The sequence below is a fragment of the Cololabis saira genome, chromosome 23 (assembly GCF_033807715.1).
Source record: "Cololabis saira isolate AMF1-May2022 chromosome 23, fColSai1.1, whole genome shotgun sequence".
In the NCBI taxonomy this organism is placed as follows: domain Eukaryota; kingdom Metazoa; phylum Chordata; class Actinopteri; order Beloniformes; family Belonidae; genus Cololabis; species Cololabis saira.
In genome coordinates, this window is record NC_084609.1 from 18,220,560 (window position 1) to 18,343,059 (window position 122,500).

Genomic DNA, 122,500 nt, shown 5'->3' on the forward strand with positions numbered 1-122,500 from the left:
CATAAGAGATCAGTGGTGCTAATAGACCACTGACTGAACTAAAGTTGACATATAAATCAAGTGTTCTTTTCTTTAGTTTTACCCTTTCACAAAACTGACAAGAATGTAATTTTTCAAAATTATAGGAAGTTCACCAATTTTTGTTATTTTCTTTCATGTTTAGTTCAACGATTGACTCAACAATGCTCCCCAGAGTTTTGGCTGTGTTGTTCCGTTTTGTTGGTATTCGTAAGCACCCAAAAGACGTACAAAAATAAACTATGCAGGGTACAGACAGAAAGTGCCATCTGTCAATGTCCATCCATCCATTTTCTATTCCCGTTTTATCCTGAACTGGGTCACGGGGGTCTGCTGGAGCCTATCCCAGCTCATTACAGACGATCTGTCCATGTATCCATTTCAAATGTTGAGCATAAAAGGCCTTTTAACCTCCATGCCTATAGGGGGACCCTTTGAGCTAAGAAAGAATTGAATAATTCCGTTTTGCAGATTTAAATTTGAGTCTAAATTTACATTTGCAGGGTGACACAGAGCTGTACGATTGATGTCAGAGCCACAGACAGAAAGGGATGGAGCTGAGTTAGCTGGCTGACTCCACCTCATAAAGCATAGAGATGTAAAGACACGACTTTAAAAAGTGCTGTTTTACTGAACCCCTTTAAATATTTTGACCAAAGTGCTCATAATATTTCATTGTGCTAAATATGGAAAAAAGGGCACATCTCTTCTTTGAAAAGCTTCACATCACAACAGTTGCCCATTGAAGCGGCACTGGACCACTGTAGTTGTAATATAACAAATCCGTCTTTGAAGTCCGCAGATTTACATCAGATTTTCAATTCAAAAAGCTATTTACTTTGATCATTTAATTAAAAAAATAAAAATCATTGATATTGGCAAGATCCACATGTAGATCTCTCTGTGCAGTAAAGTTCAAACATTTACAGAGAGGGAGAGAGAAAAAAGATCAAAACACACTTTTAAGTGCAGGGAGACTTTAAATATGCAGCATCACAGGCTGGAGAAATAAATGAAATTTAAATGAAAGTTCACTTAATTCAGGTAATCTTTATTCTACAAAAACCAGATGCAGCAGCTTTTCATTTGATTTAATATCGTTGCCACCCAAACAAAATGAGCCTTTTCCCCCCATTTTTTTTTTAAAAAGATACATTTAATTTGATGTGTCTACATGTTTTTCTATGAATTATTGTCAGCAAATGTTCCCTTTTTTGTTCATGTTGTTAAAAACTACATTTTTACATTGGAGTTTAAGTTAAGAGAAAAATCAGTCACTGTGGGAAATATATGCCTTCTTGTAGACAATTATATGAGAATCTCAAGTCATACACAACGCTGTACAGGCAGTTTTGGCCTGGAGCCAGTCATCTTAACTTTTACAAAGAGAAAATATGGAAACCCATAGCCTGGCTTTCTCTTAAATGACAACCTAGTGTGTTGAAGCGGAATTTCATCATGTCTAAAGAATTACCAAAAGGCTGTGGAGTTAATTTACTTGACTAAATTGCTGCCAGTGCTCAGAGAGACGAGTAATATTGAGTTGCACAAGTGTAATAACAATTATTTCTTTGTGTGGTTCAGTTACAGCAGAAAAAAGAAAAGAAAGGGTCACTGACATCTCCATTCAGATGCCTCATGGATATTGGGGAGTATTTTCTGATGGCAGATAATTGAGTGAGATATCCCGTAAGGACAGTGGCTGGCGGTTGTGGAGGGACTTCCAGAGGTATTTTGTATGAGTGTGAGCACATGAGCTTTGACTTGGCAGGAAACACCGGACAGGTGGATGCTCAGCCAGCCAAAGTCCCGTTACTTGCTCGCAGGGCACCAAATGTGTGTGTGTGTGTGTGTATTTGGTGTGTGTGTGTGTGCATGTGGTAATTACTTTTTCTCCATGTGTGCCTGTTTGTGAGTGCGTGAAGGCGGGGTGATTAGAGATGGGTGGCTTGTGGAGGGCTTGTCAGAAGTTATCTTCCCATCTCATCTCATCATAGGCAGTCTAGCGGATTCCCTCGATGGCTCAACAGCCCGATGCTGCTGTGCTGCTGTCAATCTGGACGTCAATGCCTGCAGAAATCAATGCCAATCTCCTCCGGTTTCTATTTTTAACCAAGGCTTAGCACCTAGGCCTTTGATAAGCATGCTGCATTCTTTAGCCTCTCCTCTTTGCCTCGGGTGAGCCGCCCCTCCTTCCAATCTCTTTCTCCTCTCTGCTGATGAGGGCTGATAAGAGACAAACGAGATGGAGCTTGAGCACGGACCTGCCTGATACCCCGACAGAGGCTTTCATGGTGGACAAAATGATTGTTAGCACTGCTACAAGTACAACACGTTACAAAATATGAGCACATTTAAATGACCTCTCGTTGTTAATTCATGTTCACTGCTGATTTTCTACAAAATTATCTAAAAAATACAGTGATAGTTCAAAATACTGATTGCATTTATAGATCATAAAAAAAACCTGCCCTGACATAATAGTAAAATGTTACAGCTCTTTAGCAAACAAGTACTTTTTTCTGTTTAAAAAAGAAGAAAAAATGCCTTTTTTCGCAGTAGAATATCAGTTTCTGTTTCATTAGAAATGTCGTTTTAAAACAAAAGAACTTCCACCTCCCGTCCATCTGCGTATTGCTTACTCTACTACGTCATGCAGCAACAACCACGACTCTCGCTGACAGAGCTACCACGAACAATGTGACAGAAGTGACTCAGATGCTCAAGGAGGTTATAATGGAAGAAGTTCAGGTAAACTGATGTTACAGGCCTCAGGTTGAGTCACCTGGTCACAGAATTTAAAATATCCTGTTTTCACAGGAAAAGAAGAGACAGAAGTCAATCCGTGGTCCTCCATGGCTGGTAGCTGTCTAAGCAACGTCAGCGTGGCGCGAGAGGAGATTCCCTCTAGTGGCGGGACTAGAGTCCTACACTCTGATACTCTTAAAAAAACACACTAAACTTGGCTTGCCTTTTCATACCAAAAAAAACACATGAAACATATAATAAAAAAAAAAATGGGATGAAAAAACAGAACACACTTAAAGTTATATTTCTACCGTTTTTAACCAACAAAATCATGTTTTACTTATGATTTTTACATCTTTAATTGGACTTTACTACACTGCCGCCCATTCAAACACCTGTACTACTCAACAATATTAGCACCGTAGTGTTGTATTAGACTCAGTACTCTGAACATGTACATAAACACATTCATTCACCTTCCTATTACTTACCGGTATGTTAAACTTCACTCTTAATTCGGTTCTCATTGTAATTCAAATATGCTTTTTTTTTTTATTTTATGTCACTCATAAAATAAAATAAAATAAATGCACAGAAGCTCCTACAAAGCCGAGCCAAAACTTTGTCAAAACAGCCATTATGTTACTTTCTGCGGGGAAGAGCGGAGCTATCATTCATTCACGCCTCTCACAGTTTACATCACGATTTCTACATTGAAAACTTAATTTATTCAATCCATGGGGTTTTGACAGTTCTTATACCCGAGTTGTGGTTGTTTAAAACACTTTACTAACCTGTTTTCACAGGAAAAGAAGAGACAGAAGTCCATCCGTGGTGTAGCTAAACTAGTTTGACTAGCTTAACCTACCAATCCATTGTTCAAAAAATGGATTCAACTTTTAGCCCGTCTTTTCATCACTCTCACATCTGCTCTATTTGTCTTTGTTGGCTTTTCTGCTCTCGTGGGATTCAGAGGTGTCACTGATTCTTCATCCACACTCCCCCGATCCACCCCAAGATACTCAAGATATGAAAGACTATTCTGTGCATTTTTCTTGATACCCGTTCGTAATATAGCATCTTTCATTGTCCTTGGGATTGCTATTGAATCTCTGGAATTGTTTTGGAATTGGCTATCGAACAGGGATAGTCAACCTTGATCACATTCAATAAAATCAGTGCTCCTGAGAGAATTTGTTCACTTGTGAAAAATGGATCTCTCCATGGATCAGTGACAGCCAGTAAGTAAAAAAACCCACAAAAAACTGAAATCTAGTGTGTAATTTAACAATAATACCATATAAATCAACAAGGAACTGGTTAAAATCTATATTTCTGACTCGCTATTATTAAAATGATCTGCTTTACTTTTACATCACACAAAAATACTTCTTCTTCTTCTTCTTTACTACTGCCACCTGCTGGCTGGACATGAACTACAACAACCATGCCACATGCCAGGTAGAAATGCTAACATGCAGCTTTCTATAAAACCCTTTTAGTGTCATTAAAAGTATTGTTGGATTGTTGGTGGGATAATTGCTTTCAATACCCTTATTGGTGATGTATTAACTTGATCATCCTGCTGTAGTAGACGCTACCCAGGACGTGATTAAGTGCAGTGCAAGACAAAGTGTACCACCTGTCTGTTTTCTCTCCTCCTCCTACATGACTCAAACACATGTTGTGTCTCTTTTGTAGATTAACTCCCACCTCCTCCACAGGCTTGATCATGTTTTGTCGCTGTGCTCCGAGTATACCACAAAAGGAACTCCTGGAAAATTAATTCCCCCCTCAAGAATTTGATTTCAGATGTTGCACATTAATAACCACCATCGCCCTGTGAGTTGCTATGTTGGCAGCAATCATGTTCTGACAGGAGTGCATTTGTGTTGGGAGTTGTCGGAAATATTTCACAAATTAATTGTGCTGGATACAACGGCATTGCTGAGGCAGGAAAAATGCTGTGTTAGTTTTGAGTATTAAGATTCAGACGACTGGTTTTAGAGGGAAGGTCAATGCTTTACTTTAACGCTTCCTCTGCACTTTGATTAGTCTGATTAGAGATTAGTCCTAAAGGAGCAACTGTTTTTATATAATTTAGAGTTAGGTGGACAAACTTGTTTTTTTTACACGGTGGACCCTGTAATCATGCAGTTATTTATGATAAGATTTTGTAAATCAAAAAACAAGTAATGATTAAGAAAGTCATACATGTCTGAACCGTCCCTGTTCCCTTTGAGTCGGTTCAGTCTCGATCACAGGCCGTTCTTGAATGTATGCGCAATGATGCAGCAGACAGTATGTGCTGCATACTGGTCTGGTGGAGATCATCAATATGAGGCATGTTACTCTAAACCTGGGGTTGTCCTTCCCAGCAGGTCCTCCTCTTTCCTGTCACCTCAACCCCCGAGCAGTCAGGGCGGATGGCCGCTCTCCCTGAGAACTGGTCCGGCCAGGGGTTTCTTCCTGTCAAAAGGGAGTTTTTCCTTCCCACACTCACCTTGTGCTTGGGATGAGCTGAATTGTATTCTTGAAGTACCTTGATATGACATTTTTCATTATTTGGGACTATATAAATGCATCTGAACTGAATAGAATTGAATAAAAAGCAATTATATGTGTCATGATTCTGATTCTGTGATCACTCTGACTGGCTATTTGTCATGTGACCTGCCTCTGCTGTCCCGGTGCATTTCAATATGGGATACAGTTTTTGGAAGTAGATTGGTTAGTCGCATACTGTGCTCCAAATTGCACACCCGTGCCCTGACGTTCACTATTTGCAGAACACTGCAAATACCTGGATGATGTACCGAAAAAAAAACTGCATGTGGAACCCTGGACACGTTTCCCTTTCATCTTGTTGACTTAGAGGAAGTGGTGGGAAACTCATTCATCACAATTTCAGTCAAAAAGTGGTTGGCAGTTGTACATCTTTGATCTAAAACCATAAAAAAGGTTGAGGATTAGAGTATTTATTATACAACTAATGCAGTATGTAGTTTCAAAAATGAAGTTGATTCACAGTTTATCAGTGGATGAACCGTCAACAAACAGCAATCAGTCGGTTCTCGTATAATTGCTGACTGAAAACAGATATTACGTTATATGGTCTAAGATATACTTATTTGCTGTCTGACTCCAGTTAAATTTTAAATGAGCTAAACATAGAGGAGCACTACTGCAGAGATGCAGAATGTTGCTTCAATTAACTGTGCCAACTTAGTGACAAGTCCAAATCAGATCCTTTTAACTTTTATTTTTAATTAACTCTAAATGTTAGGAGCACGGCTGCCATCGAGTTAGAAAACCACAACAAGCAACTTGATGAATGTGATGCTGTTCAGGGTGAAAGCAAATTCAGTCATAAGTCTTTAATAACTGTCATTAATTCACAAATTAACGTTGTCCACTTGGAGCTGCAGCATCTCCCTACATTCCCGCTCCTGGCATGACGGCAGGCTTGTGAGCCGCTAATGATACGGGGATGCTCTTTCTGATGCGTTCTCATTATTCTTCATAACAGCTCTGGGACATTTTAATGCAAAACTTTCAACATTTTTTGGTCAAGGCAGCGTTGCCAACCCTGTCTGGTATTTCTAAAAACCAGTCAGCCTTAAAGCTATTTCAAAACATTTATAATCTAAGAGAGTAGACCTTTTTCCTCTGTTTCTAAAATGACTTCTATAAAATCTGGTTCGTTATCTGCAGGAGCTGATGTCTCTTAACGGTGTCTTTTTTCGTGCCCATTCAACTAAAAGACACTGCGAGGATGAGAAAGCACAAAGTAAGCGGAACCAGAGATGCATTTTGGTGTCTGGAAGCATTTATGCTCAAATGCTGATATTGAGTTGTATCTAATACCTCAGTCGTCCACATTAAGGAAGTGTCTGCTCATCCATGTTGTTTCTTTTACTTTTCAGGGGGACAGCACAGCAGAGCAATAGGAAGAGATGAGTGAGATGCAGCCAACAGAAAGTGCTGGATAGATAAAAAAAGGCCACGTAAGGCAGATACAACATGATGTCAAAGCTAAATTAGATTATTTTGTGTTACCAAAGAAATTTCTATCATATCCCCAATAAATAGTGTTTGTTTATTGTTGTCGACCACTCAGATTGCTGCAATTCATGTCATTTATTAGGCTTGCAGTTCTTTAAATTAATAATGAAACCAACTCTGAGTTTGAGCAGCATTTACTGGGTTTAATTAACAAACTCATCAATCCGGACTAATTTGTGCAGCTTCTTACATTAGCCAAGATGGAGACATCTGCTTCACGTAAGACACCACTAGATCCCTTGCCAATTAGGAACCTTTCCACTTCTCCTCTCCTCAGTTTAAAACATAACCAGGCCTAGAAGAAGAAAAACAAAAAGGACAGGAAGTGAAACTTATCAAGGGACGTGTTTTGCTCTGACTTTGATGCAGACATAGCATCTGCACTGAGTAGACATTATGTAACTGGGAGGTCGCGGGTTTGACCCGCGTCACACTGACCAGGTGTTCATGAACAGCTGTGTGTTTCTGCCATTGTACCCTTGAGCAAACTAACAAACTGTTCTGTAGTCATTCGGGACTGGAACAGTCATCTTACACCTATAATATAGTACATAATCATTGTGAACCAGACGTAAATAGATTTTTAAAGCGTCACTAATTATCTCCACTAGCTGTGTTTGCTGGAGAATGTCTTGTATCATTTCTTTCAGCACTTGTGTATTTTGCTCTGAAGTTGTTGGCAGATCTCGATTCAAACATTATCCCTCTAATTGGATGTTTTTGTGGATGCAGGATTCATCAGCCGCAGGGTATTTAATGTTGTTTGGGCAGCTGAGAGGTAATACAGCCAAGCCATTATCATATCATTAAAGAGTCCTAAATGCTAAAATTGCAGCCAGAATGCTGACGCTACACTCTCATTAAGTGGACTCCAACAGGAGCCGTCTCGTGATGGTTTTCAGGGAGATGCTGTAAAAGAAAGAAATCTGTGGAACTCAGCACGCTGCTGTCACCATCACGTGTCCGCGGGTCACACTGCGAGAAGACCATTTCCAGAATGCCTCATGGATCCATGGAAGCTACTAATCTTTTATCATTCACAGGCTGGAAAACAGAGACTTTTGATATCCGTTTTTGCTTTTTTTAAAGCCATGGTGATATAGAAACCCTTTGGATGATATGTGAATTAAAACAACACATATTCTAGGTGGATAATTCATCAAATTGACTAATCCATTAGTAACCTGACATGTTTACACAGCTATAGTGTCATGAAGATTGCTCTTCCTCTGGAAGACCCGGATGTCTGGCACAGTAAAATTGAAACTGAATTGCAAGAACTGAATTTGAATTGTGAGAACTGAATGTAGATTCAGTTTTTCAGTGCAATGATTCAAATTAAACAATACAAATTCAAATTATGTGATTCAGATTCAGTTTTTTAATGCAATTATTCAAGTTGAGCAATTCAAATTCAAATATAAATTATTCAAATTCCGTTTCAAGTGGCACATATTTCTGCCCATACTTATTGCAATGCTAACTTGAGTTTGCAAAAATATCTGGGGCCCACAGCTGACACATCCCTGAACTTTACCTCCAGCAAGAGTCTGACTTTGAGTGAAATGGTTCCACATGAATTGGTTGATGTGCTGAAATGTTTTACTTCCCATCCGTGGATCGGTGAAAAAGGAGAATCTGTGTCTCCATGTCTTAATTGGAAAGAGAAGCAAAAGTCCCTGAAAGCTTTGGTGCAGTATAAAACCCAACAGGCTTTGGGAATTGTTTGATTTACCCGATAAAGTTGTTCTGTGACAAAGACAGGGTGGAATAGGTTATCTGGTACTAGTGCCACTTTAAGGGTGCTTCTCCATATCTCACTGCCCTTTTCTCAATAAAATCTGAGGTTGGGGCCTGAGGGGAAACACTGGGATACTAAATGAATATTAGAAATAGTTATATAATCCAACAATTACATAAATTGGGGAAAATGATGTAAATGGTTGCCAAACCCAGGGTTAGTATGAGTGTCGGGATTCCACATCTGGCTTCACATCTTCTCGCTCGTCTAAGCTTTTGTCTCTATCCAGGCTCAGTTTTTCAGTTGAGCAGCTTAACATAACTTAGTTCTGGCTTCTTTAACCTGTCTGCAGTGCATATTTAATTCATGCATTTATTTTTTCTTTGCAGGCAGAAACAGAAAAGTGCTTAGGGAACAGTGAATCGTTTCCCCTGATGTGTTGGATGGGACTTAAAGACCGGATGGGAGATCTTGTTCTGGATCTGAAGGATTGTTTCTGCTTCCGATTCTCTTCACCAAAACAGTTGATGCATTTCTTTCACATTAATGAATGAATAACTAATCTCATGTGGAAGCAACAGGGCTCTAAAGACACCCTCCAATCACTGTGAAGGACATCAGCAAAGTCATTGGTTGTTTGTCAAATTCAATTCAATTTTTTTCCAGTGAACAGGTGGTTCTCATTTGTGTGCTTTGGAGGTTTGATTTTGAGGCAAGTCTGAAGGACGGGGATTGTACTTTTATTTGCTTTTAAAAACCATACTGACTATTACAAGTTCTGTATCTCCTTCCCACAGGTCGACGGTGCTCCATCCACGGAGCAAGCCATAGTCAGCCTGGCCAGCCGTACCCATTCACTTGAACAAACTCTGTCATGTGAGTTGCAAAGCATTGCAACACTAAAGAAGGCGTGGCCTCTTTGCCCATATCCAAAGGTGCTGCTAAAACATCAGATGAAGACATCAACTATGGTGGATGGGCCCTTTTTTATTGCAGGACCTTGTAAATGATGTCAATAACCCGTCTGTGCAGGGCTCAGCAGTCCAGGCAGACAGCCACGGATAAAGCTACGGTATACTGTGTAATTAAGTGTTCACAGGGGTAAAAATACTACTGGCCCATTTCTGAGTAAACTAAATACAGTACGCTTTATAAACGGTTCATTTCACTGTTTATGAAACAGGTGTTATCCTTAAAAAAGGGCGTGAATTAAGAGTAAACCCCACTGGTTACGGCGACCCAGTGGCGTGTAAAGGAACGTCTTCTGTGTCATCTAAGTTCAGGTCAAAGGACCAAGGCTGTTTATAGTGTTTGATCTTGTTCATATTGAAGACAATGAGTGTCTTAAGTTTCTTTGTAAAAATTTAGATATTTATGTTTAATTTATGACAACTTTTAATGAAGCTGGTCATCAATGTGAAATCCACACGTTGCTTTAGTTTACATTCCTGTCAACATTTATGCATTTCGCATCAACATAACATGCTTCATCCAGAGAGTTCACCAGTCTTTTCTTTGCTGTTGTTTAATGTTCATCCTAAAACAAAAGAAACATTTAACCACATAGCACAACAGCATTAAAATCCTCACTACATGAAGAAATATCCTGACCTGTCCAGACAGATCTAGTTTTCCTGTCTGCTCCCAGAAGATAAAAAAGGATAATTTTTTGGTTTTGGTTCTATGTGCATTCATCATTTTTTGTGTGGCATGGGGACTGTGTCTGTAATTTCACAGTGCAGTCTTGCCGGTACCAATTCAAAATTATTTATAGTCGTGATCTCATAAGTCTTTTTACTTACAAAATGACTTTCCCCTACAATTATCTTCTTATTTTTTCTTTTAGAAGTAGCTGTCACATTTTAGAGCTGTGTAAATTCTTTTGGAATAAAAGTTCACAATGATGTCACTGTGTTTTCAACCTGCTGGAATTGAAAAGTTTCAGTCTCCCTCACTTTTTGCACGTTTTAAATCCATCCAGCGTGTGATTGGAGCTGTCAGTGAACACGGAGAGACATGTTGAATGTGGATTTAAAGTCAGTTAAACAAATTCACTATGCAAAGGTTTATTAATCTCATAATGGATTTTTCATCCACTTTCTTCCTGAGGCCAAACTTTAGGACAAAATGCCATATTTTGTCCTTGTGTATAAATCTGTGGTGTTGTAGAAGCCTGCCTAATAATGTTGACTCATCCTCCATATCTATACTTTGCAGGACTCATCTGTGTCAACATTCAGAAGACTTTGTGTTTTAATTACAGATTCCCTTTTGTGCACTTTCCCAAATTTCAGGGATTATCTAATTACTGCGTGTGCTTTAGACAAACAAGGGGGCTCTTTGCCTTTCACTAATTGGAATGAGAGTGGTGCCTGCACTCAAAGGAGAAGCCTATCGCTGAAGATTATTGAATAGGAAAGATGTGAAAGGAGAGCCAGAGAGAGAGAATAAAAGTAGGGTGTGTGGTCTGCCTTGGGCAGCTTGCGGATTTCCTCTGATTTCATCAGAAAAAGATGGCTGAGGCGATTCCCCCAGACAGCAGGCAGCTGATGTGTGTAGGCGAGCCGTGCTGCCCAAAATCTTTCAGAAGAGAAAGTCAATGAATCATCTTCGCCAGAGTTTAACTTCAAGAATCTTTCAGCTCGCCTGATATAAATCCTTTTGCTAATGTATTTATGTTTTTCTATATCGCACTTTTGTGACTTTTGTGACTTTTAACCCTCAAAAGATACTTTATTCTTACAATTTAAAACTCACCTTTTTGTGCTTTAGAGCAAATACTTTGATGTAATTTTTGGAGGACTATCAACCCCAAAAATCTGATGCAATACAAAACTGTGTTTATAACCTCTAGCTACATAAGAGTTTTAAAACCAATACTGATACCAATAAATGGTTGTGTAAAAACCTGATGTTCGGATATATCGGCCGATGTATTGTTTCCCTCTAGAAACTCGAAACATAAATAGATTTCCCTGAAATTTCTGTGTTATTTATGTGTCACAGAAGCATAACAATGCAGTTTAAAAATAAACTGCATTATATGACATTGTTACAACAAAAACCTCTCCGAACAACAAAACAATTAAAACACACTATTTGTGTAACGTTTGTGGAGCTCTAAAACGTGCTGCGAACGGGTTGTTGCAGAGTGCCCTCTGGGGAACAAACGATGCAACATCAACACTAAATTATGTTTTTTGGTTTATTTCCTTTTATCTTTCATGTTTTCTAAACTTGTATTTATTGGCGATTAAATGCAGACACGATAAATCGTCATATCAGCCGATTATACTGGTTCTGTGTATTACCTATACATGAAAATACGTCGTTAGGTGATTTGTTCAGATTTGAAGGGACTGTGACATGATGGACGTAGATGAGTTATTTATTTATCACATGGCAGTGTTGTACATCAGGAGGGAGTAGTGCAAAGCTGTAACACCAATTTCAAACAGACACACCCTGTGGAAGATCAGGATGGGGTTGAAAAGGTTGTTCCAGCTTGTGAAACTGGCTTCTATGAATAGAGCCGGAATAACGTGGTCAAAAGTGAGGTTTTGTTGTGTATTCCTAACTTATTTTGACTGATTCATTTCACAAATGCTTCATTAATACCTCAGGAAATTGTGTTACATTTAAAAAAAAGGGATGACATCACCACTTTGACACTGAGAGGCAGATTTAACTGCCCTTATTGAGTCTTTTCTGGGTGTTTTAGCATCTTGTGTGTGTTTAATCAACCCCCCACTGGAGCATATATGCAGCTAAATGTTCTATTATTGATGTTCTTTGTCTTTATTGCTGTATTCCTGCTGCTCACGTGTTATGCACATAAACCAGGTGTCAACCTTGCACTGACTTTTCTCTTTCCCCAACGAGACTTGTGTTAAACTGCTTACCTCACAAGAAAGTACTGTTACCGGGAAAAATCAATCATCTGATGTGTGTTTGTGCATAGATTTGGGGGATGTGCATGGGTGTGCTATTTTAGAAAACAACAGCCAAATGTAACAAAATAAATAAATTAATGAATAAACTGACAGACAAATGAAACAAGAGATATGCAGCAGGTTGAACTAGAGAGATCCATAATTTATTGAGCAGCAGTGAGATTACAGTTGGGAACGTATAAAGCACAGAAGACAAAAGAGCATTATTTATTACGGGGAAATCAAAGTGTAGCCTGAGGAGGGTGTAGATGAAGTAGAACAACACTCATACATTAGACCCACTGTACACAAACACACTACATTATTGCAACTGTCAGAGGAAAATCCCTTTATGCCGATGTTGATGATTTTCATGTTTTTACCCAGAAATGAGGATTGTGTGACCTTGTTTGGTTTAATCATAACTTTGAGTCATGAAAAGCATAATATGAGAGAAAAGAAAAAAAGAATGCACAGCTGTCAAAATGAAAATGAAGCTGAACTGCCTTATTTCACCGATCATTTTGACACTTTGGGATGTCAGTTTTACAGCCGTCGCATCACAACGGTGGAACGCAGCCCCGGGGGTGATGGAGGACAGCAGCAATCTATTCCAACTCCACTTCCACCTTCACATGCCGCTGCTGTTTTAAATAATGCAGACTCTTTCCCACAGATGCCATCACGGCTGATTCCCACATTTGGGTTCCCATGGACCCCTGCAGATTTAAAATCGAATCCTTCCTCAGCCTTTAATGTCTCTCCTGTTTGACTATTCTCTCAGACCGCCTCATGACTCAATAAAAAAAAATCTTATGTAGGAGTGGGAACCTGAAAAATAAATTAAACTGATAATGCAAGCAAAAGAAACTTCCCAACCCTCCCACTGAATATTAGATCATAACAGCTTACAGCCTTGAATAAATCATTAAACTCCAGCAGATCTCATCTATTCCAATTTCATCTCGAATTATTATCCATCTCATATCAGCGCTGAAGTGATGTCCCACAATTGCAAACATGTGTCAGATTCTTGTAATATCCAGGGATTAATAATTCAGTCTTCGGTTTCAGCCTGTTTAAGCTTTATTTAGATTCTGTTCAGGCACGAGGGCCAGCAGCTTATTTCACAGCAAACACAAACACTGAGTTGACATTTAAACCCGAAACCCCACAGCACCCAAATGGACCCACCAGCAGAGTAATTTGAATTTCTTGCTTAATTAGTTGACACCAGAGTTCAGCTCAGAAGGGAGGTTTCTGCTGGTATAAATACCATTATTGTGTGGGCAAAACATAGACGCAATTTAGGTGGGAAATGGAGAGGTTTGCATCACGCTGAGTTACTGAGTTTCTGAGCTTAAACACTTAAAAGGATGGGATAATTCAATTGGAAAATGTTTTGAACCAGCCACAGAATGATTAGCTAATATATCTTTAAAAAATTAGATGTGAGAAAGAGTGTTGAATTTGGGTTTTTGAATTTAGAAAGAAGAAGCTGAATAAAAAAGAAAACTGTAACTATGGTAACAGTCTATCAGGCTGAGACAAAGCAAACTGCTGACTTTGGAAATCCCTTAACATTTACTTAAAGCCTCTCTTTTTTTGGTTTTGAGTAAATGTGCAACAGTTTATAAATAATATATAGATGTATATAATATATATATGTGTAGTGAAAATTGAAGAAGTTCAACTAACATGCCAGAGGGAACATAGCTTCAGGGTTGTGTTGAAGTGTGGCAATTTATTTATGCCTTGGATGTGAGAAAAATAAAATAATTTCTCTTGTTTTTCACTTTTTTTCATTTGCTCTTTTAGCTCATTAATTTTTAAGTGTGCTGCACCTCCGGAGCTCACATTGCACTGTGTTTCACCCTCGGTCATTAAAGCAAGCAGGAGCGCAGGAGTTTGAATGTTAAATTCTAAAACTTTTCACAGAGTACACCTTAAATTAAGTCAGTTTTGCCAGTTAAAATAGAGGCTGGGGACGACGTATGAACCGGAAGCACGGAGATAAAATGCAACGAGTATTTGATGAATAAGAAATGCTCAGAAGTGCAAACACAGCCCTGAGAGGACCAGGATCTCTGAGTGGTCCTACCTGCTGAACATTGGGCGATAAGCGGTACTTTATACAATATGCAGGTACTTAATGTAGTAACTGGGCTTTGCTTTGGAGGGATAAAGGATCAGGGACTATGACCTTCTGGGAAAAAGCCTAAGGTGGAAATGTGGACAGCAGATTTGCACAAAGTTCATAATTATGTGTCATAGCTGCATCGGTTCTAGCTACGTGTTCCTGACTCATTTCACTCTGTAGATGCATAGACGGGGGGTTTACATGTCGTACATCACTTCAACACTATGTTCTTGCAAACATAATGTTTGGTATATTATAAAGAGGAGGAGAGGCGGGTCAGCGTGCAAGTTTTCTAACGCCAACGCCAAAAACAATCATGTTTTTCACAGTCCCATAACAATTTCTTTTCAACCCACACCAACTCTTGAAGTTTACAAAGAACCATGCTTTCCTTTTGTGCCGACAAATAAATATTGAGCATCAGTTACTTCTAAAATGTTTGTTTTCCACATCTTCATGACCTTTGTTGGTATTTCCCAGCATCTCAGACCTACAAGATAATAGTTTGCAGCCATTCTGGTTATTTCAGCTAAAACCTTGGTGGCTTCAAAGATGATTTTCCCTGTTAGATAAGCAGTTTTCTAGTAGAGGACATTTTAATAATGCTCAAACTTTCTTTTAGCTCAGAAAAGCAGTTTAACAACCATAATTATTCTTCCAAGTAACGACTACTCTTAAACATCACTGTGCTAATAAATAGCACAAGAATGAATGTGGGAACAGGCTTGATGACCTACCTGTGCGAGCCGTTTAGTTTTCTGTGGCAGCATCCTTTCTTTCTGTTCTCTATTTTGAGACGTTTTCTGTTCTTCTTTTTTATTTTCTACAACCACCTCAGGGCAGAGAAGTGAAGGAATGAGTTTGAAATTCAGGGCACATGCAGGCGGCATGCAGGTGTGAAAAGTAGGTCTGTTCACATCTGGCGATTTCGTCAACTTGACTTGTGCTTTCTAATATAAGAACAATATCAAATTAGACGTTCAATCTTTAAAAATATATCATTTTCCGAGATCACGCCTCGTCTCAGTGATCCATCCGTACCATGTCTATACTGTGTCTGGATGCGCTTTAATGGGTAGGCCACTGATGTGAGCATGGCAGCTGTCATATCCACAGGAAGCTCTCTGCATGTGTCGGCCAGCGTGTTGAGCGCTCACTGCGTGTTTAGTGGCTTCTACTCCTACATGAACCCATCTACCATCACGTAGGAATAAAAAGCCATAAGACACAACAGCAATCTCACAGGAGGAAAGGAAAAGTGGGAAGGAGGATAGGATGCTGATAGCCATAAAAGGAGGGAGTTGTTTCTCAGCTGGAAGGGAAAGAAAAGTAGAAACTGATCTTCGGGAAACGGGGAGGAAAGCTGAGGAGAGAGTGGATTTTGAAGGGGAAGCATACGAGGAAAGGAGTGAGAAGAAGAGTCAATCATGCTCCCTGTTTGCCTCTCTGTGTGTTTGAGTATGCAAGCCTGTGTGTAGCAGATGAATATGTACTGCAGACATTACTAGATCCAGGAAATTCCTCTGAGTGTAAGTTATATTTGACATGCTGGAAGCAACTTGCTCTGATGAACCTAACCAAACTCCGTCTGCTGTGTCTCCAAATACACGCCATTCTGCAGGCAGTGGCGCAGTTGTCATGAAAGCCTGTGTTTCCTTAGATGCTTCGCAGATAAACATCTACTTCTTAAAAACGAGACACGCTCATGTTAAAGTGCACTTGATAGTCTGTGTTCGGTACTCCCTTGCACTAGAAAGCCAGTCACGCTTGCATGCCAAGGGGGTTACTGTACAAGTGTACTTGCACACACAAGTCAGGCACGTCCAGATAAATATGTATGATTCCACTGCGGTAGGTTTCCTGCCTTGTATGCTAATGATCTCATTCAACTTTAATAATGCAACATAGGTGTAGTGAGGGTGGGGAGGTGGAGGAGGGCGGACGCACAGACGGACGAGCTCATGAGATGAAGAACGGGCGATGCACTAACAGATCTGATCGCACTAATCACACCACACAAAGAACGGGGCTTTCTTTAGAAACCATGAAGGCTGCAGCCGATGATAACATCCATAATGTATGTGATTACACGGACATTTAAAGACCACTAATGGTGCAGTTCAAATTGGAGGTCAATGCCTGGATGAGGTTTCTATGAAAGCTGACATTATGTACAGGACATATGGATATTTTTTTTAAAGCTGTGGGAAATAATAGAGGAGTTGATCTAACGTTAATAAGTCAGGGGAAGTCAATGTCATAAACATTTTTTTTTACTATACTGAACTTACCTCCACTGCAAACAGCTTTTATTCTTCACTAATATTCAGAAATAAAAAAATCTGGAAAAAATATGGTACATCAGTATGTACAGAACTACTCTCACCTCAACAAGACAAAGCATTTGACATTTGAGTAAGATACTGTAAGCTACATTTAGTGCCCCTTTCTATAGTCCACCCTGTCTTTTCCTTCAGGAGTCCCCACAGCAAGTAATCCGTCTCCATCTATCCCTATCCTCTACATCTTCTTCTTTCACACCCAACAACCTCATGTTCTCCTTCACTCCACCCATACATCTTCTCTTTGGCCTCCTGCCTGGCAGTTCCCACCTCAGCATCCCTTTCCCAATAACACCATCGCTCCTCTGTACAAGTCCAAACCATCTCAGTCTGGACTGTCTTTATTTTCACAACAGCTAACGTGCTGTCCCTCCGATTAACTCCTTCCTGATCTTATCCACCCTTGTCACTCCCAAAGCACCTTTCTATATTAAAGGACACATATGTTAATATGGTAAAAAGGTGCAAATAAGCGCCTAGGTAACCAAATGCTAATGAGCTATCTCATCTGATCAGAATGTTATTCCTACATAAAGCGGCTTTAAAATGCAACAACAATAGAACTACATATCAATGCAACTTCCTTGTTCTCGACAAACATGACTGGACCACATTCTCCTCCGTTGCTACTTCCTTTTCAAGTGTCTTTTTCATACATAAAAGCCGCAACTAAAGTGCTCCTCATTTTCTTGTTTTTGCTGATTGTTTACCATCAGCGTATGCTGATGAGGCTATCCTTCATCCACCGTAGCCTGCAGTCCTGGGGGTCTCATTATCGTGACGTGATACCCAAGATTAAGCAGAACCAAGTTGTACAGTGGTTTGGTAATGATCGTCTGGAATTTGAATCATTTAGAAGTACTTTGTGGAAATTTGTCATTTATAAGGCATTTCTTTCTTTTTTTTTTTTTTTACTTAATCAAATATGATCAGGTTGTAACTTGCACTTACTTCTTCATTTGTTCTTTTTCCTTACCTGCTTACTTGTGAAAATGCCTGCAATGTTATTTTAAAGTGTTATGAAGATGGTTTAGTTAATTATTTGACAGTACTCGATATGAAAAACAAGATTTAAACAAATCAAAGTTTTATCCCTGACAAGAGAAACTGAATTAATTGAAGTTATAGTTGGTTTAATGAACTGAATAAAGTGTGATGGAGCGTGGTTTGGTCTGGTCAGTTGTTCCCTGTGTCTTTTGTTTGTACTTTGTGTTTGGTGAACATGGACGTCATTGCTGCAGCACCGGCTGTTGCAGGTCTCTCCATCAACTCCTGACGGATCCTGCCAGAAAAAAAAAACAGAAGAGAAGAAAGGGGAAACGTGAGAACTCCTTATGCTGGCACTGCAGCAGGTTCTTTAATGAGACAATCTTCCTGCTTCATTATTGAATTAAGGATCATTATACAGTAGGTAGCTTGAATGGCAACGCACACCCTGGAAGAACGGAGTACACAGTTTCATCTGCCAGTCTCCAAAAGCTGTCGGTCTTTAAAAAGTGCTTCTGCAGAGAATGTCTGAAGTGTTACGGAGCTCACGCTGTGATTTTACCAGCACTCTGACACTTACAGCTTTGAAACAGACATTAACCACAAACCAATTATGTTGAGTAGCAACTACTTGTTGATGACTTGTGCAGTTTACTGTGCCTAATGAAAAGTTAATAGCGAGCAGATATTTCAGCACCTGCTACCACCTTCGCTGAGTTAAGGATTGTTGATAATAGGGCATTAAAACCTCGAGGTATATGAGGAAAGTTCTAAATTTATCTAAGAATTAGTTCCATTCTGGGAGAAGATTGACCATCCTAATGACCACCTAAAAGAAAAAAAAAAGCTTTGAATTTAATTTATCATCTAAAAGGCTCCAGAAATTGTTTGGGATAACACTCGGCACAATGAGCGTTGACATCTTCATTGAAAAATGATTGATTGGGTTGCCGGCGAGAGGGGCTGTTTGAGAGACGGATCACTCAAACAGTCAAGCTGTAAAAGCCCAATAATATGATGAATGGTCTATTTACCCAACATATGAGGAGAGACTTGCATAGAGATTAAACGTGCAGGTTGTGGACGTGTCCTGCTCACTGAACAGACAGAAATTTGAATAATACGTCCGTGTTCTCTGTCAGGGAGCAAGGTGGAAATGAATTTAAGTTTCAAGTAATTTTACAAAGAATGCAGCTTGGCTCATTCGTCACCTCGGGTTGCCTTAGAGCAAAAGGGGAGGAAAATCGGTGTATTGATCATGATGCATGCACTTCACAGCTTCGTGGTTTTCTACCTGCACAGATGTCACAAATAAAGGCATCTTAAAGGTCTAAAAGAGCACAAAAAGTGGGGATATTTACGATAAATGTCCTCCACATTTTTCAAAACTTTTTCCTGTATGTTTAAACAAAGTTTGAGCTGCATTATCGTGATCCCAAAACCATTATTAGTTGCTCATTATTCCCCTTCATTTGAGGCCTTCATGCAGCTATACCCATGGATCATAAATGGACCATTTAACTCTTACAAAAATGCACCAAGTGTATCTAAAGTTAAGCCACTAATCACTTAGCTAAACAATGTCTCCGACGATGGAGAGCATGGCTTGATAGAGTGACCCATTTCTTTACACACATCTATAATTGATGTGCAATAGATGTAGCAGCCTCAGATTAGATAAGGGCTTGGCTCTGATGGATATCCAGATACGCTTTCGTGGGGGGGGAACAGATGTAGAGTCGTGCATCAGAGAGGGATGGGGTTGCCTGCGATCGTTTCCACCCTGCAGCGAACAAAATAGCCCTCATATATCCCTGTAATCTGCATTAGCGCCGGAGCACAAGCCAGGAGACAGCACAGAGGGGGATGAGTAATGGAGCTACCGCTGATTTGGCAGGCCTATATTACACCTCAAAACTGAGGCATGCCCAACTGGCGAGAATATGAAATGAGGATATCACAAATAAGCATCCCTCCTCCCTCCTATCGCTTATTTTATCAGTGCATATGAAACCCGAAAACATGCTTTACCTGTAGCCAGAAATGACCCATCTTTTGATGGTGTTAGAGACAATTTTCCAACTATGAATCTGGTTTCAGTCACATCTAATTCAAGAGGGGTACATTTAGTAGTCTGGACAGCCACAACTATTCTCTCCTGTGAAATTGGTCAAGTACACCTCCCATTCAGAGTCATTTCCACTGGTACAAAATGGACCAAATCAATCACAACCGGGTAGGGGGGCGGGTCTTACAGAGGACTCACGTTTCATTATCCGGACTGGTTGGACACCTATCCAATAGTGTCTACAGACAACTTCTTCTTTCCTAAAGCTATGTTTTTCCATCTAATTTAGAATTTCTGTTTTGAAATTAACACAAATCCCACTCTTGTATTAACATTTTCAAACTGCTCATTAGAAAAGGATGATGGATATTATAGAATTGGAAATATTTATTTTTTTCAAAACAACAAATTTGAACATGTGCCCCGTTTTCTTTTGCATATTCCTAAGGTAAGTATCTCCTTACTCAAGGTACTGTTTTAAGTTATAACAGCCGCATTTATAATAAAATGTAATGCCTCATGACACACAGCCAGGTTACTTCACTCCAAACCAGTTCAAGACCGACCTCAAACTCTGAGACCCAGAAAGCGTCTCAAACATGATATGAAGAGTAGGAATCACACGTTTCATCACGATACAATGGCCCATTGATAAACTGGATGATGAGTCAATATCATAAAGTCTGCCCCAATAAAGGAGCTAGTGAAACGATATAATATGATAATTTCAAAAAAAGGAAAAAAATCACTTCCAGTCATATCATTTTTATTTTTGGTCAGCGAAATAAAAGTCAAACACATCTGTTCCTTTGACAAAAATGAAATATTTAACATGTATTGATAAAGATTACATGCATTGATGCTTTTATTTTGCATCGATGCTACTGGATCATTCATCATTGAACTGATGTATCTATGTAGATCAATGGATAATCACACCCCTGGATATGAGCCAGTAATTGTTACCTTATTATTTATTTATATGAAGGACTTTGGTTGCCATGACAGAAATTAAGATAAGGAAAAAAGGAAATGGTGTATATTCACTTATATTTTAAAGATACTCTATGTAGCAGTACCAGCTCTGACCACACGGGGACATATTGATCTGCTGACTGTGCCAATGGGTGGGATGGTCTGGCATGTCTTGTAATACTTTGATCCAGAAGAAGGGGCAAGATGGAGCGAGGACCTCCTTGAGATTTTATAAATGCTGAATTTATAATTCAAGACCACCAATAATTCAGAAGAGGGATTTACTTGTATTTCTCACACAAAACTACATAATTTTTATCAGCTCACACACCAAAACTTTGTGTCTGCCACGAACTTGGCAGATTATGACATGAGTAATGTGTTATTGTTGCTTTGGCATCCTCTGTTTATATTTGAACCAAAAACTGGAGCCACAAACAACTCTGCCCGACGGGCTCCAGCCTGAGCCATCCGAAGATCCTGAGTCAGCCCTTACACGAAAGCAGAGTAGGATATTTTCAAGTGAATATTTCTGAGGGAGTCAATTTTGCGAGACAAACTGTGGACATGACCTAAACTGTAGAAATCGTTTTATCGCAATTAAACCCGACTAAAGCGAGCATGCATTTTCCCAACAAACCGCCTGGCATTAACTTCTTGTAATGGCTTGTAACTGGATATGCTTACTTGCCATGTGAAATTAAAGCACAGACATGAAATCCCTTGAGGCCAATCAAGTACTTATGTGTACAGTATATTCTGCTGGGACACTAATGAACTGTGTGTTTGTGTGTTCTCAGTGTGTTTCGTCTGCCGTTTCTCTGAGAATGAATTTAGTTTAATTTCCCCTCATAATTCATGGTTTCCTGCATTAATAAATGGCGGTGAACTCTAGTTTGTATTTGCAATTAAAACATCTAATAAACAAAACACATAGCTCTGGGAAAAAGGGTATTTTTTTGCTTTATGTGGAAAATATATTTGTTTATCGGGCACTGACAGAGATCACGCAATGCTGCAGCACAGGAAAAGGTGCCAAATATCTTTTGATAAGATAAATGTAAATCATTTCGCCAGAACTCCTCAGTGCAAGATATATGTGACAGTATTAAATCTGAATCTTGGACTGATGTGCAGCAGAGCTGCCTGCGCGCCAACTCATCTTGTTCCTGTGAAGCTCTTTAGGATACAGTATGCATTCCGACTGCTGCTTGGCTTTTCATTTTCCCAGAAACAAAGATGCAAAGTGGAAATAAAAGAGCTGAGGATATGACTTGAAACGATGGGATCAGAGGTGCTAGCGCAAGTAAAAGATTTATGAAGATGAAAAGCTGTGAAACTGAGTCCATCTAAAGCCAGACCTTCACTGCATTTTCAAAGTTTCAGTCACAAGGACTTCTATTTGAGAACTTGCGACTGAAAGCAAGCTTCACTGAGCTTTACGCACAACACATAGCAACTACAGGTCCCAAAGTCATTAAGAGACCAAGACTTTCATTAGGCTATTGTTAAAAAGTGTTCATGTGAAATTCTCTTGTTAGTGACCTTTATACTCCAGCTAATAGTTCTCAGTCCCAACTGCTGGCGTTTTCCCTCTGCAGGGGTATCACAGGATTGCTTTTTCCATTTCACATGTCTCTACAATAAAATGTGCTTGTGAAAGCATTTTGTAAGCGAGCGGAAGATTAGCTCCAGACTCCCTGCATCGTCGGACTGAGCTGGGGAGCTGAAAGGTGTTGTTAACACCATCAGATATTTCAGTCTACGACTTTGTAAGATATCTTCTCGTAGCGAAAGAATCAAGTATTGAAGCAAGAATGAAATGATATGTGAGCGTGCAATAAAGCTGGATAAGAGATTAAATAAATCTGGCTCTTTTTATTTCTTTTTTTTTTTTGTCGCTCCGATCAGAAAATGGCCCTGAGTAGCTGACGTTCATAAATGATGCTGTTCTCCACCAAGAAGTGACAGCGGAGGTCGTTCGTGCAAGCTCTTATCACAACCTGTATTTGCTTTTTAAAATTAGGTGACATGAGGTGCATGTAAAATATCCTCCGGACTTGTCACCTTGGTAACCTTAGCATATGGTTAGTGGAGAGAATGGATGTGGCGGCTGTGGTAATTGACTTTGATCAGAGGGTTTTATTCTGCTGCTGCGGCGGGTTTATTGCCATGTGTCTCTATGGGACGAATTTTTAAACGTAGGCATCATCTTGTCATCATATATATGCAGGATGATTCACAACTGATCCATTTCAGTATTCTGTAACTACCTTGACAATGTATGGATATAATGCCACGGGTCGGTTGGTACAGTCGAGCATAGTTTTGGACAAACTGTTAAAATCTTTTAGTGATTTTCGTGACATGGTGGCAGTATTGGATCTATTGTGTGTAAGGTGACATGATTGACGTCACGCTCGATGGAGCCGTTTTCTGGAAGTTACCTTGTTTGAAGTAAAGCTTCAGTATTACAAATGTCATATTCATCTGGGGGTTTCAAATATGCAGACGTGAGTAAGCTGTTCAGTCCAACACTTAAAACTCTTTCAAACTAGAAAGGCATCCGTACTTAAGTGATATTTTCTCTCTGGTTTACTGTGAAAAGTCACTCCAAAATAGTATGTTTTTTTTACCAGCTTTGTTTGCATTAAGGTGTAGTATATTTGGTAAGTGAAGAAATTACTAAAGGTGTAAAAATCCAAACGGTATCTCGAGCACTCAACAAATGGCTCTTATCTACTCTGCCATGCTCCTCCTGTTATTTTTCTCACTGAAGGTTTTGTTCTCTCCCCTTGACTCCATAGTGAGAACATTTTCATGAAGGCAATAAAATGATCATCAGCAAAGGCCTGAAATGATTTTTTAATATGACGACGTTATAATGAGGGCTGAAGGAGATGGCTGGTTTGGCTGATGGCAGCACCTCTTTATCAATGAGTGGCAGGAAGGAACTAATAATGGCTCTAAAACAGTTGGATCTCCCTCACACACAAAACACCGCACACGTCGCTCTCTTCATATGCTGGATAAATTACATTCAACCAAAATTCAAGTCCTCGACGGCAACAAGGCTTTTTTCTTCCCACAGTGAGTGACTGTGAATACTATCTGTGACCTTTAGCAGTGAAATACTGTAGAGTTTGTACTGGTTTGTGTTTCTCCGTAACTAAACCACCAAGTACTAGGTGGCGGTGTGGGTTATTTTCTGCAGGGCTATAGCTTGTAGTGTTTAGCGTACTTGCGATTTCTTTATTCATGTTGCTCAGTCGTAGCAAAATTAGCAAATAATGAGAGCTGGACCTGATAAATGTCGAGCAACAGTCATTTTTACTGACGACGTAGAAACCTATCATTCTGTATGCCTTGAAAAACGACGACGTGGGGAAATAATCAGAAGGAAATAAGGTGCTACCAAGTGGACCGCTCACATTTGTTGTGACGCATTGTCGCATTTCTTGGGGTGCACATCAGGTTACGGAGAATGTTGCGATGTAGGAACCTCAGCTACCAACGTGATTGGTTCAATGTAGAAGCATAAGTCACCTCAAACACAATCTAAAGCATGATTGATCCATATTTTTAAAAATCTGAAATTCCCATCTGCTTTTCCAGCGATCATCTTTCATCTTTGAACTTCTGGAGTTTTACTGTTCACAATTACAGAAATGTACAACTTGTGAATGCCACCGCACACAGACTTTCCTCCCGCTGTTCTCTTCTGATGTCATTTTTCCTCCGCTCGTAGTGCTACATCATTGATTGGAATTTAATCTGAGGAGTCTGGAGTATTGCTGCCTGAGAAAACCTGCCATATGTGAGTGCTGTGATTGATTGCGCTGACAAAAGGTTGCGTTACTTGACTGGAGAGGTTATGATGAAATTACGGACAAAGCCAGACAGCGCTCAGCGTTTGAAAAACACAAATCATGAGAAGTCCACTTATACTAGATGGAAAAATTGCTTCGTGTATCACGTGCATCGATATCTAAGGTTGATAAAACCACTTCTCATGTTCAAGGGAAATTACATGCCCTTTGTGAAGATGACCTAAACAGAGAGAGTACAATATCTCTGACATTTTCTGAATTAATGACATAACAGGTAAAAGTATACATATAAGTGCCAGGTTGTGCTAAATTGCTGCCTGTTTCTAATGTGACTTTGACTGGAAGTTTTGAAGCTAATGAGTTGTCAAGCAGAAGTACAAGTGAATGCTTTGATATTGTACTAAAGTTATGATAAGCACCAAATTAATGTCGGAATCATGTCACTCACTGAGATGCAGCCCTCATTACATCATGTGAGTGTGCGATAAGACATTGCTGCATTATTATTTTTTTTCATTTCATGATCTAATTCCAGTTAGTGGTCAGACTTGGCTAAGTCGGCTGCCCAAGGTCAGGATGAGAGGAGAGCCCCCTGCCCACCAGACACCCAAGGAAAAAAAAAAAGGAAAGAAACTCTCTGCCTCCTTCCTCTTTTGCCACACAAGGTCGTCTCAAGCTTGCTACGCCTCCGCAATTAGCATGCAGCCTGTGGCGTGGCCTGTCTGGCGGCGAACACACACAAGCGACGGCGCTCTGCTCTCTTAATGAGATGCCAGTCAGCGAGGGTGCCCGCGGGGCTGTCAAAGTGAAAAAAATTAAATAAGTAAATAAATAAATAAAGTAAAATCTTAAAAAAAAACCCTCCTGGGGCATTCGTGCATCATCTCATGGGTGGCAGAGGAGACGATTGCAGTATGCACAGACGGCCCGGGGAGCGCAGGCGGCTAATTTTACATGACACACGCTATTTGGTGGTACGACTCCATGCAAATGCACTACCATGACGGCATTTTCGGTGTGCATTGGGAGGATTTGTAGCCCTGGGTTTGCTGGAGTTTCAGCTGGACATTTCCAGAAGCAGAAGCAGATACGCTGTAAAAGCAGCCCTGCTAGAAATAAGCATAATGTTCCATAAATCTAGTCAAAATTGTCCTATTTTGAGCACAAATATATTTGCCTTTGGTGTAAGAAAATTATTCTTGACTATAATTCTTAAAACTACCCAAATAGTCTAATCAAGTTTAGTTTTTTCTTACTCAGAAATGAGTTTTTGTAGCGCTCTGATATGAATGCAGAGGCTGAGTTGTCACCCCTACAGCCATTTGTTTTCATTATGTCACCTTTGTTTATGAAAGATCATCATATTAGCATGGAGATTGCTTTTTTTCCCTCCTCCTTTCTCTGGCCAATGGCCTCTTGGGAAAAGATCATTTAATTACATCTTTTCTAATATGAATTTTAATTATTTGTATAGATAACTTGATTGTGAACAGATCAGCAAAATGTTAGAGGCAAAAAAAAGAAAAAGAAGGCAAAATCATCAAGGGTTTTTGTTTCTACGAGATCTGTGCTCAGCATATGGGATATCGCATTAATGCAGATACAAACTGAGGCTGCAAAAAACATTTTGCTGTCCTCATTTTGGTCATTCAGTGAAGCGTAAAACCAATCTGAGTTGAGCAGCTGGAAACAAAAACAAAATAAAACACATGTTTTACTATTCCTCATTTCTTATCACTCTGCCAGGATTTTTACATTTATTCTGTTTGCAAAAATATCTCAGGTATTCAGTGCATACACTCCCACTGTTGCAGCCTGCCAATTGTTTAATTAGTTACTTTATCTGCTGTTGTGTTACATGTGAATACCAACTGCTAATTACCTTAGTTATTAAGAAAAAAACACTATTATTATAGTTGTGTACAAGCAGCAGAGCTGATGAGTAAAATTATAACCATATGAAATAGCGGTGTGCTGATGGATAAACATGTTTCTTTGGACTACTTGTAAAAATCTGTGGCCTGAATTATGAGCAAAGGTTCTAAATGTGAGTTTTAACATGACAACATTCAGTAGTATTAACATGGACTCCAATACAGTCATCTCAGACAGATATCAGCACACCCCATGGTGATAAAAAGTCCCCCACTACACCTGGTTAGGTCAGCTTTGACGGCATATTAATGGAGTTTCCATCCAAATGAAGCTACTTATACAGAATTTACTGTTCCTCAACCCTTTATGAGGCATAAAACTCAGAGAACATCTTCCACAAGTGAAGAAGTTCTTACTCAGTTTCTACACTCTTTAGGGATGCATTCAGGATGTGTTTATCTGTTTAAAAGTGTGAAGTTGTATGCTTAGAGTAGCAGTCATCAAATGGTTTTAAATTGTCATATAACAACAACAATTTTGGTTCCTATATATGACATAGAAACAGAAGTTTGATGTGATTTTATCACAGCAGACGGGAAGGTTTTGTTTATGATTCCAATCTAGGACTGATCCCCTGAGTCGCGGGGAAAACACTGTGTACCATGTTTCCATTTAATTGCTGCATTTCGCAAAGGGACTGATGTAACTGATTTTATGATGGAATTTGTGTCTGTTGTGTGAAAACATTCCATGTTTGACTTTCCATTTATCTGTTAAAGACAAACACGCAGGGTGAGCGGTACACCGCTCATCATACACCATCTTAACAGCCTGCGGCGGTTAAGGGCGTAAAGATGTAACATGCCTCACAAAGCCTCGGTGCTTTCTAATGGCCCCCTGTTTGTAATGGCATCCGTATAGCACTGCTTGACGAGCTGCCAAAGGGGGCATTCTGTTATTGTGGAGCCAATCACCCACTAAGTATTTGCTGGCTCCCATTTCCTTCGTGCTAATGTGTGAGCCTCCCCAGTGCCGCAGCTAAATCGACTCTTTACGCCTGACTTGTCGCCCTGCAGCGACGCGCAGAGAATCTCAAAGATGCATCGTTGTGGGTCTCGACAATGCCTCTGTTGCTGTGGATACGTAACACAGGGAGGGATGTGGTCGGGTGCGTCATGATGCCTTTACTGCAATCTTAAATCATGGACAGTGATGGCTCTCCGTGATTAAGATGATGAAGCTGACGTGACCTTTGCAAGGGTGTTGTTAGGCAGTGATTGCTCACTTTAATGTGTCTTTGGATCCGCACGTGGGCAGAGGCTGCGTGTGCCTATAAACTACTCCAGTGACACCCAGAGTCAGTGAAAGTTTGAAGAAATCTTGTAAATAGATAAATTAAGGTGAAGATAAACATATATATAAATATGTAAAGAGATGTTTTTTAAGAAAATTATTTAAAATTAAATAGCCTACTTGTAACAAAAATGAATTAATTAATAGATAAAATAGATATTATATAATGTCTACATAGTTAAAAAAAAAATTTTTTTTTTAAAGGTATTGTTATAGACTCAAACATAATTAAAGCTGCAAGCAGCGATGAACGGGCCCTCGCACTCACGGCCACCGCCCCCCATAAGCATATCAGAAATGACACCACCCACGACTTCCTATGTCAAACCATTCAAAAGATATAGCAGAAAAAAGGGACAGCCAATCAGAAGAAGGGGCGGGGCTAATTCAGGCCAATGAAGGTCAAGGACTCCATACAGAATCTGATGATACCACCCACGACTCTCTATGTCAAACCATTCAAAAGTTATAGCAGAAAATCGGGACAACCAATCAGAAGAAGGGGCGGGGCTAATTTTCACCAATTATGGTCAAGGACTCAATACCGAGTCCCATGACACCACCCACGACTCTTTATGTCAAACCTTTCAAAAGTTATGGCAGAGAAAAGTATTCTAGTGGGCGCTGTTGAGCCATTAGGCCACGCCCATTAATGCAAACCATGAAATATCAAATTTATCGCCAGGCCTGGCTTGCATGCAAAATTTGGTGACTTTTGGAGAACTATCAAATATGGACCAATCACATGAAGGGGGGCACGCTTTTTGGCGTCTAGCGTCGCCACAGTAACACTTTTGAAAGAGAAAAGTAATGCGCGTAGTCGCAAGATGAAGACGCACATTTTGATGTATAACACACCTGGGTGCACGTTACGGTTCGGGCCGTATTAATTGCCGAAAGAATGGCATAAATTGCACCAAAATTACACAATTAATTCAAAATGGCCGACTTCCTGTTCGGTTTTGGCCATGGCGCCAAGAGACTTTTCTTTAAGTTGCGACATGATACAGGTGTGTACCGATTTTCGTGCATGTACGTCAAACCGTATTGTGGGGCTTGAGGCACAAAGTTTTCCGGGGGGCGCTGTTGAGCCATTTTGTCACATCCATTAATACAAACCATGAAATATCTAATTTATCGCCAGGCCTGCCTTGCATGCAAAATTTGGTGACTTTTGGGGAACTATCAAATATGGACCAATCAGATGAAGGGGGGCGCGCTTTTTGGCATCTAGTGTTGCCACGGTAACACTTTTGAAAGAGAAAAGTAATGCGCGTAGTCGCAGGATGGAGACGCACATTTTGATGTATAACACACCTGGGTGCACGTTACGGTTCGGGCCGTATTAATTCTTGAAGGAATGGCTCATATTGCTCCAAAATTACGCGATTAATTCAGAATGTTCAAAATGGCCGACTTCCTGATCGGTTTCGGCCATGGCGCCAAGAGACTTTTCTTTAAGTTGCGACATGATACAGGTGTGTACCGATTTTCGTTCATGTACGTCAAACCGTATTATGGGGCTTGAGGCGCAAAGTTTTTTCTGTCTGAACCAACCAGATGAAGGGTGGGCGCGCTTTTTGGCGTCTAGCGTCGCCACGGTAACGCTTTTGAAAGAGAAAAGTAATGCGTGTTGTCGCAGGATGGAGACGCACGTTTTGATGTATAACACACCTGGGTGCACGTTACGGTTCGGGCCGTATTAACTGCCGAAGGAATGGCATAAATTGCGCCAAAGTGACACGATTAATTCAAAATGGCTGACTTCCTGTTCGGTTTCGGCCATGTCGCCAAGAGACTTTTCTTTAAGTTGTGTACTGATACAGGTGTATAGCGATTTTCGTGCATGTACGTCAAACCGTATTGTGGGGCTTGAGGCACAAAGTTTTCCGGGGGGCGCTGTTGAGCCATTTTGCCACGCCCATTAATGTAAACCATTAAATATCAAATTTTTCGCCAGGCCTGACTTGCATGCAAAATTTGGTGACTTTTTGGGCACGTTTAGGGGGGCAAAAAGGCCCTCCTTTCGTCAGAAGAAAGAAAGAAAGAAAAATTCCTACAGATACAATAGGGCCTTCGCACTGAAGGTGCTCGGGCCCTAATAAATCAGCCATTCTTAAAGTCACTGATAACAACTTTGTAGCTGATAGGTCTTTTTACACTAGTTAATCAAACCTTCCCAACCCATCCAGGTCTTTCTTTCTTTTTCGTTTAATGGGCTTGTTGGATATTATGAATTTCCACTGCAGTAGAAGGTGGTCAGAACATTTTCCATCCATTATCTATCCATGCGTCCATTACATACCAGTTTATTCCTTTTCAGGATCACAAGCATCTAACTGGAGCCTATCTCAGCCCTCTGTAGGTGAAAGGCACCTGGACGGATCACCGGTCCACCACAAGGAAACATACAGACAAACACCCACACCCTCTCAAACCTATGAGCAATTAAAATAACTAATTAACCTGACATATACGGTTTTGGACGGTGAGAGGAAGCACAGGGAGAACAATGCAAACCACACGCAGAAATCCCTGTCACGGGCTTTGAACCAGGAACCTTGTTGCTGTGAGGCAACAGTTTTTTATTCGCGGGGTTTCAGGGTAAACCCACCAGACTGGAACCTCTAACAGGGCCAACCGCCTCCTCAGCCTCCTCAGCCCCCTCAGCCGGCGTGTCTCCGTTACGCTGTAGCGCCACACAAGAACCGCTGACTGAACAAATAACACAGCTGACCACCAGGTGGCGGTAATGCAAGGAACAAAAAGAAGAAAGAGAAGAAGAAACACAAGGAATTCTACATGCGTTTTTGTTTGCTTTTTTAACATACACCATGGTGGTAATGGTTGAAATGAAAAGAAAACCTTCCACCAGACCTCTACTCCAATGAGGACTCATCCCTCCGTCTATCTCCATCTTCATGAAATATACTCGCAGTAATACGTTTCTTCTCCAATAGGTCTAAATGAGTTGCATTCACGTGATTTATGTTCACGTGACTGTGCTGAATGCAACCTGAACCACCACCGAGGGATTCCTGTCGGCCAACGGGAGTACCTCTCCTACTAAGGGACGTTTTTTGCCCCATAAAGGTTCCTGAAGGCCATTTTTTGCAGGGCCATTCCCGGTAACGGAGACAGGAAACGCGTCTAGCAATAACCAACAAATGACCCTGGAACGTCTTCAGTTTAAAAAAGTTAGAAGAGATTTGTGATAAGCGAGCAAAGCTAAGAGCTAGCCAGAATGCAGCCACACAATAAGCAACATTTCTGTGATCAAAAAAAGCTCAAACCTCCAAACAGATGTATGAGTAAACTCTCAAATGTACAATATCTATGTTTGCGACATATTGCAATACCATGCAGGAACAAGTGTCACGTTTCACACTTATTCAGTTCAATTCCATTTGTTTTGCCCTCAGTTTAAGTTCATGCTTTAATTTTATGTAAGAAGTGTAATATCCATTCTTTGTGTTTAATTTGTAGAAACCTGATGATATGCTTTTATTTTGACATGCAAGAATGGTAAGCTTTTATGTTGAAACAGTATCTGTGTGTAGCAATGCGTTATGGGATAAAGAAGCACCATTTTCTAAGTAGACTCCATCAGGAAAATAAGCAGAGAAGCACATGGTGAAAGTTTTTGCTGTCTTCATCCTTTTTGAAACCCTCGAAAGCAATGGCTGTAAGTTTGAACATGTATTACTTATGTACAGTTTTGATTGGTTTATGTGAAGTTTGATGTTAAAATAATTCATTTTGGTGAAGATTGATAATGTTAATGCATCTTAATATGCATCTTAATATATGACCAGCATATATTGTGTCGCTAAGTGATGTTAGCAGTTATTGGCCAACCTTGTTAAATCCATAGAGTAATTTTGCTATGATTGCTAAGAAATATTTGTCTTTTGTTTTCTGTTTATTACAGTTTCACTCGTAATTTTCACCTGTCATGCTGAAGATTATTGCTAATAAAAGGAGCAAGGCGCTCGCTTTCCTGGCTCATGAAAATCGAGTTTGGCTGTCTGTTCAACTTTGTTAACATACTGGAAGTATTTAAACACAATTGTGGGAACAGAACACCATTCAAAACTTTATTAATTCCTGAAGGGAAATGAATTAATGTAAGAACTCAGCACTTACCTTTAGGTATTCATCTGCATCAGTATTATCCCACCAGACTGAGAGATGTCAGCTATGTTCAGACTACCAGCCCAGATTTGCATAGTTCAGATTTTATCTAAGTAGATTTGTTTAAAGAGTGAAGAGTTAAAAACCATTTTTGACGCGATTTCTCCAAATCTGGTTCAAATCACGTATGGAAGTGGTTTCAAATGCGATTTGAATCAGATTCACAGATGATTCCCAGTCTGTATAAAGGTCTGGTCCCTTAAAGAGGATTTTAAAGATGATGTTTTGCATCATTTGCAGTGTCAAACAACTACATCCGTCTAAGTAGCAGACGCGATGAACTCAGCACAAACAAAAATCACTTTAGTTTTGTTGTGACATGTGGATGGCTGATGTTATGACAACAACAGTCTGTGCACGGATAATTAAACAAAAAGCAACAAACAGTAGTCACCTCTGTCTCTGGCACGTTCTTCTAATCTGCAGAAAATTTGCACCAGGGCTCCACATAATCATTTATGACAGCAGTAAAGCCAGGCAACATTTTGTTTTTTGAGAACAGTACTATGCATATAAACGTTGCATCCACGTGGATTAATGAACGGCAGCAAGGACACCCAGGTTGAACCTGATCACTCGCAATGCGTGATGTAAACAGTCAGGAGGATTAGATTCCAGTCGAAGAGTGAACCGAGAGGGAAGGAACCTGATTGGTTGTTTGTTGGCGTGGCGAAAGCAAGTCAAAGACACACACACCATCAAACAATGCTGCAGTGTCATGTGAGTGGTGTGTAATTACACGTAGCTCCATGACAAGACGTTAGGCGTAGTTTGAATGCTGATTGATTGAAGATAAGTTTGAGCTGAGGGGAACCAACTGCTTAAAATACTTATACAAATACTTATATCACAGAGAGCAAAAAGAACCAAAAATGAAATAAAACCAAGAAACACAGGTGACAAATGCGAATGATAACTATATTGGTCAATATTGAATATTTTAACAGTTTCACTCATCCATAAAGCAGATCTCGGTCCACTGCGAGTTCTGTCTTTTACACACCAACAAAGCCAACGACAGCCCCTGCTACAGATTTCAACAACAAATCCATTCATTCACTTACATTATAATAGTTTTCTCTCTTTTGCAATACATTTTTTGGTATCAGCCACTATATATTTAGAGACAGATCATTTAAATCAACAACTGACGCAAACCTTCATCATGTACCGTGTTGTTCCCTTGAAAATGGGTAACTTTTCACCTTTTCACTGAAAGCACATTAAGTTAATATATGTATCTACTGTATGGTAGTCTGCAGTCTGAAAGGTTTTCTTTCCCACTATGATTCACTCACCAACCACTTTGTTAAAATCACCTTCAAAATCTAACGCAATACAACACAACAGCTCAGCCATAAGTTCTAGTTTAATCATGGCTAAAGCCCAGGCAGAATTGGAGAAATGATGAAATTTAGCTGCAAGAAGCTGAAATGTGGAACTAAAACAATATTTTTACTAGAGCTGTATGATTTCTAAGGGTTTCTTAAACATATTTGAAGCTTTGTCATTGATTGTCCTTTTTTTAATAATCCCCACGGCATGAAGCTTTCACTTCATAAGGGTTATTTTGAATGACATCACTATTGTTTTAACTTTTACTAGACCTGCCTAAGGGGTGGATAAAATAAATCTTGGCTTTTTATTCAGCTTTATTGGTTAAAAAAAAAAACATAAATCATTGCACAAAGACCCTAAAATAACCTCTCAATATATTTTGTAAAATGTAATAGTAACATAATTTTAATCTTGACCAGCTGTTTTTTATTTTAAACTGTATCATTATTGGTTTAACAAAACTAGGCCAAGATGCAAAAGCTGTTTATGCAAATCTAAGTTCACCACATGATTTGATAGCAGTAACTTAAAGTATTCTCTTTGTGTTTGTCACTTTTGACTTGAGTATATTATGGTATACAGAAGTCATGGTTTACTGAATGACTACAAGGTGCCCTGGTCCTTTACCTGAAACAACACATGTTGTCCCCTCCACCTCTGTGTTTGACTGTTGGTGTGACTGGTTACCGTGACGCCGTTTGGTTTTCACCAAATATGGCACTGTACATTTCAGGCCAAACATCTCCACTTTGGTGTCAGCTGTCAGAAGCCTTGTGTTTCGCTCAAATGTCACTTGGCAAACATAAGACACGCTGCCATGCTTTTTTCTGCCATCCCTTCCACACTTCTGATGGTACTGTCACAAACTGAGACATGTCCCATCTGAATTTTTTTTATTTTGTATTCATTTTATTTTTCATTTGTGCTAAACTGCCTGGGATGTGCATTTAGGGGAAGAACGGCCAACGTCTTTAATGTTTTCCACTTATGAATAATCTTTCTCCACAATCTTTCTTGTCTAGAAATGACAATATAACCGTTGCCACAGTGATGAGTAGCAACAGTTGCTCTTCTAAATCTAAGACTGATGTCTTTCCTACTTGACATTGTATTATTATGGTTGTTATGCTATGATAGAATCTTTATTTTTTTGAGGAAATACATTTCTATATCAACTCACTGTGTAGGTAAAGCAATAGTACATTAAAGTCTGTGTTAATATTGCTCTGCAGTTATTAAGGATCGGTCGTACACATTTTCTAGTCAGGTAACAATGTCAAACTTGAAAGTGCACCGGTATCGTAAACAGAAAGGAGCCCTGCTGATAGGAGGGGTTAAGAGCAAAGCTATGAAAGTGAGAAGCAAATAAACCCAGAAGGCAGCGAGTCCTCCAGAGGTCGGTCCGGGAATGAGTAATGTTTGAAAGCCAGTCAAAGGCTAGAAAGCCCAGCCATGGTTTTCCTCCGTGTTATCGGCTCGCGCAGATGTGCCTCAGCCTTCTCTGCAGCGCTCCCATTCGCCACATTCATCACAGAAGTGCACCTTGGGAGACTGAGACGATGGCGCAAGTGCCAAACCCACCATCTGCCGTCGTTTAGAAATAAATGACAGGCCCCAAACCTAGTGGGAGCCAGTCTGGTTTCAGCTGCCAGCGACGCTGCTGCGGTGACGGGTCCGCCCAACCTTCTCTTCTCCCTGAAATCGATGTGTGAGACCCCTGCCAGTCACTCCGTTGTCTGCCTTGAAGAGAGTGGATTTGGTCGAAGAAGCACAGCCCTTTACTCAGGGGAGCGGGCAGGTGGAACAGTGTGGCGAAGCCAGCTGTCTCCCCACTGATTACAGCGACCAGCGCGGAGCGCTGGAGAACTCATACCGGAGGTGGATACGAATGGAAAGCAGCTGAAGCTCAAGTTTATTTGATTACAGGTTTATTGATGATCTACATATAGAGAAACTATCCGTTATAATGAACTGGAAGTAATACAGGCTGTCGGTTTGTTGTATCTCTACAAATCCATTCAATAACAAGGTTTCTGGAGTCTGAAACAAAAATGTACGATTAAGCATCTCTCCCAAGATGGCAATTAAGGAAAAAATTACCAAAGTAAATGGACAGAAAGACGACTGTGCAAACAATAAATGAAGCCACATGAATCATAAAACTAACACACTGACATAACCCTCATTAGAGTGAAAAATTTTAGTTCAGAGATCGTTTGCTTATAGCACAAAAACTCCTTCCCCTTGCTGTCTTTAACCTCATGTAGAGGATGATTTCCTGTAGCTGTTGCTTGCCGGCGGTGTGAACAAGCAAAGTACTGCTTCACTGAGTCCTCGCATGTGACAGCTAATATAAGTTTGGCCCCAGAACTGAGACGGGAGGTAGACTTTATTAATTTCATGGATTTGGAAATGAGCCGTGGTGATAAAGCTATCACTCTCTTATCGGGGGATGGTGGGGGCGTAATTAAGCTGATAGCCAGCAATGATGAGGAAGTGGTGGAAGAAAAAAAAGAAAGCCTTGGGGGGATATGAGGGCGGAATCTGCAGGGCTCGTTTACCAGAGGGATGATGAGATTGGCATTTAATTGCCACCTTTTCTATTTTTAGGGTGGGAGGTTTTCTTATGAGGCTTCCACCTCGCTTTTCCCCTCCTTTTCTGTCTGGTCAAGGTGAGATTAGAGGATGTTCCATTGTCAGTTATGTCTAAGTGTTATATGGCGGGTTAGACCGCGTCCACCTCCCCCGCCTGGGTGGATATGTGGGAGATTGGGGTCAAGAGTAGGTGGATGGCAGCGTAATAGCAGAAAGATAGGACGTTTGCTGGAAAAAATGGCCAAGTCTCATCTCTGCAACTTAACCGAGAGACTTGAACTCTGGTAACTGTTTTGCAGAAAATAACCAGTCTTACCTTGTTTCGTGACTAATAATGGACACGCCCATTCAAAATACGGTACTGGCTACAGCTGTCAGAGTTTTCAGTTGTTTCTAAGTGGTGCAAGTATGAAACAGACGTCTCCTCAATCTGGATCTGGGCTTTGAGTGTTTAAATAGCACTTCTCATCACAAACTGTCCCCGCCCAAGTAATGAGCAGGTGAGTGATTGCTATCGACAGATCTAAGGTATGAAAGTTGCTATTGTAAATTGGGAAATCAAAACAAACCACAGGAGAACATCCGCACCACTTATTAGTTCGATGTATCTCCCACAGGAGCAGAAAAGTATAATTACAGGAACAACATCCTGTGGTGTGGAATACAATGTTCTGCTTGTTCTACGGTGCAGCAATGCTACGTCAATTGTTTGCAGTCGTGGAAAGCTTTTATATTCTAACTATTTATCACTCTCGCCTAGTAATTCAGCATCAGTGGTTGGACAGGAATACTTTCATGCCCTGACAGCTTGTCAAAACCCTCAGGGGGGTCTGTACATTAATCATACTGAACCTTGATGGACTAATCAGCTACTGGTATTTAATGTGATTATGATATAGTGCGATTCTTGTCTTTGAATGCTTTCTCACCGCAAGTATCACACCAGATGATTAAGGTTATGACCACCTCTTTTTGGGGGTGTCTCAGTTGAGTTGTTTTAGTTGACACTCCAGTATGATGACTGTGTTTGCACTGAATGAAACTCACTATAATTTGTTTTAAGCAGAAACCACGTTATGAGTGCAAACTACATGCAAACTCAGTTTTACAATTTAGTCTCATGGAAAAGGTTTTTGGCCTGTTACATTACAGTGTGGGCCGATTTTCTTTTACTATTGGTGCACTTCACTACAATAGGTGCATTGATGTTGCATCTCCATCATGCTGGGAAATACTGAGAAGAAAATATGTAGGTGTTTCTTGAGCTGCTCGGAGTTTCGGGAGTTTGCCTTAGGGCTTAAGGATCTTAGAAGATGTGTTTTGCAACAGATTTTATGCAGTAATTATTTTCCTTTTCCTTTGACTCAGTTGATTCCCTGTTTTCTAGCTGTCTGTTGATGCTGGAGCAGGAATTGAGCAAGGCATCTGTGCATTTGCCACTTTTTGCATAACAGCTGAGCAAGCATGCATGATTATCGGCTTAATCATAATTATTTGGATCAGTTTACTGCTGGTTTTGTTCGTCTTATAGAGCAATAAAAGACAAAATAAAAATGTCACCAGGCTATAAATGTTACAGCACCAGCATTAGTGAAGCTAATTCCAGTCAGAGTCTGATATTTATTGATTACAGTGATTCTAACTTTGGCTACGGTGCAGCTGTTTAACTCTTCGGATGAAACAAACTACATCTTTGAGTAAAATGCAATTTCTCCAGAAATTATAATATCCACGGATGCTGTAAACTTTGGATAAGGTGACTTTAAATTACCTGTCCATGATTGCAAAACGTGAAGCAAAGCTCAGAACTAATGAAGACCTTTGTGTGAGACAGATGTGAGAATATTTCCTCGGGGCCCTGTGACACCCATGATACAGGGTAAACATTCCAGCCTGCAGAAAGGGGCTGCAAATCGGCAAAGCCTCCTCCGTGAAGCCCTAATCCTCGCTCCTCCATCAGAAACCGGAGAATAGAGTGTTATCACCCTGGTTGACGCACTCCTGTGTTTTCTCCTCGCTTCCTTGGGGGGTTTATCACTCCTACATTTCATTCCATTATCCCGAGCGCACCGGGGCTGTCCTCGGAGCACGGGGAACGAGACAAGTTGTCAGGGTCGCGGAACAAAGAAGGAGCATGTTGAGCAGCGGATTAGACTGGAGAGAAGAAATGTGGAGCTCCGGGAGGGGAGGGAAAGCAAGGAAAAAGGGATCCAGAAAGAAAGGAAACACAAGAGAGGAAAAAAAACAACAAAAAAACTGAACAAGTTGGTGAAGTGAAGGGAATGGAAACAAACAGAGGTTCACTTCTTTCTACCGTAGTTATAATGTCAGTTCCCTCCCCTGCCCCCCCTTATTTGCATGATGAAAGTCTTGTTCTGAATTAACAAAATCTTCTGTATCCTTTTCCAAAATAACTACATTTTCTACAGTAAGCCCTGAGTGAAGAAGAGCTATTCCATCGTATTTAGACGTGTGCAGAGGCAGGAAGAGGATGTTGTGCAGATGATGAATTTAGCTTCAAACATGACCAACAGTTAATTAAATGTTGCCAATTAAGTGTCAGTCAGTTTTTCTTTCAGTTTTCAGGTTTCATAGGCCTAATTTAACAGATAAGATTTTTCCATCTGTGTGTAAAACACCAACCCACCAACACACACACACGCACACACACACGCACGCACGCACGCACGCACGCACGCACGCACGCACGCACGCACGCACGCACGCACGCACGCACGCACGCACGCACGCACGCACGCACGCACGCACGCACGCACGCACGCACGCACGCACGCACACAAGTGACACATCAGCCCACAATATCTTCAAAACGCTTTAAGGCACAGACAAACGCATGCGGCAACCCCTAGATCCCACACTTCATTACCCGTCCTGCCATCCCTGACTGGAGTAAATCGATGCAGAATAATAGCCAGTGCCCCCACCCCTCCATCTCTCCTTCTCTCCCTCCATCCTTCCTCCCTCACAACCATCCATCCATTCATCTAGCTGTTTTCTTTTAGTCCTCTCTGTCCCCCTCCAACCCAATATCCTTCTCCCCGTCCACCAGCGCCACCACCTTCTCCTCAACCGCAGCTCTACCCCTCTGTTCCTTCCATCTGTCCATCCCCTCTTTCCTCTCCATCTAACCTGTCTGTTTTCATCACTGCTGGAGATCATTCTCCTTATCAGGCATGGCGCCTGCAATGCCGCCGCCGTATATAACATGTCTGTTGTGATCACTGACAGCTTGGCCGCGCTGCACTGACAGTAACAAGGATAATAAGCTCATTTTGCATGCGGTTCTGTGTTACTTCTGTCTGTCTTGCCTGCTTCCTATAATTTGGTCCTGCCACATCTCTGGGGAAGCCGGCGTTATTAGTCTGCTGAGGATCGTCTGGGGTGTTTAAAAATTCCATTTCGTTAAGGGTGTCAGCTTACGTGTAAGCAGAGAGCTCGCCTCCGTTACACTTTGCAAAGGCGACATCACCTTGATTTAACAAATCAAACTGATAGAGCGTCGAATTGGGAGAATAACAGGCTCTGGAACGGTCAAAGTTTTGGTGAATTTTTAAACTAGCCCAAGAAATAATTTATTATGGTTAATGGCCCACTACACCTTGTTGCATAAAATTAAAGATGTGATCCATTATTGCAATAAAAAAACAACCCAAAACAAAACAAAATGCTCTATCAAGCTTGCTTTATTCACATTCATGAATCTGAGATGCCTTTAGCTACTCAGTTTCAAGGTTAAAGAGCAGCGATGTTTCCGTAAACGGGACTAAAATGAACATTCTTAGCTTTCAAACAAAAGCCAGGAACGTCTTAAGGGTGAGAGCAGTGTTATGTTTAGTTCTACACATTAAAAGGAATAATATATATATACAAAACTTCACTTCATGCCTCTATTATCAGTGCAGGAAAGCAAACCAGATACCACCTCGAAAACAATGAATAATTTATATTTAAGCATTAAATAAGGGCATGAGTTGTGATTTGCAAGATATTTTGGTGACTAAACAATGACAGTGGTTTGAAGAGAAAAAGAAAGTTGCATGAAATATTCAAGGGTACTGTGATAAAGTGAGTCAGAGGCAACAGGAGGAGGACAGCTGGCTGAGAGAAATCGAAGATCAAAGCCTCCGAACCACCCCCACAACGGTTCACACATTCAGGGTGCAAAACATTCCTGTGGCCAGGATCAAAATCGCTGCTCGCCAAATCTAGTGGATTTGTAGAAGTTAGCGTTGGTGCACCGTGTACCAGACAGCAGAGAAAGGATGGAGAAAGTGGCACAATGGCAAACGTTTGAGTGAGAGCAGGAAAATGTCATTAATCAACTTTGTTTGCTAATAATTATGTAGCTGGAATCAATGGGAACCAGTGAGTGATGGTATGTGTACGCAAGGGTTTCCTGAACTAGGAACATTAATGGTGGTATACATGGGTATCAGCTGGGAGATTAGGACAATGGTCATAGGTCATCTTTACAAATAGTGTTTATAGCAGTTCTTTGTCAGCCATTGATACGATATTTAGGATCTGAAATCAAAGATAACAAAAATAACAGCCCCAACAAGGATCTTACATTTTGATAGTTCCACAAAAGTGAAAGCTTTGTGCTCTTGATCACGACTTTTGAGTTTTTTTGGATAGGAGTGTTTCCAAATTTAGGAAAAGACAAAATCCTTTCAGATATGGGATGGAAAACGGCGCAATCAAATATTTAATTGTGACTTATCCTAAAGTAAACCATTTGAGTGACGAGTACCACCGTATTTATAAGTAAAGCGAGCTGTGATTCAGTAATTATAGATAAAAAATATAAAATAAGCTTTACTTTGAATATGGAGGAAAATGGAAGAATATTAAGTTGGTTGCAATCTACAACTTCTCCACTAGATGTCACTAAATCTGACACGTTTCCTTTTTGCTCATGTATTAAAGTTGTTCTTTGGAATCTCGTTTCTTCATTTTGGAGTTTGTTATATCTTAGGAGCCTCTACAACTATTCAAATAATAATAATAATGGTCCGAATGATAGCACATGAGCATGGTATTAACATTAACATACTATTTTCTTATCAGCGATGAGAAAGATCAGTAAAACCAAACAGAGCCGCTTCTACATAGTTTCTCATAGATCTGGACCCCCCTGTGATGGACTGATCGGATCATTTTACTGACATTAGAAAATCTTACATCACATTACACCCCTCACGTACTGATTTGCTGGTGTGACATAAACAGGCGGATATTTTAATTTAAGCATCCGCAGTAAAATGTTTACTCACTGGGTCCCTCAAGGTCTGTGGGCCTGAACTTAAACCATCTGTTCTCACAACAAGTAGCTCCAGAAATCACACTCTCTGACAGTCTGTGTGTTGCAGCCAGTTTTTATGACACAAGGCGCACACCAGGATCAGCAGTATGGTCCTAAAAATATCACAGTTTACAATCAGTATCATGGATTTTATTTTAACCCAATCAAGAGCAGACAATATGTTTTTGGAGGGGAAAAGTTTTCTGCAGCAACATTTCCCATCAGTACAACATGTACTGTACCTTCTCATTTACTACCTAGAGATTTCCACAGCCTGCCACTATCTCAAATCGGTGAGAATCTTATACAATAAAGCGTACACTTTTAAATGCCTGGAGGAGGAGAAATATCTGGGATTGCAGTAGAAATGTGTAAAAATAGTCATCAGATAAGAACATGGATAACTCGAGGTAGATATGCCTGCCTAAGTACAAAACAACCAGAAGTTTAACTGGAAAACTCTAATGCTGATTTATTGTGCTGGTTCAAATTCTTTGGACAGCAAATTTTCAGTTGCCCAAACAGACAGAAAAGCACCTCGTGTTCTGGGGTTTATATGATAAAATGTTGCAGAAAATGATAATGCAAGAACCTCTTGAGTGTCCAACACACCACACCTGTTTGTCCTCATAAGAGAAAGCCATGCCATCCTGCAGCGCACTCGGAATAAAAAATTCATTATCCTGCTCATTCATCATAAAAGCAAATATTCATTATAAAAGCAAGGTTCAGTCACACTGATTACAAGAAGAGGGATAGGACTGACTGAACAGACGGAGGGTGAGGCACAGCAAACACTGCGGCAGCAGCTGCTCTCTGCAGTACGACCATTAAGACATGAGGAAGCGATGCTCCTAGGAGGAGACGGGTAATGAATGTTCACTGGTGGCGCGCATCAACATCTGCGCACCCGAAAGCCTCACCTTCTGGCGTACACACCCACCTTTAACTGGCATTCTTTTGTTGAACCACACCCTGCTTCTATATTTGTCTGGGTTTTCTTTGTGTTTGCTCGTAGCTGCTTGTTCTCGGGTGAAAGCGGCATCGACGTTGAAGAGGTGGTGGCAACTTAAAAGGTAAGGGACAGAAACAGACGGGCCAATGACGAGTGGGAGGAGGATGAGCATCCCCATTCTCTGCCTCCTCCCCCGTCGCCCCTTAGGCCCCCCCACCCACCCCTTTACAACTTTTCTTTGGGGGCTTCTTATAAACCAACCATCTATCTCCATTATGCCCCCGAAATTGCTATTTGTCGCTTTGCGGGGAAGAAATAATCAATATGTCTTGTGGGGGCAGCGAGCGCATTAGAGGAAGCAAATTGATGTATCTCGCCCCAGCGCTCCTCACCCAGCACACTGCACCACAGCTAATGGGAAGCCTCGCTGGCTGTCAGACAGGGAACCAATGCATGTGTGTGTGTGTGTGTGTGAGTGTGTGAGTGCAGATGTGTGTTGATGCACATGAGTGAATGAATGAGCGACCGGTCTGGGAATTTGTTCATGCAAAGTGAATGCCAGTGGTGTTAGTGTGCATTTGTGTGCTCACGTTTGTGTGCGTTGGTGTGTGTGTGTGTGTGTGTGTGTGTGTGTGTCCACTGTCGACAGAGCCTTATCTCTCCCAGCCATCCGGTTTTAGGTCTTTGGGCTGTCAGAGGCAGATAGCCCTGTCACTACCGCAGCATCCCCTTTCCCCGAGAGCCTTGAAGGCTTTCATACCGGCTGACACTTCCAGAAAATCCCCACCTGATAAGTGCATTGCAGATGGACGTGACCTGCCCACCAGTCTATCTTCTCTTCCTTGCTTTTATTTCATTAGGCTTCTCTATCATTCTTGATCACAGGCTAGAGTGAAACATCCTTTTCCATTTTTTTAAAAGGACATGTTTCCTTTTTTTCCCCCCTCTTTTTTTCCTCATGTAAATTGCAGTCATTAATCCAGCAACTGAAAATTGTTAAATCTGTTGCCTGTTTCTGTTCCATTATACTTGAAAATCTGTCTTGAGTCTCTAAAATACAGAAATAAAACCACCCGCAGCTTCTCTGAGTCCAGTTCTGCTCTAAAATATTAAATATTATTCTACTTGAAGTTTTCTGGGGGGTTTTTTGAAGACAAACCTCCCTTATTTTACAAAATGTTGGGCACTGTTAGACGGTTTAAAGACTGATTTGTGGTTTGATTAAGATATCTAGCTCAGATCTGTAGGAAGCACTACATCTGTTTCATGTTATTATCAGTTAGTTCTGTGTCTATCAGTGCTGCCTTTCCTTTGGGATTTTTCTCCCTTCTTAACATAGTTTTACATATATTATTTTACTCCTTTCTCATATTTCAAATGCTCAAATACTTAAATGTACAAGTAATTGATTCAGATAAATACTAAGAGATTAGAGATTAGATTCCCTCTCACACAGAAATACTATTTGATACGATACAATAGTATGCAAAACAAGTTTAAGGCTGGATAATTATTTTGTTGATCCGCTGATACAATATGATAAGAATTGTCTTGGCTTCATACTCTCAGAATGAGCAATTTTGTCGATTATCCAAACACATTATGAGGGGTTCAACAGCCTTTTCAATGGTCTTGCAACTAAAAATTGCCAAATGTAATTTCCGTGTGAGAAATCCAAAGACTTCATCCTATACTAGCCAATGAATGCCTCTCCAGGTAGCAATGCCACTTCTGACCACATGGGGCGTATAGCTCAGCTGTGCTGACCAATCAGGTCTGACCACTAGAGGGGCTTTTTACTGTGTTTTACGGCAGACGCTGACACATGAACGTTCTAGTGAAATCAGATGTAGAATGACTTTAAAATGAAACGATATCAGTTGATACATCTTACCTCTTCTCTGTAGCCATGACTGACTGCATTTTGGTCTTTTGTTGCTTCTCTTTTGGGAATTTTTAGCACACATTAAAACCTACTGCTAATGAGCACCTTCTTGTTTTGCTCATTTTATTTATTATTTTTCTTACTAATGGTGCCGTAGCTACGATTCAGGAGGTCTCATAGACGCAGAGTCTATAACTACCATTCTTCACTTTGTATCCCAGATTAAGCAGATCCAAGCTGTACATTTTGAGACGTAATAATCTTACATGACTCTAGAAATCGTGTGGTGAATATTGGAGCCTTAAACAAAATCTCCTGAAGGTATGAGGTCCTTTGAGGATCTGCTTAGCTTTTCCTCAAAGAGATCTCAGAGCGCTTCGGTCTAAATGCCTCTAGGGTTTACTCAGCAGCGGTTCTGGCAGTCTCATGGCTATACATGAATATGACTGCGTGGACACAAATGTTTCACTATTTCATAACTCTTGCCTCAACTTTCGAAGGAACTTTTTTCAGCTGGAAGCGTCGTCTGCGAATAAGCCTCATTTTACAAAAGGACACTTTGTTTTTTGATGCAGAAGGACCTTAAACTTGAAGATCTACCAATGTTATAAGTCACAACTGTATGTGATATAACCACCAGTTCATATACAAGTCTTAAAGACAAACTAAATCTACATATCGCAGCCATATAGCATGAAAGGTTTGAAACAGTACAGAAACCGGGGTCACTGATCAGGTTATTGATCTGAAACTAAGCTGTGAATGCTCTTCTGTCAAAGCCACAGTCTCCAGATGTTTAATTTGTCAGTGTTAAGGCCATGTCTTATCAAAATGGTGTTAAAAAAAACATACATTTAGAACCACTTTGGCATGATCCATTTCAAAAGTCTGGTTACATGTTGTTTAATGTCATAGGAACAAAGCTGTCCATTTTTGATGCACAGGTCCACAAATTCACTTTGATCATAACCTACAATCCTCAGTACTCCGAATCTGACGAGTAGTTGCATACACACGGGTTTATGTATTTTATTGAGAAACGTGACAGCAATAATACTGGCTTATAATCCTTATAGGAGTTGCAGGTCTAGTCGCGTTTGTCCTTCTCGCAGCGCAAGTTTATTTCTGAGCGCTTAAGAGATAAAAATATGAAGGGTTTAAGTTGGATTCAAACCTCATGACGTGTGTCCCCGCCTGTCTTTCAGAGGTCCACAGTGAATGCAAAAACACCAAACTGACACCACAGAGGGAACAACAGAATAACATCACTGTCCTGCATTTTAATATGACAAATAAATATGTAAATAGTGTGACTGATACTGTGAAACCCGGGGAATAAATTCGTCTTTCTGTCATTCTTTCTCCCTCTCACACACACACACTCACACACACACAAAATCAATCTACGGCTGTGTCATTGGAGTGCTCAGATGGCTGTGTGTCTCATCTCAGACACAAGACGGGGGGCGTCGCAACAGGATCCTCGATTATCCATTTATTCGCTGCAGAGGGCATCGGGGGCCTGTCAGTTCTCATTTACCCAGCCTGCACTCGCACAAGGCTTGAGTCGTGACCATAAACACGTTTGCTGTTCTTTTACCCCAGAAAGGCAAATTGAAACTATTTTTTTTTTTAGAAGATGACGCTTTGTGTGATATTTCTCAACCACAAACTATGTCGAAGTTTCAAAGTTATCAAAGTGTATTCTATACTTTATTAACTATAGTACTAATGAAATGCCGCTGAGCCCCAAGCTCAATAAATTGCTACTGAACATTTTGCAAAGCTGCGTCTGTTGGGAGACTCTGCATTTATTACTTTATAGTGTATTTACAACACCATTATTGACTGAAAATATAGCCATTCTATTATACTAAAGGAACATACCACCAAGTGTCACAACAGCATGACTTATTGATGGGATTTTATTAGTTTGTGCACACCAGTGTGGCCAAGATGTGGGAGATACGGGAAGCAAAATCAATATATAGTTCTGATAATATCATTGAAAGATATTAACACACAAATACAGACTGTTTGCTGGCATTTGGTGTAGTTTTGACTCAATTGGCTCAGAAGAGCTTTTCTTTAGTCGCGAGATCTTTGATTCAAAGTGCTCTTATGAAGTTGTATTTACTACACTTCTAAGGTATCCACTGTCAGTCACATGGCGACTCGACTTTTTCTTTTTGAATCTCTTATGAGCTTTCTGTGGAGAGTTAGAAATTCTCCTTGTTCCTGCACGGGTTTCCTCCAGGTGTTTCTCTGCTCGGTTCAAAGAGACCTGGGTCGGGTTAATGGATGTGAGTGTGAAGTTTTGTTTTTTGTACATGTTTCTAATGATATTAAAGATGGTGTCTTTATTTTCAAATATTATGTAAAAGGCGATATATTACAATTTTCTTTTCTGTGTTTGAGAGCATTTACAGTATTTGGGTGTCTGAAGTGACGGCCAAGTTAAAACACTCAACCCTGTCTTCTATTACTACGCCGTTACATTTTAAACTGTCAACACCTGTTTTCCATGATACTCTGGCAAGATTAATCCCTGAAGTCTTGATATTTTCACTCCGCTGCAGACCTCATATTTGTTTGTTAACGTTGGGGTTGTCATGTAATGTGAACGGGGAAAAACTAAAACCTCTTAAAAGCAAATATGTAGTTGCACAGATTTGTGTCAAGATTTGCTTTTCCGGTTCACTGCGATCCTTCCCTGATTGGCCAAGCTACAAACATGGACACGGATTAGTCTCGCTTTAAAACGGCAGTTTAAAAAGAAATAGAACTTATTTTACACAAATGATTTGTTTTGAAGATTTCTCATTCAGTGAGCTGTTCATATTTCTAGGCTTTTGTGACATCACAGACCCAGATTAAAGTAAAATTCTGATTTTGCAGCATTTGTGGTACTTTTGGGTAATACAAAGCTCTAACACCAGTTTTTAAAAAGGCACACCCTGCAGGAGAGAGAGCTGGAGGAAAGTCTAGTCACTGACATTAATGACACTATTGTTGTTGATGTGTTCCTGATCTATTGTTGCTGTTGTCTCCTCTTTCCTGTTCTCTCAACCCCCAACCAGTCAAGGGATGACCGCCCTTCCTGAGTCTGGTTCTGCCAGAGGTTTCTCCCTGTTAAAGGGAAGTTAGGATGGGGATTGTATTGAACAAAAGTTTTGATGCAATCTCTTGGTTTCCTTAGCACAGCGATAATTATAAATGTTAAAGGAGCTTGAGGCTCCTTTTAAGAAATGAGACTCTCTAGCGCCACCCTTCGCCACAACGGCCGTCGGGGGTACTGCAGCCAACAGTGAAGCCGGCACGGGAGAACGGGGAGAACGCGCATGCAGCGTCATTTGACGTCACATCCACAGGACAGCGCAGGAAATTCGGCCCCACAATTGCAGCACATTTTGCAGCACACAGCCTGTTCAAGGCAACGGAGAGATACACTATAGGGCTCATTCTTTTGGGTTTGGAACGCTTCATCTGACATTATTACTAGAAAACTTAAAATATAATATACGCATTTTTTTCATAAATCCTGCCTCAATCCTGCCTCATGCTCCTTTAAATTATTGGCTTTTTATTAATTGGATTACTTTGGAACGATTTGAACTGTATTGTTGAGGTGTCTTTAGATGACATTTTTCATGATTTGGCGCTACATGAATAAAGCTGAACTGAGATGAGCTATAAAAATATGTTCAAAAAGTATCTGTAGAATTTCACCATACGTCCTCTTTAATATTGATTAACCAGCAGGCGCCATGACAGAGCTCAGATACTCAGCTAGAACTAATCATTCACAAGTGTAAATCCTCCACCCTTCAGGTCCAAGAGGAACAGCAGAGTGGACATGGCTTCAAGGCACACTGAAGATATATGCATTCTTCTCAGAAGTGGAAAAAAGGAAAAAAACATATAGAAAATGAACTTTAAGAGGACTCTTCGATTTGGACTTCTTTCATCGAATTTGTGAAGAAAAATGGGCCACTGTTGTTTAATAACCTTTTGTCAAGGAGGCGGCCTTGTTGGTATGAGGCTACCAGTGTTAAACTGGTTAAAGCAAAAAGTTTCCCTTTAACTGCCTGTAAATCATCGGGTCTTGCAGGCTGGTTTGAGTGCATATTTGGCTGTTTGGCCAGTGAGCACAAATTTATGAACATGTGAATATCTCTACTGTGGTAAAAAAAAAAATTGATATTATGACTGATTTTTTCACCCGCTGCCGGAATAATTATAAACCATCAGATTACAATGGCTGCGTTGGAGCATGTAAGGGATTTATCTGTAAGAATATTCAGGGTGGTAAAATCAGACAGCTAGCAACCCCGAAGCCTCATCCAATTAGCAACACGAAGATGGCTACTTTCTGTGTTTACTTTCAATCAGACTTGGGGGGAAAAAAAATAAAAGGATTTGTTCAAATACCCTCTTTGGAAAGCTGTAGGGAGCTCTTGCCAGTCGACCCAATAATAGCTGTGCTGTTCATCTCATTTCTTTGATAGTGCAAAGTGTGACGCATGGATCCATATTAATGGGAATACAGCTGGCTGAAATGAACCAGAATTACTTTTAAATATTGTTACGTGGCACTTGATGACTTTGGAAGGCAGTGAAATTGAAATAACCAATGAACACGGGCATTTTCAGTTTTTCTGTGTCGTCTTCAGATTCGCAGGTAAATGAAACTTGAGTTTCTCACGACCTCTCCATTCCTCTGTAAAATCTTAAATGCATCTTGCACCGTGAAAACCAGTGGTTTTGGTGAAATAATTCCAAATCCAGCTGCATGTGACAAACAGAACAATCGTGCGGCACCGCAGGTTAATTCATGGCCTTGATGGATGCTGTATCAAGGCTGTGCTGCGAGCACAGAAGAAACCGTGGCAATTAGAAAAGCCCTGTGTGTGTGAGAGCGTTGGCTGCTGCATGCACCGCTGGGCATAAATGAGTCTAGCGGCCCAGGCAACATAGACAGGGCTTTTACACAACATCACAGACACGCCTAAGACTCCCATTGTGCCTCTCGCTAATCCATTTCCATCCTAACAAGCTGCTGCCTTCGAACCCAGCCATCCAACTGCAAGCCTATCCACCGTCTGCTGAGCTTGGTTCATCTCCAGTATTCTGATTTTCAGCAGCCATTTTAAGATCCTGTCAACACCAGTCCGTATCTGCATTTTGAAACAGCTGTAATATTTTTTTTTTTTTGCATTTTCTCAAAGTAGATGGCTGTTTTTAGTTAGTGTGTTTGTTATCTAACTAGAATGGAAAGCTGTCCTCTGCAACACCGTTCATTTTCCACATTTGAATGCTTTCAAATTATTTCTGCAACCGCCTGATATCCACAGTTCACTCATGGCTCGGGAGACTCTTTATTTTATTTGGTTTCCGCCAACAAAACAATCAACAGAAGGAAAAATGTGCACCTTTCGTTCCAGTAACGCAGCTGACACAGCTGAGAAATCCACAGTACATTTTTTTCTATTGAGCTGAAAACTGTCAAGATGCTTTAAACGGCACTAATTATTGTCTGAACAGCTGAGAACGTTTCCTCAGGTGAACGAGCTGAGTGGCCAAGAAACAAGTGAAACTAATCAGAGCGGCTAAAGCCCGTAAGAGCTTGTCTGTTTTGAAGTACATTTTGGCAGAAATCTCAGATGGTATGGAAATTTGTCAGTTTTTTTAGAAGAAAAACTAGGTACAATTAAGCCCAACAACACTGACATGCATCTAAAGAGTCTGTGTGTGACAAGATGAATAAACTGTCGGATCGATTGCAGGAGCCTGCAGCAGGAAGGAGACACATCACTGGAAAATTTCACAAGCTACCATTTCTTTTTGTTACATTTGCACTATCTTTGATTGATTATGTTGTTTTATATTAATGCATTAAACATCCTCATTAAAATGTCCTTGAAGCTTTTTTGGTGGTACAGAGGTTACATACTTCCATATTAATGACATTTTATAAAATTTTAAATGTTTTTAAAATTTCATGCTTGTATAAGTGATTTACCCGTCAACCCAAAATAATGTTTACAAAAAATCTGCTTCTCATGTGACATTTGGCCAAATAATGATTTTAGAAAGAAATGAACATTTATACCTTTTTAAAATAAAATCCTTTTTAGAATTTATACCTTTGGTTGGTTCCTATATTGCAGTGGTTCCCAACCTTTTTTCCTTGTTCCCCCCCTACTTGTGTCTAAGACCAGCCGGGCCCCCCGACCCGTACGTACTAGCACCAAAATAGTCTTTAATTGAAAAAATGAACATTAATTATGTTTTTTTGATACATTTCTCTTTGGTTTACTCTGTATACATATGACTTTGTTTTTCTCCAATGTCACCAATGTATAAAATATGCACAAAAGGACATAAAAGGACATAAAAATATTTCTGAAAAATGTCTCTTTTAATATGAGACCAACATTTTTTTTCATTTTTCCTTTAACAACCTGTCGGAGTAGATTAAATGTTGAGTAATGATATAATAATAAGGAATGAAATAATTTCCTGTGTTTGTCACCAGTGTATAAAAAACACAAAAAATATTCAAGACATTCATAAATTATTCCTAACAATGTCTTATGAATGACTCATTCGCAAATATAATTTTTACAACATCATAATTTCAAAGCAGACAAAGTTTTGCGCCCCCCCCAGAGATCTCTGGCGCCCCCCCAGGGGGGGTCCGGACCCCAGGTTGGGAGACACTGCTATATGGTATAATATGTAGTATGTATTGTGGAGTCCAACAGATACACAGCTTGATCTGGATCAGGATATTAAACCAACATCTTAGTTGAGAAAACAAATGGAAACCTGCATGGCCAGCCAGGAGATGTAATCTTAGGTTTTCTCCCAGTTGGACAAAACCCAAAACTGCCCTCCAAGGAGCGTCCATGAGGCATCCTACCCAGGTGCCTGAACCACTTCAATTGGCTCCTCTCGACGTGGAGGAGCAGCGGCTCGACTCCAAGGCCCTTGTGGATACCTAAACCTCTCACCCTATCTCTAAAGGAGTGTCCAGCCACCCCGTAGCCGCTTGAATTCACAAACCCCTCCTTTAAGTCACTACCATAGGTGAGAGTAGGAACAGAGACTCTTTTCTCTCTTCACCACGACAGCACAATGGACAGATGATGCACCATCTGTCCATTTCTTTCCTCACTCACGAACAAGACCCCGGGATATTCTAACTCACACTTCACTCCCAACTCAAAGAGGGCATTCCACCCTATTTTGACTGAGAATCATAGTCTCAGATTTGAAGATGCTGATTCTCATCCCTGCCGCTTCACACTCGACTGCATTTCACTCCCGTGAGAAATGAAGATCATCACCCGGTGGCTAACAGGACCACATCATCAGCAAAAAGCTGAGATGAAAGTCAGACGCCGGCGAACTGAAGCTCAGTTACTGTTAGCCCTGAGGCCAATCTGCCAAAGTCAGAATAAATTGCTATTTTAAGCCTCTGACCACACTGCAAAATGTCATCCCACTAGTGTGGATGAGGATGCTAAAGACAAACTAAGGTAGTATTAACTTTGTATTGGTTCAAAAAGTTTGTACAGGTGTGTCTATCTGTTTAGTCGTACATTGTCATAAGTCTTGATAAGTCAACTATTAATTCTTGCAAACTACTGTGAATAAGCCCAGAAGGAGGGGTTAGTGGTCTCTGCTTCCATAGAACTGGATCAGCACTTATATATTTATTGCAAAATAGGCAAATGTTAAAAGCAGAGGGAATGAACCCTCATGAAAAGTACTGTCAAATTTAATTTATACTCTTTTTGTACACATAAAAAGTTAAAAATGACTTTTTTTTGGCTGTTGGGAACCTATCCACACTATCACTTAAAGCAGCACTATGTAACTTTTCCACCTTAATATCATATTTCCAGAGTCATTGTGATGGTACATCAACTTCCAACAGGTTTAATGAACCTCTGTCATGGTCTGAGGGGTCTGTATCGCCTTCACTGGCACTATGTAACTTTGAGGTGGAATGTAGGAACCCTTCCACACTACTGGTAAAGCACTACCGCTTTTGTCCAAAGGAGCCGCCAAACTCAACAAAAGCTGAAAGTTACGTTGTGCTGCTTTAAGTGGAAAGATATTTTCGAGTCTGGTGAGAGATTTAAAATAGCAACTTATTCTGATATATGCAGATTACCTTCTGGGCTAACATTATTGGCTATTTTGCTTCAAACGTATATATATAGCATTCTAACACAAAACTGCTTTATTTGATGTCATGTTGCTCCCTAACAAACGTTCACACTTCATAGACTTAGGGTTCACTGAAATCAAGAATTTTCCTTTTGTGGACTTTTTCAAACCTAAATCTGAACTTCATTAGGTAGTATTGTTGCAAATCTAGATAAACAGTAACTGTAAAAATATTATATATAATATTATATCCCTTCCCGCAGTCTTGATTGGACTTTGTGCCTTTTTCTTTGGGCATGGACAGTTTACAGTCAAGTAACGAATGGATAGTAATAGAAAAGAGTAAAAAAGATTAAACATCACCTGCGAAACCTTTAACTTTAAGGTTTTTCTGGCTGTACATACAGTATCACAACACACAAAGTTATCTTTCCCACTGATCCCACTTCTGACACCAATGTAACACTAAAAGTAAAAAAAAAAAATACTTGGTTCAGTCCCGGACCGAGTGACGAAGTAAAATAATGTGTTCGGTGATACACTGAGTAAAAATGACGTGGAAGTTCCTTGCAGAGGGAGACTTACACACTCATGTGCAGCAATGGCCAGAATCTCGTTTATCTTGAGTTTGAACAGTATAAATATCATAACCTGCTTAATAATCTGCTCATAATCTATTGATTAGCTCGGTGACAACGATTGTATGAGTACAAGCCTGCCCAATGCTCTGAACATTTATTCATTCCTGCGTAAGCAACCGATACTTGACAGCAGGATTATCATGTTTTGTGTATGCACGTGTGTATGCGTGTTATTATCTATATTCTGCTGTGGTGTCAATGATGAGTTATTGTGAGATGTAGAGTACAAAAGAAACAAAACCATCTGTATAAGGACACTTAGATATGATTTTCCTCATTCCAGATGGGTTCATAGTTGAGTGTTTCAGCTGCAGTTTCAAGAGTATTAGTATTCATACTATACTGTCTGGTGTTTGTACTCATTAGTTTGATACGTCCACATTATTTCCATGTGGTACTGTTGTCAGGTCAATTTTAAAACTGAGCTGAAAACAAAGAACTGCTTAAGAATCACGCTGAAGGTGACTTTGCTGCAAATGTGAGTTACATGCAGACTATACAGAACTTACACATTAACGTGACTTAATGAGATTTATGTTTCGTTCTAGTCGTCATTTCTCTGTGTTGTCTGGGATCATTTTTCCCTTTGTGAACTGTTAACCACATCACATACACATATTATTTTGCTGGAGCATAAATATTCATTTAAAGGCACCTCTGATCTGCACAATTGCCAGTGGCTGACTGTAATGTTCCTTTAGACCGTTTTTCAATCTTATCTTCAAGTTTTATGATGATTTTGTCCAAAAAAAGAAATGAAAAACTATGACAAATGAAATGAATTATTCAAGGTTTTAATAAAACTCTTGTCCTAAACAGATACTATAGCATTAATGTGTTTTCTGCAACATATTGTTTCCTAAAACTCTGCAGCTGCTTGCGTGTCGTCGAGCCCCTCGTGTCAGTCTGTTCAAAGTAACTGCTTCTTGGCACAAAGGCAGACACAGTGAATATGAACAGAATAAACCCCAGACAATAAAAAGGCAGCACATCAATAACTGCTCGCCTTGGCTTAGCAGGGGGGCTTATTGGTTTAATTCTCAAAACACACCAAGATGGGCGACCGCCTCAGAACAAACAAGTGAAGGGGATGTTTATGGGAGTAAGGATGTGCTTGAAATCCAATCCACCACATTTTTCAACACATACAGCAGGCTTAGTGCAAATATTAACTCTGCATCTATTGGGAGGCAATCTGGCTGTCGCCATATTGTTATTGTTTTTTTTGTTGGTTTTTTTTATGCACACAGGAGTCGGTAAACAGAGGAAAGCAGACCCTGAATGTTGCCTATGTTGCTCTGCTGCTCCAGGAGAGGTTGTACCGGTCATGAGCAGTTAGCTCAGCAGCTTCCTGAACCGGTGGCCCGTGCAGCACTGGAACAGAAACGCTGGCCTTGTTCCGTTTTAGCTGAATGTCGTTTCGCTAAGAGTCTTATCACTTGAGCAGAACTGTTTTGGGGATGGTTGCCACAGGAAATTAATTATTTGTCAGTGGGAGCTCATCACCTCCCCTTTTTAATTTCTGTAATCCCCTTTTTCAACAATATTATTATTCTGGACTGCTATTCCTTCAGCGTTGTTAACATCCATTTATTTCGTTGTATTCATTGTTTCTGTTCACACTCAGTGCTAAAAAAGTGGTCAGGTATGTTTGAGCATCTGCTGCCAGTGATACAGGTAGGGTTGCCACCCGTCCCGTAAAATACGGAATTGTCCTTTATTTGAGAAAAAAATGTTGCGTCCCGTATTGAACTAATACGGGACACAATTTGTACCGTATTTTCATTAACTTTTACACCATATTCTAGTTGAATTATTGAAATAAATTAACCTTTACACCATATTCTAGTTGAATTATTGAAATAAATTAACTTTTACACCATAGTCTAGTTGAATTATTGAAATAAATTAACTTTTACACCATATTCTAGTTGAATTATTGAAATAAATTAACTTTTACACCATATTCTAGTTGAATTATTGAAATAAATTAACTTTTACACCATATTCTAGTTGGATTATTGAAATAAATTAACTTTTATACCATATTCTTCACCTGTAGGCTATATTTTACATCTTGGCTGATTTGGACATAAGTAGCATAGGAGGCTATTTCAGTTGCTAGTATGGTTGGCTGTCTGTACAGTCATGCAAGTTCAATGCTATTAAAGCACTTTAAACTTGAAATCAAAGCATTTTGTTTTTTTATATAAAAATTTTATATAAAAATAAACACATTTTTATTCAGTTTAGAAGTTTGGGGGCTTTTTTCTTTTGGCTCCTGCGCTGCTGAAATCAGGGCGTCCCTTATTTCTATTTCTGAAAGGTGGCAACCCTAGATACAGGTGTGGCTGACTTGCTTGCTCACAAGTCCAAGCACATTAAAAAGGGATGTAAGCGCTCTGAAAAAAACAGTCTTGAGACGGAAAAAATAAAAGCCCCTGTTCTCACATTGCAGTTCCGTCCTCAGAGTTGCGACTGTTCAGCTACCCAGAGGACCTGTTGAGTGCTGCTTTATTATAAACCCTGAAACGACTCCTGGAGAAACTGCAGAGGGCAAACACAGTGCAGCGGCTCAGTACGAGAACTTTAAAACAAAACTTGGAGGATTATGTGGCAAAGACAGCAGGATCGTTTGATCAGAGTAGCTAGCTGAAGGATTTCCACTGATTCGATAGCCAAGGTTTAACTGGGACTCTTGTTTAGCCATTTTTAATGAAGAACGCTTCTCATACTGATGTAAATAGCGTGCATGTAAACACACACGCTCTGCTACAGTACGTCTGCTGCACGGTTTCACCTTGATTAGATGATTAGAGGACAGAGTGAATAGTAAATCAGAATCCTGGATTTTGCTTTTTGATCATCATGTGGCGTTTTCTTTTCAAAGAAATTGTATGTTTTGGCAGATAAAAAGATTTAATAGTGTACTTGGAGGACATGAGGTTTTGGATGGAAGGAAGTTTTGAATCCAAATGATTTTAGGCCCAATATTTGCCCTCCTTTTAGCATCTTTTTTGTTGCGTCTGATTTAAGTTGCAAAATGAACTCTGATTTCCATCTCTCCACTGGTTGTGATCATTACATTTATTTTACATTTTACTAGAGAAAAGAAGTGCAAACCAAACTCCACAAAACATTAGCATATCACATACGACAAAGGTCGCCGTGGTCAAGCTGTACCTGGATTTTGGCCCCGTAGGTTGGGTGACTTTCCCTCAGTGATAATGTGAGGCCTCTATCTGAGGTGGGAGCGCTGACGTCTATTAGATCTATAAATCATGTTAGCTGAGGGGTGGGAGGTTTAGGGAGGTGCAGCGAGAGCTCAGGGTCGTAAATCTCATTACCTGAGACTGCTGCCGAGCCCCGCGCTGCCTCATCCTGTCCTCAATCTCTCCCATTATCAGCTGACCTTGACCGCCAAGGCAGACACTTACACTCAATCAGGGCTGCGGAGCGTGTGTGTGTGTGTGTGTGTCTGTGTATTTTAACCTGCCATAGTTCTAGCGTGATATTTGGCACCCCTCCCCATTTAAACATAGGACCCTTTTTTTTTTTTCTGTGAAAATGTCAGTTTATTCTTGCTGCTGTCATCTTGCCTTCGGCTTGTTTAGATCTATCTGCTCTGCCTGTCACTGCCTCTTCATTTTAATTTTAAATGTTTCTCATTATTTTTTTTCTATTGTATGCTAATGTGTGACCACAATTCACCACAAAAACTCAAAAATATATTAATGTGCCCTTCATTTCCGAAGAATTAGCATATAAAAATAAACCAGCAGGCAGTCAATGACTTCTATAGAGAACCTCTATGTTTAAAGTTCTCTCTCTGTAAGTGATAAATTAAACTTTTCTTTTATTGTCGTTACTGAACAGATTGTTTTCGGTCCTTTGTTCAGGTCAGATGAGTCACTTTTGATGCTGCTGTAACACAGCTATTAAACACACACCTGTTGGCACATCATGGTTCGTTTAAAATCTAACGATCTAAAGTTGAAACACGCAGACCCGAGAGCATGAAGCGGCCGCGCTGTGACATCTGCCCATCTGTCAGACAACAGAATATGACACCAATCTTAGAGGACTTATCAACAACTAAAACATCACAGATTAATGTTCGTTTTATGTGCTGCGAACTCCCTTTGAGGGATAAAACGTGACCGAGAGAGTAACAGACTGTTATGAGAGTGTCAGTCAGTCCGCTCTTTGCGTTTAGTATTAATGATCTAAAATTAAATTTCATGTCGTTATGGCTCTCAGGTGACTTTGGAAATCATGTTTTTTGGTACGGGAGGTAATTCAACTTTTTATGACCGTACATTAACTTGGGCTTATCTGGGTGAAGGATTTAACACAAATAAGTCGAGGGTCTGATTCTACATTACAAGCTTTACAATCATCTCTGAGCCAAAAAGTATGACAATCATTTTGATTGGATAAAAGTCTGCAGGGCACTCACTGCTACGGCGATAATCCGACAGATCTGAACACTCACCTGCTGAGGCGCTCAAGTAAATCCCTGCCTGCACCAGCAGGAACAAAAAAAACACACAACATGACGGAAAGATGAACATACGAAAGGATTTTTACAAACACGACTTCGCTAACTCGGAAAGGTCAGAAGATAGTTATGGAATATATCACCCGAATTATTGCTTAAGATTTACAACCTCAGACTAATTGAGAGTGGCGGCTTTAGTGGCTTGATCGTGTTCATGCATTTATGCCACACTTAAAGATACAAACTTCATATTGCTGACAAAACACATATATTTACTTGTATATCAAAGGTAAAAAACTAAGTCAAACTAGAACTATCAAATGTATTTTTCCCCAGTATCAAAAATACTATATTTCTTTGTCTCTCATGAAATGCATCAGTTTGATGACCAATGCGTCAGAAATGACTTGTTTTTCATCGAGATCCAAACTATAACATTTAAGAAATAAATCACACCTCATCAAATCATCCTGAATTATTCAGCATACAGCAATGTGTTCTTGAATTGTACTATACCTTATCTGTCAAGAAGTGTATCGGATCTTCTTCTAAGGCAGAGCTCTCCAATCCAGGTCTTGAGGATCTTCAATCCAGGTCCTGAGGACTTGGACTGAAGGCCCGCAGGACCTGGAGAAATCATCTTAGAGCTTGGATCATCAACAGCTTATCTTAGAGTCTGTTGATGATCCATTCGTTTCAGTCAGGTGTTGGAGCAGTGAAACACCTTAAACCTGCAGGAAGTGGGCCCTCAGGACCTGGACTGAGTAACAACGCTGAGGAAAGGAAGACGTACCTTGTGATTTTACTTCTATGGCCCAGCAGCATGAAACGAATAATTCAGAATGAAAACAAGCAGCTTTGACAAAAATGAAAGAGTGTCACCCTCTGCTTTGCATACCTCCTACCCAAACCTGCTGTTTAGTATGAATATTCCTGGACATTTACTCAGTGTATCACTGAGTGGACACAGTCCTCTCCACCATTTAATAATCATTATGCCAAACGCTCCAAGCGTTGTCCCACGGCCGCCCACCTGATCATATAATGTTGAAAGTTCCCAGCTAAGAATGGATGAGAGCACAGGGCATTTTAGAAAAGTTCACTTAAAGGGGACTTCTTGTGAAGATGATCTCATTTTGTCTGCTTGAGAGCATACATTTGAGTATCTGCAGTGATTACCTTGAAAACTGCGACATAACACAACCCCGTCACTTAGTTTGGGGCTGCCAGTCCTGAATGTCGTTCATTGAGACATTAAGATTTGCAGGGGCGCAGGTGAATCATCCAGTTTCACCATCTTTATGTCTACCCACAACTTTAAATCCTTCATTTACTGTAACTCGGAGGTCTTTTGCGGTAACTTTTTAGCTTCGATGCTTTCACCAAATTCTCTCAAGTAGTTATAGCTCATTTTATCGAGGAAGGAAATGAGCATATGATGATCTGCAGGCAGTTTGTTTAATACTCCATATTCAAACCCAAACTTCTTGATGCCTTTTTTCCTCCTGTAGTCACCGGTTGGAAATATCAAGTTCCCTTTAGTCATTAACAGCACTCTCAGCAGAGCCACATACGCTCTGTAACCACAAAAACAAACATTAATGAGAACATTAATAAGCAAGAATTGGACCAGGAGGAATGGGCCAGCAGTGAAGCCTTGGGTTTCCTGAGGCGATATGTGATGAATGAATCATGATGAGATTTTTGCGTGGTACGTTATCATCACAGGTTGGCCCTTACACAACTTCAGTCTTCCTATCTACAGCGTTTTGACAACCTGGTTCGACATGACTTACTATGGCACTGTACCAAGAGAGGGACGAGTAGAAACTGTCAGTAGCTGAACTGCTATATATTTGAGACTAAAGCTGCCAGTTATGAATACTTTTATCAGTTTGGTGTTTGCTAGTTTGAGCTCTCAGGCTCGGTACCATATGCTCTTTTAGACGGTAATAATGTGCTTCAGGGGTTATTGACTGTACTTCATTTTGAAATTTACATTTACATGAAATGCAAAATTGAATGACCGATCTCATCGGAGGCGCATCCACCAGAATTTGAGGGTGGAGTTGAGCTGAGAGGCTCGTTTTACCCAAGAGGTATTCAAAGCTAAATCCATTGCTGTCATAGTGAAAATCATTGCTCAGGTCCAACTACATTGCGCATGTATTTAAACAGTTTCGGTCTCCATAAGTAGATAAATGGTGGGGTAGGTAAGTTTCTGTACCTTATCAGTTGACATTATATTAAACCAAACTTTATGCGTGGTTAGGGACATGGTTTTACGAGGAGCTGCTGCAGTGTCTTTGCACCCAGCTGAACCACCTTTGAGCTGGACGACGGCCGTCCTGGATGAAGCCTGCACTGGTCTGACTAGCCTGAGTGCAGCGGCTCCAGCGTTCCTCGTTTGAGCTCTGATGATGCTCATTCTGCATTCGTTCTGCCCATTTGCCAAGTTTGGGCTTGTTAGCTCCTGCCAATGAGGCAGATATCTGAGAAACTGGCTTCAAAATCAGTCTTCAAAAAAACTTAAGCATGACATCACCGAGGGTTTGTCCAGTTATTTTTATACACTTTATGATTTTAGACCTTAAACCCTCCCCTTTTAACTTTATAACTACTTAAGGAACCTTTAAATTCAAATTCATCACAATAATGGCTTTTTATCAATATAGAAATCTACATGAATTATTCTGTCATCACGATGTTAAATATTTCTCACAATACACATCATAGTACTGTATAAACTCGTCTTTCTTAAAACCTGCACAGCTTTGTGTTTGCGTTTCTACTCTCTTGAAAGGATTCAAAGGAGGCTTAATTTTTTGTTTCATTAAAGTTTAAACTTTAATCCTGTTAACATAGTTTGGTTATACAATCAGCACAAGATGCAACGAGCACAGAGGGATGAGGATGGAGCACAGCAGCCAATTTTCACACATTTTACAATGGTAATATTTCCTTTTGGCAGCTGCAGCAACATAAACTTGGCAAAAGTTGGAGAAACAACGATAAACTGCCTTCAGGTCACATAGGGTGAAATGTCTTTTTGTAGTGTAAATCAAGTCTGTGGCAGTCTTGTTGGTTTTTCTGCTGCCTGGCTGCGATCTCCAACTGAGCTTCGACTAGTAGCACCAGCGAAACAGACATAATGAATGTTAGACTTCCAAACAGAGCCTGGCAGCAACAGCCTCCGTATTTCTCAGACGGGGTCTGCTCTTCACTTCTTTCATACCTCCCCCTCCGCCCTTTTCTTTTCTTACTTTGTTTTTTTCATGCATTTCTAGCTTTGTTTCTATGCAAATCTGCCTCTCCTGTGTTTAAAAACTGTGATTAGAGCACGCTACATTTTTGTACAATTAAAAAATAATTTCCGGTTAATTGCATCAGTCACCCCGGGAACCAGGCGGTGTATCTGACAGTTGTGGTGTACCAGAGAAATAGAAATAATTTGACGACTGACATATAAATCGCTTAATTAAAATTAATGAAATTAAAGCCTGCCTTGTAAAGTAATAGTGAGGGTTCTGTCGACACCTCTCTCTCCTTACATCTTTTCTTCAAATCTTTTCCTGCTTTCCGCATTGCATCTTAATGGGTTTCTACGCCTGGAGCAAATTGGAGGCCAGAACGAGAATCCGCTGCATTGTGGTATGTATATCTGTCTGGCTCAATAGCAACTCATACGACAACACTCTCAGCTGCTATGTAACCCCGGATCTGTCACTTTACTGCCACTGTATTCTTGGGAGAGGAAGTTCACAGTCAAGAATTTCACCACAGCAGCAAAGAGCAAGTTCGCCGGGGGGAAGGTCCTGAAAAGTACATCGTGTCTTCCCCGAGGCGGAATTCATTGGATGGTGACAGCTTCGGTCATGTTTGATAAGTGAGGATGTGCACAGCAGTGAATCCAGATATGCCACACTGCAATCGAGGACATGACCCGGGGCTCGAGAGTCTCCGTGTATTTCCCAGCACTAATAAGGAGGTGGATTCTCAAGTCATCACAACTGGACTGGACGTCTCAGTGTGGCAGATATGTGTCCATATCTTCTCACATAGAGAGTGCCACGGTTAACTGTGAGCTGGAGAGGCTTGAGTGGATTCCAAAAATGTCAACAAAGCATCATGTTGTGCTGAGCATCGCCCATGCTGATTAATAGATTCAGTTCGTGTCAGGATGCATGTTGGAAGCAGCACAGAGACGGAGCCTGCAAACCTTCCCAAAAGAAGCAGAGGCATCAGCCTGGTTGGGGCTCTTTTCAATTTGAATCTTGGAATGAGATAACTTCAAAAAAATGCTGCAGCAACAAACGGTACCAGTCAACAGTGTGGACACATCTACTTATTCCAAATGGATGAGTTGGTGTGTCGAACATTTTGACTGATACTGTGGTGCTAAATCCCAATCATTTGATGAAAGAACGTGTAAGAGCACTACCAGTGAAGGAAAATTTGAACATTACTTCTCAGCTTAACTCACTCTGCAGCAATTGTGGATATTTCTCTGCTCCAGCTATGATCAGCACAATGACACTCAAGTTTTCACTGATATTTATTCACTAAAGCGTCTCATGTGGAGGCTCAAAACTGAAAGTAGCACCAATTTCTTGTTGAGAAAAAACCTGGCCGTACTGTACCTGAGTTTAAAGAAGCCAGACATCATTTTGGTGGGGCATTAAAAAGCTGCTAAGTGGGTTGAGTTTCACAACAGCTGAAACGAATCAACATGCAAAAAGTGCTCGTGAAGACAGTGATGCCACTTAAGTCAGCTGTTGATAACCGGATTCTTTTGGTAAAGCCCTTGCAGAATGATGACTGCTCTGTGCCTGGTGTAAACCCTGTTCTGGTCTTAAAATATTACTCTTGATATTCACTAAGGACTTGTCATCTAACTCTTGAAAGGTGTGGTCCTGTTAGCGTTCACATTTATGTTGCTTTCGCTTTCAGAGCACAACATTTGGGATGGGGAGCATTTAAATGGATCACACACACCGATCGACTGAACTGTCACTACACAAATCAATGTAAGAAGGCCATTACTTCCCACTGAAAAAAGTACGTCTTAAATTTTTTTGCCTGTCAAGACTGTAATTGCTGCTGCAATGAGGGCACACGGTTGCTGTGCAGCACTGCTGGGAGAAAAGAGAATGTAAAGGGAGAGATATATTTGAAATGCAACAGGAAGATGTTATCAGAGCACACTGCCGGCTGCAAAGCCACAACTGATGAGATAAAATCTTACACGAGCTGAAATCTTACAGCAGGAGTCATGCAATTTCTGTAGCTTTTTCTTTTTAACAGCTTTTAATTTTTTTGCTCTTTATTTTCTGTGGGTGTTTTTGTTTTCATGGGTGCGCCATCATTTTAAGCACTTAGTATTTATATAGACGTGAGAATCGTAATGTTACCAAATGGCCAGGAAAGTGTGACACAACGCAAGTCCATAGTCACATACCGTCACAGTAACTGTTTTTGTTTTTGTAAAATAAGATAATTGTACTTATGTTTAGATGAGAACAGAGTTCAAATTTGTCTCGCAAACCTGGACACTCTGTCCATCCACTCTTTAGTCCTGGCAGACTGAATTAACGGACTAGAGGAATTTCCCAGCTGGCTGTCAAATGGTGAAACTTCTATTATGACTTTCTTGCCAGAAAAAAAACCTGTCTGTAATGTGGGTTGTTAAACATTTGATTACCTTGTACAACAAACAACATAGGTTTAACACATCTCCAAACAAATCTGGACTGGATAATCAATCTTTGGTAATAGAAATCCCTTCTCTGGTGGCAGCTAACAGTTCACCAGAGAGTCAAAGCTCATTCAGCATTGAAACAGTTACAATCTGATGACTCATTCTTAAATTATATTGTGTTTTTTCGAATGTAGATTAGTTTTGTGCAAAATATAATATGGCTGAAACACCACTGAAATGAAGATAAGTTTGAATCAGATTTAAAAGTTCAGGCCACACGAATCCCGATGACATTTCAGAAGTACGTTGGAGGCCGGTGGGAGTAACATTTAAATCACTGGATCCAATAATGACACTATTATCATCTTTTTGGTTCCTATTTCTTTCTGCTAGTGTCACACACACACTCACACATACCAGCAGAGTCCTTTTCCGCTCCGATGCCCTCTCAGGACCACCTCACGGTACCACATCGGTGGTTTGTTTTTCCTGTATCTGCTCCATCTGAGAGTAGCAGGGCTCATTAGCGCATGGGGCCCTTGTTCGGTCCCCGGGCCCTGCAACCCACCCGGCCAACCTCCTGTAGCCCCTTGGGCTCTGAGCCACAAACACAACAAATCACTGAAACAAAAAATCCCTAATGCCTGAATCTTTACACTTCAAAAACACAATTATGCTAATGCCAGGAATCATTTGCCATTCCAACTCTGATTTAATGCGGCCTTTTAGTGGAGAAAGCTAATTAGAGGCTTTAATTAACATGTGCGACACAAACTGGAGAGAAGTGTGAAGGAGCCTGTCGATCATGGAGGAGCTCAGCGAGGACGATGAAACAGCGAGAGCAAGAAAGGGAAGTCTGAAAGCAATGCAAATGAGGCGAGGGCGCGCCACAGGGAGGCGCGGATCTCTGCTGTTACAACGGATTCTGTAAATATCACCGTGACCTGCAGACAGAGTGGAGTCATCTCATTAACACAGATTGGAAGGTGTCACCAGAGCTCAGCCCACGAGGGTCAGCGCTGACACGACGCAAGAACGAACTTCGAGAAGGCACCGTCATTAAAAACTGTGACAAAACGCAGGATTTCACCCCGCTCACATCATCTTTCCTGTGCGACCACCTCCGGCAGGATGTGCCGAGTGCACAGACTGATGCTCTATATGCTACATAATGCACAATATTATCGCATTTATAGTCTTCACTTAGTCTGTACATGAAACAGCAACCTGTAGACAGCAGCCGTCTCATTAACAGACAGGAAGGTGAGCGTTGCGGTAAAGCCACAGAAGGAAAGCTCAGAGTATCCTCATCATTAATGGCTGACATAGATTCTCCTTGGCTTATTGCAGCGATGCGGTTTTCCCCCTGGAAATAAACTAGGCCGGAGAAAAATAGTAAAGAGTAAAAAAGATAGGAGCTGAAAATAGAAAAACTCAAGGAAAGGAGGCTATTAACGTTGGAGCTTTTATCTTTTTTCACTTATTTGCAACATGCAATTCATGTTAATAACCAAGCTGAAGATAGTTCTGGGTTCTATTCATTTTTCATTTCTTATTTTAGTGATTAAAGCACTTTTAACGTTTAAAGCGGCTGAGCTTTTGTGGGGGGATTTTCATTAAAACATATTAAGGAGGCAGCTGGGTGGGATGCAATTTTTTAAACTTGCTCTATGGAACAATAGTTCTGCTTCCACCGTTTCCTCTTGATTATTAGTTTATGCATTGCAAAATTGCCTCAGCCATTTTATTGCAGTTTCTTATTGTGGTATTCAAGGAGTGGTTTAATTAACTTCAATAAATTGTTGTTGTTTTTTTCAGATTTAATCAAGTACCTTTTTATTTTTACCACAGATTATAATTCCAGTGTAAAAGTCAGAGTATAGCTTGAACGATTGCAGAGGGCAGCGATGCTCATTTTGTACTCCATGAAACTGTGTGATAGCGATATATACTGCAGGAGGTGGTTTTGTTCCTGGAGCCTTTGTGTCTCTGAAGAGTCTAAGTCATTTTGCCTCGACTTTGCTGGAGCTCTGAATGTACTGGTGTGAATAAATGGGTGCGGTACTGTATGGGCACAAAAGCTTTCCTTTGGAAGTGAATGCAGCAGCGGGGGATTGAGAAGCAGAAGAGGAATGTGCAGCTTCTCTCATGATTGCATTTACTCTGCTTTAAAATTCACAGAGAAAAAGAAAAGTCCAGCCATCTCGTGGACAAATCTTACAGTTTTGGGGCAGTGATCTCTCAGAGTCTTCATATTCACTTAGTTCATATGGGCGACTTTAACCAAGCCAGTAACTGATGAATGCATCATTAATATTAATATCACTTTGCATTTCTGCTCGGCAGATCCTGAAACTAGGTAATACAATTAGGTTGCTTTGGGACTCTGGTTATCTTGAGACTCCAGCAGTGCTCTCAAGATCATCGTGACTGATCTTCCATCCACTCTGCCATTGCTAGGATCTTTGCTGTTTATATTCAAAAGGAGACGTAGAACGGTGAGACTCACCTGTGCGTCCAGGACAGCCAGTCTTTTCAGGCTCATCATGTTCTCTTGGTCTACAAGAAGCACAAAATCGACAGACAATTTAGTTTTTGAGAGATTCTCATCTCAGTTTTATCAAACCTTTTTTTCTTTTTTCTTTTCTTACATGTTTTCAAATGGTAATCTTCACTTTGAACAGAAATCTTCTGTTCCATATGTATTTGGGAGTCAGAATGACGGGGTTCCTCAGCGGAGGGTTCAACTTCAACTTCAGTCAGAATTTCATCTTGGAAAGTCAGAGAAATCGAATCTAGCCTAACTTCAAGAATCTTAATCAACTTCACCCCTCATCGACAAAGCAACCATTCAGCTAATTTACCATTTATAACAGTTTTGTGTTCCTTTATTCACATTAAGTCAGATAACCTCATAGTACCATTCACTTTTTAATCGGTGAACATTTCACTATGCTGCTTGTATGCTCGAGATGCCACGTTCAACATGGTCATGAAATACCATTGCTAACGATGGCTAGTTGTAGGTAGATTTTCTGACTTTACGACTGAAACGCGGTTTGGTTTCTGGTGTGATGTCATTCCAAGATGTGTCAGCTGACTTCCAAGGTAAATAGAGTGCATTTTAAAAACCAAGATGGACCCAGATCAGCACCAAACCATTATGTGCTCTTGTTGGCTCTCTCTATGATTTTTGAGTTTTTTAGCTGTCTCAACAAAAGCAAGCTGTGGGGCACGTTTTGTGACAACTGATGTTAAATTAGCAACCAGAAAGTAATAGGTGTGCTAGTGGAATACGCTGCAGGATAAACACCCATATTAGCATTTGATTTTTCACTTAGTTTTACCTTGGTGAATTAAGTTGTCAGATCTTAGTAACAAAGTGCTTATGTTTGTGATCCAAAATTGTACCTTGAGGATTCAGTTAAGATCGCTGATTTGATTTAAAATGCACCTAATCACAACACCAACCCTCTGGGTTCAAAAACACAGCTGAAGGGGCCCTGGTGCACAACTGAATGCAAGAGAGCACAACTACTTGATACAAACACAAAAACTGAACCGTATGTGTTGCCAGCACTGTCTTAAAGCTTGATTTATGCATCTACGTATCGACTACTCATGGCCTATGATGACTTTTATGCTGGTTTGTGTTGTTCTGTAAAGGTGCCATCAAACGCTAGATTCCCATTCTTTTTTGCAGCACTGTAGCCTACAGTGATGCATTTCCCCTTGTTGCATGACAGCAGGAGCCAATCAAAACAGTCATGTGACCACATTCTGTGTGTGCCCATCCTATACGCTAGGTATGTCGCTTTTGTTTCAGTCAGCATCAATTAACATGACATGAATTGCCTGAAGTAACAATGTTCAATGTTTATTTTGAGGATTGCAGTTAATGTGGCGAGTATGATTCTAAGTAAATTATTTTAACACAAAAACCTTCAAATCCACCTGGAGATCTTGTAGTTGGAAACAATAAAATAATAGAATAAAACCGACTTTCTTCTTTGTGGCAAAGTCACAATAAATAGGTCGCTTGCTGTTTTGTATTTGCTGGAAAGGAATGTGTGCAACTTGTCATACTTTTACCATACCGGCTTAAAATAATGATATGTGATATGTGTCTGGCTTGTTTCTTCTGCCCCAGAGGCGAAAAAAAAGTTAACTTACTGGTGATTTAGGTCACACACTGCAGCATTTTGGACTAAATTGGACCATTTCAAACCCAGCTCTTTGTCACAATAATAAATAAATAAAAAGTGCGGTTTGTGCTTCAGCGTAAAGACAATGACACTTGTAATTTGACAGATGAGATTTTAAATTAAGGTTGAACGTTCTTGCCTGTTTTAATGAAACATGAGGATCTCGTCAATCACTGTCCTGAGAGCTGCGTGAACAATTTGTGATAATGATGCGACGTCTGCTGGCTCGCCGTTTTGTCACTGTGATTTGATATTCTCGCTGAAGCAGTGAAACGCACATCTGCATTCATAATACTTGGAACAAGGTGCTCTTGTTTAAACACTCACCTGAATTAACAATGCAGCAGGGCAACATTCAAATTATGCTCTTCACTTTCAAGGTCAGTGACTATTAAGTGGTTATAAAATGTGTTCCTCACTAATATGATACAGTAAAAAAAATGAGGACACATAGAGGAGATCACAGCTCTGAAAGTGCATGCAGTAATCTTACATTGAGCCAACAAAATAGTACTTTTTTTCATGACTGTCCAGTCATATGCATTTATTTCAGTTATAGTTGTGCACAGTTCAAATGTCTGAGAAGTATCAAATTACCAAAGAGCCATTTCCTCTGTAAATGTCTCAGATGGTTTCATTTAAATGACTGTTTCAGGCCCATTTCATTCAATATTGATCCATACTATATCCCACGGTTGAGTTAGCTCCACTTTCATCACTCACAACATTAAAAACAGGTCTGATTACCAGTTGATTGATCGGGGAAGCCAAACTAAAATGGCATCAGTTTTAATAATAATAAAACTATTAAAGTCATTTTTCATGCAAGAGTTCCAAAACATTTTAACTAACTGCTTTTTCTTTTTCATATGGTAGTCAATGTCTATGAGTTTCTGGTAAATTAAGAATCTTCTGGGTCTATGGGAATCTTTTATGGGCCTTTCATTGAACACATCAGATAATTTAATGATGAAAAGAATTATTAGTTGGATTTCTGCATGCAAATGTTTGAACGATGAGGCCTCCATCAAAGAAAGAGCAATAAGCACAGCAAATTCTCACTCACGTCAGTAAACAGTATTTCGTGCCGCTCATAAAGAAATCAATGTAATGCAGAAAAATGGAGCTGAAAAAAAAACAAACTAATGGAAGTGTTGCTGAGGCTGGCATCAGAGGGGCCTTTATAGTGAACTTGATTAAAAGAAAATTGCTTTCAAGTGCTCTCAGCAGGCTGGGAGGTTGAGTGGGTGTGCTCTTGTGGGTTTCGGGGTGAGGAAACAAGATGAAGAAACGCTTTGAAACTGCCTGAGGACAAAGAGTGTGGAGGAACTGGTGACATGGTGGTGCAATACCAGTGCTATTATCACCGTCAGTGCATTTACATTTACATGTCACATCTGTGACCGGTGAGATAAATTCAATTTTTTTTTTAGTTTTTTTTTACTATTATATTATAAAATGTGTTTATGTTATGGTTGGACATTTAAAATAGATGTTTCCTGTTTCAGAGAAAGATGTTGCTTCCTCTGAAACAGGTGGGCAAGTGCTAAATACACATAAATAGATATAAGCTAAAGTAAAAGAATCGTGGTTTTCATCATGTTAAGTATTCAGAATGAAGTATCAGAGGAATAGTGGTTTAATTTTTAATTTTGAGAGCTTGTGTAATATATTCCCTTTTGAATTCAAAATGACGTTAGGAGATCAAATACTGTCCCTGATTTCCATGAATCCTTCAGCTAATTGACTTTTAAAGAGTGGAATAATTCAACATCTCGGTTTTAAAGTAGTCTGACTTTGGTGAGAATCCTACTGGAAAACCATCACTGCGCACAGTTAAACTTTTCTCTTTTTTTGGGGGAACCACTATCCGAAAATTAAATTTGCATTTGATTTGATTTAAATGCATTTCTTCACCCCAGCGCTCATTAAAACAAATTGCCAGTCTGGTCATGCATGAACAAAGGGCACGATGATGCACAGATGTAGTTTCCATAAACGTCTAGCACCATCTTAATGTTATTAAAGGTTTTTCCTAAATCTTAAGGTGTCCTTTTGTAATTTTTTTTTTTAAAACATTAAATAACATGCAAATAGTGACAGTTCCCTGTCTTCGCATTGAGCACGCCATCCAAATTCAGTCGCTGAAATCTGATCACTATCTGAAATCATTTAATATGTGCACTGCAGCTCATTACACGTCGTGCCCACTGAGAGATCAGCCGACAAATAGGAAATAATCTAAAGTGATTAATAGTTTTGATGCCACAAACAAATGACACTTAATTTTGTTAGCGTTGGTCCATAGCTGTTTATTTTATTATATCAATAAATGTGTTTCTATTCAGATAAAGTGGCTCATTTAGCTGATTGTTTTTTTAAGTCTTCGCTGTAACTTTGCGGGTAGGTTAAGGTTCATTTAGAGCTACTCTCATAGTTGTTGTACATCTACGACGCTACAGGTAGCAGTTGATTAGCTAGGAATGCTAGGCCCAGTAAGCTTGGTGCGTTACTAATAACACACTCGTTCGGGGCTTTCTGGTCACTTATTTGTGGATTTTACGCAGGAAACAATGAAGTGAGACTTTCAGATGCTACTAGCTTAATTTCATCAACACTGCTCATGGCATCATTGCTGTCACACGGATAAAACGTAAAGGACTGCCAGCTAATGTCCTTACCTCAGGTGGTTCACTGCTTTTTGTGGCACATTGTGGGACCTCCATATAGAGTAGGTAGGTTTTGACAGGGTGCATGAAAAAGGTTGCGTGAAAAGGTGTAATGGCTGTGCGAGGATAACTGCAAACTCCCCATGGAGGATGAAATTACGTTGTCACTAACAGCTCTGACCTTTTCAAGCCGAGTTAAAGTAAATGATAAATTAATTAATACACACCACCAATTATACACCACCAGATTTTTGACCACAGAACTGAGGCAAGCACTACTGTGTCTGTCCTGTGGGAACAACCAGGTAGAAACATTCTTTTTTCTTTTCAGCGCCATGTTTTATTTGCCACCAATGGAATGAAGCAGCCAGTCAGTGCGGTTACATGAACATCTAAATCCAGCTGTTGGCAACAATCTAGCTATGGATTAAAGTGGAGGTTCACAGAAATCTGAGTGAACATGCCCGAGAAGACAATCGATTATTGTTTGAGTGCGTTCGACTCTGAGACGCTAGGTGGCGCCACACACACTTTCGCGTTGGTATTCTTCCGGTACAATTAGTAAAAAAGGGCGAAGGAGAACAACAACATGCGAAAATATGGATGCTAATGATGCTGCAGCTCTGTAAATACTAAGCCTGATCATGTAGCAGGTAAGATGCAAACAATGTCTCCCTCTTTTTCTGTTACCATGCTGTTGTGATGTTGTGACTTTATTTCCGCTCTTCGCGTCACTTCCGGAAGGGGGAGTCAGTAGCTCGGCTAAACGTGGGTTGTGTATACATGCCTGAATTATGGGATATTTATTCTGTAAACATTAGTAAGAGCACCTCCCTTTTGCCTGTTCTCGCTGTTTGGTTTAGATACTGAAACTACGTGGGTTGGGAAGAGTTCATCATTTTAGACATACTAACAAAGCAGTGATGTGTGACCAGCTGGAAGTTAAATCAAATTTACTTACCAACATTATGAGCCACTGAAGAGGCTCATATAGCACAGATTCAAGTGACGTAAAATTTCTTGATCGAAAGTTAAACTATCACAAAGACTTAACATAGCAAAGAGGGGACTCAAAAATAGAACAGAAATGCAGTGGTGAAAGTGCCCACGAACATGCAAAAAGACAAAACAAAAAGAAAGAGATAATCACGGAAAGCTTGGGCCAGTTGAAACCAGCTGCTTTGGCCAGCTCCGACATCCAGAAAAATGACAATAGTTCTCGATTAAATCCCCTGCATTGTCAAAGAAGCCGAGGCGTTGTCACCACCGCCTGGGGCAGGACTCGGCACCCTCATAACCAAGACAAAAGAGGAGAAGCTTGCTCATTTCCGTGGTGCTGTCACATCATTTTGAAACATTACCTGCCTACACTGGTGAATGTTAAGAGGCTGTGAGGATTTCATGTGTTTCTGTGAAACCAGGCCGTTCCAGTCTGCACGGCCGGTGACGGTGAATGGCAGCTGTCTGGGACTTCGCAGCATGTAACCATCTCCCATTTTCCTAAAACTGTTCCTTTAAATGTTAGACTTCTTTTTTTCATGTGCTTTCTGTCCGTCCGTTTGGGCCTGGAAGCAGGCCCAGCTTGCACTAAACGAAAGGGAAGCGTTGACTGCACTGTCAGTTGATTCCAGACATCATTAACTTTAAAGGATTCAGTCTATAAAATGTGAGGAATTTCTTATCTGTGCGGACGACAGTCTTTCTCTCGGTTGGTGAATCTCTGTATCATTTTTGTTCAGACTGAAGCTGAGTGAGGCCCAGCCAACGGTAACTTGTCCTGCCTGGGCGTTTGACAGGACATATAGCCCATAGACAGACGCTGAGACAAGACAGGACACTTCAGTGACCACGCTCAGATGGACGAAATCCCCCGGTCCCACAAACTCATACCACGCGATCGATAGCTGCTGTGACAACAGCCCTTCTCGTCACGGGCCGGAGAACAAGCTGTTGTGAAGGTCTGAGGATGGAAGATAGGCCCCGGAGGGGAGGCTTGATTTACGACCACAAGTCGAGATGGAAGCAGTGTCGCCCACAAGCCTGAGACGGCCTTCCTGCAACATCCGTCTCCCTCGCCCTATCTGCCTGCCTCGCTACTTGTCCTCCTCCAGTATCTCTTCGCCTGCCGGCTGAAAGCAGAAAAGGGCTGAAATGACATGCCACCCAAAAGATAAGTAGATAGTAAGATCCAAAATGTCACCTTTAGCTAACCCCCTCCACCCCCCTCCCTCTCTCCCTCTCTCTTTATTCGTTTTAACAAACTTAGCCAGAGGGAGAAGATGCTTATCAGTGTTTAAACTGATAATGAAAGAGATGAAGTTCATTTTAACGTGTAGCTCACTGAAGGAAAATGTTGAGTGTGCTGCGAGACAAAACAACAACCCTGCATTTGGAGATAATGCAGCATTTTGCAGGAATCGTGTCACCTTAAGGCGATTGCAGACAACACTGTGTGTTGTAGTAGAAGTTCTGGTGTTCTGTTCATTGTAATTGCTACGGTGTCAGCACATCTCGGACCCTTACTGCAGTGCTGAGCATCGTTTTATTGTAAGGCAAAGGATAGACGAGACGTGTCTGTGGATCAGCTTCACATTTGTCATCGTTCAGGGACTTTCTTGTGCAGAATATTGTGATGACCTATTAATCAAGAAATATAGTTCTGGGTTTTTAGATTGGTTGTTTGTAGTAAAGGGAGTCTGCACACATTATAATAAGGTGCCATCCATCCATCCATCCATCCATCCATCATTATCTCCACCCGTTTACTCCTCCTCAGGGTCACGGGGGCCGTTGATACTGATGTGAGTAATAGTGCCGGCAGCACCACTGACAACAGCTCTTACATAAAGCTAAACTTAAACACCTATTACCGGCCAAAATGAGATCTGTCACGAACCTTTTCAGCGCTTGACCACATCGCCCGGCGCTCATAAAACCCCAAAGTCCTTCTGACATGCAGTGGCACCCCCCCCACATCCCCTTCCCCCCCTTTAATCTGCCGTTGAGCGAGCTAAGACACCCTCTCGCCTCCGTCTCTCTTGAGCTGTATCAATATTCATGGGTCTGCCGTGTGCGTTTGTGCGATGGCTGTCTCATTAGCCTTTGATCCCCCTCGCGCGAGGGCCTGTCGGAGCGTTGCTGCGCCAACAACAGAGCAGCGTTTGAAGTGCAGAGAGAACAGCTGCTCGCATTGATCTCCATATACTTTCTTTGCCATCCATGCGCACGTCCACGCATGCACAGATGCAGCCCACAGGCACATGAATACATGCATCTACTGTGACTCCACGCTTGCTTTGGTCTGGCCCACCGCTCTCATGACCAGCTTGTGGTATGTAATGTCAGACAGGGCGCTTACATACATAGTAGAGTAACTGACTGGTTAAACCACATCAAATTAATGAGCAATATTTAAATATTAACCAAATTCAGGTAAGAAATTGATCCCTGTAACACTATAAAGAGGCATTTTTATCGTTTTCCCCTTATCAGTTTGTTATTTGATTAACGAAGACTGTAATTGGTCATCAAAACTGCATTCAAGTAGAGGAATAAGCTTTCAATTTACAGCTTATCAACAGGTATTATGCAAAACACTCACTGTGTCAAATGGAGAGAACACGGTGTTACTACTTGAATTTAATAATGAGGCACTTTCTCTAACAAGATAGCTGCAAAGACCTGTGAAGCTGCAAGATGAGTTCAGACCAGAAATATTTGTCTCTTTGTGAAATTTGCAGTAAAATGAATTGAAGCAACCGACATGAAATGACATCATACCGTTTGAAGCTCTGACATAGTTTCTGTTACATCACAGTGTCTCATGCAGGTTCATATCACACTCCGTTTTCCCCAAAAACTACTTCATTTTAACCTGAAAACATTTTTCCCCCCCAGTGCAACAAATACAAGAAGAAGGGGGGCATTAGTATGACATCATGACATCTGCACAAGCCCCATCCCTGCGCTATCGTCTTCACTGAGACAGCCCAGAGACGGGATCTGCTGCACATAAAGCAGTTTAAAATGAAGACTGGGACCTTGTCTGGGCTCTCGCCCCCTTTGGGAATAGGTTAGGCGATCAATACCGCCAATGTGTGTGATAACATTAAACTGCCCTTAATGAGACTAATGAAGAGAGCGGCTGACAGATACTCGGGGAAGCTCGGGTCAGGGAACCAGCCTGTTAGCTGAAAAGAGAGATCATTAGATAAAACGTGCTTTTTGAATTACGGCCTCATTATATTCCATATATTCCATGTCGAATAAAAGTTTAATTACTACTGTGGCTATTTTTAACCCAACATATACTGGAACAAAAGATGGGAGATGAACAAGCTTTCTTAGAATACGTGCAGGAATGAAAAACAATCATTTTAGCTCCTTTTTTTTTAGTTTTTGTTCAATTATTTGTTAGAAGAATGAACAGAAACAGCATCAGCATCAAGTTTGTGGTCAGAGCAACTCTTGCACCCCGTCTTTTGTGACATCAGGTCACTCTGATCTGGGGAGGACTGTGATTGCAGGAATGTTACCAGTCTTCAAATGTCAAAGAAACTGCGCCTGAGCAGAATTGCCTCTGACATTTTGATAAATCACACCCCATTTTGCTCCATCTTGTCACACACTCACACATATATCATTGTGTTTACACACACACACACACACGCAGAGCAACCTGATGCTGGAAAAGCCTTGTACTTGGTAGGATCTTTGGGAACACACACTATGACACCCCCGGCATCTGAGTGCTGCTGCTGCACACTCTTCAGATGGATGAGGGATAAAAGAGGGAGAGACACTAAAGGAGACAGTGAGCAGTAACGTACCTCACAGTAGACGGTCGTAACTTCAGGAGCGGAGAGGCGGGACTGTCGGCTTCTCTCTGTCTGGTGTCTTGTCCGGGATGGAGACTCAGGAGGAGACCTGCTCCTTCGCTGCCTCCTCCCTGCATCTGGCTCGCTCTGCTACTGCCTCAGCTCCTCTCACTATCATACCTCCCTTCCTCCCCCTCTCTTCCCCTCCCTCTCCTACCCCTCTACTCCTCCCTCTTCTCTAACCTGCTCCCTCCTGCCTTTACCCCCCCCCCCCCCCCCCCCCCCCCCCCCCTCCTCCTGCACCACCCTACTCCTCAAACTCAAGGGTGACAAAGAAAATCAAGGCTTTTATCGGTACTTTCAGCTTTTAAAGTGTGCCGGCTGCATTGTGCAAGTTTTTAGATCTCTTTAATCAACATAATTCCCCAGATTCATGGTTGCACTTATGATGCTAAGACATGCTCTCTTTTATCCGGCAGGAGATATTGAAATATGAATATTTAAACGTAATCAACAATCCAAATCCCGAATATATTTCATATAATGTTATGGACAAGAAAAGAAACACGTGCTGGGCAGTAGCTGGAAAATGTTTGTCATTTTTGCTTAAAATGTGTCTTATTATTTGTCTTAATGAGATGAGATTGGGTTTGTACTTTATTAAGGGTACCAATCACATAAGAGATGTGGATGAAACGTATTTACGGAGGATGGATGTGGTGTGTTGACTGCAAAGAGAACATCTGTGAGGAGAGAAACTGCTTAGAAAAGTGGACCAACAAGCAAACAAAATGGGACACTTGTAGGAGAGTCAGGTGCCGTGGATGAGAGCATGTCACACAGCGGTGCATTTTCAGTTACTACCTGCAGACACTCACACCCCTTACCCACATTCTTTCTTTTTCCACTGACCAGCTCTTAGTCCTTTTCTCCTCTTTCCCCATCGCTTCCACAGACAGCTCTCCACTGCCTCTGCCCCTGTTTCCATAGTGACACTTTCCCCGACTCTGGCTCGACACGGGTGGGGGTTGGGGGTGAGACAGGGAGCTGTGAGGGAGGTGGGGGTGGAGGCGCTGGGAGGAATGGCCAAGAAGAGAAAGATTTTTTTTTAAAGAAAGAAAAAAGAGAAGATGTTTTTTTTAAAACGCAAAATATATAGGAGCAAGTTAGGAAAAAATAAAAAGATAATGTCAATAGCGACGGTTTGTCAGCAGCAAACAGTGTCCTCAGCTCAAGTCCATCTCCGCCTGATGTTTGTCTCTGATCAGGTGCTGCGGAAAGCCGCGGCATATGGCTAAAATAATTATCATGCTCATCAAACAACTAGATGGCCACTTGTGCTTTGCAACAATGCTCCCACCAGAGCAGAAATGAATTATGGGAGGGAGTTGATCAATCTGAATTTTAATGTGAGTGCTGCTCAGCATGGGTCTGCTGCATGATACCAGGAGAGATGGTGCAAACGTCCTCGAACGCTGGAATACCATTATGCACAACATTTAGAGGCATTATAAACCATCCTGCGTTAATATTTTAGCTACGCTGACAGTGTGGTTTGGCTGTGTGAGCCAATCTGTTGGTTAGTCCATCACTCTTTTTGATGGATATCCAATACATTTTTAACGGATCATTAATCTCACCAACTTCGGTGATCCTCTACTGTAACTTTCTCCAAAGTTTACACAATTTTCGGTTTTCAGTGGAGACGGATAGGTCGCTGGTATGAAATGTGTGGCACCTGTTCATTTTGTTAGGTCAGAGAAAATATCTAAATATCCACCTTCGGTATAACAGCGAAGCCAAAGTCTCCAACATCTTTGCTTGGATACATCATATCCAACCAGGATTGACAGAGATGTGATCTTTTTTTGGTCCTCCTCCTGTCAAACGTGAACAAAAGGCCCCTTGAACTTTAACTCGCCCTGTCAGCCACTTTCTCTCTGTTTCTTTCCTGAACTGCTGTCAGCCTTGATGACATCCCTTGCACCATTTTCAGAGTATCAAATTACTAATCGCGAACAAAACTATCAGAGAAAATAAGAAACAAAGGAACTCCAGGATGGAAAATTGTGCTTAAGACCAATGCACTACCATGAAGTGGTCAGCTTCCCTTTCAGGTAGCTTTCTTTTGCCCATGTTCATATTCAGTTTATGAAAGGCACCTTTGACAGAGCTCGGCTTGCAGCCACAAATGTTATCTTCTCATTAAATGGCTTTTATCAGTTGTTATCACCTCCAAAGATAAGGCTAATTAGTGCTCTTCTCCACCTCTTCATGGGTTATCACTTATTAGTGCAGCCAGACAGTCCACAATCACATCGGAGGGGTCAGCGCAAGTTAATTGCTGAACTTTCACCCAGGAGATGAAGATCTGATGTATTATTTTCATTCTTCTTACTTTTGTTTAAGAGATCAGGCACTGTTATGCAATAAAAGTACTTGGGTGTTTTGATAACGAAAAACTGTTTGGGTTCAAACTTGAGCATTTATGCTTAAATGTGAGAGGTTGCAGAGAACCGATCATCAAAAACACAACTCACTGGAGGAGGTGCCATTTAGGTCAAATATTGTATTATTTTAGACAGTTTTAACTGATAACTGAAACTTTTCAGGAATTAATAATATAATTTGACCATGTATTTTTGTGGTTGAGGAAATAACAATGATTTAAAACAACACTGTAAGAAATGTTCGTAAAAATTACAGTGAAAAAACTGTAAAATAGCAACAGTAAAAGACCGTAAAATCCAAAATAGTATATCACTGTAGTAGATTATATTACCCTAAATCAAGAAAGAATACATAACTATACTTTTTACTGTAATAATATGTAGAAATCACACAATTTTACTGTAAAAATATAATTTTTTGGTAAAAAAATTTGAAAATACCGTAATATCACAAGCATGTAATTACCCTAAAATTAACTGTATTATTCTGTCTAAATTACAGATTTAGCTGATGTTTACATTTAAATTTACAGTATAAAACTGTTCAACATTATGCAAAAACATACTGTAATTTCTACATAAACAGGTTTACAATATGTCTGTTTTTCATAGTAATTTACCGTAAACACAACAGTTCTCAACTATGAAATTTATGGTTGCCTGAAAAGAATACCGTAATGTCATATACATCATTAACGTGTTTTTTACGGTGAAATTCTGGCAACCTCAGCTGCCAGTATTTTACCGTAAATTTCACATTTTTTTTTTTTACAGTGAAGTTATATGTAATAAGAATGTGTTTTTTATTTTGTGTTTGTACGTGTATCTGTGACCACGCATCTAAAGTATATACCTGTTTGTTAGAGCTGCTGATATTTACCATTAAAAACACAGCTGCATCCCTTCTTTCTGATTATTTTTTCACATCTTTTAGTGTCCTGCCTATTTTCTTGGACATAAAAAGAGAACAAATCCTCAGTATGCATTGTAGAACCAAGTATTTACTTTAGTAGAAGCAGCGAGTGTCCCCGAGAGGAATAAGAGGGATTGTGGTGTTGCAGATCATCATTTTGCGGCATTAATCACCATTGAATGGGATTACTGTCAACCGCCGTTCCTCCCGTGTGATCAACGAGCAGCAGCAATATGACTTGTGAATCATCTAATTCCGTATCGATCCCCGAGCTGTGGTGTTACTGCCCGCCTCCCCTCCAGCAGGAAGGTCAGGAGGAAGGGTCAACGGCTCGCGGACCCCGTGCAGATTTAGAGTCATGATTAAAATGACACTTCTGCAGGGATGACACTGAGGGTTATGGGGATCCAGCATGAGCCTTTATGGCTTAAAGGGAACCTTCTTATCCAACAAGGCCCATCTGCTGCAGTTTTCCTCAAATAAAATCGAAACTTGTAACATCAAGAGAAAATAAATTGCTTCTTTATATCAAATAGAGTAAGAAAGACACAGATTTCCATCCAAATCATCCAAGTTTACAGCTTACATCCACCCAGTTTTTATCAACAGAGGTTTGCTTTTGTCACTTTTACATATTCGGAGCAAGAAAATTGCACATCCTCCCTGACTGAGAAAGATAAATTAGATGTTAGATTTCCTCCTGACCACCATGTTGTCAGCATCCCTATTATCCAATTTGGTGATAGCCCTCGCTGTAAGACTGCCACCTTGCCAAGCACAAACTTGTCGGAAAGATTTATGTCTCACTAACTCTAAATTCCAATCTCAGCCTGTTAGTTATCCCCTGCTTTAGTTTAGTTGGCAGAATGATTGACAGGTGGCTGATGGGGGGAGCTGTGGATTTGTGTGCCCTGAAGTCAGATTCTGCAGGGATTCGACCAATTACTGCTCAAGGGCATCAAGACAAGGCGCAGAGGGAATGACGCCGGCGCAGGTTGTGCTCCAACTCTTAACAGAAGGTACGGTGAGATGCAGAGAACAGAGCGGGAGATCTTACTGCAACACCGAGAGACCTGGCAGGTCAGGTTTCTTGTTATTTGAAGAAAAAGACAGCTTGGCAAAATCTGGTTTCAGAAAGAAATGGAAAAAGCTTAAAGGTGAATGATAAGTGGATGGCATGTGTCTCTTGAAAATATGACTACCTCCCCTCAAACGTGGGGAATTCTTTCTGTCAGCTTTGCTGTCGAGAACTGGATCTCTCCAGTTTTATATGCAACCACTCAGCTCATACTTCATCTCCTTGCACGATTCCACAAAAAGGTGTATTTCCTTAAAAGAAAACCTAATGTATGAAATAAACTCAACAATATTATTATTCATCGATCTATGAACTATTTTCATTCATGTAAATTAGGTTACAGTAAATATTTTTCCACAATTTCGGTTGGTCACCTCTCGCGTTGAAGACTTTGGGTTTTAGTGTTCAGGTAACTCATCAAGCTACACTCATCAGTCAAAATAGATATGGAGGTGATGGACGTCATTTTCACCCCTTATCCACAGAATCAGAGCCTACCGGTCAAAGCTCCGATTTTAAGAGTGGCAGCTTTACAGGCGAGACGTCAGAATACATGTGAGACGAGTGCCTCTTGCTCTTTAAAGAGAACTATGAAGGAGATGGAATAGCCGGGGTGAAAGCAAGCAGAAAACACCACTTGAGACACCAGCCTGAACTAACTCCCAAGGGATCGCCTCATTTTTGTTCCACATTCTATGTTTCACATTCATTTTTGCATTTCCAACCTGCAGTGTAATTTTATTTTAAGTGAAGCAGATCAAGTAAATTCTTTTTCAAATCCTGTGCTTAAATTTCCCCGCACTGCCTTTTTTATTCAGAACTATCATTTAGAAGCATTTAGAAGGAGATATTTACTGAATGTGGCAAAAAGTAGAGTCGCTTAGGGAAAAATTGTATATTATACTTGCTTAAGATATGTTTAGATATTTATGTGGATATTTATATACAGTGGTACAGTATATATTATATGTCGAGAGGGATAATTATAATTATGTAATATATGTTATATATTTATTATGTGTGTAGCATATATATATATATATTTATAGGTATATTTATGTAGTTTATATAGTGTATATTTATATAGATTTATATAATATTTGTATTTTCTATATATGTATATAATATTTATGTAATATTACTTTTCTATATACTTCTATATACTTTTCTATATGGATAATTATGTAGTAATATAGGCATGTTTACGTAGTATTTATACAGACTATATTTATATGGATATTGTGTAGATATAATAATAGCAATAATGTAAATTCATAGTTATAAAGGGGTAGGAACTAGGAAAAAGTGTATAATTCTTCCTATACCTTTTTCAAACCTGTTTATTACTGTTTATTTTTATTTTTATTTTTTATATACATGTTCGAAATAAATTCATTCATTCATTCATTCATTCATTCATTCATTCATTCATTCATTCATTCATTCATTCATTCATTCATTACTGCCTTTAACTGGTGTACTAACAGACCTCTGATACGAATATAGTTCTTTGATGGAAACATTCAAATAAATGAGGGGATTTAGAAATTAGTGACCCATAACATGTCTATTTAACTAATTTATATCACAGAATCATTTTTTTTTGTACACTAATGTCCCATTTATCAAGACCTTCCTTGGTGAACTTAACAGCCAGCCTTTTCTTTGTGCTGTCAAAGAAAACAGCACATCAGTAAACATTTAGGAACACTTTGCTGTGGAAGCAAGGACTTTCTTATTGGATTAAAAAGGTAACTTAGAAAGTTCAATGCGCCACCTTCGGAAAATGAATAGTGATTGAAAACTAGCACTAGCAAGAAGAAACTGTGGTACATAATGATTTACACATTAGAGCTGTGGACTAATCACTTGAAAATTATTTGAAACCAAAGGAAGAAAACAAAATAAAATAGAATTACTTTTGCTATTTGTTTTTAAATCACTGATAATGCAGTATGCTGCTGGTGTGTGTGTGTGTCTGTGTGTGTGTGTGTTTTAGAGAGTTTGTGAAGGAACCTTACCGGGGGAGAGCAGACACCAACTTGTAAATGATGTCTTTCATCTCCTGACTTCAGATGTGGCTGTCATCCACTTCCATTATACAGTGGGATGAAATGGGACACACATGACAGATTGGAAGACAGGAGAGTGAGAACAAAGGAAGCCAAGATAGTTGTGTGCATGCACACACACACATCGTCTTGGTCAGGTGGGATGTGTCATAATCACAGAAATGTTAAGCAAGTACTCCTCTTACTTTAACTTCCTGTGCAAGATTGTGGGATGGATCATCTCGGGCATGTCTGGGTGTGGAAAATGAATGAGTTGCACACTTGGTTCCCTCAACAAACAACACCGCGGAGCCCTCGAGGAAACCACTTAAATCCCAAATCGCTCCACTGGAGCTACTCAGAGGCCAGCAGACTGTGGCTGCACTGAGTGAATGTCTGCAAGAATTTAAAGCAGGAGGCTGAAAAAGCAGCAGCCAAAAAAACCCATTCGAGGATATTTTTAAAGAAAACTCAGTGTGGGCACAACCCAGAGGAATGGCAATTCACTTAAGCCAAAGCTACAAGGTGGAAAATAAAAGTCCCTTAGGGAAATTAAAGTTGGATAAAACAAGACATTCCCAGATTACAGTTAACAGAGAGCCATGCTCACCTTGTATATCCCCGAACTAAGTGAAATACCTGTCACTCTCTGCTAACGGATTCTGGTCTCGTGTTTGCAGTGATGCCTTGGACAGATGTCGAGTGGAATTTACTTGAATTTCAAACAGTTTTTCACCATCTTCACACTTTCATTTTTTGTCACAGAAGAAATGGCTTCTGTTGGCTGCAGGGATTTGTTTGGAAAATGTTCTGACAAAAGACAACATTTACCAAGTGTGGTAATCAGTTCTGCAATCAGACGTCTTGTATCTCTGGGTCTAAAGTCAGGACATGAAACGTTTCTGTGATGGTGCTGCACAGGGTTCAGGAGGTGCCAATACACCAAACCTGCCTCTCACAAGTCTGTCCCATGTGTTTTCATACATCTGTGATAGACGCTGAACGTAGCTGAGAAACTATTCCTGTCAGTGTTTTTTTGGGATGTTACTTGCCCTGTGTAGGTTGAAAAATGTTCATGAGGTGCATTTTTAAGACTACGTTTACACTGCAGGCCTTAATGCTCAATTCCAATTTTTCCTATATCCGATTTTTTTGTTTGGCTGTTCACATTATCTTTTAAAATGTGTCCTATATCAGACTCGAGTGTGAACGCATCGCGGCCCTGAACTGACCCGCATGCGCAGAGGAACAATAACAAAGACGTCACACGCAGCACGCCGTCATACGGCGGTAAACATGGAGGCAACAGAAGTGAGCGTACATGGGTATATTTTGAAGTTGTTGTGTGGTGGAAGCCGACAAAACTGTGAGCAAGTGTTAATGAAGAGGAAAGGGAGGAGAAAGAAAGCCGCATTTTTAATAATGGCTTTTTGTGGAGCGATGGCTGCCTCGTCTGTAGAGAGGTGTGTGTGGATGCGGACTCGGAGTCAGGAGTGGTGGGATCATGATGTGATGAACATCTTTACAGAGACAGATTTCATCCAGAATTTCAGGATGTCGAGGGCTACCTTCCAATACATCTGTCAGCGCCTCTCCACAAGACACATTTAAGACAAGACACTCAGTTCAGGCGACCCATCTCCCTGAGAAAGCGTGTAGGAGTTGGGTTATATTGGCTGGCGACAGGGGCAGGTTACCGGACTATGTCCAACCTGTTTGGCATTGCAAAGTCCTCCGTTTGTCTCATTTTCCACGACTTTTGCAAGGCCGTTCGCCATGTCCTTATGCCTGACTACATCAAGCTACCTCAAGGTGACGAGTGACACTCGCTTCCGAGTGACTCCGCCCTCGCCAGCGCAGTATTATGACAACAGTCGCTCTCAAGTGACGTCAAAGTCGCATTAATTCCGACCTGGCTGTTCACACTGAGGTCGCATTCCAAAACATCAGACCTGTATCCGATTTAGAACCACATATGGAAGCGACCTGAATCTGATTTGAAAAGATCAGATTCCATGTGACTTGTGCTGTTCACACTGTCATAAACAAATCAGATCTGAGTCACATATGAGCAAAAAATCGGATTTGGGTCACTTGGGAGCTGCAGTGTGAACGTAGTCGTACCAATTTCCTCTTGTGGGATGAAGAAAGGTTAATTAAACAAACTTCTTTCAGTTGTTTGACTGTGACATTTTATGGGCAGCTGTTAGTTAGAAACTAGTCGGTTTATCTACTTGATGAATGTCGATACTCTCCATAAACAACAAATCTTCCCTCCCACAGCAGGAGCGTTTTGGTGTTAGCAACATTAGCGTCGAGCCAGCCCATTAGTAAAGAACTTCACTCCTTGAGTCGAACACCACGGGTGTGTTTTGCACTTATACGGATTGACAGACGTCGGAAATGTTTGCTTGGAAGGTTGTAATTGATTTCTCCGTGCCGAGTCCCCAAAGAACTGGAAAACAAATTAGATCAGCTGCAGTGTGTTGACAAATGCCGTAACTCACTTCAACCGTTGACAACCACAACTAAAACAACTCTGATGTAGTTTAAAAGGACCGAGAAGCAAAGAGACAAAGTGTTCTTTGACGGCTCTAGACAGCATAATGATAGCAGGAGTGCTTCTTTTTGTGAAAACTGCTAAAATGAATGGTTTTAAATGTGGGTTTTAGCTCTGCGCCTCAGCCTACCTCCACCTCCGGTAAAAGCACTCATGTGCTCTGATATCGGTAATATTCCCCATGATTTAATATTAATCTGACCTCTGACATGGGTCTTTTATCTTCCGAAACTCGTGACATTATACCTGCGTTTTTCAAGTTGACTTAAAAAAAAAAACCCAAAAACGAAGGAAGACTCAGGACGAAAAGGACGGTAATATTGATGTTAATGTGTTCACGCCTGACAACCAATTCATCTTCAGTAAAGAATAAAATGATTAAAGGAACTCGGGTTCAGTGGACCCTCTATCTCCTTAATGTAGATGAATAGATTTATCAGAAAACCTCAAAGTATCATCTCAGTCTCTGGAATTACATTGTATCTAACTGCATGAAAAAGGTTTCATATCTTTTAAACAAGGAGAATGTCTTTTTGTTGTAAGGTCATCAGTAGATGACTATGCTGTTTAAATAAAAACTTTTTTGTTGTTTTTTTTTGACACCTCAAACTCCTTTTAACACATATTGAAGCTTGTTTAAAACAGTTTGTATTATATATCTGCAATTGACAGTTCCAGTCGCATTTTACAAATAAAGAACAAATCTATAGCCGTGGCTGTAAACCTGCAGTTTTCTGGTTGTTTATTTCACTTTGTTTTATGAAAGAGCTCATCTCCTAAGGCTGTCTACTCCCCCATGGTGTCGTTTGAGCTGAAAACACAATTAGAGGAACCTGTAGCGCTGTAGCAATCCACACAGGAGCAGGGCAACAGTGTTAAATAAGTTTAACGGACATTTTCTTGAGGACGGAGACAGAGGAGAAAGAGGGGGGTGCAGGGGGGTATTCAGCTGAGAAACTGATCTTAATGAGAGCTGCATGCAGAGGAGGATAAGCAGCACTCTTCACCTTACATACCAAGACCTTGGCTGCTGAGACAGCTTCATTAAGTCCAGCAGGCTATGGACTGTCACTCCTGAAAACGGGCAAGGCGGCCAAAGGAATGGGAAACAACAACACAGTAATAACGTTGACATTTACAATAGGCGTCGGGTATCATATCCAATTTCTCCCTGCACACTCTTAATTCCTTTTTAATTGCTTTTCCGTGTTGGTTCCGGGATAAGGCTGTCTCTCTTCATTTATGAAAATGGAGAGATGGGGACAGCGTGTGTGTGTGTGTGTGTGTGTGTGTGTGTGTGTGTGTGTGTGTGTGTGTGTGTGTGTGTGTGTGTGCACGGACAGCTGATGTGTGGGTGAGAGAGTGAATGAGGGGCTCGGGGTATCGAATACTAAAAAGGGGGGGGTTGATGCAGAGAAAGCTCAGATAATTGTTAGCCACCGCCAACAAATAAAATGCTTCTTTTTTTCCTTTTTTTTCCTCAGAAGAGCTTTGATTAAAACTGCAAATCAGACTTTATTCAACGGAAGTAACTTCAGAATTAAATGATTAGCATATAGGCTGCATGATTAATTATCTTGCAGCGCGCTACTGAATTAATATGTTGAAAATTTTTAGACAGATCCTTTAAAGGTAAATCATGGCGGGAAAGAGGACCGAGGTGTCACATACATCTTTTAATACATTTTCAGAACTTAGCCAATGAGAATGTTAATAATCCACATAACTCAATATAATTGGGCCAGTCAGGATCCAGCAGTGAATTCAAAGTAGTGTTAGCTATGAATTAAAGTAATACTTCATCTTTTTGGGAAATATGTTTCTTTGGAAACGGAAGAGACACAGGCAGCATCCGAGTACGTCTTCTTCAGCTGCATTATGAAATGATCTTGTTCATCTGTGTCCAAAACTTTGTTTCATGTGGAATATAAATATATACATATGATGTTGAAGCTCATTGTGTTAAAATATGTAAAAGACCTGCTAGCCCATTTCAGTTTTACGTTATTCATCATAAGACCATGTCCCAACCTTAGCAGATACAGGACAAGCTTGATATAAGCCACCAGTAATTAATTGTAGGGGTTTGTATTAACAATATCAGGATGTTTTCCTAAACCTAACCAAGTAGGTTTGAGGCCTAAACAAACACCCAAGCTAAAAATCCATCCACCCACGGCTCTTCCAGGGGATAATAAAGCAGTCACCACGTCCTGTTTGTGACCCTAGTTGACGGTTGGAAAACAGATCGACTGGAAACAAAGAGCTTTGCCTCTTGGTTCGGCTCTCTCCTCATTACAACAGACAGATAAAGAGTCCACGTGACCACAGACGCCGCTCGGAGCTAAAAAAGTCCAAGAATAATGAACTCACTTTGCCATGTGAGAGAAGGGCCCATCATGTCAACGTTTCAAACTGTCCCTTTTAGGCTGAAACACAAAAGTTCGGACCAATCAGTGTCCTGCGCTGGCAGCTACGGGAGGATTTTAGACGTGATAGCCAACATTCAACAGTCCGAGACTTGCTCCTTAATTGATCCGATTAGTTAAAAATTGGTTGAGGTAGACCGTAATCAACAGATGCTTCGTCTAGTTACGTGCCAAGTATTTTTTTTTTCTTTTTTGAAAGCTGCTCCCTTTTTCCAAAAAACCCACAGGGAAAGATTGGCAGATGGTTATGATGTGCAGAAAAAGTCTGAATGGTCAAGTTAGGTTTCACCCACACTGGGTGCAAATGAAAAAAAAAAAAAAAAAAAAAAAAAGGAAATAAGAAAGTAAAACACTATCCCACTCAGTCAAGTCAAACAGAAATAGTTTCTCGCAGGTCTTGAACCTCAGCCGCTACATCAACGCCGTCCCCATCCATCCCAGCCATCTCTTGTGGACTTTCAAGGCAATACAAATATGTTATTTCTAAATCTGCCCTGAAATTCATTTTCTGGACTTCAAAGCTTCATAAATATTTAAAACTCTTACACTGAGGTCATTTGTCACGCTCATTGCAGCGATATCCAAAAGTCATCTTTCAAAATGTGGAGGTTATTCCACGCCACAGTCTGTATCGAGACGTTAACTTTTACCATCTTCTGCTCATATTTGTAACTTCTAAGCTTGTCATGTCAAATGCATCTTATATTTTCTGCTGTTGTGGGATTAAATGCCCTTTAATTGCAATAATGTGGGAGTTTCTTTAGGGGGGTAATCAGTCTCTGATGGCTTCAGCCCCAGTCGTTCATCTTAACCATGAACTCAAAGAAATTAGCATTTAACACAGTTATGTGTCAAAGTGAGAAAGAGAGTGTGAAAAGGTGGCGATGGGACCAACCGGCGCTGGACAGCCCTGTTTTCCTGGAGTAGATCTTATACGGCATGAAGAATGCAACAGTTTTGTTCCACGTTTGTTGAAGTCAGGAAAGTAAACATCATCAATCAGGCGTCAGGTCCGTCACGCCGCTGACTGACGGACGGCACAGCCCACTGCACCACATAACCTGGCAGCCCTGGAGTTACTTTTATCCAGCAGAGTGTGTGGTGGTTAATCAAAGCCCATAATTTCCATAATTCATGGATGCCCATCTGTTTGCCACCTACTCTCATGCCCAGTGCAGAATAAACAAATTCAGGAGAGGGGCCAAGGGGCTATTTAATGACAGCATCAGCCGCAGCTCACACACACACACAAACACACACACAAACACACACACGCACACAACATAGTCTAATCAATCTTCTAGCGTGAACTATAATTCATTCTAAACACAATTGCTTAATCCATTTATGATGCAATATTTGCTTCATAATTTACACAGTGAGGTAAACCAATTAGGTTTCGTGAGAGTGTAGTCATCCTGATCATATTGTGCCTTTAGAAGGCTCATAAAAACCCTGAACTCCATCCAGACACTTTTTCACAAACGTCTCATCGCGCTCTCATATTGTGCAAAATTTCCCTCTGATAAAATTAAACTACTTGGGTGTTATTGCACGTCGTGTTGCTCTGGGATTGGACCGGCACAGTCCTCCATGCAGACACACAAGCTGGATCTGTCCGGAGGAAAGTTTTCAAAGTAAAGCAGCCAATAAAACCCTGGATTTCAAGTTTCGCTGGACTGATTAGACAATCTCCTTTCCCCTTTGTTAGAGTGACTGAAGTTTGCTGGTTTTTCTTTGAATTTGCTGAGTTATTAATAGATATAATTAGATCAATGTAACCTAGTGGGAAACTAAAGAGGATACAGGATAAAGGGGTTTAATATTGCTATTTTAAGTGCTTTTGTTTAGAAGATGCAGCATAATGTTTGGCTTAAGGATCATATTAACCTTTTATTTTATTTTAATCACTATTTCCATTTAAAAACCTATTTGGAACTGGTTTAAATAAGTGTTTCACTCCCTAATAAGATGTATGATTTAAAGATAATGTAACGGGAAAAGCATTTAAATAAAAGGCTGATGATGGCATTGTAGGGCCAACACATTGACAGCTGCGGTTAAGAGAAAACTCGTACGAAGTTACCAATATTATTGGCTTCAAATCTTCAAGTATCATCTGGTGTGAAAGGGTCACAGATGAAATCAGAGCCCCTCTGACCTAACCGTTGAGCTCCATTTAAAGTATTAAAGATTGAATACACCGGAGACCAGGAGACAAATTACTTTTCCCACTAAAAACACCGGCGTGATAGCCAAAGTTCTCCAACTCGGTTAAAGTATCGAGAGTGTAAGTCAAAACTTGAAATAAATGTGAAATTGGGTCATTTCTGAGAAACTTTTGTTTCGGTCCGTCTTGGCCGTCTGTCCTGTAACACAGCCAGCTGCATGGACGGACAGCACGGGGCCAGTCTGACAGCTGCGTGATGTGTAAACTCATCTGATAGGGCTTCACTTCCTGCAGAATACATTTAAAATTAAGTTGTTTTTATTTTTGTTGCAGATTTAAAGTGGGCAGTATCTTTATATCCTCTCAATTACTGCAATTCACTCACACTTTCAACTCAATTAGGGGGAAACACTTTTCTATTCTATTGTAAGACTGAGAAGTAAATCTTAATTGGGAACCTGAAAGAAAATAAGTACAATTTAACTGTAAATTTAAATTTTCAGTGGTAGCAGCATTTTAAATGTGGGGTGTAATGGTGGAAGACAGCTCCTGGTCCGTCTCAGTTCTTCTGTCCATTCATTACTACTCAGACAATGTGGCCACCTGCCCCAGGGCCCCGGACCTGCAGGGGCCCCGGACCTGCAGGGGCCCCATAAGCTCCAGGTTTACCGCGCGTCAGCTGGGTTTTGGTAACAGACCGTTAACTAAATCCCATTCCCTGGCCTGAGAGCAATTGTTACGAGCATGGCAGCCCTGACAAGCTTGTTTTCACATTCACGCCGAGGTTCATGGTGCAGAGTTGGATTACTTCTTCTTTATGTTTGCTTGATTGTTTTAGCCGTTAAAAAATATCTAAGAAAACACGTAGCATGTAAAAACCACAAGAAACGTGTGAGTCCTGATCGTTGGTGTTTGCAAGCCCAAAGACGAGTCGAGGGTTAATTTCAGTGATATTTACGTTATTTATCTATATGTGGCTCTGTGATGGACTGGTGACCTGGTGACCCCCCCCCCCCATCCCACCTGAAGAGAGCTGGGACAGGCTCCAGCTTATCCCCGGGACGCTGAAAGGGAACAAACCGCTATAGATGATGAACAGATGGAATACAAACAAATGATATGACAGTTGGAGGAAGAACAACAAATATATTCAACATTACCCTGATTCCACTAGTTTTTACTTCATGAAGATGGTTGGGTTTTACGACGGAGTATTAGGGCCAAACAAAAAAACAAGACAAAAACAAAGGGAAATGACATAGAAATTACGAGAATAAAGTCTAATGTAATGAGAATAAAGTCGTAAAATTACGAAAAATAAAGTCATAAAATTACGAGAATAAAGTCGTAAAATTACGAGAATAAAGTCATAATATTACGAGAATAAAGTCGTAATATATTATAAATATATAAATATAACTTCACAAGATGCTCAATATTCTTCATTTTAACACAGGGAGAAGAAGCTCTTCCTGTTAGTTCTCATAAATTATATTCTCATAATATTACGACTTTATTCTCGCAACATTACGACTTTATTCTCGTAATGTTACGACTTTATTCTCATAATATTACGACTTTATTCTATTACGACTTTATTCTCGCAACATTACGACTTTATTCTCGTAATTTTACGACTTTATTCTCGTAATATTATGACTTTATTCTCGTAATTTTACGACTTTATTCTCGTAATATTACGACTTTATTCTATTACGACTTTATTCTCGCAACATTACGACTTTATTCTCGTAATTTTACTACTTTATTCTCATTATATTATGACTTTATTCTCGTAATTTCCCATTTTTTTTGTCTTAGTTTGGCCCTAATACTCCGTCGTTGGGTTTAGTAATCACAACTAATTGGAAAGAAAACCTAATCTGTCTTAACATAGACTCATATCTACCGCACAAAGCATAATAAACACAGCATTTCAGTATTGTATAGCAGTTTATTTATTTCCCGCATCTTTTTAAATAGCTTTGATCAATTATTTATACATTTTACATAACTCTTGAATTAGTTTTTTTTGTTGTTTTTTTTTTACTTTTATTAGATGGTACCTGAACCCAAAGAGGAAAACTGGATAAACTCTGACAGATAAAAAAATACAGTAGGTGACTTTGTAGGTATACAGTACAAAATTATAACAGTTTGAATAAACCATGTTTCTTTAGAGTTGATGGAAGTTGTGATATTTACAGTGAAGTGTTGACGTCAACCCTCTGAGGGATGCTTCAAGGACAGACCAACCCACAGCGGCGGCTGCGCCTCTCTCCTGAACTCTGGTGTCTCTCGCACAATAAATGAGACACAAAGAGGTCAGCGTCGACAAACAAACATTTCTCTCACTGCAGGATGATTGCTCCGGCTGCATTTGCCGTGTTGCGTCTCGGAGCTACAACTTGTCAAACTGTTGAAGTCCCCGTGGGATTTAACTCGTCAAAGGGCTCGGGACATCGAGAGGAGCGTTTATCCATAATTACTTTCTGTCCATTCTTGTCTGGGTAAATCTGTTTCTTGAAATATCCCTGAGCCGCAGCTTTACTGAAATAGCTTTCAGGACATGTTGATGGCTGCTGCCATAATGGCTCCATCATCTCATTTGCTATATGCACTTCTCTGGAAAAGCGCCGCAGATGACACAATAGATGCCAATTATTGGCATCGCCTTTAAGCTTGAAGATGGTTAACTCGCCCTGTTTTGATCAAACACAAAGCTCTTCTACATTCACAAACGTTAGTCCTGCTGAAATGAATTAAATAAAAAAGGCATGACAGTAATAGGGGGTTTTGCCATTTTTTTCTGCAAAGTCTGTCCATCATTAGAAGTCAACAAGGCAAAAATGGACAAAACCAATCCTTGGTGTCCACTAATTGGGAGTTCAAACAAACAAACCACACATTAGCATGCACACACAGTCTATTAGTCGGCACTCTGCATATATCAGACTCCAATCTACTGCAAAAAATAGTCCAGAGATGGACATGATATGTAGACATCTACTATTCTGTCCTCAGTAAGGCATGCCGTTACTCAAAACTTTCCATGAGTTTCGGGGTCTTTGTTACAGCCTTTATGCAATAGCTCATGGAGTTTGTTACCATGACGATGACACTGCAATCCTCCATCACTGAAAATTTAAAAAAAGGACTTAGAAAAGTTAGCGTGTGAATGTCTCCAGCTACCTACGAAGCAAGATGAGGGTGAGGAACTCACACTTGTTATATAATCACAGCACAGAGTTCACAACGGCTTGAATAATAAGATTTACAGCTTGTCAAATTAGGTAATTGCAAAACCTGCTCTTATCATGCTGGAGGGGCAATAAATGCAAGTAAAATTCAAGAACAAAGATGTGTAACTTCACAAATTAAAACAGCTCTGAAACAAGAGAATGGCTTCTTTTGGATGCTAAACTGAAGCAGGAAAAGCTGCTGATAGTTGCATCTACTTTACATTTTTTCACCCTTCCTCATCAGCTGTACTGAAAGTGAGAGCATGAAAAAAAATGCTTCATTTGATGCAACATTAGTACACAACACTAAGAGCAGGTGAGTCATTACCATCTTAATCATTTCCCAGTAAATTACAGACTCTTAAATACCATTAAGAGGGCTTAACATAGCCACATTTTCCTCTTCATTGGGTACTGATACTGGTGAGTTATTGTGCAAGAGGAATCACATAAAGCCAGTTTGAAATACTGTTTCATTTGACTTTTGCACGTGAGAAATGCTCAACCTCATCTTTGGTTTGAAAAAAAAAAAAAAGAGTATTTACTCATATTTTTCTTTTAAAGCACATTTGCAAAATTCATCCAGGATTTTTCATGTTATCCTAATGGCAAAAAAGTAAGAAAAAAATTCACTCTGGAGTCTGAATTGTACCTATTTCTGCATCCTATACCCTTCTGTGTGACAAAGCAAACCCATCTGGCACCTGATGGCAACAGCTCGTGCATAATATGCAATTACTGTTACTGACCTATGATGGGGAAAAAAACAGTACATTCATCTAACTATTTGTTGTCCTACGCTACCTTTGGTTCACATGAGACATCTTTAATTTGTTAAAATGTTTAAAAAATAATTATGATGACAAAGATTAGTGGCACCTTTACACTCTGGAATCTAAAGTGCTGAGTGTTTCTTACAAAATAATACACAGCTGTACATGAGCAAGAGCGTCTTTCACACTATTTACTTCCTCTTTGCTCTATGCTTTGTCGCCACCTGGTGGTCAAACTACCGACACTGCATTTGAATCGTAGAGTCAGACTTAAAGGCCTCGACATTTCATCCGTCTATATACATTTTAGAGTTACTTCAGTGACCTATTAAAACTACTTTAAACTGTCTTCTCGTGTAGGTGAGGGTTCTTTCATAGCTAAGAATAAGAGCATAATTTATTTCCCACTCAAATCAATACAAAAGTCTAAACTTGTGTTGGAAAAAAATAGAATTGACCCGATGCTGAGTTATTACTGACATCAGTTATGACCAGGAGACACCTGAACTGGCGCATTTATGCATTTTATCAAATTTATACGCCGCATAGTGTTCAAAAGCTACCTTGAGATCTGAGGACACCAGAGTAAGGCAGTCAGATATGGCTATGGTTGTAGGACAGGTGTCTGTGCATGCTCATGCATTTTTTTTATGTATTTATTTCTTTTTTTTTTCTTGTGTGAACACACAAGTCAAAGTCCTGAAATAGTCTCATCATGTACAGCACTCAAAGTCCATCTGGAGCAGCTGAGTAAAGCTGCTAGTTTCTTTTTTTCCCATTTTAAATAAGTTTCTCCTCCTTTCCTTGGCGTTTTGGTGGAAATCCTCACACACCTGTCTGAGTTCGATCAACACGTTAAATGTTATTATGCAATTACAGGTCAACATCAAATGGAGTCAGTCCAGGTGGACGCTGAGCAGAGAAGATGCAAGACGATGCACGTTTGTTGTTTTTTTTTTTTGCAAACTGGAGGTGTCCCTCCAGCGCGATGCTGCAATCCATTTATACAGTTTGTGGAGACATTTCTCAGGATTTTCAGGTACAGAATCAGTACCGTGGGGCCGTCTGGATGCCCGTCTGGAGTCAGACGTAGATGCCCTCTGGGTTGAGGCTGGAGGACACGGTGCTCTGCAGAGCGCGGAGGTCGCTGGGCAGGAGCCGGGAGGAGCCGAGTCGCCTCAGAGAGCCTAACTCCATCTCTGCTGGTCAAAACACAAGTTCAGTAAAGAGTCGGGAGCGTTGCCACAAAGTCACCCTGCTTCAGGGACATCAACTTCCCACCTCACGTGCCGTTTCAGAACAAAACCACAAGGTGGCACTGTGTTCACATGCATGTTCCAACGACACACGAGCCAACGTGAGGTAATGAGCTATGAAATTGAACTTTTAAACGAGCTGCTGATATGTACAAGTCAGAAACGCTGTTATATCTACTTGTAAGCCTGATTGTGATCGTACCATTGTTCTCTCCTGTGGGTTGAGCAGGCAGCACAGTGACCTTGGTGCCAGTCTGCTGAATGAACTGCTGCAGGTTGACCTGTCGCAGCTCCTTCGTCAGCTGCTCCAGCGCCTGCTCCTTCTCCTGTGACGGAAAACACACCATGACAACTAAATGAGGCCTGCGCCACGGCTGATAGAAGGAGTGGGAATTCAACAATACACCCAACGACCTTGCAAAGACTCAGAGCTACATTTAGTGCAATGATTCCACTGAAAGTTTTCTGCTTCATGAACATGGATGACTTTTACATTTGCAGATCTCTCATTCTGTCATCTTTAAGCGAGGGGGAATTAATGCAGAAGGGGTCGCGTTCTGAGGAAGATCACTCAAATCAGAACCTGGCTGAGACCGCTATGCAAAACAGTTATTTTCCAAGATGGTTACGCAACTTCAGGGAAGGGATTGCGTACACTAATCACCCAAAGAATGCTGTTAATACCCTCCCTTCCGCCTCTCATTACCTCACGCATCCATTTCCAGACTATAATGGACCTTGCCTGAACGCAGAAGTTCAGATCATATTAGGATGCAGAGTACCAAGTATCCACTTGCACATTTACATCCCTGCAAGCTGAAGATAAAACTCTGCCGCCCACAACTTAAGGAAAAAGGTTTTAATGGTTCTTGTAGCTTGCAATGTCAGACTTTTCACACACAACTGCAGCACTAAACTTTATATATTATCTGCATCTCTCTAAGCTATTTGGAATGCCAGATTTTATCCAAAATGCCACTATTGTGCAGTAAATTCTAGACAATTTCATTGGCTGCGGTGTTGTATATAAAAAAATAATTAAAAAAACTTCAAAGTGTACACCATAAAATGTGAGCTGACCTGTAATCTCTTGCCTGACTGGCACAGTGAGCGCTCCAACGCCCTGCAGCTGCTCTCCAGCCGCGCTGTGAGTTGGCTTTGCATGTCCAGCTCCGCCTTAACTTTCTCCAGCTGGACCTGCACCTGAAATAGGGAGAAAATTGGAGGGAAAGCAAACACAACTGAAGCAGCTACTTTTGATTTGTGTCTTCTTTTAAAGCTCCTGATGTGTGCCTTTAACTATAATAGCTTTAAGATTAATGCAGCATTTTCTTATGACGGCAAGGATGTGGGCCTGCAGGAGTCTGCTTGAGATCAACGTTTCCATTCTTGACTACTGAACACATTCCACTCGCTTGCTTGCTGCCGTATGATTGGAAAGTGCAGATAAAGTGAGTTGTACCTCCTCCTCCTTGACCTTCTGATTGAGTTCGGCCTCCTGCTGCAGTCGCTCCTGCTCCAGGCCTGTTTCCATGCCCTAAATAATGCAGCATCCATGAAAAATCACTCTGTTAATAACAATAATAATCTATTTCTGCTTTACTTGCATTTGAAGATGAGGAGGCACAGCCAGGTTACACCAGTCTAATAAAATCCCAGCATTCACGCCGATTGTAAACAGTTTTACCTGAATGCGTGCCAGGTACTCTGAAAGCTTGGCCTCGCAGTCACGCACGCGTCCCTGCAGCTCTGCTAGCTGCTGCCGCAGCTGCCGCTCGCTCTCCTGCTCGATCTGCAGCTCGTTCTGCCAGAATTCCTCCTCCTCCACCTCAGCATCGTTCCTCCTCGCTTGCTGCTCCAAAAGCAGCAGCTCATCCTCCAAGTTTCCTTCCTGCTAAGTGCAAAATAATTGGAGATGTTGGATTGATGCAAGAGTTGAAAGTGCAGATGATGCTTTCTGCAGCGCGGACAGCTGCGGCCGGACTCACTTCAGTGGCCTCGCCAGCGGCTTCCTCCCAGTCTCGCAGCTCGTCCTCGCAGCCCAGCAGACGGCTCTCCAGGGCCTGGAGTTTGTCTCTCTGCAGCTGCACCAGCCGGCTCAGCTCTCTGGCCGGACTCCCAGGTACAGATGCCGTTCCACCGCCTCCGAGTCTGCTCAGGCTCAGACTCACCCCGCGCTGCTGGGGCTGTTTGGCTGCGGGCAGGGATGGAGGGGCAGGTGGGGGATGAACGAATGAAAATTGAAATGTTAAACTGTAAAAATGAAGTAAGGAAGAAAAATGGTTGAAAGTAAGAAAGAATATGCTGCAAACTACCTTCGGTGTCTCTGCTTTTTCCAAATATTTCCCGCAGACCCCTGGCCCCCCCGGTGAAGGTCAGAGACTTGCGTTTGGGCTCCTTGCGTTTGAGCGAGCGGTCCGTCCCTGGTGGGCGGAGCTTGGCCAGAGGTGGGAGGCTCTGGCGGTAGAGCCCCCGTTCTGGGACGCGAGCCAGTCCCTCAGAGGTCGGCCGCTCGCTGACCGACGGGCCGGTCCGTTGGAGGATGAGCTGCACGTCGCTGGCATACTGACCCCACTTGTTGAGGGACACCACGGGGTTTTCGTGCGGCGCCAAGTGGCGCTCCGTCTCCCGCCATTTCTCGATCAAAGTGTATCTGCCGGTGCGTCCTGGGACAAAACAAAAACCTTTCACCACTAGCCATCAACCCAAATATATAAAGGCTGAGATGAAAAAGATAATTCCAAACCCGATTTATACACATCAAAACCGCATCCGGGATCATTTTCCTTTAGGATTGATATTTATTGCATCCACTAAGGCAGTGGTTCCCAACCTTTTTTCCATGGAGCCCCCCCTACTTGTGTCTAAGACCAGCCGGGCCCCCGACCCGTACATACTAGCAGCAAAAGAGTAAAGTTATTCGTTACAAACCTTTAATTGAAAAAATTAACATTAATTATTTTTTTTGGTTTACTCTGTACTTTGTTTTTCTCACCTTCCTTTTGTGTCACCAATGTATAAAATACACACAAAAAATAATTGCAAGGACATAAAAATATTTCTGAAAAATGTCTCTTTTAATATAAGAGCAAATTTTGTTTACATTTTTCCTTTAACAACCTGTCGGAGTAGTAGTATGATTAAATGTTGAATAATGATATAATAATATGTTTTTAAGTTTTTATCCTGATAAATAACTTAGTATTTTAAAATGACCAAAATATATTTCTAAGTGGGTTTATACAGACTTGGATTACTGTATTCCATTAGGTGTGTTATTGTGATTTTTTTATGTATTTAACATGTGCAAATATAATTTTTACAACTGCATATCCTCAAAGCAGACAAAGTTTCGCGCCCCCCCCAGAGATCTCTGGCGCCCCCCCCAGGGGGGGCACGGACCCCAGGTTGGGAGACACTCCACTAAGGGAAACTTGCTGCTGAAGTAATCCCAGATCATGATACTACCACCACTGGGATTAACAGCTGCTGCAGACTTTTGGAGTTTGAGTGCCTCACCTTTGGATCGCTCTGGACATTTTGTCCTCGTCTTAATGTCATCTTTGTCTTCATGCTCCGGTGCAAACGACAGCTAAACTTAACAAAGTTGACTTATATGATGTGGAAGTTGGATGTGACCACCCAAACCAAATCCCCCTCCTGGGAACATTTCTACACTTCCATCATCTTCCTTGATGGTACAGTTGTTTGAGTCCCAAGGCCTTTGTAAATGTATAAATAAATTCCTCGCTTATGTCTGCACAGATTTCCCTCAAAAGATGTGAACTAACATTTAACTCTTTTATGATTATTCAGAGAAACCACCAGCTGGTCTGCAAAAGTTAGAAAACATGTTGGAGCTTCCTGCAACGGTAAATGAATAATCTCAGTAGTTGCAAGGACATCTGAACATTTTTGATACATAAAAGAAGATAAAACTGGATAAATTAAGACACGTCTTTGAATTTATGATTACGTGCTATGAAATTCTGCAGAAATTCTGCTGAAGATAAATATTACAGTCAAAGAAATTCTTAAAAGGACATTAATGACCTCCATGTCCGTGACAGTATGTAAAAACCCAGCTTCCACTCTGATATGAGATGTAACTCTAAATAAACTTTGATATGCAAAGCAACGAAGGCGGATGAAAGCTATTCCCCTGAATTCTTTCAGAACTTTTCCTCTGGCAGATTCAAAGCACTCCAGCAGCCGTGTCGGCTGAAAGAGCTTTACTGTGGGAAAATTCAACCCAACAAGCAGCGATTGTGTCGCCCAAAAGGTTCAATGGTTCATGGTTTTTGTTTTTTTGTGTGTGCATCTGTGCGCTCCTGCATTCTTGTCTGTACACATATAGATAAGAGCGCAACGCGGCCCGATTCACCCCCATCTCACGCGGTAAGGATGCTTGTAAAGAGAGGCGCATTCATCACTACAGCTATTTACATTAAAGTGCCCTGCTCGAACAAAAGGCGCAGCGGACACAAAGGACAGTGGACGCTGTAATTCTCGCTGAGCTGTCACTCTGAAAGACACACATGTTTCAACTCTGTCCATCTACGGGGTTATGGAAAACTCCAGCAATAAATCTGTCCTTCAAAATAACAACCGTGTCTCAATTTGAAGGAAACATTGTCCTGAATTCACAAAGGCTTGTGTGCACCAAAACAGTTCCCCCAAACGTATTTGTCTGCAGCTCACACAGAACATGTCAATAAACCAAAGACTGCAATATGACTCACTGATTTCATGCAGCCTATTATGGTGAAAATCTTTGTGCCCTCGAGTCACTTTTCATTTTTATGCTATTTATCAAATCCAGTCAGTGTCCCAGCCATGCTAATACTGGACAGAGTACCCCCGAGGGGGCTGGTCTTACACAAAACACTATCTACAGTGGTGTTTTTGCTCATCACATTTGCAGTAGTGCTTCATATCGTACCGACTTTTTCACACACTAGTGTAACGAGAGTTAAAATTGTTTTTCCTTTATGTCCTAATGAGTATCTGTGAACTCACCGATGGCTTGAGCCAAAGCAATGACCACTTCCTGGCATGTGGTGAACTCTGTGACTCCGCACACAATGCGCTGCACTCCGTCCACCCACACTTTCAGCTCCATGGCCTTCATTCAGAGGCCTTTATTCCTCCATGCCACAAGGGGGAGCTGTTCTAGTTTCCATCCTTAAAGACAAAAAAAGAGAGACTTGTTAGAGATGCTGAATAAAACTAGCCAATGATAACTATAAAGTGCTAATGTGATACATGTTAAAGGGGATTATAGTGGATCTGTTATTTTAAATCTACTCCATCTACTCCATTAGAAATACCACATTTGTTTTATTGTTTATTTTACTACCAAAGAGCGAAATTACCAGAGTCAAATTCCTTGTTGGACAATGTTCGAACCTGGCCAATAAAGCTGATTCTGATTCTGATGTAGCAATACCACTTCTAACCACAGACCTCATAGGTCTGCTGTGCTAATGAGCGGGGACGGTCCCCTTGTGTCCGACACAAGTCTTCATCACTTCTCCCCCCATGTGGTTAGAGATGAGATTTCTACATAAGGTGGTTTTAAACAGTGCTTTTACTTAAACTGACTTTTTAAATCCAGCCAAAACTTTTAATCCACATTTTTATGTACATATGTCGTCTGTCCTTTATTTCAATTAATATACGGATAACACTCCCTACTAGTTTAACTTATGGAAATATATTTCACTATGGGACCACCTTTTTGTGGAATAAGCATAAGGAACCATACAAAATTAAAGCTATAAAACAATCATTTTAAAAGGCTTTATTTGCACAATTGAATTGACAATCTCTTGAAAGGATCTGAACATGACATTTAGGACAAAGTTTTTCCGACTTTCTTTGATGACGAACATTAGCACAAAAGTTAAAATTCTTCCACACACTCGAGGCGAGCAGGCCTCCTGAAGCTCTGCCCATGATGGATCTAATTAATTAATGCACCCACCACAGCTACAGAAATCAAGAGGCTGATGGCTGGCTCTAATCAATAACCTCTGTCTATTTAATGTATTAAACTCCGTGATTGAACTCGCTGCAGCTTCCATGCACAACACCCCCGGGGCACGAGGAGATGGACATCAAGCTGGGCAACAAACAGATTTTTAAAACAGCTTGCTTGAGTAATTTCGTGCTTCTTTTTTGGGTTTAAATGCTTTAATGCAAAACTATTTTCCCCTAGTCTTCATTACTGTAGCACCTCTCAGTACCTTTTTTCCTAATTGGCTTGAGAAGCAAACATCCATACCGGTGTGCTCAGCTCTCCAGAAGCGGTTCCATGTAATGTTGCTGATAAACTGTCGCAAGTGCACCCCAGCGGTGCAGCAATTGTGACCGTGCAGTAGAAATTTTCCAATATATGTTTCATTTGCCTGTGTTCGCTGCTGGAAAACGTACGTGCTCGCAGAACGAGGGCCATTTTCAAAGCGCTGACACAAGCACCTCGGCGGTGAGGCAGTCATTACGAACCTGGCAACGTCTCAAAAGCAGCCGGGGCAACAGAGCAGCGAATGAGCAGGTGCCTAATGCACAGTTTGGCAACCCTGGTGGGTGGCTGTGCTCCCTGTCTCCTGAATGGTCCATCAGCCCAGCTCGGATCCTTCTCTTCCATATCGCTTGATGTGGAATGAAGTCACCTTCCATCTTCATCACAGCTGGAATGGGACTCCCATCCCTCCTGCAGTTTTAACTACCAGCACCCCTCAATGTTCATCCCTACTGAGACCATGTTATGTTGCACACTCATCTGCACTGAAGGCATCTGGTGGAGGCTAAGACCTGTGTTTTGCTCCAAGGCAGAATGATTCAAATTCAGATGCCTGTTACGGTCCAATAAATGAGTCGATTTGCATGAAAGGAGCTCAGTGGGAATCTGGGATGGAGGCGCAGACTCTCATGGTTACAAATCACTTTGCAGAGTTTTTTGCCTCATTCATTCACTCTCTCTAATCATTGATGGAGCTGTCTTGCGCGGCGCTGTCCATGCCATCGGGAGCCACTTCGGGTTCAGTGGCTTTCCCAAGGACACTTTGGCATGTGGAGGAGCTGAGAGACTGAACCGCCAACTCTGCAATTAATGCAAAGGCTGCTCCACCACCTGAGCCACAGCCGTCCGAGGTGGAGGCTCGGAGGGGCAGATGGATAAACTAATCAAAGCAGGTGGTTCATGTATAAAGATCAGGGCAGGAGACATGCTGTGATTGCTTAAGTGTTATCTCATCAGCAAGAAGACAACCTTCAAGAATTAACTGATGGAAACAGCTCACAAAGAGGTCTGTGACATGGTTTTATAAACAGATGTGCAGGTTTTACTCTAAATTTTCACAGCTGTCCTATGATGTAACTGAACACTTGTTATGATGAGTGATGCTAAAAAAAGAAAATCAAAACACAAACTCGCAAATGTGGTTTCTGCCTCTGTCTCTCACACACATTCATGCAGCTGCCCGTGGACACTGAGGACATCTAGTCTGTGTGAGGATTCATCGTGAAGTCATTCACTGCTCCATAATTACAATTAACTATCCAAACTGCAAAATGAGCAACAGTAAATTAACATCCTGATCAAGACGGCGTTCATAGCGAGACAGTTCACTTTCTAGTGAGACTTTAATCAGCAATGTTCATAAATTAAGGTGAAGGGGGGAGGCATTAAGCTGCGAGCATTGACGATCATGTACATCCTCAGCTTAATGACTGGCAGAGGCAGTTTTCAGGACTTACACTTATCTCCTTCCCCAAGCAAGAGCTTGTAATGAATTTAAAAGATGATCCCTACATTCAGAAACCGGCTGAAGCCAATTAATGCAACCTGAGGTGGAAAGGAAACAGTTATATTTACTATGGATTTATTATGATCAAGTAGTTTTATTTTCTCTCTGTTTGTGCGTGTACTTGTACTTTTTAAAGTAGTTTTCCAAATCTGTTGTAGCTCAAGTAGTGTAAGTCAGACTAGAAGAACAAAAAGTACGATTTCTTAGTTTTTTAAGCGGCTTCGCTCATTTCTAATGTTGCTTGGTAGCAGCAACCTGGCAGCTGCTTATTAAAGCCACCCTATGTAGAAATATCACATCTGACCACATGGGGGTAGAGACTCACAGAGTTCATGTGTCACACTCCTCACATGAGACACAGCAAAGTGCACCACTAGTGGAACAAAGTGGTACTACAAGAAGTGCCGGGCCATCCCCATTGATCAGCACACTGAACTTCACAAATGCACTGAGGTGACTACGGCGCAACTAAACTACTCACACACATGCAGAAAATGAAAAATGACTTTGGGGCAGTTGCCCACTGCAGTGACCACTACAAGACCAAACTAACTACACCCCCAGCCATCACACCAACATGCAACGTACGGACTAATTCATCATTATTAGTCATTAGTGATGCACCGATTGTTCGGTAACCGAAATTGTTCGGCCGAAAATGGCAAAAAAAACACTTTCGGTGTTCGGTGGAATAAGTGCGAAAAAAAACAATTAATAACGGCGCTGTTATAAAGGTGCAATTTAAATAAATGATTTTTGGCCAACCAAAAAGTAACCACATAAGAATTTTACCTAACATTCACCAGGAGGTGGAACCAAAACAACATAATGCTGGGAAATTAAAAAATGTTCAGTTTTTTATGTTAAATAAATATTTTCTACCTTGTAATTTTGTAAAAGATTTTTTTCTTTGAAAAGCATGCCTAAATCAAATTTATTTGATTTATGCAATGGTGAAAAAATTGGCAAAATAAATGAAAAACTGCGAAGAACCATGTTCGGTATTCGGCCAAGTGTTTATTATTATTTTCAGTTTCGGTTTCGGCCACAAATTTTCATTTCGGTGCATCACTATTAGTCATCTAATGTCAGATAAAATCATTAGTTGTTGTTTTTTGGGTGTTTTCTTTTTAACATTGCTGTATTACTACTGCATAGTTACATGATGAGTGGTCCTTCCTCCATAGCTCCTGACTCACAAGCTGACATATGCTAATAGCTGTTTGCTTTCATCAGAAGCAGCACCCGAGCAGGCAGCTGTGCACCAGCAGATGTCCAGGTGTTTTACTCTCTCAGGCTTATAGACTCTATAGCTTTGATCCTTGATGGTAAGACTGCCTGAATAATTTTAGATACTCTCCGTGGTTGACTGCAACAGGAATCAGTGTTGAACCTATGAGGTCATAAGAGGCCCTGACCTGGAAACGATGAGGTCAGGGCATAATGCTATGAACAGAGTTCTTCAGCCAACTAGTGAAGTCTGTTTCCTTGAGGAAATGAGCTTCGATTTTCATTACGCTGCTGGTAAGTTGCAGCACTCCAATCACTATGGTGACCATTGCTATGCCTCAGCCACCTCTCCTGCTCGCTCACTCTCTGCAGCATTTACCAACTCTGCTCGGAATTTTCATCATACCATTTCCACTTTCTCACTGCTTATGTCTCCGGTCTAAATTAAAGTTCCTTTGATGCTGCAGTGTGCAAATAAATAAACCACACAAGCGAGCGCGCATACACAAATTAAAATGCAGAAAACATGGGTTTCTGTTTGCGGGTGCTTCATTGTAAATGTGTGCTTCCATATTTAGAGCAGCTCAGCGAGCCGAGTCCACACAGTTAGTCAGAACCTGTAGGGACGGTGCCATGATTGTTGGAATTTCCTTTTGCATTAGTCAACGTTTAATAAACTGCCAGAGCCAGAGCTCCACATTCCAACATCCCATAGTAATCCATTCACTCGTGATCCGCTTCTGTGATTCAGACACACCCACACAAACACACTCTTATACATAAAACAAGGAAAATGTGATGTTGCTGTCTCTACATGCCGACTCAAGTGGAATCATCCTACAATCAATTCTTAAAAATTTAAACACTAATTGTTAGTCTGTTTTTAATACCAAAATCAGTATTTGATGGCTTACTCTAAACCTTTATAGAAAGACTTTGATGTAGTGGCATGAATTGTACCACTTTCAAGATACGCTATGGGTTTTTCCATTTCCTTCAGTGTGTTGCATAGACTTTTACTTTATTTGATTTTCAGACCAGACCTCCTTCAAGTTAAAAACATATATCTGCGTCAGAAGTGACTATCAAATCACAAACTTAGTGCATCCCAACTTGAGTCTGAAAATGTCTCTGCTCGAAAGAGGCCCAGCTTCACCATCTTTTTTCCAGCCAAGCTCCCATCATGCAGCATCATATATCCATAAGCTGTCACATCAGTTATACAAGATGGAAAGACCAAAAAAAGAGAGCAGTGGAGTTAAGTAGCTGACTCTTCCCCCTAAAACCTTCTATCATGACGAGTGCTTTGAAACATGTTGGGGAAAAAAGCAAGCTGTTGTAATGTACTCTGGGATTTTGATTAAATGTATATAGTATAATTTGTCTCTTTTGAAGATACAGGAGTTAATAAAAGAAGATTTTCGATTCTGAAATGATATGCATTACTTAAGCATGTAAAACTATTATTCTAGACCGCAACTACTAAACTACTGCATATCTTTACCACCTTAAAATTTAGGTTTCAAAGTTCTCCTGACGTTTCATTTCTGTGTCGCCACTGACACAGAACATCCTTTTGTCCTACTACTACGTAGACTTTGTGGTCCAGTCCGGTACACAGTTATGGCAGCACGTAACACAACAACAACAACAACAACAACACCTTCACTAGCCAAAAGTTAACCAACTTACTTTTCTCTTACTTTTCTCTTTACAACAAAGTCAACAAAAACTTTTCGATCATGATTTCTGTTACCTCCAGTTTCCATTATTATATTTTACTAACGTGCTGAACGAGTACGAGCAAAGAACTAAAGTGCAATAAGAAAAATATAAAGATGTAATGTTTTACAGTATTTCTTTATGGCTGCAATAACATAAAAAAGTGCTGTAGGGAACAAAGGCTGTAGCCATTAGTCCAAATCCCTGCTGTCAGACTACTTTTGTTGCAGCCGTTTGGTTTCAGACATGAAGAATATTGTGCTGTCTGGGCTGCAGACCACGGAGCTAATCTTAGTTGTGACTTCAGTCTGCCTCCCCTGAAGTTTCATTCTCAGGATGCCACAGGAAGGCAGAGTCAGGGAGGAGACGCAGTGTGACAGCTCAGGGCTCCTTATTACACTTTCCTCAGACACAGAGTGGGACTCTCGAGAGAAATGAGAAAGAAAATGCCACTCAAAGCTTTAATATCCCATAAAGTAGCAGGAAAAAGAAGAAAATAAGTCTCACGATTGAAATACAGAAAATAAAAGAAATTAATTTCACATTGAGTTCAAATCCCTGCTTCAAAATGTCACAAACAAACTGAACACTTTATTTGCTGCCATGTTCAGCTTATTTAATTGCTTAATTAAAGTTTAGAAAACTCATTGATTACTTGTGAGTGCCTCAAAGTGGCTATTTCTCTGGCTGACAGCCAACAACAAACACAATACCGTCGCGATCATAGTCCTCATTCTGGCTGCAAAACACGAAACATAATGAGTAGATGTGACTTTTCCCAAGTCGCAGCACCAACGAGCAGCTTAACACAATGATGCAATCAGAGGCCAACTTTTAAAGGAGGCCATAGCAGCAGAAATTCTGTGTGTGTGTGTGTGTGTGTGTGTGTGTGTGTGTGTGTGTGTGTGTGTGTGTGTGTGTGTGTGTGTGTGTGTGTGTGTGTGTTTGGGGGGGGTCAGGCAGTGAAACGAGTGGCGCACAAAGAAAAGAGCATGCCGTAATGTGTGTGCGAGCCCACATGGCTAGTGGCATGACTGGATGCAAACAATCCCTCACCATGGCAACGCAGCCCTGCTTTTGTCCGAGCTTTAAACACAGTTGACTGGGCTGATTGGAGGGCACGGTCTAGGCAAGGAGACCAAACAATCGTCAACAATTAAGGAGCAACCCATGCTTTCCTGTTGCTTCCTCTTTGTCTCGTGTGAATGTGAGCGACGAGAAGACATAGAGGTGTGCACCGCTTTCTAAATTCAGGATTAAGAAGGGGGAACTGTTTAAATTTAAAAACCTTGCTGGAGATAGGCACAACTAGAACGCTATATACCAGCATCTATAGTAAAGTTCTCATTCATATCATGCTAATTAACTTCCATACGTTTTTGAGGTTTTTGAGGTTACTTCAAAGTGATGGGCTAAAATTCAACCAACTGGTTATGTGTTCTTACAAGGACATCTAATAAAAATAATCTAGAACCAAAAACATGGAAATATTCTTCATGTCAAGGGTAAAAGCACTTCTATCTGTCTGAATGTCTGTTTTTTTAGACTTAGGTTTCTACTTGGCACTTTAATACTTTGCCAAACTGACTCAAATTAGTTGTGAAATTTTGAATCCTGCCTGCAAGAACTTGTCTTTAATCTCAGATTTGACCTAAACTCAGATAAACTTGCCACATTCTGTCGATAAACTTAAATAAAGTTATTTCAAAATCTGAGCACATGTAATTCTGTAAGAAATGTCAAAGATAAGTGATACCAGAGCTTAAAGGTCATTTGTTTTATGATTTTAATAGTATTTTGTTTTCCCTGATCAGGAAACAAAACCAAACAAACTAATGCCAGTATGATAGCATCTCTGTGAGGTTGAACTTTCACATGAACTGGTCCTTTGTGCTCAGCTGCTTTCAGGTGCTTTATCCTTCACTGCCTGTAAGTACTGGAAATACTGGCATTCTGACCTCCTTGATAAAAGGTTAGAGGATCAAAACACATGAGTCACAAATTCTATTATTTACCCCATTAAACTCCTATCCCATAGCAACAGTGTTGCTACAGGCAACCGCTGCATCCAGGTAGTGGTGCTTAACCAAAATATGGTTCCTTACATGCATCTGTACATAAGATTGTTGTGTCTCGTTTTACAAAGCTTTTTCGCATGATGTAAAAGTCAAAACATGAAAATAAGAATATTTTGAGTTTTTGGGAAGCTTATTTTGTCACTTAGATTTGGTGTAGCAATCCAATTCTAGCTGCTATGCTAAGGGTAGAAACTGCTTTGTCAAACAGTTATTACACTCTATTCCCAAAGTGCTGATGTATGATTTAAGGTTATTAAACATTTTTTTAAAGAGTTGCAAATCGACAATAGACATTATAAATGCCCTTTGAAATAGAAGATATAAAAGTTTTTTTTTTAAATATTATTATGAATTTGATTCCAGCTTCACAAGTTGTATGTGAATTAATGTGCCACACTCTTGAAAGTTGAATGTTTTTTCTTGATTGACATGAGTCCTGCTCCCCAACGGCCCTCCTTAACCCACACCACCATTTCTTCTTCTTTTTTTTTTAAATTGATGTCAGGTGCGAACTGTAGGCAGTTCAGTAGACTCTCACTACGTAGAAGTGTTGTCTGTTGTCACAGAACAGGCAGAATGTTGTTGGCATTGTCTTGCTGAAGTAAGCAATGCCTTCCCTAAGAAAAATGAATAAAGGGATAAAATAAAGATTCAAAATGTTATTTATTTTTTATTTTTCTACATTAGATGCACCTGATGTGAGAGTTTACTGTGTTATATTCATGAATTCATTCCTGAACCATCACATATAACAACCCAAGCTCTCTGAACGTTTTACAGGTAATAATGTCTCATGTTTTGATATGTGTTGGAAAATCTAATGTTATAGATAAATATAGATAATCATTATTACTATTATTATGATTATTTGAGGCATAGCTTATTTTTTACCCAGGTCAGACACGCAAGCCTGGCAAAAACACAACTAATATTATCCCATAACTAAAATTGGCTACCCATAGATTAGATAGATAGATAGATAGATAGATAGATAGATAGATAGATAGATAGATAGATAGATAGATAGATAGATAGATAGATAGATAGATAGATAGATAGATAGATAGATAGATAGATAGATAGATAGATAGATAGATAGATAGATAGATAGATAGATAGATAGATAGATAGATAGATAGATAGATATTTCTTCAACACTGGGGCAGACAGCTCTCTTAAACCACGTGTGTAAACCTCGTAGTGACGTCAAAGGAAAAGTCAAAGGATTACTGAAGTTAGGAGGACTAATCCCCTGGGGACTGTGGCTCTGTGAACTAAATTTTATGCCGTTCTGTCTTATTGTTATTGACATGCTGCTAAATGACTGACTTTGTCATCTCTGCAGCAATGCCACTACAGCAAGGCCAAAATAGCAAATGAAAATGCTGATGTCAGCAGATATTTCAAATACAAGAAGGAAATTAAATTATGTGTTGACCCTTGTCCTTTGACAAGATGTCACTCTCCTTGATGGAGTGTCCCAGGAACTGAATGGCCCTCATTTATACAGTAATACACCCATGACTTTGTGCTTTGGAGTTGGCACCCAGCCTGCTTATTATGCAGTAGTATCCTATTCATCCGCCCAGCTTCATGCCATTACACCGATACTGCTCTGGCATCTATTCCCACTAAGAAATAAATAAAATACTCACAGTCCAATAAGTTATACCTTTTATTGAGTTTAAAAACTTCACCCAGTCTCTACCACTGGCTCTGTTTTTATCACACATTGTGAGTTGCAGCTTGGCTCTTTTGTAAACTACTTCTACGTCAACTTTAACAGCTGCAGAGTGGCGTGGCTGCCGGTTTAGAAAAAGTCTGAATAACCCGGGTGAAAAGCTTCAGGAAGTAATCAGGCTGGAAAGCACTACATTCAGGTACTGTCAGTCATCTATTCTGCAGAACACAATGCAAGACTTCTCCGTGCAGAAGCAAGTACGCACATGTAACATTTGCTAGACGATCTGATTCAAGTTATTGGAAGCGTGCAGTAGAGGGCTAGGTGGGGTTTTCTCATAATGTCCTCATTGCTGATCAAAAAAAAAAAAATACTGTGTTAAAAGAGATTAAACTGACACCTTGCAGCCTTAAAAATTAAAACTAGCCAGGTTGTTGGAGACAATAAGCCTGTAAGACTGGCAGCTTATCTGACCACATGGAGGCGGGGGGGGTGTCCCCTGAAAAATACACTGCACTGGATTTACTACCTTAAGTCTGTTAAGAGTTTTCCACTGCAGCAGCACAAGCCTGACCCGACAGATAAATGTGTACACGAAATGATGTGGATACCTGATAAAAAATTAACTGTGAAGCAAAATGTTGTATTTAGGGAGCTTGTATTTATTCAGCTTTTGGCCTAAGAACCTCAATGCGGGAGATTTTAGGGAGAGAAGGTGTCTCAACCTTAAAAATACAACCTGCTTCTTATCTATTTGATGAGAGAACTGGAAAAAAAGACTTTTCATCTAGTATTTTTGTCTGAAAACCAGAGAGTAAGTGTTGCTTTTGCAAGTCTTGTGATTGTAAACAGTGCAAAGTTTCAAAAGCCAAAAACTAGCAGGTGAATTGGCAAATTGATTTCCCATCTTGAAGGATCTTCGTTTGCAAGAAACAAACAAGCAGTCTTTAACTTTCTACTGGTACCATGTGAAAACAAGACAGAAACATTACATAGAATCAGGACAAACGCATAGCCTCAGATGACCCATGCGTGCAGTAATGTAGATCAGGTAACAGAAGTTCATTAGTGCTGGATTAAGATGTCCTGTGCACAACCTTCAGCTGTGTTTTTGAGCAGCGGAGTACTCCAACTGTTATAGTTATGAATGAGTTTACCCATCCCTCTATCAGATGCATTTGTGGAGACTTTCCAGCCTGTGTTGTAGCTGTAGGCTCAGTTAAAGCAACTCTTGATTAAAGTCACTGCTGAGTGAGCGCTTACAGCCCCAACTCTATTAGGAGATTCATCATTGCAGGGCTCAGCAGATCCACTCACACACTGACCACTTACTCACACTGACACTGTGCACTCACTTCCTGCTGGCTCATGGCTCTGGTATGCTCTGTCCTGAACACAAACTAAAAGTGTGCCGCCTCCGTACTACAGATTTATAATATTTGTTGGGGTATTATTGCTCAGATGTGAGGATAACACAAGGAGATCATTAATAAATCTGCTAAAAGTTATACAACAGCTGATTAGTTATATCAGCTCATCTATTACAACCATGCATGACTAAAGCCTTAACTGTGAAATGAACCTTTACTGCAGTAGAGATCATGCCAAAGTGCCTGCAGCCACGTCTAAACAGAAAGAGCTATATGCGTAATTGATTGACGCATTGAAGTTACACAGTGTTCACATCTGCAGAGCTCCACCACATACCTCTTTTCAGCCGCAGCTCAGCATTCGTGGGAGCATCTAGAACTCTCCTGGTGTGTGTCTGGCTCGGATGAAACCCTGGTCCTGTGCGGGGTGTGTAATCCGTGCAGAGGTGACGGGGAGCGGGTCCGCGCTGCGCCGCGGCCGGGTGGATGGAAACACGCGTCCCGCTGCAGCTCATCGGACATCCGACGGGAGGTTGCACACATCCACACATCCGCCGATCTGCCCGGGAGCCTGCAGTTCTGCCTCTGCCCATCGGTGGCGGGGACCTCTCTTGGAAATTACGTCGAAAACAGAAGTGGGACACCGCAAGGCATTATGGACCAATTAAAGCTGCAATGCCCTGGCAACGCACGTGGACCGAGAGACGCACAAGATATATGCGGAGGACATGCGGCACTACACGTGTTTACATCACACCAACCCCAACACGCCTACATCTCACACCTTAAATTATGCTGGATCTGTTTCCCTCTAATATATATATATATATATATATATATATATATATATATATATATATATATATATATATATATATATATATATATATATATATATATAGGCCTATATATATATATATATATATATATATATATATATATATATATATATATATATATATATATATATATATATATATATATATATATACATACACATTATAAACATTAAGCTACTTTAAGATATTTCACAAGCATGTTTTTTTATTTTATTTGATTTATTTTATTTTTGTACATGTAAAAAACAACAATTCAAGAGAAGTTTAAGAAAACAAAACAACAAAATAAAGAATTTAATCTTTTAACACTTGATATCTTAATTTACATGTGCAAAAAAGGAGTAGGAAGAAGTGTAAACTTATTTAATCCTACCCCCATTCACTAATCATTTAACCCGTATGTATTTATAAATACTCACACTGTACTCACACTGCTAAATAACAGTATTATTATTATTATTATTATTATTATTATTATTATTATTATTATTATTATTATTATTATTATTATTATTATTATTATTATTATTATTATTATTATTATATCATGTAATTATACTCACACACATACCTATACATACATACACATAGTTGAATATTTCTATATATTTGTACACACATGTCCATATAAATATTTATATAAATATACTTATTTACACTATACTGTCTCTATTAACTGCATCTGCTCTATACCTATGTATATATCTACTTACACACATAATCACACACACACATATGTATATATATATATATACCCATACATACGCATACACCCATACATACCTACACATATAATTAGCTGCCCATTTCTATACATAAACATATACAAATCCACCCCTTCACCCAATAGTGTTATCTGCAGGCCCCTAAAAACCCCTAAACCCCTTTCTCTTTGTACCTCGTGAAAATCATGTTTTTATATTTGTTTGGTTAACTGGTTAATGTTTGGACATTGTTTTACTTCTGAATCCATTCTGTTCCATAGTTTAACTCCACTGACTGATATAGAAAATCTTTTCATTTCATTTTTTCTTTTCTTGTTCAATTAAAACAAGTAAAATATATCCCAAGGAAAATTATTAGCCCACTGATAATTAATCGAAAGTACTCCCGGCTAAATTGGAACATTATCGAGGGATCAATTAAGCAAAATGATTCAGACTATGCGGCTTGTGTTTCCTCCACAGGTTCATTTGACAGCAAGGCTGTGAGAGAGCTACTCCAGAACTTTGATTGTGTGGATTTTAAAAGGTTTGGGATGAATTTAGATGTAAGATTTGGATCATTGTTTTGTTGGATTACTGAGGGTTGACCTAAAGCTCAACTGGTAGCAGATTTCTTTACAGCAGGCACCTGTCAAGTTTTGGATTTAAAAATAAGGGACATTTTCCACCACCCGCTGTCCACCAGTGCAACCGAAGTCCAGTATCTCATATTTTAAGACAGATTTACGAGAAATATAAAATAACTAGCCATCAACCACTTACAAACTACAATTATGTGCTCCGAATCTGATAGGCCGACCTTTGTTGACACTGAAATGTTGTGGACATTCCTACTATGTAATTTCTATAATAGAACCTAAATGAAAACACAAAAGTGGATTAAAGCACATAGATTATTTAAAATATTTTCAATTAATATACACATTGATTGTGTTCAAGTGAAATATTTACATTTTCTTTTAAGTTGTCACTCCTGTTGCTCTGTGGCATTCACTGACTGAAGACACAGACGAATGTTTCTGTACCTCCTCTTTAGGAAAGTAAATTCGGTATCCCATTTTTAGAGATATTTACATGAAGTCTTCTCTTTTTTGGCAGAAATGCCCTCTCTCTGGTTACATCCATCCATCCATCTCTCTGATTTGTTGTTCCGAGTTTGTTCCCGTTGTCTCCACTAACCTCGCGAGAACTGCGACCCAGCCTACAGCAGGTGCCAGTTCTCGTGAGGCTAGTGACAATTCAGTTTGCTGTTTAAAAATGTATTATGTTATAAAACAGGAAATTTATGGGAAAAATACCAATACAGGAGGACAGCGGGAAAGAGGGGTAAAATACGGTAGTTTCCCAGCCAAAACGGGAGACTTGACAGGTATGGTAGAATATCAACATAGTCTTCATGATCCCCTACATCAGGGTTGTCCACTTCCAGTCCTCAAGGGCCCTGTCCTTCACTGTTTTACACTGTTGTGCCTAATCACCCAGACTCTGTAAGATTGGGGAAGAGAGTTGTTTTTTATTTTTCTATTTGCACCAAAGTTTAATTGCATGTTCATACGAACTGGACTTTCCAAGCGAACAAACTAGAGGTCTACAGGGCTGGTGTGAATGCACCCTTAGATGTTTCCCTGCTCCAACACACTTGATCCACAGGAACGTGTCATTAACAGATTTATGGACCAGAATTAGACAGCACTGCCGTACCATACACCAACATACAACCCCCTCAGTATGATGGTCCCACCACCATGTTTCACTGTGGAAACATCACTGTGCCCAAACAGCTCATGCTTGGACTTAGTCAGAGTTTTCCATGTTTTCCTATGTTTACAGGCAAACTTCAGAGTGGCTTTTGGTGACCAATTTCAAGAACAAACAAATACCAGATTCTTGAAAAAAGAAAGACAAAAGATGTGAAAAGTGAGAGCAACAGTGGTGCCAGTGGTATTTGGAGTAATTGAGGCTGTAATCTGGAACAAGAGTATGATTGTAACAGATTCCAGGAATAATATCAGAGATCTCTGTCAAGACGAGTCCTAGGAACTCAGGAACTCACTCAGAAAAATTTTAAAACTCTAAAATTCAGAGTTTAGGTCACAGACAAAAGATTTAAAAACAATTGGGGATAGTGTGGAGTCATTATTTAGAAAACCACAACCAACAAATTGCACTGCTACTGGTTGTTGACACTAATCAGATCGTGGAAAAACACCATTTCCATGAAACTAGACTGAAAACTTGTGATAATATTAGAAATGCTTGATTTTGTTACAAGGACTCAACTTGAAAATGTGTTTGCAACTCCAACATCACTTGCAAATTTGATAAGTGTAGCTCAGGATGAGATATCGCGCTGACCCATCTCAAGTTTGAGGGGCTCTTTGATGCCCAACTCTCTCAAAGCCCACTTAAACTTTACTGACAGCATTTTATCACCCAGTTTAGTTTAGCACCGCACCCCACTGTAGTCTCAGAGGAGTGGAAATGATGAACAAATTGTAAAGCAACGATACAAAACTTTTCGGTTCATCGTAGAAAATGTGATTTTTAATCCATCTGTACATATTTGAGCACAAACACAATCATGAATAAAACAGGAAGCCTCTGTATAATAAGTTTACTGCAGCTCACTCTCTAATGAAATGGTTGAATTTCTCTCATTCATGAGCTGGACACAAGAATACAGAGACTATATGGAAATCAGATGTCGGCATGACACTTTGATATTTGCAAACTTGTTTTTATTTCTACTCCCCCCACTTTTTCAGCGGGTTTGCTCAGAATCAAAGAGGACCTTCAGTTTTTTTCACTGCAGCATAATTTCAGTGCTGCTCTAAAAAAGAAACAGAGGAGAAGTTGTATTTTTATTGCTCTTCCAGTTTTCGCAGGCCCTGTTTCTAGTAATTTTCACTGCACATTTTAGCAGCTTTTCATCGAACCAATTTATTTGCATTGCTGTTGTCATAAATCTAATGAATCCCTTTATATGGTTGGTTTCCAAGCCAGTTTTGATGTTTAATTTCTGACATTTGTTCTGGTGCTATAAGCCTCGGACCCTTTTAGAATCAAACACTACAACTAATACCGAACACGTGGTTTGGCTAAAGTGACAATTAGACCACAAGTGATCGATGCCATCTATCTGGGAGGAGTGACAGCAGTTGAAAGATAATGACTAATGACTTTGTTAATCTAAGGCATAAAACATCCATCAATATGACAATATGAAACTTTTGGTGAATCAGATAAAGTATCTGAGTTTGGATTTGCTTTGAGATATTTAAGATCCAAACATCTTATTTCCATCCAGAAGCCTTTTCTAACATCTTGCTTCTCTGGATAATTCTTGAACCATTTGACATGAAAAATAAAAGAGATTTTGGATGCATGAACTCTCAGTTTGCACTACAATCTGATCAACTTAAGTGAAAGCAACTCTTTAGCTCCAGGTTCTACTTTATTAATTACTTTTTACCAGACTTATACAATCTTGAACGTGGAGTCTGCGAGAATCAACAAGTTTCTGTCCTGACAGCAACTACGGTTTTAAATCCCTCCCATTGACCGTCTGCTCCTTCATGTCCACATGACTGCCAGTTCTTTACAATCACGTCACGAGTCCATATATTTTCCCCAAATGCTGCAGCATTTCTGCTTATTCACCGGTCACAACTCAACCTCCTTGACCCCGTTGAGTCCCGAGTAAACGTACAAGCGCTCTCACGCTACCCACTTCAGAAACTGCCTCCCTTATCACGGCCCTCATCCAGTTTGACGTGTTTGGTACGACCAGCCACTTCTTGTTGCAGGAATCCCTGCAGATGGTGAGACCTAGAAACTCTATCGTCTCCCTGCATTTATCAGGTTTCATTGCTGGAATCACTTTCACACTTTGAAAGATGGTTTCCATTCCCTGCCCTAAATTTAAATGCGAGTCCGCAGCCGTAATACCTGTCTGTAACAGATATCGGCATCATCCCAGGGATATGTGAACAAAAAAGGAAAAGGAGCTTGAATTGAATTGAAATTAAATTGAAATTTTTATTTCGAACATGAAACAGTAGTGAATACAAAACAAAACAATAATAATCAATAATAAATAAATGTAAATAAGAAAACAAAACAAAAATATGAATAAAAACATGCATCCATCATAATTAACATGCTCGAAAAGGAGTAGGAAGAAGTAAAAACGTATTAAATCCTACCCCCTGAACTATATTTCATTATGATCAAAATTAATTTAATTTCTATACAAAAAACAAAAGATATCTATATATACATATATAACACATACACACACATATATATATACACACACACAAATGTTATATGAATATCAATAATAACACATCCTCAGACCTATATACACTGATATAAATATATCTATTTATAAATTAATATATCAGTATCAACAATATACAAAAAAGAAAAGAAAACAAACAAACAACTCAAAACGGCAGAGTCCCACCCCAAAAGCAACCAAAACCGCCTCAGGCCCCCTCATCCCTGTATCTTGTAAAAATAATTTAATAATAATAATAATTAAAGCTGCAAGCAGTGATGAACGGGCCCTCGCACCCTTGTGCAGGTTCAGGCGTGCTGCAGTGGAAGCGCTTGTATGACTTGCATGTAGAGCTGATGACACCAGCCACGACTCTCTATGTCAAACCATTCAAAAGTTATGGCAGAAAGTAGGAACTATCAAATACGGACCAATCAGATGAAGGGGGGGGGGGGGCTTTTTGGCATCTATCGTCACCACGGTAACGCTTTTGACTGAGAAAATTAATGTGCATTGTCGCAGGATCGAGACGCACATTTTGATGTATAACACACCTGGGTGCACGTTACGGTTCGGACCGTATTAACGGCCGAAGGAATGGCATAAATTGCGCCAAAATTACACGATTAATTGAAAATGGCCGACTTCCTGTTTGGTTTCGGCCATGGCGCCAAGAGACTTTTCTTTAAGTTGCGACATGATACAGGTGTGTACCGATTTTCGTGCATGTACGTCAAACCGTATTGTGGGGCTTGAGGCACGAATTCTTCTAGGGGGTGCTGTTGAGCCATTAGGCCACGCCCATTAATGCAAACCATTAAATATTTTTCGCCAGGGACTTTTGGGGCACGTTTAGGGGGGAAAAAAGGCCCTCATTTCGTCGGAAGAAAAACGAAAACGAGAAAAATTCCTACAGACACAATAGGGCCTTCGCACCGTCAGTGCTCGGGCCCTAATAATAATAATAATACATTTTATTTTTAAAGGCGCCTGTCTTGGCACTCAAGGTCGCCGTACACAACACTTTAAAAAATAAAACCGTTGTTTGTTTATATTTGTTTTTAAACTGGTTGACACTTGGACATTGCTTCAGATCCACACTCAGTCTGTTCCATAGCCTTACTCCATTATTTGTTATGCAGAATCTTTTCATTGTAGTTCGATATTGCTGAATCTTGAAATTGAATGTTTCCCTTAAATCATACCCTCCCTCTCTTTCATGAAACAGTTTCTGTAAGTGATTTGGTAATAAATTGTTCCTGGCTTTGTATAGAAATTGTGCTGTTTGGAATTCTATCATATCATAAAGTTTTGTTATTTTAGACTTTACAAATAATGGATTGGTGTGTTCAAGACAACCGACCTTGTGAATCATTCTGATGGCTCTTTTTTGCAGTATGAATAGTGGCTCTAGTGAACTTTTGTATGTATTGCCCCACACCTCTGTGCAGTAGTTTAAATAAGGTAAGACCAGTGAACAGAACAGAGTGTGGAGTGATTTGTTATCTAAAAAGTGTCATTACAGAAATGCTTTGAGATATTTTAGTACAGATGTATTTAATGTGAGGCTTCCAGCAAATCCTGTCATTTATTTAGCTTGGAGGATCAAGCTGGACTGTCGTCTAGTCGCAGACTAGTCACAAACACAGCAGTTACGTCAGTGTTTATGGTGCTCTCACAGATGGCAGGTTTGTGCAGTGGCCCTGTTTATGTGCTCCGTTTGAACATCTGTGAATGCTGCCATCTGAACATCAGTGCACACCAAACACGCAGACTGAGAGCCTTTGGAAAGGTGGGTCTCGGTCCATTTCTAGGAGCTTTCAAGCGCTTCCTGTTGCATGAAGAAGACAGGAAGAGGGTCTAGGAAAGCACGTTTCTTGTCGACTTCTGAACAGACGAAGCGAACTGTTGAATCAGGAAATTACTTTTTTAAGACGAAAAGAGACAAAAGATTTTAAAAGACAAGTGTGAACACAAAACAAATCAGCTCTTCCTAAGTATCTAACCAGAGCTCTTTAGGGCATGCAGGATGTAGTGAAAAACAGTAACTTAAATGATCAAATCCATCTTGCCTGGTAGCTGAGGCTAAGTGAGCGCGGGAACAAGGCTGACAGTCATCACAGCCAACTGTAATTTGATTACCTTCGGCTGTGGCCGGTTGCTCTTCGCTACTGGTCATCCCATTTTCCTGTCACACTCTCCACTTGCAAACAAAGGCCAGTGGCGCAGAAAACGAAAGGCAAAATTAGCTCTTTATCCTCGTGGGCTATCTCGGCTTTCACCAGATAGCAGGCAAGTTACTCCCAAGTCCATCACAGGACACGCTCCCTACCTAAAGTGTTAGGGCCCACTGACAACCCTGAAAGATTCATTTTAGAGAAAATTGTTCATTTCACACAGCCTGTCCAAGGAGGCACCCAAGCTGTTTTATCAAGTGACGGTATTCTGTATATAAATCAGTTTCGGGGGAGGTGAGGTTGATGTGCCGCGGCTGCCGGTGCAGAAACTGTCCTCTATGGGGTACAATAGCAACACAGTGTTTGGAGGAGGGGGGCCCGCGGCGTCTTTGGAAACGGCTCTCTCAAAGGTTATGAAAACAAGGAGGGTTCGTGTTTACACACCATCAATGAAAAACTTTTGATGCATTCCCGAAGCCTACGACAAACAAACGAGAGGAATTGTAGGTCAAATGGAGCCAAGCATTCCAGAGGCTCGGCTCAGGAAACACACGGGGAGGACCGATACGACAACCCCTACAGAAATAAGCCTAATCAATCTAGTACAGATCGTCTTATTTTGACCTTAAACATCTTTGTTTAGAAAAAAGCCACCAGGAAATCCAACTGCTGGTCAGAATTGTATTTCACTACCAAAGAGGCGGTGCGATGACTGGAACTGTGTTTTGTCTGTTAAATGTGAAATTTCGACTCGTAAAAACTATTTTTATGTCTGGTTTCTCTGTGGTAAGTCCAAAGGCTGAGGCGTTTTGTCAAAAGTGGATTATCAGCCTCGGCAGAGGTCAGCGCTCTCCAAGCGCCCTTCTAGTTCCTTTGTAGCTTTGTTGAGAAGTCGACTTGTGAAATAAATCAGATCTTCCGGACAGACAGTCTGGAATGTTATTTATAAGGAAATCAGATTAACTCGTTTGTCAAGACATCATGTATTTCTTTGGCGACATGTTAGGAATCATTAACTGGGTAGAAATGCCTGGTATGTGTTTCCCAAATATGGGAATCTTCCAGCTTTGGCTGCACACAAACTACTTTCTTTGCAGATGTTTGGACTTTTGTTTTCATTGTTGTTCTTTGTTTCTGGCAGTTTGGCACCAGTTCTGCCCAGCGATGATCTGGATTTGACATCCTGGAATCTGAAACTAATTTTGATTTCCAGGGGCTCATGTTCAGAAATGTAATTATACATCTTATGTCTTATGTTATTTGATGATACATCTTACATCTTATGTTACTTACAACCGCAGTTTCACCCCTTTCATTCCTTTTTGTTCTTAACCACACTTGTTATCTGGTTGATTCCACATTAAAGTGACATTAAACTCCAGGGTCCCAGACTTTTTGGCTTGTGACCACTCAGGATTAAGTTAATACCTGCATGTCACCACGTTCACACGGGGGTCTCTACCTCTTGTGACTGGTTCAGTTAAGTGTCTTTACTTTAAATGCCCTGGTTTTACCATGGAAATAAAAACATAGGGTATTCTGAAGCTTTGAAGCTCAACTTTATGATTTTTTTTGTTACATCTTCAATGTTCTTTTATTTCATTTTATCCATTCAGTTTTCTGGTCCTTTTTAGCACCAGTTATGGTCTTTTTTTTATTTTTCTGGCAGCACAGTGCATAGAAATACTTATTTCTCTCTAGCCTGCTGAAGCCTTTGTCCCATTTTGAGAATATTCCTCCCGCCTGAACGAGAGCCTGCACACACTAAACCATCACCAGCCTCATGTCCTCGTTTTCTCCTGCAGCCTGCAGGACTTTTGAAAACTACACACAGCTGGAAGTAATGCCTCCTAACGAATAGTCAGCGCCTGCAGCGGGGTTCGTTAACGAAGGTTAAAACCAACGTGAAGTTTTTAATCATTTAAAAGTCTGCTGCTTAAAGCAACACTTACAGAGAACAATTTGCTGCACAGTATGCAGTTGTGATTTTATAAATGACTGCATTCATATCTCTGACTTTCAGGTGGTGGTCGCTGCATGAACTGAACAGTTTCATACTGGGATGTTGCTCTAAAGATTACGTATCTTAACTTTTACTATCTTAATATCTCCTGTATGTCTGATTTATGATCAAGTAGCTGGCTCTGTAGTTAGTGTAAAGGTGTGATTAAGTGCCAGCAGCATGTTACCATCCTGGCCTCAGCGTCTAGATCAGAGCAGCATGGAGGTGACGCCTCCACGAGAAGCTCACATGATCACAAGCTCTCCGTCCTGCATCTTTACTCTTCATAGAACAGATCTGGCTTTGGGCCGCAGCATCGGCTGGTTGCACAGTCGTTTGATTTGTACTTACAAAGAGTTTTGGACTTAAAACCTTGCACGCTGGCATGGGTAGGCTGTGAAACAACTTCAAAGACATGCACAAGACCCCCTACCTGCTCCACTGCAGAGCAAACCCTTCCAACTGCAGGAGTCTAACTAGCTCAAACGATGCTGGTTGTTATGCGTCTTCTCTGCATCTTGCAGATGTTTTGCATCACAGTGGAATCTAGAACCATTTTTGTCAAAATCTTTAATTAATTTTGTTTCTTATTTTGATCTTTTTACTTCCTCTGAGTTATCATTTTGTGGCCCAGTAATGGTGATGATCCATGTCTATTCATTTTGTTAAACTTTACCAAAAACCTGGTCATTTTGTGTTTTTATGATCACATTGATTATCTGCAGTCATTTTTGAATCCCTTCATGGCTGTTATGTCTCACATTTAGATCATTTCATTTCATTTTTAGATCATCTTTTAGGGTCTCATACTTCATCAGTTTGAGCTCATTTCAGTTGTTTTTGTATCACTGGTAATTTTGTGACCCATCTTTGGAAATGTACCATCTCCGCTCACTTTGTCCTACAGTTTTAACTATGTTTTTGTTTGTGTTGTGTCTTCATGGGCATTTCTGCATTGCTATATTTTGTTCCATGTCTTATTTTAGTTGCTGCATGTTTTTATCTTTGGGCTGTATTGCATTAGCTGACCGACAAAATAATCTGAAACCTAACAGCTTATCAAAACCCGTCACAAACTATGACCCTAATTAAAAAGTGCCTTGTGTCATGTTTTATTGTAATTCATGGTCTCGTTTAATGGTATTTTTGTAACCCTAGCAACCACACAGTTGTCACTGACAATTTGGAAAAACAGGAGTATTACATCTAGTGTCAAACATCACTAAAAGATTAAAGAAGTAACAATTATAAATTATAATGTGCTTTTAGATCATGTAAAAATCTGTCAAACAGACTTTCATGTTTGGGTCTGATATGAAAACAAATCCATTACTGATATTCTTTTTCCAAACAGGTTCAGCATCAGTGGACTGGATCGAGCTACAGAGCATCTTTGTTATTAATCTGCAAGTGTTGAAATAAATTAATCTGAGAACAGTGATTTAAAACCTGAGAGTATAAAACTTATGATTACTATTAAATTTTCTTGGGGGTTATTTTGAGGCCTAACCTGAGTTGTTTCACACCTTTACATATTTTGTGACGCACGTTGTCAAATTACTGCCATCCATGTCTCTATTGTCATTTTCCCTCTCCTCAGTCTCTCTTTGTGCAACTCTGTCTTTGTCCCCCCATGCCTCCTCCTGAGTGGTAGCCTATATATTTTGTGTAAAAGCAGAGACCCCTGACTCTAAGGGCCCCTGGCTCTGATGAGACCCCTCATTGCAAGACCCACAGTAACAATGTCTGTCTCATTTTTGACAGTTAATTGTAGAACTTCATTCCAGAGATTCTTAAGATCTGACGGCTAAAACCGCACACTTTAGAAATCAGATTCTCTTTCGTTAATAACGTCGGTTTAAATTTCACATATTCTTGAAGGCTCATGTGAGTAGAAAGCAATCTAAGTGTCATCTCTGACAAGGGCCTCTCTGTAAAGTCAGAACTTTCTTCTCTTTTGCTCGTTTCTGCACCGTCGCAGATCTGTGAATGAGTCCTTTCTCTCTGTGTGACAAACATGTTCAATCAGATTATGTGACGACCCCAGCATGCCCTGCTCCGCCGCTCTGCTCCGGTAGCAAACAAATCTATGCTCATGTTTCTCCACACCTGTTTCCGTTGGCTATTTTGGGTATTTTGGTCATATATAATTTCTGTGGTGGCCTATAAATATTCTTCTGGCTTCATCTTTGGATTTTGAAGCCCGACACAGGATTTTTATTTTCCAGACTAATCCTGTGACGTTTCCAATGTCTGGTAACCTATTTGCTGCAACAAGGTGAAGCTTTTCTTGTGAAATGAGTAAAATGGATAGATTCTCAAAGCAGCCTCGACTGCAGAGAAACAAGGACGCTATTGTTAGAGGATTTGGCAGCTAATTTATCTTTTTCCTCCCTCAGCCCAAATCAGGCTGTGAAAACCGTGGACTTCGTCATCAAAATAGCTCACAAAGGGTGAAACAGATTATTAAGGAGAATAAAAAGGGAGTAGAGATTAGTACCTGAAAACAGAAAGGCTTAGTTAGAGTTTAGTATGAGAAGCAAAGGTGTGTTGAAACACAAAAGATATAGAGTTTATGAATA

At 40.4% G+C, this 122,500-nt stretch overlaps 1 protein-coding gene and 1 long non-coding RNA gene across 3 annotated transcripts; both read right to left on the bottom strand.

Moving 5' to 3' along the window:
* Positions 1-18,137: 18,137 nt before the first annotated feature.
* On the bottom strand, positions 18,138-75,204 carry LOC133423972 (uncharacterized). Its single transcript, XR_009770841.1, has 3 exons — positions 75,092-75,204; positions 65,898-65,947; positions 18,138-18,268 (listed from the first exon to the last, which is right to left on the bottom strand). It is a non-coding gene; the product is annotated as an uncharacterized LOC133423972 (long non-coding RNA).
* A 15,472-nt stretch (positions 75,205-90,676) lies between these two features.
* rassf8b (Ras association domain family member 8b) lies at positions 90,677-110,588 on the bottom strand. 2 transcript variants are annotated; one of them, XM_061714599.1, is made up of 9 exons: positions 110,231-110,588; positions 99,021-99,185; positions 96,317-96,667; positions 95,990-96,195; positions 95,689-95,892; positions 95,464-95,538; positions 95,082-95,204; positions 94,204-94,327; positions 90,677-93,944 (listed from the first exon to the last, which is right to left on the bottom strand). In XM_061714599.1, the coding sequence occupies exons 2-9, from the start codon at positions 99,130-99,132 to the stop codon at positions 93,829-93,831; spliced, it is 1,311 nt and encodes a 436-aa protein (XP_061570583.1). In that variant the 5' UTR covers positions 99,133-99,185; positions 110,231-110,588; the 3' UTR covers positions 90,677-93,828. The 2 variants fall into 2 exon arrangements, with proteins under 2 accessions (XP_061570583.1, XP_061570582.1); XM_061714598.1 differs by having other exon boundaries at positions 95,689-95,895.
* Positions 110,589-122,500: the final 11,912 nt, after the last annotated feature.

Bases quoted from the DNA above. Each gene is read 5' to 3' on its own strand.
- rassf8b (XM_061714598.1), bottom strand. From the start codon at position 99,132: ATGAAGGCCATGGAGCTGAAAGTGTGGGTGGACGGAGTGCAGCGCATT. The intron at 96,196-96,316 runs GTAGTTTGCAGC...CCCTGCCCGCAG, and splicing joins AAAAAGCAGAGACACCGAAG to CCAAACAGCCCCAGCAGCGC. The intron at 95,205-95,463 runs GTACAACTCACT...TCCCTATTTCAG, and splicing joins AGAAGGTCAAGGAGGAGGAG to GTGCAGGTCCAGCTGGAGAA.